Consider the following 134974-nt stretch of genomic DNA (forward strand, 5'->3'; position numbering starts at 1 on the left):
GGTGTTTTCCCCATGCTCCCCATCCCCGTCTCCCCACTGAGCGCGGGAGGCCGCACTCCCCGCTCCATCCCCACCCAGGGGAGACACCCACAGGGGCCAGGGAACCCATCCCCGTCCCCCATGGGGATGGCGTTGAACAGGAGCAAACTGAAGTCCGGATCCCCTCCCTGAGCGCTCAGCCTGGGAACGAGGGCTGGGCTTTGCCTTGGTGAGTTTTTGAAGACCACCCGTACTCCTCCTCGCCGTAGATCCCATGCAGCCCCAAGCAGGGGTGTGAGTTAATGCCAGAATATTTGGGGCCTTCCTGCCCGGGTGGGCATCGTGGCTATGAGCACCAGTGCACGTCGCCTCTCTGGGTGAGCTTTGTGCTGGGACCCAGCCCTGTGGCGCTGGAATCGAGCAGCAGCGGCTGGGATGGTGCCGCGTGGGGGGAGCGGCTGCCCACCTCCACCCCCGCTGCGGTCACAGGGTTTGAAGGCTCTGGACAGCCCCGGGAAGCTGTTACCGTACATGAAATGATTTTCTTGCTGGTCGTTTCCTCTTCTTTCAGGGTCGGGTTAAGGACCCGTGGAAGGACGATGCAGTTGCGGTACGAACTCTAAATCGATGCTCTGCTTCCTTCTGCAGCTCTCTTGGGCTGCCTCTGGTGAAGCATTCAGCGGCAGGACTTAGTGCTTTGAATACTTTCCACTCAGTGAACAAAAAAAAGACAAGTTATTCAGCCAAAAACAGGAAACACATGGCCCAGGGCAGCGTCTCTGATTTGAGTACACCTGCTCTTATAATGAGCCCGGCAGCAGATATCAACTCCACTGCAGCAGAAGCTCCATGAACCGAGGCATGGGCTGCAGCGTCTGTCTCTGGCTGCTGATCTCTCTTGGCCGTGTTTGGGGTACGTACGTTTTCCTCTCCCTGAAATACTCAGTTTGGATTGTTTGGGGATCTTTGTCAGATATTAAGACCTTTAGAAATTGCGAGCTGTGTGCCGGGCGGTGGGGCGGATTGAGTATAAATATTCATATGAAAAATAAATGGCTCGCGACTCCAAGCTGGATGTGTGGTGCATCCCAAATATGCTCCTACTAGTCAGGCTGAGGGAGGAGAGAATGAAAGATGATGAATGAACAAAGACGGCGACGGACAATATGTAGCTGCAACAGTGAAGCGCTCTGCCGTGTGTTTTGGTGGGGTGTTAATAGCACTGAGCAAGTAATTTAGTACCAGATGTGAACTGGGGTACTTGAGAGGAAAGTCCTTGGCGGATTGTCTCACTCTCTGCGATACCAAGCGTCTTGGATCAAGAGGCGCCAGCGGGCTGGGAGATGGTAGCCAAGCAGTAAGATGTGTACAAGGCGAGTGGAAAGGGACTGGCAGTGGGGCCACGCTTGTTTTCCGGGTGCCCGGAGAGCCCTGGCCAGCCGCAGGCGGTGTCCTGGGGACGATGGTGTCCTGGGAGACTCACGGTGCTCCCGAGATGCTCCCAGTCAGGGAGCAAGGACCACTGGGACCTCCCAGGTCTCTCGGGTCCTCTCCTCCCGGCCCGTCAGCAGTTACTGGAGGATGTGGCAAAATTTGGTGGCAGTGAGGCTGTGCAACAGCGCTCGGGTGAGACGGGGCCCCCGAGCAGGCCGACGGGAGCTGTGACTAATCCCGACCCTCTTGGTGCCAGCCTGATGTCCGCTCGCCTTCCCTGGGGACCTGTGTGTCCCCGCGGCCCCGTGAGCCCTCTGCCACTGCGTCTGTGTAACTACCGGGTGCGAAAAGAAGGGCTCAGCCAGGAAACCGAGACCTTGGCAGAGCTGGGGCTTCTCCTCGGCTCTTCTGGCTCACTGTTGCTACAATACCTGCCTTTAAAATCTCCCTGGGGTTTTCAGCCTAGCCAGCACCCTGAAAGTCCCATGAGCCCAATACCTGACGCAAGGGCTGCTCCAGACCCCGCGCTGTGCCAGTGCCGATCGCTCGCCTCTCTCCAGCCCCTCTGCCTGGCCTTCGGCACGGATGGTTTCAGACCTCTTTGCATCTTCCTCCTGCAGCCTTGCTCCAGCCGAGTCGTCTTTCCCCCAGAGGAGATTCTCCACACCGGGGTAGAGGGTTTTTCTAACGTGATGTAAAAAGGGATTTTCCATTTGGTAATTAACAAGGAGCCTTAACTGCTGCATGTCAAAAATACGTGTTGCTGAGAAAATACGGCGTCCGTCTGCGTGCCGGGCTTTACAGTAAACGTATCAGCAAAAAATGTGTGAGGCACTGGGTTGGCTGGACCACGGGGTTTCTGCAGGATGATGGCTGTGTCCGCATGGCTGCTTCGATGCTGGGGAGATGTGGCCCACAGGGACAGCTCAGAAACTGCTGTGTTTCACGCCACGGAGGCGGAAAAAGTAAGCGGAGGCACTCACTTGGGATGGCAGCGGGGAGAGCGTTTGCTCTGTGGTTTTTACTGGAACGATAAGTGCTGCAGGAGAGGCAGATGTGGGGCTTTTCTCACCTGTTCTTCTGGGGCAGCTCCTCCTCTTTTTCTTTTTTTCTCTTTTTCTCTCTTTTTCTCTCTTTTTCTCTCTTTTTCTCTCTTTTTCTCTCTTTTTCTCTCTTTTTCTCTCTTTTTCTCTCTTTTTCTCTCTTTTTTATCTTTTTCTCTATTTCTCGTTTTTTCCCCTTTTCTCGTTTTTTACCCTTTCAGGGCAAATCCTCACCTCGATGGAAAGAAGTTGGTAGGAAATCTGGGGATGACATGGTAGGGTCCCTTCCAACCTCCCACAGCTGGCAGCAAGGGTGAGCTGGCACCTCTCCCCACGCTGTTTCCTACAAAAACAACTTGTTTGCCCAGGAGTGAGGGTAAATATGAATCACTGCCTGGCAGCAGAGGACAGGAAAGGGTTTGGGGGAGAAGATCCTCCCCTGTGGTCTCCAGGAAATCCGGAGGGTTGAGGAGTTTTGGGACACTTGAGAGATGCTTGCGCCCCTCTTCTTAAGAGCACTTTTCCATGACCACCAAGAAACACACCCAGGACCACCTCAACCAGGAGAAGGACGACCTGGGATTTACACCTGAGCCCACCTCCAGGAGGCTGCACTTCTAGTGATTTCTGTAAGAAACGTGCCACCAAAGTTTTCTGGAGCTGTGGCGCTCAAGGGAGGCAGGTGCCATGACACACACTCAGATGCAGGCTTTGGCCAAGAGCCACCAGCATCGCTTCCCTCTGGACTGCCCTGGTGTCACAGGGACTTCTCCTGACTGGTCTCACCACTGCCAGCACCCTTCTGCTGGTCCCAGCATCCCCACTGGACTGGGACCAGAAGTGTCTTCCCCTGCTTGAGGGAGCCCTGCTCCACGGGGTGACGTTTCACTGCGTTGGCTGTCATTGTGTCAGCAGAAAGCTCCAAGCCTCTGCTTTGAGAAAGCTCCAGTCCTGATTGAAATCCTTCAGTCAGGATTTGGCCCTTGCGCACAGCGGTGCCTGACGCAGGAGGACGCGGAGGCTGATGCAAAAGAAGCCTGGGAGGAAGAGCAGAGGAAGGCAACTCTTCCCCTCCGCCTCCTGAGCCAAGCCCTCGACTTGCATCTTTTGGTGTCGAGGATGTGGGGCTGAGAGCTGGAGGTCGCTCCTTTGGTTCTGGGGGATGGTCCTGTGGGGTGGGCACAGGGCAGAGCTCACACTGCGCCCTGATGTGCAGCGTGACTCGTGTTCCCACCAGCCGGCGACGGGTGGTGCATCCAGCGCTTGAAAACGCAGTTAGATAATTTGTTCAATTTTTGACCCATTTATCTCACACAACACAAACTGTCCCCGCTCTGCGGATTACCAGGGTGGGTCCAACGCCATCGCTGGCTACCGCAGCTCTGCGGGCATCCGCCCTCTTCTGACAGAGCCGGGATGGGGGGGGACACACGGTTGCTCCAAGTCCTCTGTGCCTCCCTGGCTGCCTCAGTCCTTCTCTCTGCTCTTCTCGCAGGCACGAGCCGTGGGGTGAGGGAGACGGTGCTGGGCACCCTGGGGAAAGCGACGATATTGCAGATCCCCCCTGAGCTCCGGGACCTCACCCTGCACTTTGGGGAAGCTGTTTGGAAGCGGGACACGGAGGACCCGCAGAGGAAGCTCGTCCTGCTCAAGTACTCAGACGGCAACTACACCAACTACATGCAGGGACGAGCTCACTTCCACAAGCTGGACTTCTCCCTGGAGATCTTGAACACCAGCCGGCAGGACCGGCAGCTCTACGAGTACATAGTCAGCAAGGGGCCGGAGGAGAAAGTCTGGCAGATCCAGCTGGAGGTGTACGGTGAGACACGGCGCTTCGGGAGAACTGTGCTGGATGCTCCCAGCCTCTTGCGGTGCTGGGAGCAGGTCTGGGAGGTGGGTGGTGGTCAAGGGGTGGGTGGGACATGCCCACCCTGATGTGCAGAACCCTCTTGCAGCCCTATCTGGGTACACCCAAGGAGCCTTTGGGTGTGTGCAGACCACGTCCCTCTCTAAGCGCTGTTGGCAGCGGGTCTGGGGCCAAATCGGTTTTTCTCCTGGGGGTTTAGGTGAGGACCAACAGGATTTCCCAGGCAGGGGCCAAGGCAATGTTTGCATCCTTCCCCAGACACAAACCTTTGCTCCCTCCTTCCCTCTCTCCAGAGCCGGTGTCCGATCCCAGCATCCAGATCCTCAGCTGGGCGCTGGCCAACGGCAGCTGCACCGTCACCCTCAACTGCACGGCGGAGCGAGGGGACAGCATCTCCTACAGCTGGGGCAGCCAGGACAACAGCACCTCAGGGCTCTGCCTCCACAACGGCAGCCTCCTGCACACCTCCTACCCCCTGCAGAACTCAAGCATCGCCTGCGCCTGCACGGCCAGCAACCCCATCAGCAGCCGGGTCGTCAACTTCAACTCCTCTGAGTGCAGCTACAAGCAAGCGGGTAAGTCCCCAGGCAAGCGCCCAGCCTCCTGGCCCTGCTTTTGCTTTGCAGGGGACGTTTTCACGCTGCTTTAGGCAGTGTCAAAGGGGTCTTTTGCAAGAAACGCGGCCGCTGCATCATCACCTGCTCAGGGTAGCCCAGCTCTTCCCGTAAAAGCTGTCTGCAGAGCTGTGGCTCCCACCTTCCTCCATGGCCAGCCCAGTCACCGCACTCGCTGCGCCCCAGTGCTCGAGGTTCATTTCAACTGCTGGGTGGCTTGGGAGGGGATAAAAAACCTCGCTAACAACTTCCCCTTCAGAGGCTCTCGGGGTAAAAGTCATGCTCTCTCTCACAGGGAATTTTTAGTGCTGCCTTGTGACGTGGGGGACTTTCACTGGGGCCAGGCAACGCAGTGGCCGCCCCTTTCCCCAGGGACCCGGAGGCAAAGTCACACCTCTGCTGGGGCTCTCGCAGTGACCTGTCCTGAGAAAACATCCCCGTGGGAAAAAAACAGTTGGGACTCTTGCTTAGGAAAGGGAGATGCTGAAATGAGATGCTCCAGGGGAATTTCAGGCTTGTTTCTCAGCCCTTCGCCCCAAAACCCCCTTGCACCATGGGACACCCCTGCATGGTGTCCCTGTTAGTGGTCCAGGAGCAGGGCCACCCCGTGTGCCTCCCCGCGGTGGGAGCCTGGCTGGTGGCTGGAGAGGCAGAGCTGTGTCCCAGAGCCCTCTTCCCACGCCCCTGCGACGCAAGGGCGTTGTCCAAAGGGGCTGCCTCCCCGCAGGCCTCTGTAAAGCCACGGAGATGTTTTTAGGGCTTTATCTGGCCCCGATCTGGCCCGCAGTTGTTTTTTTTTTATCGCTGACTGTTGCAGTCTGGAGGCGATTACAGAGAGCTCTGCTCAAGAGAAGCGTTTCCTGCCTCTTGCTTCCTGTTCTACCGAAATCATCAGACCAAAATTAGGTGAAGAGATGAAGGAAGAGTTTACCAGCCCACTGCTCAGCTCTGGGTGGCCCTGGGTCCCAGGGTTGGAAGCTGACCCCCTACCCTCTCTGCCTCCCATCCCAGGCGGCACTGGACTGAGGACGGAGCATCTCGTGTGGATAGTGGTGGTGCCCATCATCGTAGCGATGGTATTTATTGGGGTCTTCATGGCCATCCGTGTGGCCATGCCTACCGGTGAGTGCCGTGAGGGAGGGGTGCTGGGGTGGTTGGTGGTCTGCAGGTGGGGTGAGCCTTGCAGGGGGATAGAAGCTGCCCCCAGGCAGCCCTGGAGAATGGACCAAGGGGCTGATTCCTGCAGGCATCTTGTCTACAGAGCACCCTTGGGATGGAGTGAAACTTGTTTCTCTTGAAGCAGAGCAAAAGGCAGGAAGGAAACTAGCTTAAAAAAGAAAAAAAAAAAAAAAAGGAAAAAAAAAAAGAAAGAGAAATGTACCTGCAAATGATCTCCAATGCTTTACCCGGATGATGAGCTTCTGAGATCGTATTGCATGGTCCAAAGGGGAATTGGATGATCTCAGCTGAAATCAGAGGGAGCATCATCTCTCTGAGCTGTGCCCCCACCTTCCCATTCCCTGTGTAGTGACAGACTTGCAAAGCTGCCCTGTGGTGGCCCGAAATCCTTTGACCACAGCCGGGCAGCTGCAGCGACAGGGATGCTGTGCTGTGGACGGATCCAGCACGGGCTCACCCTGGCCCTGCCTTGGGGCACAGAGAGCAGGACGTGCCAGTGGGTCCCCCCCAGTCCCTGCTCCCCTGGCAGCTCTCAGTGACTCGTCTATCCCCCCTGCAGCTGGCCAGGAGCAGGAGCACACGCTGATTGCCGAGGACAGCGCGGTGCACACCATCTACTCCCAAGTGCAACGGGTGGAGGTGAGCCACGACCAGCACGACCCCAGCCGGCCTCAGTGCACGGGGGGAAAATTGCTCATCTAGTGTTGGAGCATCCTTTAAAGACAGGACCCCGAGCACTGCGGCTGGTGGGGAGCACCCGCACGATGCTGACGGGGTTTCTTGGGTGGGGGGCCTCTGGCTTTGGGCAGGAGCACCCAAAGGTGTGGGTCATTGCCTCCTGGCTGGTCCGCTGCACCCACTGTGAAGGGCTTTGGCCACTGGGTGTCAACAGAGCCCCATGACGGGCAAGGGAGAGGGTGAAATGGTGGCCGTGGTCTCCCTGGGGTCACCTATCCCTGCCGTTCCAGGAGTCAGCCTGGCTGCCGTTAATTTGGGAAGCGCTAGGAATAAGTTTGGGTGCTGCAGCTTCCCCAGCATCCCAGGGTGGCTTTAGGGACAGACTGTGTGGTTGGTTTTCCCCCTCGACCCCTCCCTGAGTCCTGCTCCATGCAAATGGGGAGGAAACGGTGGGTCCACGTAGGGTGGAGGGAGGGAAGGGCCCCGAGTTGCCGCTGCTCATCCTTTGCACCCCACGCAGAAGCAGAAAGGGGTCCCTGCCGCCGAGCGACCTTCCTGCACCACCATCTACGCTGCGGCCACCGGCCTGCCCCCGGACACGGCCCCAGCCCCCAGCAGAGCCCCCCGGCCCCCACACAGCCACCTGGCAGAGCCACCCACCCCACAGGGCCACCCAGCCATCTCGCAGGTAAGGGTGGCTGCTCCCCCTGGTCCTTGCCCCGTGCTGGGCATCAGCACGGGGCATCTCATGACATCCCCCCCCGGCTCAGCCCCCTCTCCGACACCTTGGCTTCCCTGCTCTTTGCTGCAGAGCCCCGACAAGGAGCCCACCACAGTTTACGCCAGCGTGATGATGCCCATGGCCTGAGCCTCTCCAGGCGGTGGGCAACAGCCCAGCCTGGCCTCTGCTCTCCAGGCACCAAACGTCCGCATTCCCAGCTAGAGGAAACCCCGTTCGTCCTTGGGGAACTGGGGCAAAACCCTCTGGCACGTGCCGACCACCGCTGAAGCCAAGCTGGGCCTGCGACGACGGCCGTGGAGGTGAGGGACAGCGAAACAAAGAGCAGGGCTGAAGCAAGGCAAGGAACCTCCCTGGGCTGTGGCTAAGGGTGGTCGGCAAGATTCTGAGCACTGGGAGAGGGGCTCTGCACGACCCCGCAGCTGGGGCATGAGCGAGAGGGAGAGAACTGTGGCCTCGAAGGGGAAGGGTCAGCCTGTCAGCCCCGCCATGCAGCACTGGAAAGCGTGGCTGGAGCAGGTTTGCACCCCTGACCTGCGGGTTTTCATCCCATGGCCCTATCCCGTGGCCTCGGCTTTGCCAGCAGGAGCCTCCAGACATCGACGCCAGTGACGTGTAGGGACGTGGGTTTGGCAGCAGTGGGGAAAATCAGTGGTTTTTTTTTTTTTTTCAACCTCTGGTCTGCAACCCGTTTCGAAACGCCTGGGCTTTGGCCCAAGCCATGAAGAAATTTTTGCAATCCCCTTGGGGCTGGGCCCAGCCCCAGCCCGACCCCCTGCACCGGGGCCACCGGCAGCCCGTGCTCGTGCCTGGGGAAGCAGCCGCGTCCCACTGCACTTTTCCATCCCCATCCTTTTCCACTGATGGCTCCGGGAACAGACAAGAACCTTCCAGGTGGATTATTTAAAGCTGAATTTCTGGCTGAGAGGGGGAGGCAGCCCCTGCCCGTGGCTTGGCCACCGTCTGCTCACAGTAACTCCTGGAGAATTACCCAGTATGGGGATGCTGGGGGTAGACTGGATGAGGGACCAGGGCTGTAAAATCTTTCCAACCCCCCAAGTTCGAGCTATTTTATAAACCCGACATAACTCAGCTCGTACAGCCGGGCTGATCTTGTGTGCTGCTCCTAAGCGAAAGGAAAATAAATTTACAGTAAAGCCTTTCGGAAAAATCTGCTGGAGGAGTGTGTCAGGGGTTGGATCAGGCTTTGGTGGGGAAGAGAAATCAGTGTTTTTACATCACCCTAACTTCCTCCTTTCGTTACGACAAAAAATCAGCTGAGCTGCTTCCTTGGAAAAGTCTGCCCACAAAGCAACCGCTTCCCCCAGGAAAGTTCAGGGAAGGGCAAGGTCATGTTTATCCTTGTGCCTCTAAAATGGTGTAAAAGCCCCAAATTCTCTGCTGGGCACTTGATGCAAGATGGAGCCCAGTGCTACCCGTGTTGGTCCCTGGCCACCTCAGTGTGCATCCAAACATCGCAGCCTGCGAGGGGACATCAGCTGCTCAACATCATGGAATGGTATGGGCTGAAACAGACCTTAAAGATCACCTAGTTCCAACCTTCGAGATTATCTAGTTCCAATATGGGGGAAAAAATCAAGTAAAAATGCTAAAATTTGCTGAGGAGCATTGAGCCACGGTGCTGCAGGCCCCCCGCCTGGTTCCCAAGTGATGGTTGGGGGAGGCAAAGGGGGGTCACAGGGTGGCTCATCCCCCAGGGTGTCTCTCTGCGCCTCTCATCTTACCGCCGTGCCAGGGTGTTGCAAAAGAGGAGCTGGTTTTAGGCGTTCAGCCGCGGTAGTGATTTGGTGTTGAGCCCCGATGCCAGTCCCTGTGCTAACGTATCCCAGCACCCAGCCTCTGGCACCCACGGAGGGGCGGCCGCAGCCCCCGCTCACTCGCTGGGGCAGAGGAACCAAGGCTATTTTAAAGCCCGACATCCCCAGCTTGTTCAGCACGCCTCCACCACCTGAATTTCAGTATGACGCCGGCATCATGCTACTTCCCAGAATAAACTCAATTAGGGAAGCGGCTGCTTTCCCTGTGGTTGTTGTTCAGCTGTCCCGTCTAGGGGAGATGGAGTTTTGGGGGGGATGGAGAGTTTGGATCTCAGCATCCCTTATGAAGGGTGTTCTGGTGATGTTGGTCCACGGTCACCAGCGTGCTCCTGGGTGCTGACCCGCAAAGGTCTCCACGATACCCTTCTCTTAGGGCTGGTTCCTGTAGGGGAGCTGGGACACTTGTCACACACAGCCGCGTTTGATGGTCTTTGTCCCAGCTGCCACACTCATCTTTGCTTGGAAGTGGAGTTTTTTCAGTTCAAGTGTTCATTAGACGTGTGGGATTTTGCTCCTGGTCCCAGCCACTTGATGTCACTGTGATGGTAATGCCATGGATGAAGCACAGTTCTCTCCACCCATCTAACCACGAGAAGTAAAGCTGCATGGGTATAGGTTGTTTCGATTTCCTTTTGCCACCACGATATGCAGTACGTGCTGGGTGCGGAGAGCCCCTCTCCGTGCGCCACGGGTCAATGGACAAGCTTTGGTGCCTGCTGCTTGCCCTCCTCCTCCTCCACCAAGCAAGTAAGTACAAGGTGCTCATTTTCCCTCGGTGGTGGAAGGGAAGGAGCCCATGGCGGGCTCGGGGTGGTTTTAGGGACTCCTGGGAGAGCAGGGACAGGGCTGGCATGTGTGGGACGAGCGGTGCCAGATGCAGCTCTGTGGGGATGAATTTTCTCCCAAGGATGTTGGGAAAAGCAGGGTGAGAGAGGCTCAGCATGACCTGGTGCTGGCCTCTCGCTCTCCTGTGGTCCCCCTTTGCTAACGACTGAGAGCACCAGATCTCAGCTCCGGCCCGGTATCTGCTGACATATGTGCACGGGCCGTTGAGTTTGCTGTTCTGCGTTCAGGGTCTGTGCCTCAGTGTGTTGTCTCCAAGTTTTCCATGCTCCTGCAGTTTTGTCGTGGGGTCTTTAGGGCTGTTTGGAACAGGAGACACTTTCTACCTCTTTTCAGGCAAGGGGAAATGGGCAGAGATGCTTGGTCTGCTCTTGGCCCTTCCCCGCAGGCTCGAGGAGGGTTTTGCTGCTGCATGAGCCCCCCATATCTGTTGTTTTAGCAGAATTCCCTTCTATCTCCCAGAGCCAGCTTTCCTTCTCTGTGGCTGCAGATGCCTGTTCTCAATGTCCTGGAGGTGTCCCTGTGGGGTCAGGCATGGGGGACCAGAAATGCAGAACCTCGGGGAGAGGTGGCAGCCTCGGGGGTCTGGCTGCCCAGCTGAGCCAGGATCAGTTCCCTTTCCAGGAATGGGGGAGGAAACCTCCGTCCCCAGCCCAGACAAGGCAGCACTGGTTTTAAAAATGGAAAGCAGACAAAATAAGAGGGAAATATCTTCTTCCTCCTCAGAAGAAGGGAGAAGCAGCTGCACATTTGGGGCAGAGGCAACCTGTTTTCCTGCCTGCTTGTGTAGATGAGCTTGTCCTTTCGGTCTGGTGATGAAAGGGAACCTGCCTGACCTTTCTGAGCCGTTGCAAACTCGTCCTTGCTCTTTCATTTTGCACCTCAAGGCTCTGTCCCTTGCACCCCCTTCACACGTAGGAAGCAGCGTAGGTGTCCTGTCGCTGTGGGGGAACCTGGTGCTGCTCGCTTCACGAGCCCTTGCGGGGTGTGAAAGCACGTGGCCTCCTGAGGGACCTCAGCCCAGAGCTTCAGAGGCAATTAGTTTATTTCAAATAAAAAGGAATCCCCTAAGTCCTGCAATCACCCCGTGATGGAGCGGTTCCTCGGTGCTCTCCGCCTCCAGCGTCGGTGATCCGGTGTGCACCCCCATCCCCAGGGATGCCCCAGAGGTTTTGGGGGAGGCGGCAATGTGCGCTCACAGCCCAGAAAACCTGCGAGCTCCTGGGCTGCATCAAGAGAAGTGTGGGCTGCGGGTCGAGGGAGGGGATTCTACCCCTCTGGTGAGACCCCCCTGGAGCACCGCGTGCAGCTCTGGGGTCCTCGGGGCAAGACAGAAGTGGACCTGCTGCAGTGGGTCCAGAGGAGGCCACGGAGATGATCGGAGGGGTGGAACAGCTCTGCTGTGAGGAGGAGCTGAGAGATGGGTTGTCGGGAGAGGAGAAGTCTCCGGGGAGACCTTACTGTGGCCTCCCAGTGCTTAAAGGGGGTACAGGCAAGGTGGGGGCAATCTTTTTAGCAGGGCCTGTTGCGATAGGACAAGGAGTGATGGTTTTAAACTAAAAGAGCTTAGATTTGAATTGGATATAAGGAAGAAATTATTTAGGCTGAGGTTGGCAAGACCCTGGCCCTCCCCAGAGAGGTGGGAGATCCCCCATCCCTGGGGACATTCGAGGTTGGGTTGGATGGGGCTGTGAGCCACCTGGTCTAGTGGAAGGTGTCCCTGCCCACGGCAGGGCGGTTGGACTGGATGGCCTTCAAGGTCCCTTCCCACCCAAACCATTCCGTGATTCTATGCCTTCACCTGCAGCTGAAGAGTGTGCCATAGCACAGGGGGCTCTGGCCCCTGTAGATCAGCCTGTCTGCGGCATCACGCTGTGACTGCAGCGGGTTGAGGCTCTTCTCTTTGGCCAAGGCTCTTCTTTTCAGCCAAAGGCCTTCCCCGAGCCCTCCGGCCTCCTCTGCCAGCCAGCCCCCAAGCTCACTGTGCATCCTCTCCTGAGCACGTTGCCTTCAGCCCGGCTCCTCTCCCCCAGTGTGCGCCGACAACGGGACAGAGGTGAGCGGGGCCGTGGGCAGGTCCGTCACCTTCCACCTCCAGAGCCCGGATGGAGAAGCTGCAGCCTGGAGCTTTCGCAACGACGTCATAGCGACGGTGAAATTCGGCAATCCTCCTGAAGTCACATTTTTTGACAACAACTACAAGTCGCGCTTGGCCTTCCCTGAGGATGGCGGCGCGCTCACCATCTCCCAGCTGAGGATGGACGATGCCGGTACCTACACCGCGAGGACCTCAGGGGGAAAAACAAAAACCGCCTTCACCCTACACGTGTACAGTAAGTGCCGTTTAGCGTCGGTGGGATTTTGTTGTGCTTTGTGCTAAATGGGGGGCGATTTCCTGACAGCCCCCCACTTCCCCCAGGGGAGCTGGCGGTGCCGACGGTGACCTGTGTGGCACAGAACTGCTCGGTTGGCGACTGCCGCTACACCCTGCACTGCGCTGCATTGGGCTCCGGCTACGGCACCGTCTTCTACAGCTGGAGTGTGGGGGGCTTGCCGAGGAGTGAGGGGCCCACGCTGCTGGCGGAGGAGTTGCCCACGGACGAGCTGCCGCTCACGTGCACAGCACAAAACCCCGTCAGCAGCCGCAACGCCACCGTCGTCTCGCCCGCTGCCCTCTGCGCAGGTAACAGCCGTGGAAAGATGCACGGGTGGGTGGCGGGGACGGGCCGTATCCTGCACCCCGTGGCGCCAGCTTTCCCCCGAGCTCTGCCTTGGCGTGCAAAGAGAAACGCAGAGCCCCGACACCAGCATCGACCCTCTCTCCCTATTCTCTCCCCTCACTCCCCTACCCCAAAAGCCACCCGTGAGGTCCCCGGAGGGCAAAGGGATGTCGGCGGGGGCAGCCAGGGCCGTGGAGGGGCTGGGGGGGAGTCTCCCAGCCGCTGCTCTGTCTGCCAAGCCACTCGTCCTCGTGCAGCGTGTCGCCTCTTTCCCATGTTGGACTGTGTTATCCTGAAATGAAGGCCCCTGTGAAGCAGGGAGGGGCTCAGTGGGGTGTTGGAGCAGACATGTGCCCATTTCCCACTGCCTCTGATGCTGGGAAGGGGCAGATATGTTTTGGGATGTTGTTGCCAGACCTTCTTCTCTTTCAAGGCTCCTACTTCAGCAGACAGGCTGGAATCGTGGCTGCATCGGTGACCGTAGCCATAGTGCTTTTAGCAGCGGTTATCTTCGTGATCTACTGCAAATCCAAAGGTGAGCTGCTTCCCCGGCGGGCGACCGTCCCGTCCCTGCAGACCTGACAAGCAGGAGATGGGACCGGAGAGGGGAGGACCAGCCAGCCCCGGTGCCCCGGGGGCTGCGGCAAGGTTTGGTTTTGCTGCCGCTGCTGACGGGAGCCCCGTGTCGCTTCTCCCCCAGGCTGGACAATCTTCCACCTGCCTGCAGCCGAGGTTGTGGACACAGGTAGGACTTTGGGGCCCCCCCAGGCGCTTTCCTCCCTCCCCCTTTTTCCTGGTGGAAACAGCCTGGTCGCTTTAAAGATCAGGAGGGAAATTATCCCCTGCAGTGGCTTGGTACGAGCGTACCCCGGCTCGCGGGACCCCAATACCTCCCTGCGCCCCCACCCTGTGCACATGGAGGCGAGTGGAAGGGGGTGATCCCAGGCCATGCCGCGGTGGCTGAAGCTGTGCTTTCCCCCAGTCTCTTGCTGGAAAACCTCGTGCCAGCCCACCAAGAAGGAGCCGGTAGCGCAGCCGTGAGATCACCAAAGCAAGAGGGATTTTGGGGAAATGATAAGAACTGGCAAGAGACAACTGGGGAGGGGGTGTGGGGGGGATGGGCAGAGACAAGCAACGAAGGATCGTGTGCCCCGTGGCCAGAAACAACCCGCCTGCAGCACTGCTGCCTGCGATCGCTGCCTGAAACAGCTGCTGCCGCTTTCCTCGGCGCTCAGGGCAGAAACCAGAGGCTCCTGCAGAGGTGGAGCAGCGCGACAGCAGCCGCAGGGACGGAAGCTTGCCCTTGGGATCGCTCCGGGATCAGCTCCGCTAGACTCGGGAGTTCAGGCTGCGCGTTCAGCTGAGAAACCCAGTGGAAGAAGAGAGCGCTGGGCCCGTTCCCGTCTCCTCTCCCTGACATTCAGGGCTGTTTTGTGATGGGACACGCCGTGCCCGTCGCTGCTGCAACTGAGCCAAGGCCCAGCAGAGGTTTCGCTGGCTTTTTTATGTGCATCTTTCCTTGTTTTCATCAACTGAAATAAAGCTGACACGAACGCTGCCTTGTGTTTTGCATTCGCGTGTGCCCGCGCGGGCTATCGGGGTGCACCCAGCACCACGGGCTCCTCCCAGTCGATAATTCGGATCCAGCTCTTCCATCGGGAACCGTGGGCAAAACCTCTCCCTGAAGCGCTTCTCTCAGCAGAGGCTGAAGGCTGCATGGCTGTTCCTCTGTGGGGCTGGCAGCAGCACTTCAAATGAGAGGCACTGACATTTTGACCCAAAAATGAAGGATTTGAATCCTCTCCCCCCTCCTCTCTCGATGAGCCAAAGAACGAGCTGATGCCAACACTTTCCTGCAACGGTGTCTACGTATGAAGGAAGACAAATGCGCACCACCCTGCAAAAGCAGCCGGGGATCTTATATTTAAATTAAAAAAAAGCTGATTTTCACTAGCAAGTCCCTTCGACCTGGAAGCAAGCGCCCTGCTCCCGCAGCGGCCGGGGCAGGAGGGACGGTGGGATGAGAAGCGATGCTCCCCTCGGCCCAGACTCACAGAAAATGCCTCCAGCAGCTCCGAGGGGCTGCCGGGTGCTGCAGCTGCTGCACAGCCAGGCTTTCACCCGAGCCTGGCCCTCTGAGCCGGGATTCCCTCCAGCCCTCAGCCAGGAGCATCCCGGCAGCACTGCGGGTCACGCAGGGGACGCACCGCAGCCCCTTCCCGGCCGCGGCAGCCTGCTCCCTCGCTGACCTTCCACTTTTTTCTCCTTGCAGAGGCCGGAGCAGAATACATGACGGTGTACGCCCAAGTCGGCCCTTCCCAGCAGGTGAGTCCGTGCAGGCTCATCCCTGTCCGCCAGGCGCGTGGCTGGACCGGGCTGCGCAGCCGGAGGGTCCCCGCGCGGGACGGGGATGGCCTGGGGGCCACGTGGCGGGGATGGGGAGGAAGGACGGCAGCTGGACAGCCCCTGGGTTTGTCTGCTCGTTCCTCCTGGGAACTTGGGCTGGCCCAAGAGCAGCTGGCCCGGCCACAGCCACCTGCCTGCACATCCCGGTGCATCACCAGGGTCTCTGTCCTCAGCCTCACCAAACTTGGCTTCTTTGGCTCCCCCAGCCAGCCCTGAGCCATGGAAACACCTTTTAAAACCTTCTCCACAGATGCACATGGAGAGTATCCCTAATGCTCGACATGGTGACCCTAAGAAGACACCAACCCCCGATGCGGAGACCTCCAAAACCATCTATTTCAGCGTCCAGGCTGTGGCCCAGGTGAGTTGGCGCTCACGGCCATCTGCCCCGGAGGGGCTCCAGCACTGAGAAAGGAGATGGGCAAGACCTCAGGGTGAGATGTAACCCCTAGAGCGAGGGGCACGGACAGATGGGTCCTCACTGGGCTTTCTAGGGGTTCAGATCTTCAAGCCCAGCCCGTGGGTCCCCTCTCTTTCGCCAAGGGAGGGATCGGCTCCCGCAAGCCCAAGCCAAGTTTTGTCCCTTTGCAATTGCAGACGGATGATGAGAAGATGAGCAACAGCCGGGAGTAGGATGAGAAGAGCGTCTACTCATCGGTCAGCCACCCAGACCCCGCGGCGCAGCCCCAGCACGGCTCCAGTGCATCCATGAACCTCCTCTGAGCACGGCGCTCCTCTGTGCCCGGCCTCTGCCCGTGGGGTTCCAGCATCCCCCCCTTCCCTCCCCGCCGCTCCTGCCTCCGATTCACCCCTCGGCAGTGGTCCCCGGCCAGCGATGTGAGGATGTAGGTGCCCTGTAAGCGCAGACTCGTCTGGCGCAGGAGCTCTGCCCCTGTTTTGGCATCCACGCGGCATTTGGGCTCCTTTTTCGGCCCTCTCTGACCAGACCAAGCAACATGGACCAAAACTGTGGCTGCAAGTCCAGCCCTCCCAGTGCAAGGACACGAAGTGACGGGATCTGCCCTGCAGCACCTCGGGGTGTGGAGCCTCAGGAGGACTTGAGGAGCCTCTTAAAGCCCTTTTTAACTGTTTTCTTCTTGCTCTACTTTTAAACTTGGCAAGTACTCTGGCTGCTTCCTTCGGTTGCTAAACCAAGAGAGAGCAAAAATAACATTTGGTGGTAGGAAGCCGAACACAGCAACACACGCGCCTTGGCCCGGGCGCATACGCCCAGGCTGCTGCGGTTTCGGTGCCAGCTGCTTCCTCGGTACTCGCTGCTCCTGGGCCTGCCGGGGACCTTCCAAACCTTGCAGGGTGCCAGCAGCACGCTCAGCACCGCTTTGTGCCCTGAACGAGCAGCTCGCCCTCCTCTGAGATGCTGCAGGGTCGTGCCCAGGGTCCAGGGGCAGGAGGTGGCCCAGGCTTGGGGGCAAACAGGACAAGGAACTTGGCTGGTGCTGTGCTGCTCCGCTCCCGCGGCGGGTTTGTGCAGGCGGTTTTATTCTGCGATGAAACGTTTGCATGATGTGAAGTGCTGTGTCTGCGGAGTGAGGTGGCTTCCCGGCAGAGCTGTAGGGAGGAGAGCAGCTCTCCGAGCCCCGAGCGATGCGCGGATGCTGCGCGGCTGCATCCCACCGGGATGCGTCTCCTGCAGCAGGGTCTGCGGGGGTTCACCCCGAGCTGGGACTTACGAGGACGTGGATGCCCAGCGAGCAGGACACGGGGCACGTCCCCACCCTCCCTGCTCCCCAAACCTGCCCACAGCCAGAAACTGGGTGAAACACACACATTGACATCAATTTTCCGGTGCCGCCGGACAGACAGACGCCGCCTGCGCTGGGAAGCCTTGCTGCTTCCCCCTGCTCTTTGTCTTGTCTGTGCAGATAGTAAATTATTCAGGGATGAAACCGGAGATTTCTTTGAAGTGCCTGGCACAGGAGAGCCCTCTAGGAGCTACTGGAATAAAAATGCAAGACACATCTGAGCTCAATTTCTGTCTGCATATTATTTTGGGTGAAAACAGTCCATTAGTGACGAGCCCGTGGAGTAATTTGTTTATTCTCTGCATTTTCACAGTATGTGACAGGCTTGTTTTTGAGTTCCTCAAATTCACGCTGATCAATTAGAAATACATACCTCAGTGGGTCATGCATTTTACAGAAAGATTTGCCTGTGTGACACCAAATCCGTCCTTGCAACTCCAATCCCCAGCCTGGACAGGGCTTAAAACAGGGGTGATGGCAGCAGGGCCTGGCCCGACAGGAGCTGGGGCAGTGCTGGAGCGTCGCCTCCTCCTTGGCCCACGCTGATGGCTGGCGGGGCTCCATCCCTTGCCCCCACCACAGCCCCAGAAATGACCCGCTGGGATGTTTTCTGGCCATTAATCACCCTATTTCAGTGGCGACACCTTCGAGCTCACAGGAAGGCGTTGGTGGGGCAGAAAGGGGAAGGAAGCCATTGCAAGAGGGGGAGCGGCCGTGGAAGGCTCGGTGGAGCAGAGGAGGATGGAAGCAAGAGGTGTCGGGATGCGGTGGCTCTGCATGGCAGTGCTCTGCTCTGGAGCTGGTGAGTGGGGCTGGGGGGGTGGAGCGTAGGGGCTGGGGTCTCCCCCAGTCCCTGAGGCTGGAGGGAGGAGGAGGAGGAGGAAGAAAGGATGGTGTAAAGGCAGCAGGTGTAATGCCACAACGTCTTTCCAGGGGACCTTTTGCAGCGGGGCGGGATGCTCGCCCGGCTGTTTCACGGGAGGTGAGGCTCAGGCCGCCTGCTCTACCGCTTGGCTTGGGTCTGGCTCGAGTGCAGGGGCAGGACTGGGGGTTCCCGGGGTCTCCCAGCGCCTGGCTGTGCCACCAACCCACGCCCTGGGCTCCCCTGCTCCTGCCCAGCCCTTTGCTGGCCAAGCGGCAGGGATGCTCGCTGACCACCCGGCCCCTTCCATGGCCCGGCTATGGGCTGGTTCCCTTGGGGACCCCCTTTCGCCACCCGCCCGTGCTGACACCGCTGCCAGTTGCCCAACCCCCGGGGGGGGTTGAGGTCAGCGTGACGCCACCCAGCAGCGCGTGGCCGCGCATGACTTCCAACAAGCCCTTGGACTCGGTCTCCCTGGCATCCACCGCGCCGCTGCCACCGGTAGCACCTTCTTCGTTGGCGAGGATTGGTCGCGGTGGAGCCGTGCAGGAGAGTGGTGGGAACCCAGCCGCTCGCCACCCTGGCAAGATGTGGGGCAGCAACGTCCCCCCAGCCCCACATCTCCGTCTCAAGCCACCTGAGGCCGGCGGGACGTGGATTAGCCGTTTCTTGCTCCTACCTGGCCTTTCCCTGAGGCTGAGCTCCTGCTGCAGGACCACGGTGGGGCTGGGGCAGCTCCCAGCTCTGAAGCTCCGTTCCTGATCCTTCTGGTTGGGGGAGGCATTGACAGGCATTAACGACCCTTGTTGCCAGCTCTTGTCCTCCAAAAAGAGGAGCCAGGAGACCAGAGCACCACGCAGTGTGACAACACCTCAGGGCCCACGGGAGACCCCACCACAACCACCGGGGATGTGGACAAGCTGACGACATGGCCAATGGTCACCTCTACTGCTTCTTGGACCGTGGACCCCATCACCACCCCCGTGCTGACACGAGCAGGCCCCACAGAGAACAAAACCCGTGAGTCCCACGGAGAGAGGAACAGATGCAGCTGGGGGCTGCGCCACCATCCCAGAGGGTCTTGCATCCCCCTCAGAGCCCCCTCCTGGTGCCTGCCATCCCCCCCCCCCAGCCACCTTTGCGGGCAGCATGCCCACATCTCCTGTCTTTTCCCCTAGAAAACGCATCGGCTGTTCCCATCAGGTACTGGTCCCCTGCCATTTTTGTGGTGGTTGCTCTGCTCGTGCTCTTCTTGACCTACCGGAGGACCAAGGGGGAAGGTGAGGTACCCCACTGGGCCACCAGCATCTCCCCCCTTCCTGGGTTAGCAGGAAAAAGTGACAGCCATCTCGCAGCCCACATCCTCAAAGCAGCAAGAAGTGCTGCAAGACGTCAGTTATTCTGGTGCGGCTCGATAAGGGGGGGGGGGCGGATTCATGCTGGAGTGGCGGGGGGGAGGCAGGATCAGGCCCTTGCACCAGCCAGAAACCGCTTTGGCCACGGCTTAGCCTCATGGTGAGGCTTCTCCCCTTGCTCAGATCTGCCTTTAAAAGCCCAGAAGTTTAACGCATAACTCCCTTTTCCGCTCAGTTTTGCATCTCCCGGGGCCAGCTCTGCCCTTTTCTCCCCCCCTGGGGTTTTAAAACAAACCTCAAGCTCGAGGGTTTTTGTGTTTTTTTTTTTTTTTCCCCCTCCTGCTAAGCAAACCCAAAAGCTCGCCAGCTCATCCCCCTCTTCCCAGGAGGGTCTTGTTGGGCTTTTTTCGACCCCGCTGTTGTAACGCCTGTGTCTGCCCTGGCCCGCAGGGACCCAGGACCAAGCCACCTCTGCCAGCGACTCGTCAGGTGAGACACGGTCAACCCAAGCCCCGTGAGGCCGGGAAATCACACCCCGCCATCGCTGACCTGGGCTCAGGGCCGTGACTCACATCCCAGCTCCTTGCGTTGCAGATTTGGGAGGCCTGGACGACATCGCTATCCGTGACACCACCCCGATAAACCCCACTCCCCAGGTAAGCCCGGCTGACGAGGATCCTCTCATCAGCAACGTGTGAGCTGGGAGGGCTGAGAGCTGCTTTCCTGCCCCTGTGTGGCTTTGGGCAAGACCCAGCCTTGTACCTCAGTTTCCCCGTCCACCGCAGCCGAGTGGCGCAGGGGAGGTGAGGGATGAGGATGCTCAGTGCAGCTCCTCAAGCAGCCGCCACCTCTCCTGCAGGGGGAGAAGAAGGGGCTGGAGGAACCCTCTCCACGGCACGCTGAAACCACCTTCTGTGAGCTGGGCTCCCCCCTGCCCCAGGTATTTCACACCAACGGGGGGGCTGCCAGCTGAGCCCCTGGGGAGGGTTCGTAGCCCCCCCCAGCACCTGATTTTTCTTCTCCCCAGCCTGATATCCCCACAGCCACCAGCGGTCCCCATTGCTCTGGGGAGCCTGGTGCCGACTGAGGGCTCCTGGGGGAGCCCAGTGGCTTCCAGACACCCCCAGAGAGCACAAGGCCACCCTCGAGGGGCAGCGTGGGGACTGAGCCGGGATGATGCTCCCAGCCGGGGGCCACGCGGCAGCTGGGGACCACGAGCATCGCGTACCCCCATGGCCCTTCCTATGGATGCTCGAGTGCATGCCCAGATCCCGGTGGGAAGAGGGACCTGTGTGGGACAGGGACCTGCGTGGGCCGTTACTGCCGTGCCCCGTGCGCAGGAACAGGGGCTCGGGGTGCCTGCGCTGGGCCCAGCTGAGCCAATAAAGCAGGATTTTACCCCAGAACCCCTGGACTTTCTCTGCCGGGACAGGCGGCCCTCCCTGCCCAGCCCAGCCATCACTTTTTCCTCGTGTCGTGGAATGGAGCAGAGGTGTCTTGTGGCCAGCCCAGGCCGAGGCGGCTGGGGTGATGAGTTTCGTGTGCTGCTTGGTTACTCATGGAGGAGAAAAAAAATAAACCACACAGGCCTGAAATAGCCCCCCACCCCCCCACAGGGGCCAGCAGCTCATCAGCTGACTGTTGAACTCATCGCAGGGCAAAGACGGGGAGAGGGTTGGAAACAAACACCCCAGCGAGCCCCAAGGTCCCTGTGGGTGATGCCCTGGGAGAAGCAAGAATGTCCCCAGGGCAATCAGGAGCTTGGGGAGGGGGGGGGGCCCTGAGCCCCAGCACCCCCCCGCCCCCTGACTCCCTTCGTGCACGCACTGCAGGTGGGTGGCTCCTGTCCCCGCTGCTGCAGTGGCTTTGACCTGCCTCGGTTTCCCCTCGCTCTGCTCCCCCCACCCACGGCCAACACCCTCCTCAGAGGCGTATGGTGATGGGGGGGGGGGGGGGCAGGGAGGGGGACAGGGCTGAGTGGGGGGAGCAAAGGTGCAAAAGCCAAAGGAAACGCCGACGCTGGGTCCCAGTGAATCAGCGCTGCCGTTGCTGCGCCCCCCCCCCCCCCCCCAACACCTGGGGTGCGGGGCCCCTGGGCTGGCTGAGGGGTGCACGTGGGTGCTGGGGGGGTGGGGGGAGTGGTGTGTGTGTCACAAGGTGCCAGCACATCCGCTGCCACAGCGAGGCGACCGCAGCAGCAGGCGGGGGGCAGGTGGGGGGTCTGCGCTGGGAGTAGCTCTGCAGCCCCCCTGGGAGCTGGGCATGGGGGGGGTCATGCTCCTCCCAGCAAAGGGGTTGGGACTTGCCCCCCCTGGCAGGATTTGGGCTGTCCTCTGCTCAGCCCAAGCCCGGGGCCCCATAAACCCCCAAGCCCTTCACCCCCACAAACCCCAAATCCCTTGGTCCTCCAAACCCTCGACCCCTATAAATGCCAAATCCTTGTCCCCACGAACCCCAAACCCTTTGTCCCATAGACCCCAAATCCTTGGCCCCCACAAACTCCAAGCCCTTGGCCCCACAAATCACAAACCCCTGGCCCTGTTAGACTTCAAGCCGTTTGTCCCATAAATCCCAAATCCTCGGCGCCCACAAGACCCAAACCCTTGGCCCCTCAAACCCCAAATCCTTGGTCCCTCAAACCCCAAGCCTTTGGCCTCCATAAACTCCAAACCTTTGGACCTCCTAAACCCCAAATCCTTGTCCCCTGTAAATTCCAAACCCTTGGACCCTCAACCTCCAAACCCTTGGTCTCCATAAACTCCAAACCCTTGGTTCCTCAAACCCCAAACCCTTGACCCCCATCAGCCCCAAGCCTTTGACCCCTCAAACCCCAAACCCTTGGCCCCCAAGACCCTAAATCCACAGCCCCCAAGGTCAGGATGGGTTTCTCTCCGAGTGCTCTCTTGAGGCCGCATCCTGCCACTGCAGCACCTCCTCCCACACCGGGCAGGTACAGGCAGGAGCAGAACTAGGACCTAAACCTGCTGCCTCACCCCAAAGCACTGGGTGCGGGAAGACAAAGGGAAAAAAAAAAACATCAAAATGGGTTTATTTTATAAAAAAAAAAAAAAAAAAAATTTGTACAATTTTAGTTCCTCTATGAAAAAACCAAACCAAAAACCAACCAACAAAACTTCCTACCACTGCCGTAATGCTTCGATCCACTGCAAACTGTAAAAACAAGCTTTTTATATATTAAAAAACAATTTTACATTTTACAATTTTCTACACGCATGCACAAGGTCTCGGCTCTGCAGAAAAAAAAAACAACAAAAACAAAACCAAAAACAAACGAAAAAGGGTTTATTCTTCTTAAATTCCAAGTGGAAAACTTCCCCTCCCCGGCTGACCCATCTGCTCACACTCATTGAAGTCTTTTTTGCAGTAAAACACCCCAAAATGGGCTCCCAGCAGCAGCAGCACTGGGGGGACCTGGGGGTGACACCCGGTTCCTTCGGCCTCGAGAGGCTGGAAGACGAGGGGAGCAGCAAGGAGGGGTTAGAAACTCCCGAAAAACGGGGATTTCCTGGAAAACGGGAAAGCCAACCCCGAGCAGCATGGTGCCCAGATGGGGATGGACCCCCAGGACCCCTCCAGCATCTTAATGTTGCTACTGGTACCTACTGGGGAAGCCTGCAGCCCCTCTGGGCTGGCACACGTGGGCACGCTGCCACGGCCCACGCGGCACCTTTGCCCCCCGCCCCCGAACTCACCCCCCTTTAGTGCTTAGGACAAAAGAAACCAAAATCAAATCCACCCGCACGCCTCCCCGGGATGAAATCTGGCAGCTCCCACGACCAACCCAACCCCACCCTGCCCAGCCACAACTGCCCCCGGCACCCCACGAGACCCTCCCGACCCGGCACGGCGCGGCCAGACGATGGGATTCAGAGGGAAAAATGAAAAAAAAAAAAAAAGAAAAAATTGAAATAAATCCGTGAGGTATTTGCGACCGTAACAAAACCAAGGGAAGGAAAAAGCTGCTGCGTCCCCGATGGCGAGGCAGCCTCTGCTCGTGGGACCACCACGGGCCACCTGCCACCGCGGATGTTCATTAAGGACCTCGTGGAGCCGCGAGCCCTCGTCACCCTCGCCAGGAATCCCTCGTTTCATTCACCTCGCTGGCTCCGGATCCAGGATTGGACCCCGAGAGGCATTTTAAGCTGCTCTGCCTTCAGCCCACGGCCACGGCTCCAACTGGTGCGGGGAAGCCCCGTGGAGACCCTGCTGGGACCAGGGACATGGGTCACTTTGGGAGCAGGGAAGCCACTTTAAAAAAAAACCCTTCTGCTTCTCTTAAAAACCAGATTTTCACTTGCTTATGTGAAGAGCTGAGCACAGAGACGGGCAGAGAGGCGAGGAGGACGTTCCTACAGCCGGGAGCAACGCCGCTCCCGTGTCTTGGATGCCGGGGCAGGTTTTCATAGCAGCCACGGATCGCGGAGGTGTTTGCAAAATACTCCTCCCTCCAAAAAATCTCTAGGATTAAAAACCAGCCCCAGACGCTGGGCAGTGGTTTAAGGCCAGAGCCAGGACAGTTGCCAGGTAGAAAACGGGCGAGCACAGAAGGTCCTTGGGACCCGGTGGTGCTTGAAGACGCTGGTGAAGAACAGGTAGAGTTAGCCCTTGAGTTATGGCACCGAAACGCCGTCTCCTTCCTGGCCGTGCCGCTGTCCTCCGCCGGCTGCGCCTTCTGGGTGGATGCTACAAGGACCTGGGTTTGAGGAAGGAGGAGGAGGAGGAGGAGGAGAAGGAGGAGGAGGAGGAGGAGGAGGAGGAGGAGGAGGAGGAAGGGGCTCAGCCCACCCCAACAGGGGCCAAGCCGAGGCGGCGGGTGAATGGTCACTGGTAGGTGATGGAGCTGGGCGCTACTTCCCGGCGCCTGCCGCAGTTCTGCCCTCGAGCCGTGGCCTCCCTGAGCCCCCGGCCGAGACGGGGAGGACGAGACGGAGGGGTGCGGAGAGGGTCTCCCCCGCCGACCCCTCTCCACCCTCTTCAGCTCACACGGAGGTCTCTGACTGCAGCCTCATGACGAACTTGTGCGACTTGGGGTCCACGAACTCCTCCGAGAGCTTGAAGAAAGGGATCTTCTTGGTGCTCACCACGAGGCTGAAGTCCTGGCGCTTCAGCACAAAGACCACCCCATCTTTCAGGCCGTTCGTCACCGGCTCCTCGCTGACCAGCGTCCACTGCTTGGCCAGCCAGCGGTCCTTGTGGTACTGAATGGTGGGCCCGGCCGTCAGGTACCGCTCAAGGAACGCCTTGGAGGAGGGAAAGGACACGTGAACGTCACCTTCCTACGGCTCAGCCCATTTATTATTTTTTTTTGCAGCCCCAAGCTGCTCGGCAGGTCCTGCAGGAAAAACATCCCCGCGCGGCTCGTTCCCATCGCGTTGCTCCCTTGGGGTTACACCCGCTTTCCTGGCTGTATCCCCCAACCCCTTGTCCTCCTCTCACACGGTGGAGGGGAAAAGAAACCCCACTCAAGTCCTCCTGCTCTGAACCAAGCCCTCGGGCAAACCTGCGGACCCGTCCCTCCTCGCCGTGCCCCCCCGCCACGCACCTTGGGCGTCATGTCGTGGGTGATGCAGAACTCGAGGTGCTGCAGGATGCTCTCCATGGTGTGGTAGGGCTGCTGCTTGGTGGTGCGCAGGTACTTCTGCATGGCCCGGGCCATGGAGGCGAAGATGGCCTGAGCCGCCTCCCGCGGGTCCATGATCTCCCGCGGGTTCTTCTGGTCGTCCTCCTGCAGCCGCTTGATGTGGGTGAAGGCTTCTTCCACCGCCACCACCAGCCTGAGGGGGGGAAAGCCATGGATGGGGCTGCAGCGGGGCAGAGTGCGGCCACCAGAGATCCCCTGGGCTTGCGAGGGGAGCCGCTCACCACCTGCCTACCTATGGACGGACCCAGCTTCCACCCCAAAACAGCTCTGGGGGAGATCTGGCTGTGCCACGCAACAGCCGGGCTTGGGATGTGCTGCCCCAAGAGCGGAGACACCTCGTCTTGGCGGGCTGGAGGTGACCCCAGAGGAGCGTCCCCTCCCTCCTGCCAGCACAGCCCAGGTCCTCACGGGGGTGTCCCAGCACGGCCACACTGCAACGGGGCACCCGGTGTGGCACGGAGCCCGGTCCCCGCCGCCGGCCCCGTACCTGGCGCGGCGTTTCCGCACCCTGCGCTCGTGCTCTGCCTCCTCGTAGTAGTACTCGTTGTGGCTGTTGTCGCGCCGCCGGGCAGCCGCCGCGATGACGGCCCGGGACTGGCCCGTGGAGTTGTTCGTGGTGTTTTCTGCAGGGCGAAAGGTGAGGTCAGAGAGGGGCTGGGGGGCTGTGGGGTGCCCGATGCTCCCCCTGCCCAGCGGCCAGGCTGTCGTGATCCCGCTCCGGGCTCTCCGGAGCCAAGAGGAGCCTCCAGAGGGGAAAACATAAGGATGGGGAAGGGAAGGAGGAGAGAGAACGAGAGGAAAAGCCAAGGGAAGGGGAGCTCACCCTCGCCGAGGGAATAGACTTTAAACCCGGACATTTTCTTGGACAGGACGGATTTTGGCAGGTTGAGGAGGGCAGGGTTGTAGACCGGGAAATCGTGGTAATAGTTCTCCAGGATCCACACGGCCGCTCGCTGGATGCTGCAGGGAGACACAGCCGGGCACGGGGGGCACAGAGAGGCGGTTAGCGCGGTGCCGAGGGCGGGGGCACACACGGAGCCGGGGCAGGAGGAGGAGGGAGGGAGGGAGGGCGAGCGCGGGGCACCGCGGGGACATCTCATCCCGCGGAGGGAGCGGGGCCGGACCCGCTGCGGGGCACACTCGCAGCTCCGCCGGCCGGCCGACGGCGGGGGGCTGCGGCGTGGGCACCCCCGCTCGTGAACAGAGGTGTGCACGTGGACAGGCACCCCCGCACACGCACCAATGCATGCGGACACGTGTGCGTGCACACACACACGTGCACATACACACGTGCGCACGCACCAATGCACACACACAAATGCACATGTACCTACGCATGTGCATATGCACCAGTGCACAGGCACACACACATGTGCACATACACACATGCACACACAATCCACACACATGAATGCACGTGCACACATGTACGTGCACAGCACACACATCAATGCATGTGCACACCCCCCAATCCACACACCTGCATGTGCGTGCAAGTACATGCTTGCACATCAATGCACGTGCACACATACACATGCGCACGCACCGATGCACACACATGAACACATGTGCGTGTATGTATGTGCACATGCACCCATGAACACACGTGCATGTATGTCCATGCACACGCACCCATGAACGTGTGCATATACGTCCGTGCACACGCACCCATGAACATGTGCATATACATCCGTGCACACGCACCAACACACGTGCACAGACGTACGTGCACATGCACCAATGCACACCCATGAACACGTGCACGTATGCCCGTGCACACGAACCCATGCACACCCATGAACACGTCTGTGCACACGCACTCATGAACACACGTGCACGTACGCCCGTGCACACGAACCCATGCACACCCATGAACACGTCTGTGCACACGCACTCATGAACACACGTGCATGTACATCGGTGCACAGGCACCAATGCACACCCATGAACACACATGCACGTACGTCCGTGCACACGCACCAACACACATGCATGTACGCCCATGCACACGCACCCATGCACACCCATGAACACACATGCATGTATGTCTGTGCACATGCACCCATGAACACACGTGCACATACGTCCACGCACATGCACCAACACACCTGCACGGACGTCCGTGCACACGCACCCATGAACACACGTGCACGCACGTCCGTGCACAGGCACCGACGCACACGCACACCCGGGCTTGCACAAACACCCCGGCGCCCCCAGCGGTCCCGCACGCCTCACTCACGCCCCCCGAGCCGGGAACCCCCCCGGCAGCACCCCCGCACCTGAGGTGGCCGACGTTGTAGAAGCGGCTGGCGCCGTCGGCCGAGCGGACGGCCTTGAGGGTGAACTGGGGCTGGAGCTGGCGCAGCTCCAGCAGCACCACGGCCAGGTAGTGCACGAAGAGCAGCGCGTCCACCAGCGAGACGGCGTACTGCACCACCCCCTGGTAGTTGCGGTCCCGCGAGTCCAGGATCCGCACGCCGTAGAAAAGCCAGTAGGAGACGACGAGGAGGAAGACGAGCACCATGAGCAAGGCTCGGAAGACGAAGACGCGAGGGAAGAAGGCTTTGGGGCGACGGAAGAAGAGAGCCCAGCTGCCCAGCAGGAGGATGAGGAGTTTGAAGGCCACGGAGATGAAGAGCCCCTCGCAGGGTGTCCCGCAGGGCTCCAGCTCCTCCCGCCACAGCAGCTGGGGCAGGAGCATGAAGGCGAGGGGGGTGAGGAAGGCAAGCAGCGCCAGCGCCCCGGCCAGCGAGACGCCCAGGTGCCGGGAGCAGTCCAGGTGGGCGCTGTCCTCCATGTCCTTGGTGATGCGGGTGATGTCATCGTGCGAGATGCTGTGCTCCGACGTCCCCGTCACCACCGTCGTGGTCTCGCCCCAGTTGTCATCCTGGGGGAGGGCGGACGGGAAGGTTACGAGGTGGAGGGCTCCGTGGCACACCCCCCCCCCCCCCCCAGCCTCAGCGGGCTGCCAGCCACACCAGACCCCCGCCCCAACCCAACCCCAGCATCTCCCGTCCCCCAAACCTCAAAGCCCGGCGCGCTGCCCAGGGCCATCACCCCCATTTAGACAGCGGGAACCTCAGCCGGGGGTGGGGGGGACGCAGCGATTTGGCAGGGACCCTCTAGGAAAACCCTGTCGGCAGCTCAGCGCCGGGCTCCACCTCTCCGGCACCGGCGAGAGCAGCTTTGGAAGTGGGAAGCTTCCAGGCAAACCCCCTCATTAGCGGGGCCAGAAGGAACATGCCCGGCCGCCGTCCCAACACACCCTCGCCGTGCGGGCGGGCGCTGCCTCCTCCGGCACCGCGCCGGGCAGGACAAAGTCGCTGGGGATCCGGCAGCTCCGAGCGCTGGACAGGTCTCCCATGGCCTCCAAAAACCCCCTCCACCAGCCTGAGGGGTGTGGGAACGACCCGTCCCCATTGGATTCCTTCCCAGCTAAAACGTGGGGTTTGAGTGGAGGGAGAGGACGTTGCACCCCAGGCGCTGGAAACACCGCCCCGGCGCAGCCACGGGTCCGTCTGTCTGTCCGTCCTCTCACTCTGACTTCCACATTTGTTTTCCAGCACTTCACCGTCCCTGAAATTTTGGGGTTTATCATATCATGGGTTTTTTTTTCCCCCCTCCGAATTTCTGCAGGAAAGCCAGCGATTTCATTCCAAACAGCAAACTAAAGTCACAGCCTGGGGCTTTCCGGAGGGACGGGAGGCGGTGGAGGGACCAGTCCATATCCCAGCCCATCCCCAGGTGAGCCCACGCTGCCGTGGGCTCGCTCTGGCCACGGCTGGACCGGGCAGGCTCTGCCGCCGGCATCCCGGCCACCGCAAACCCCAGCCTTTGCCGGCGCTGACTTCTCGGTGGGGGAAGATGAAAAGAGCCGGAGCCGCCTGCGTAGGTGGCTGGGAGATGATTAAAGCCGGGGATCGGGCTCCACGGCGGCTGGAGGAGTGCCGGCACCCAGCGCGGGGGGCACGGCAGCGCCGCCCCCGCTGCCGCTCGTGCCGAGGGACCCCGGGGGGACCGCGGGGCTGGGGTGGCCGACGGAGGGATGCAGCACAGCAGCCTCCTCCGCACCAACCCACTCGCCGGTGCGATCCTGCCGGGAGCCGGGTTGTTACACCTTGGCATCACGGCCGAGCCGGCATCGCCTGCAGGCGTCGAGCGAGGAGCTGGAGCTGATCCCCAGGGAGCGGATCCCCAGGGAGTGGATCCCCAGGGAGTTTTCCACCCTGGGCAGCCCATGCCCACCCCAGCTGGTTCCCCGGGGCGCCGCAGCAGCCGGTCCCCTTTCATTTGCACCCGCGCCGCCCGCCCGCCCTCCCCGCTGGCGCTGCCGCAGCGCTCGCAGGAGCCCGGCCGCCAGCCAAGGGCCAGCCCAACCGGCTCGACCGCTCCGCCGGCGAGCACCAGGCATGCCGGGAGCCCCCGCGCCCCGCCGGCGGCTCCCACCCTCGGCAGCATCCCCGTGGCGGGGCAGAGATGCCAACCCTGTTCCCCCCCCCCGCTGCCCAACTCACCCTCTCATCCCCCCGCGTCGACTCGTTGTCCAACAAGGGCTCGCCCGGCGCTTGGATGGTCACCGACTTGTCCCCGCGGCTCCCGTCGCGGCTTTTCGAGCGATGCCGGTCCCGCCGGTCCCTGGAAGGCAAGAGAGGGGAGCGGGGTGGGTGCACCGGGGTGGCAGCACCCACTGGGGCCAGGGGACACCCCTGCGCACGTATCGACCCCTCACCTGTGCTTGCGGGAGCTGCGGGAATGCCCGGACTTGTAGGAATACCCCGAGTACTGCGACTCATTGTCCATGGTGTCGGAGCGCCGGGGCTTGTGCCGCTCCACGCCGAAGGGTTTGGGTCTCCCCGGCCCCGGGACAGCGGCCAGGGCCTCCTTCAGAGGGGGCTTCTTCAGGCCCAGGGGCACCTTCAAGAAGTCGACCGTCACCTTGAGGGACTCTATTTTGATCACCTGGTTGGGCTCGTCTCAGGAGAAAACGGCTCGCCCGCCTGCGGAGGCGAAGGGGAAGGGTCAGCGGCAGCACGGCAGCACCCCGGGGATCCCAGCTGCCGGTGAGCAGCCCCTCGCCCACCACCCACCCCACCCCTGCACCACCATGGCTCCAGTCTCCGTGGCAAATGGGGACAGGGCTTCAGCAGAGACAGGGCATTTGGGTCACTTTGGGGCATTTTCTGTGTCATCCCACGCCCAAGCTGGGTCCGGGATGGCCACCTCCCCCTTTATTAACAATACTGCACGATTAGCTTCTGTTTTGGGTGATTTACACTTTAATTAATATCACGATCGTTATTTTAACTGCCAAGAGAGTGCCTAGGGTGGGGGCCGAAAAAACAAGAAAGGAATAATTGGGCGCAGGCAACGTTTCAGGCCCATCTCGCAGCGCGGGGCTCTGCCCGGGCACGTTCCCCAGCGCGGAGCCGGGATCTCACACCCAGGAGATCGGCGCGGGAGCCCCGGTTCCTCGAGGAGCATCGCTTCGCACCGGCTCCAGCTCCCCTCGCAGCGGCAGCCCGAGCTGGGGAGAGCTCAGAGCTGCCGGGGCCAGGGGAATTGGGGAGCTCCTGGGGTGTCGGGAACCCCCGCGGCGGCTCCGAGGATGGGACCGCTGGCCTGGGCCACGCCGGCAGCATCTGGGATGGGTCCACCACGGCAAGGCTGGCTCGGAGCAGACAGCGTCACCCTGCGCGCCCTGACTCAGGGCGGCCGCGTCGTTGTTAGCCAACCCCAGAGCCCCATCACGGCCCTTTGCAGGTGCACACGTACATAAACACACACACACGACGCCCACCTACGCCTACTGATGGGGCTGGATCGCTGCTGGGTTGGGAAAGCACCGCCGTGCCCAGAGCCGAGGCACTGGGACCTCGGGGAAAGGCTTGGGGGATGTGGGCAGGAAGCCGGGGTCCACGTCGGTGCTGTGCTGGGGTCCCAGCCTGGGTCACCCCGCTGGTTTTGGGGACTCCCAAGCCGCTTATAGCCCCGACGCGGGTTCGGTGCTGCTTTGCCTGGGTCTGTGAGCCCACCAGGGAGGGGACTCGGACAGGGACGGGAGCCACCGGGGACATGGCGCTGCCTGACCCACGCTGGGGGGTGCTGGACCTCGTCAGAGAGGTCCTGCCAAATCCTCCTGCCCTCACCCTAAGGGTGCTGGGGGGGCTGCGGGCATTAGGCATTCCCCAAAGCTCCAAACCCCCCTTCCCAGCCAGCGCCGTGTGCTGGGGGCGGCCGCTCCGGCTGTGTTTGGGGGTGGGTTACCACGGAAATGCCATTTCAACCAAATAAAACCCAAATGTCTTTTGGCCTCTTTTCCAAAGCCTCAAGGAGGGGGAGACGGGGTCGAGGAGGCAAAAAGGGGGACGGTGGGAGGGGGGGGGGGATATATCCTTTTGTCCCAGATGCTGGATGCTCCCACATTTATCACTATGGAAACAAAAGCCCCCCCCCACGCCGGTTGTCTAGGAGATGGCAACAGGGCCCAGAGCTCGTCCCAGCATCCCCAGCGAGCGATGGGGGAAGGGGCCGGGAAAGAAAGGACCCCCCTGTGCCCCCCTCCCAACCTCCTGCCAGCCCCCCTCTTCTGGGCTTTGTTTGCAGGCAGGGATCGGGTTTCTGCCGGGAACAATGCCGGCCGAGCTGCCTCCACCGGCACAGGAGGCCGAGGACTGGTTTGTCCCCAGTCTGGACCATTAATGCCATTAAGGAGGTTGATACTGGGCCAAGGGATGGACCCAGCGGACTCACCGGTGGGGCGGTGTGGGAGGCCGGGGCGATGCGGCTGCAGGCGGGTGCTGTCCCCCGTCCCGGCGGTCACCGAGGCACTTGGGGCATCCTGAGCCTCCGGCGGGGACGGCATCCAGCTGGCGGGTGCCGGGGGGCGGCTGCGCATGGGGGGCGGCTCACGGGCTGCGCGGCCGGGCCGGGGGTCCGCGGTCGAGCTGGGGGAAAGGAAAGAGAAGGAAATGAGGAGCCAGGCGTCCCCGCCGTGCACGGATGCTTCGTGGCATCCCCTCCCCGGGGAACCGGGACCACGCGTGTGCCGCGGCGGCCACGTGCTTGGGGGAGAGCCGCAGCGCGTCACACCGGGCGCCGCCAGCCAGCGTCACCGCAGGTCCCCTCTGGGGGTGTCCACCCTGTGAGAGCTCCTCGCTTGGCCTTGACCCCCGGCGAGCAGCCGAGAAGAGTGATGGGCAGAGGAGGGAAACGAGAGTGGGCTGGACACCCCCCCCGAACACCGCTACAGCCCCAAACCTGCCCTGGCATCACCTCCACGCCGCAGCGGCGCCCTGCCCCGTACCCCGGCACCGCCTGCCGCTGGACACGACCCTCCCCGAGGTGTCGGGAGTCAGGCTGAGCGCCCTCCCGCGCCTCCCCGCTCCCACCGGAGCCCGGCACTCCTGGAGAGGCGAAGCCGATTTGTCGACCACAATCAAGACGGGGTTTTCCAACACATCTCAGCGACTCAAGGCACCAGCCCGTGGATTTAAGGCTCCTTGGCCACCACCATCCTGTGGCCAGCAGCCACGCTTCAAGTCCGTCCCAGCGGCTGCACTGGTGGTGTGGGGACCCCGGGGCCGTCCAGTTCCCCAAGGCAAAGCCAGAGGTGGGAGAGGAAGGTCGATCCGTTCAGAGGGAGAACGAGGCACGTGTTTCCAAGGGGAGCGAGCAACGAGCCACGGGCGAGCCCGGCCCTGCAGTCACAAGCCGGCGACAGGGCAGAGGTTACGGGCAGAAGCTTTGGGCCCCTCTCCCAGGGCAGAGCAGCGGCGCGGGACGGTTCGCTCCGGTGTCATCCGCAGACGAACCACGAGCGATCTCCGCATCTGGACCAGGGCTTGGCTCCGGCCGACGAGGACCCTCCGTCTTGCCAGTATCAAAACGGCCAAACTTTCACCCCAGCCAAGGCTGGTGCGGGGAACAACCCCCAACCCAGCGGTTTCACAAGGTTGATTTGTAAATCAAGCTGCCATCCCGCAGGTCGCTGGAGCCGGGAGCTCCTCGTCCTCCTGTCCCACAGCTGCTCCGGTGCCAGTGGAGCAACTTGGCTGCTCCAGTGAGGAAGAAAGGGATTTTTTTGTTGGTTTTTTGATGGTTTGCCCAGCAGAGTGGGGAAAGCCGGTTCGGCAGCACAAGGTGCTCAGGTGGAGAGGCTGGAAATGGACGCCTCGTCTCCAGGAGAAAAGGCTTCACCTTACCGAGCCCATGGAGACGCCGAGCAACCGCCAAGGGCTGGGTGCGAGAGCCAGACGCATGCAAACGAGGAGGAAAACTCACATTTTTAATAGCGAGGTGATTAACCATCAGAACAAACTCCCCAGGGGAGGAGAGGATTTGCCATCTCTTGACATCTTCAAGTCCAGACTGGATGGCTTCTCGAGATGATGCTGGAGCACTTCACAGGGTTCAAAGCAGAGAGAGCTCAGCTGGGGCTTCGGGGCGGTCAGAAAAGCCGCTGCCGCCGTCTCTCCTGCCTTTGAGTCCATGAACCTCAAACACGAACCATCTTTTGCATTCAAATGCTCAAAAAAAAGTAGATCCAAGCGTTCCTAGATGAGAAAGCTTTCTTATTTCAACCAGCTCCAGGGCAAATCCCGAGAGGGAAATCCTCTCCTCCCATCCCCAGCGAGGCAGCGTGCCCCTCGGGTCGGGCACAAACCCACGCCGCGCGGCTCCCTCGCTGCTTTATCCAGCACCAAGACCTTGCGAGAGCTGGGCACGACGTTTGCTGGAGAAAAACCCGCTCTGAGCAAAGGGCAGAGGGAGAAACCGGCGGCCAAAAAACTTCTGTCCCGGCCAAGAGGGTTGGGAGCGAACCGGCCGCCTTCGCGCTGGAGCGGATCGGCGAGCGCCCGCCCGCTCCCGCGCCAGAGCTCAGCGATTGGCACCACCCGGGCTCTTTTGCCAGCATCTGCAAATCCAGATCAATTAAATCAAGCCCAGCGTGAAGGCAGGAGGCTCTAATGTGGTTAGGAGAGGGGTGTGAACGCAGCCCTTCGCTCACCGGCGAGAGATGGCTTCCCACCGCCGGGGCCGAGCAGGAGGAAACATCAGCGGGGGCACATCTGGGCAGGTGTTTTCCTGCTGGACCCAACAAGCATCACGACAACTGGGAAACTGAGTCACGGAGTGCGATAGGAGGACCCCGGGGTCCGCCTGGATTCCCGGCACATGACTCCCCCGCTGTTTATCCACCCAATAAGCCTGGGAGGGCTGGAAGCACGGCTCTGCCCGTGACAGAGATGGGGAAACCGAGGCACGCCGCAAAGCCAGAGTCCATGGCTACTTGTGGCCAGGCAGAAACCCTAACGCGAGCCTCAGCCCTGCCTCACACCGTAATCTTTGGGCTGTCCTCCCTCACCACACCAACACCGGGGAGGCTGGCCCAGGAACCCCCGAGCAGCGATGCCCACGGTGGGGATGCCGCCGGCACACCTCCGAAACCGGCCTGGGAACGGGAGGCACCTCCTGGCTCCGGCACACGGGTCTGCCGAGCCGAGCGCCCGGCACATTTGCTTGCTTGGCTACACAAACACGCCTTGCTGCCTCCACACAATAGGCGCCTTCCCCGGCCGGCCACCACCGCGCTCCCCCACCAGCCACCGGCCCCCCGAGCCCCGTGCTGCCGAGGAAGCGGGAGGTGGCAGCGGGGGGACGAAGCGGTCACCGTGTTTCACGGACGCACCAAATCCTGGGGAGGCCGCCGGCACCGGGAGCTGGGTGCCGCGAAGAGCAGAAGGTGGGTGCGTGGCTACGAAACCCCCCACGGGTGCTCCTGCTTGGATGGCAGGGGTGGGGAGCCGGGCTCCCCAGGCAGGCGCTGGGGGGGTCAAAGCAGATCTGTTCAAGCCCGAAGCACCGGCTGTGCACCATCTACCGAGGAGAGGCCACCACGGCAACCTGCTGCCCTCGCCCTGTTTGCACATCCCCCTCCAGAACCGCCAACACCCACCATTTTCCTTCCCTTCTCCCCGGGCCGCATCCAGCCCCGCACCTCCTCTCTCCGCCGGCGGAGCTGAGGCTTCGCAGCGAGCTCACGGCGCCTCCCTCAACCCAGGGGCTGCTCCGCTCCCTTCCACGGCCGAGATCCCCCTGTGTCGGGCTGGAAAAGCGGCTCCCTGGCCACCGCTCCGGCCCCGAGAGATGCCACCGCTGGGAGGAATCCGCAAACTTCCAGCTCTTTGGTCCGTTGGCACGACCGGGCGCTTCAGAGGGACGCGGGAAAGGCCCATGGGAAGCTTAATCCAACTCCCCCATGGGGTCTCATTCTGCTCTCAAATTGCTCAGCGTCAGCTTGGATGCAGGAGGTTTAATATCCCTTCCAAACTGCCAGCTTTAATTACGATCACTCGGGATTGTTACAATATCCACAGGAACGTCCAGTCCCTCGAGCGCTCGGTCCCCACCAAGTTTCCTCCGGCGGGGAAGTCCCACTGCGCGACTAGGGGACAAAGCCCAGCCTTTCACCCGGCATCTCAATCCCGTGGCGTGTCCGGGAGCGATGGAGGTCGCAGCCGCGTCGGGGGATGCACTAACTGCTCAGGTAAAAATGACTGCACCGAGATCTAGAATCAGAGGGAGAAAACAAAAATAAAAAATGTACAAACCCCAGGGATTTGCATGAGAACGGGGCTCGATGCAAAGAGAAAAAGGTATTTGCATTGCAAAACGTGTCGGCACCGAGGGATCCTAACCGCAGCCCTACAGCCAGCCCCGCTCCCAGACGCCCACCGGCCGCTCTCCTGCTCCATCTCTCCCTTCCCGGGGCTCGGCGCCCAGCGGAGGGGCTCAGCCCGCACCCTGCACCCTCGCAGACCCGTCCCCCTCAGCCTGAGCTCGTGGGGAGCGCTCGGGGCTCCCCGGGAAAACGAGCGGCAGCTTCGCCCTCCTGGTTTCTGGTGCCAAGTCCAGGCGGAGGTGGGATGGCACCGTGATGCCCAGGACACCGCCAGCCCCACGGCGAGGTGCTGCAGCTGCCGGACCTCCCTCCTGCTGCCCAAATCATGTCTCCCCGTCCCCTCCGGCTCCCACCGCCCCTTCAGCCACACCGGTGGCACCCCTGGGTGGGACGGCGGCACAAAGTGACAAACCTACAGTCACCCTGGAGCACGGGAGGGGGCAAATGCAGTCCCAGGCCGCTGCTCCGGTGGTCACGAGCATCCGAGCGGCGCTGCACAGGGAGAGCCGAGGAGGCGCAGGGGTCTGCGCTCACGGTTCGGGCCGTTAACTTTCATTTTGGCGTGTTCTCCAAAAGCATCATCGGAAGCTCTGTGCCCAAGGCGCTGCAGCGACACCCCGAAAGGCCAGTTCTTACCCCGAAGGGACACCCACAGCATAAATGACTGCGCTTTTAGATCGATTCTAGCTCTGCTCCACCAGCTCCGGGTGCCTAATACCTAACCCTACTAAATCCTGCCAGGCTGCAGCGGGCAGAGAGCATTATCCACGTCTCAGAGCCTGGAAAAGCAGAGCCGGGATCCGTCTGGGTGCAGGCAAGGAGCAAGGCGACCGCATTCCCCCACCGACCGTGGTGCTTGAGGAGGGGCCGTGCTCAGCAAACGCCTTTGGAGGGCACAAGGGAAAAAACCCCCTCGTGTAGGGTCCGGTTTTGGCAGCGGGTCCCGTGCCACGATGCCCACGGGTCTGAGCCCTCGCTGCTTCATCGCCGGCCCTCGCGCGGGGGCAGCCAGGGAAGCTCAGCGAAGGCCCGTGGTTTTCTCCGAGGCCCCCTCCCAAGCATCCCGGCCGGACAATAAAGCCATAAAGCATCTACCAGCCGCGCCGTTCCTCGGAAAACAGAACTCAAATCTCAAATTAAGTCAGACCAAAGACCTGGGGCTGATTTGGCCCTGCCCGACGCCGGGGTGATGGGCTCCCTGCCTTCCCCCCAGCCCCTCCGGCCCCATTGTCTGCGAGCTGGTGAAAACAAGAAACCACATTTGACCATCCAAACGGCTGAAGGGAGCCCAGAAGCAGCACAGGGGTGGGCAGCCGGTGCCCCCAGCCCCGTACCCACCCTCGGGGCCATGCCTCTGGCATGGGGGCTGCCCACGGGACCCAGCGACCCTAACACAAACCACCCCACGGTCCAACAGCCAGGCGAGGAGCCATCACTGGCTCCAGTGTAGTCGTCTGTTAATTAAATCAGCCGGTCTTATCCTGAGCTCTCCCCCCCCCAGCACAAAGACAGCGTAAATACACAGGAGAAGCCCGGCTGCGCACGGATCACCTCTGAGTCAGGCTGCCTCGGAGCCCAGCTCGGTCCCAGCACAATCCCGAATTGCTGTGATTAAGCAACAGCCGTCCCCAGAGGCTCCGTGAAGATAATATTTAATTCTTCTTCTTCTTTTTTTTTTTTTTTTAACCTCCGCCTCGGTTATTATACCAAGGCCTTGGGGGGTAAAACAGACTCTACGCCCTCTCCCAAGGAAATGAAGCTTCTCACCCCAGACGGAGCAGCAGGGCCGATGTCTGAGCTCGCGCCCGGTGCAGAGCGGAGGGAACTCCCTGTCGGCTCAGGGCGCTGCGCCAGGACGGGACCAAGATAAACCGGATCAGAATCCGGCCGGGTCTCTCCCAAAAGCAGGTGAGCGTGCTGGCAGGGCCGGGCGCAGCGGGCAGACCCTGCCTCACGGGTCCCGCAGATCTGGCAAGAAGCATCGCCCGTCCTCGGAGCAGCCACCCAGCCCTGGCACGGGGCAGGTAGCGGGGTGGATGCCCCATGGGTGCCCACCCTCGTCCCTCGGCCGCTGCTGCGGTCGCTCTGTCGCTCGCAGGGGTTGCAGGCAGGGAGCAAGCCCTTGTGCTTGCACCCACGCTGGGCACAAAGGGCTCGCAGGGCAAGGAGTGGTTGACCGCAGCAGGGCAGCCTGGCCAGTCAACTCCAGTATAACCATGCCCGTTACGGAGTGGGAAAGCCACAGGCACCGGTGCCAGGCTGCGTGCAACTGGGACACACACACACCCCACACGACCCGTCCCCTCTGCATCGCCCACCGGAGAGGCTCCCCAGGGCCAGCAGAGCCCAGCCAGCACCCTGCGAGCGGGGCCCATCCCTGGGTGCATCCTCAGCACAACACCCCCCCCCCCCCCCCCCCCCGACCCCTGCTTCAGGGCTGGGGCGGGGGGGGGAGCGGCAAACGGACCCAAACCTCTGCCAGCCCCGCATCTCCCCCCTGCCACGCAGCGGGGCACCCCCGGGAGCGGGGCTCGCCGAGCAGCCGCTCCCCGCCTGGCCGCCGGCCCAGGAAAGTCCCCGGCTTCCCAGGCCCGTCCTGCGGGGACGCGCCGAGCCCGGCCCCGGCCCCCCGCGCTGCAGCGGGGGTCGCTCCACACCCCGGTCCCGTGTGTATCCTCCCCCCCCTCCGGTCCCCCCTCCCCTTGCACTCACCATCGCCGCCGCACCTTTGTGCGCGTCCCCCCCCCCGCACCAAAATCCCGGGGCTGCTGCTGCTGCGGCGGCGGCGGCGGCGGAGGAGGAGGAGGAAGAGGAGGAGGAGGCGGAGGAAACCCCGAATCCCAGCGGAGCGGCTTCCCCCCCACCCCCTTCTCCGACCCCGGCCCCGCCGCTCCGCTCCGCCGTGCGCCCGGCCCCGGCCCCGCCGCGCCCCGGCCCCGCAGCCCCCGCCCGCCCCGCCGCTCCCCCCCCGCGCCCGCCCATTGTCTCCGCTCCGCGCTCCCGGCGCCCCTCCGGGGCCATTGTCTGGCTGGGGGGGGCGGGGGGGGGCGGCTTCCTCCCCCGGTACCTGCAGGTGGGGAGTTGGGGGGTCCCACCCGCTCCCCGACCTGCTTTTGGGATAGGGATGGCGGGGAGGCTGGGGGGGGAGGATGCCCCAGGGGGTGTCCCCCCGGCTTCGGCAGTCGGTGGGGTGGAGCAGAGCCCACGAGGTCCCTGTGTGCGGGGGGTGGGGGGGTCACCGTGCCCCCAAGTGTCCCCCTGCAGCCGGGCATAAGCGTGGCCAGGGCGGGGTGGGGGGAGGACGAGCCTCCCCCCCGGGCAGAGGGTGCCCCCGGAGGGGTCACAGCCCGTCGGGGTCCTTGTCCCACCTGCACGCCGGGCCGGGCCGTTTTGGGGTGGGGGGTAAGGACGTGCCTATGAACAAGAGGCTCCCCCTGGCCCTTGGGTGCCCCCACCCATGAAAGCTGGGTCCGTCACCCCGGTGGGCGAGAGGCTGGGACCCCCCACCCCACCCCAGTCCGGCTCCCCGGGGACAAGGGACGCAAGGGGTGGGGGGGTGGGGGGGGGCAGGAGCTCAGCACACACCTGCGGACCACCCGTTTGCAGAAATGGAGCCGGGGGGGCTGGAAAGGAGGGAGCCGTGCCCTGTGCGAGCCCCCACACCAGTGTGGGGGTTCCTCCAGGAGTGGGGTGGGGGCTCGGTGCTTTGGAGCAGCACCTTCCCCTCTCCCGTGGGAAAAGACCTGTGCTGTCCCCCGCCGTTCGCCCCCCCGGCAGCCCCCCACTACTCACGGGGGGGAGGGGGCAGCACCCCCACCTGCTCCAGAGGGAGGGACCCCAAATCAGCTCCCCCTCCACCCCCAAGGACCCCCACGCAAAGCGTCCTGCAAAGCCAGTCCCTCCATTGCGGGGGGGGGGGGGGGGCAGGAGGCGTGGGACCCCCCAACACACGCACGGTGGACCCCGCGGCGGGGGCGCGACACCTGCCCGGAACAGCCAGGCCGGGCCGGGGGCGCTTTATATCAATGAGCGAGTCTGGGAACGGGCCGGGCCCGCCCCCACCCCGCCCTCCCGCCGCGCTGGCCAATGGTGTGAGGCGTTCTCCTCCCGGCGCACGCCATTGGCTGGATTTAAATGGCTTGTTTTCTCTGAATGGGGAGGAGGGTTTGGGGTGGCAGGGGCAGGGGCATCCCATCCCATCCCATCCCATCCCATCCCATCCCATCCCATCCCATCCCATCCCATCCCATCCCATCCCATCCCATCCCATCCCATCCCTGACTAGGCCAGGCCGGAGGGGTCCTGCCCTGTCTGAGCCCCGGTACAGCTCAGCCCATGCATTTTGGGTCCCTCTGGGTCACCCTCCCACCGGCGTGTACCCCATAAGCAGAGGCAGTAGGAGGAGGGTGACCGGTGACATCTCTGAGCATCCGGGCTGAGCTCGGGGAGAGGAGCTGCTGGGTCAGAGAGAAGGAAGGGAAAGGGCAGCCAGAGCTGTAAGCTGGAGGACAGAGCTTGGGGCACCTTGGGAGGCGCCCCCCGAGCCTGGCCAGCTTCTCCCTCATTTTTTTTAATCGAGGGTCTTGGCTCTCGTGGAGGAGCCCGCCTAGGAGGCATTGCTGTGGCTCCCACCCCGGGGTGCCCCGCACAGCCCAGCCAGTGACATTTATCCCGCTGCGGGTTCTCCCACCTCTCAGCTGGCTCCACGCCGCCGTTGTCACGGGGAAGCCCAGCCCCAGCCTGTTCCCTGGGCTGCTCCAGGTCCCTCTCTGTCTCCACCCACAAACCAACAAGGAGACACGATGCTGCGTTCCACACTGGCGGTGAGGTGTTGAGGGAGGTGGATCCCAGCCTGTGCTGGTCTCCTGGCACAGAGCTGGGGGGTCAGTGCCCCCCTCCCCTTTTCACGTGGCTATGTGAGTCCCTGGAGCAGCGCTGAGGTGTAACCTTGGGGGTGCAGGAGCTGTGGCCAAGTTTGAGTCCTTGTGACCCAGCGGGGCTTGGGGATCGCTGCCGGGGGTGGGCCCCCTCTGCTCTCCCTTCCCCCTGCAGCCAGCTGCCCCGGGCTGTCCTTTCGCTCCCACTCTGGCTCCAGGAGTGATTAATGGGCCCTCGGAGCTCATTCCTGGCCAGCTGGGATTGCTGGAGCCTCCCTGCCATCTGGGAAGGACCGCATTGTTCCACCTTGTGATTTACAGGGACCGTCCCCTCCCTCCACACCCTGCTCTCGGGACGGAAGAGCCTGCCCGGCTCTGCAAGGTGCCCAGCCCTGTCCCATGCGGAGCACCCGGGATCAGCAGTGTGCAGGGCGCTGGGCGCTTCCCATCCATCTCCTGGGCATGAAGGAGTCCTCAGAACCACCTCTGTCTTGCCTTGTTCGGAAGTGACCTTCTGCAGAGCAGGGAAGACCCAGGGCCCTAGCAAAGTCCCCATCCACCTCCCTGAGCAGAGCAGGGGGGGCAGTTATGTCCCTTCACACCCGCCAGACCCCTCTCCTTGCCCAGAGCTGCCCCACCACCCTGCACACTAACAACCGGACCCCAAACAGGTCCAATGCCTGTCGGTCCCAAGGAGTCACGACCAGGCTTCCCACTCCATAGGGAGAGGGGCAGAGGCTCTGGGCAGACCACCCCAGAGATTAGGAGTCCTAGAAAGCAGGGTGCAGGGTGGCTAGCCTCTCCCTGCCCGGGGCAGGATCAGCAGCATCTAACCCATCCCCACAGATGTTTGCCTGACCTGTCTGCAAGACCTGGCGATGCTCAGGCTGCCTTCATTGGGCCAGACCCTCCTCAGCCTGCTGGCCCTCCTCTCCCCGCGCCACGTGCTGCAGACCCTGCCCTGGGAGACACAGACACGGGTGCCAAACTGCCCCCCCTGCACAGCCTCACGCCTGGCTTTTGCCGCGCTGCTGCCTCTGGTGTCTTTAGTTCTGCCACGCCATCGCCGGCACGAGGCACCCGATGGCTCGTCAGCTCCTGCCCCGTGTCTCGAAGGACGGGATGGGATCCCCCCATTATCCAGGGGCACCGTCGGCCCTTTGGGGCCAGGGCTTGTCTCTCCCAGCTTCCCATCTCTGATCGGCACCGCGGCCTCGGGGGATGCTTTTGCTCTAAACCAAGGACGAAACGAGCGTTTCAAATGATGGGTCACGGCGGATGCTTTTGGGAAGGTCCCACGTGCGCACAGGGGCACCCTTTGCCTTTGTCCCTTGCACCAGTCCCAGCCCTGCCAGGGGTTTGCGGTGGGTCCCTTCACAGGGGATGGGGATGCTCCAGGGACCAGCTGGCAGGGATGGGGGTCCCCAGGCTGGGGGGGGGACAGGGGTCTGGCGGGAGCGTGTAAGGACCCCGTCCTGGGGACCCAGCAGATGGCACTGCCGCCTCGCGCAGTCGAGCTGGGGACACAGCTGCTGCCCACGGTGACATCCCCCGGGGGACCAGGGCACACGCAGGCAGCCTGGCCCTGGGGCAGCGGGCTGAAACAAGGGGTGTCCTTCCCCCTTCCCAAACTGGGGCGTTGCGTCCTGCTCTGGCTACTCCTTTTTGGGGGAGGAAGGGACGTGAAATGGGGCCAGCAGCCACCCCCAACCTCATCGTCCCCGGGGCAGGGGCACAGAAATGCTGCCGGGCAGAAGCAGCGGAGCAGTCTCATGCCTGTCTGTGTATCTGCACCTTCGGGACTGTTTTCCGTGGGTATTTTTCAAGCGAAAAACCACTGTGAAACATTCCCCATGCGCACACCTACCTGCGCCCCTGGACCAGCATCCTCGAGAGGCCAGGGGAGGGATGGAGAGCTGGAGATGTGAGTGGGGAAGGAGAGAGAGAGGAAAACAGCTGTGGGAATAGGGAAGGAGTTGGGAAGTGTCTAGGAACACGCTCAGGGAGGTAGAGGAGAAGCCGAGCTGCCTGTTACCCTGCCTGCCCGCAAGCACAAAGCGCAGGCAAGGGACCCAAGCTGTCGGAGATGACAGCAAGGCCAGAACCAGCGTCTAAATTAGCATGAAGTGTTTCCATTGTGCGAGGCACAATGAGGACCATATGTCAGGGCCGGGGCTGGCAGCCGGGAACACAACGGGCCCCGCAGAGGTTTGGGAGCCGCCGGCGCGGAGCTGGCGCTGCCCTAACCCGATTATCACCTCCCGGGGAGCTTGCGGCCGGCGGTGGGATGGAGACGGCTGCCCCGCACGAACCTCTGCGCTTGGAGGCTGGTGCTGGAGGGGTTGGGAGAAGAGCTGAGGCTGGACGCAAGGCGGTGGGGACACGGCGCGTCCCAAGGGGCGAACATTGGGGAGAAATCCCTGAGCTGGGACAAACCAGGGAGCGCCGTGGTCCCCCGAGGTGCTCCATCAGCCGGATGCAAAGTCTCCCCGCTGCCCTCCCCTGCTCCCTCCCCCATGTTTATTATTTCCCCTTTGACGCATCTCTGCCGAGCCGAGCTGCAGCCGAGGCCAATTGATTATATGAAGAAATTTGGAGCAAGTCAGCGAACAGCTGCAACCTGCCCCCGGGGACGCGCGGGAGCGGCGCAGACAAAGGAGACGAGCAGCAAACTTGCTTCCCTGCGGAGCTTGGGGTGGGCTGAGGAAATGGGGAGAGGGCTGGGGGTTCAGGGGAGAGGGCTGGGGGACGGGGAGAAGGGGACCGCGGGGGCTCGGTGGTGCACGGTCGAGCGATGGGTGACTTTGGAGCCGGGGATGCCCTGATTTCCCAGGGGTACACCGGAGAGAGAAGGTGGTTTATTGGGTGTGTTTGGAGATGCTGATGTCTGCACCACATGTCCTCATCCCTCTGCTGTCACTAGAGGGACTGGGCCGTTCGGGGGCTGCTTGTCCCAGCAAACCTGGGCTCAAAGGGTGGCTGCAGAGCCGGGGAAAGCCAAACCGACGGCGAGCCCAAGCCCGAGCCCGGCCGGTGCTGGTAGGACTCTTCAAGGTCCAAGAGGACACGTCCCAGTCCCTTGGCCAGAGCGGTGGGTGATGGCCTCCCTCCCACCACCTCATTTCACGGGCATGGCCGCAGCCATCAGCTCCTGCCCGGGGAATCCGCCACCCCCCACCGAGCAGCGCAAGGAAGAGATGGTTGAAAACAGGATTAAAAAAAAAAAATAAAAGGAAAGAAAAGGGAAAGGGAAGCCGGGCACTCCAAGTTCAAGATCTCTCTTTTGCTGGCAGTTTAATTCATTTCCCCCTCCCCGACTTCCTCGTGAACTCATAAATAATAAATCCTTGCACAGTCTGAACAGCCAAGACAAACACACGCTGGGGCACACCGCGTATGAGGGTGGGTTGGTTGGTTTTCCACCGTAGTCGTTATTTTTTTTGTTTTGTTTGTTTCCTAGTTTTCCTCTCCCAAAAGTGCACAACACAGCAAATAAATAATAACATTTATATCAATAAATTAATTCAATAAATATCCTCGTGGCACAGAGACGTGGCTGGCGAGTGGAGGGGAAGGGTGGGCTGCCCTGCTCTGGTTTGCTCTGCCGCTGCCCCGCTGAGCGGTGTGGTGACGGGGGAGCCGGCGGCGGGGTCCGCTGCTCCGGTCCTCGGGGATCCCACATCCACTGGCGAGTCCTTGCGAGACAGAGGTAGCGATCGTTCTCCCCGCTTTTACGGGGAGGGGGGAAAATGAGGTACGGAGGTGAGGCACCGCTGGGAGCTGGCGGGCAGAGACAGGGGTGGGATGGAGCCAGGAGGTCTGCGAGGTCCCGGCAAGCCCGGCTGGGGCTCACAGGGCTCGGCCACCCAGCACGGGCAGCGGCCAACACCTCGGGAGGGCAAAAAGTGGAGGGTGGGATGCTGGAGGGCAGGTGGGCCGGGACCTCCTGCTCCAGCTCGGGGGGTTTGCTGGTGTTCGCAGGACGGGGCACGGACCCTCTCGCCACGACGGTTTCAGCTCTGGCACAGCAACGTCCGTCTCGCCCAGGACGCACCCGGCGGGCCGGAGCGCTGCCTCTCCCGTGGCCGGGCTCAACCAGGAGGAGCCCCGACCCGTTCCCCGCGGGCCAGGCTGCGGCTCCGCTCCCGGCCCGGAGCGTCGGCTCTAAGCACAGCCCGCGGTTTCGGCGTGGGCCTGGTCCCCCGCCCGGGCTCTGCTTGTGCTCTTGCCACGGCCAGTGCAAAATTAACTCTCCAACCAAACACACACCCATAAAACAAGGCAAAACATTCACTCTCGCAATGAGCTTTCCTCAGCCTCAGCACGTCCTCGCTGGAGAACAGGCTGCTCAGCTCTGCTTTCCCTTCCCGCTCCCAAAGTGCTGATCTGTGTTAGGGGGGATCAGGGAGAGCCCCGGCTGCTGGAAGCGGGGCAAAGGGGCCGTACCTGCTTCCTCCCCTCTCTGACCCCGCTGCCCCGCAGGTAAAGTGCAGGTTACCCCAGCAGAGCGCATGCTGTGAAAGCTCACGCTGCACCAGTACTGTACTGGTGTAAATGGGGGGGAGGACACGACCCGCAGCACCCTGGGGCGAAGCCTCTTTGCACATGAGCCCCGGCAGCACCAGCTGCGCTGCGGAGGAGGGACGCGGCACTGGGGCAGCAGGGCGCTGGTGTCCCCCCGTCCCCCCGTGCTGGGGGACGTGTCGCGCTTGTGACAGGCCTTTTTCACCAGGAGCGTGGAAGGGGAGACAGAGGAAGAGTGGGGAGGGATGAAGGGCTCTGTGGGGAGGTCTGGGGGCCTCGGGGTGGTCGCATCTGTCAGTGCAACGGGCCAGGCCAGGGGGCCTTCACCCTTGTTGTGCACTAGTGCGAAGGAGGGTCGGGCAGCAAAGCCTGGGGTGCGGGGGTTTGGGGAGACCAGAGGTGCAACAGAGGGGCTCGGAGGGACCCCGGGTGCTGCTCCGGCTCTGCTGCGTCTCGAGGGGAACCTGCCGCTGCCGTCCGTGGAAAGCGTGGCCAGGTCCTGCCAGGTCCTGCCAGGTCCTGCCAGGTCCGCATCGCACTTTGTGCTTCCTCTTGGGGTGTGAAAAGCCAGGGCAAACAGAGAGGAGCTGCTCCGTGCCCAAGGATGCTCCTGGGCTGTGCTCCCCCTGCGGAGAGGACGGTCCTGACGTGCCCGGCAGGATGCCGGGGGCAGAACAGCAGCAAACAGACAAAAAGCCCAGACTGGCCCTGCTGGTGGGGCGGCCGGCGGCAGAAGGCGCAGACAGACGGACGGACAAGACCCCGGGGCTGCTTGGTGCTGCAGCGTTTCACAGGTCCTTTTTTTTGTGGCTTGTATGAAAGAGGTGACACACAGACAGACTTGGGCTCAGTGGCTCCTGGTGTGGGTCAGGGAGTGGCCGTGGCGGACAGACCGACGGACGTGGGCTCAGGATCCCGTAGGCAGCATGAGCGGGACGCGCAGCAGAAGGACGGACAGAAGTTGGGAGCACACACGGCCAGCACAGGCTTCGGGCAGCAGATCCAGCAGGACAGACAGATGGCTGACGGACCAAACACCCAGCCTGACTCGGGCAGGGTGGAAAGACAGACGGACACGGGCTTGGCGGTGGGGAAACGGAGCACATAGTTCAGGCAGGGGGTAGAGCAGACAGCTGGGGACTCGGTCCCTTTGAACAGACGGATGAACACAGGCACAGCATTTCGGATGCCCAACATGTGGTTCGGGTCGTAGATGGACAGACGGACTTGAGCTCTTGGCTCAGGTGCCCAGCACACGTTCAGGTAGGAGATGCGTCAGACAGACAGACGGACGCAGGCTGGGCGGCTCAGACGTCCAGCACGTGGTTCAGGTAGGAGATGTAGCAGATAGCCAGGCGGAGGATCTCAATCTTGGAGAGCTTCTTGTCCGGCGGCAGGGTGGGCAGCAGCTTGCGCAGCTCGGCGAAGGCCATGTTGAAGGCTTCGACGCGGATGCGCTCCCGCGTGGCGTGGGCTGTCCGGTATTTGGCCGTGGCACGCCGCCGCCGCCGGCGCTCCTCCCGACTCAGGTGCTGCAGGTCTTTCTTCACGGCCTCGCCCGGCTCCGCTACCCGGGACTGGGAGCACAAGCCAACGCTGCTGCCGTCCTCCGCGCTGCCCGCACGGCCGCAGTCGCTGAAGACGGACTCGGACTCGGAGTGTGTCGGGGGCAGGTCGATCTCCGTCTGGTCCGAATTGAGCATCATCTTCGCCGGAGAGGGGCGGACAGGGAGGTGGATGCGTCAGAGATACGGTACGTCGGGAGGGCAGACCGACCCAGGCACGACGTCGAAGCAAAACCGCTCTACTTTAAAGAGAAGGTCTCTGGCTCACAGCAAGCCTTTGGTTATTCTCCTCCTCTTCCTCCTCATCACACACGGTCGCCACAAGGGAATTTTGAAATTTTTCCCTTTTCCCCAGAGGACTCGTTGGGTGGGTGACAACTTTCTCAATAAATAACGTAAGGAAGATGGAAGGACACATATAAATAAAACCAATAAATAAATAAATATCCTCTGCACACGCGTGTGCACAGAGGCCGGGGCTCTTCCGTGCCGCCGTGGCAGGACCCAGTTTCGGAGCTGTCAGGTGTCAGAGCCGAACTCCTCCCGCATGCTCTAGAAAACAGAAGCACAGGGGCTCTCAGTACCGCCCGGCTCCCGGCGGACACCAGAGACGCAGCCAGAGAGCGCGGCTGTTTGCTCCAGCTGCCCCGCGGCGTTGGCCCCAGCCGGAGCAGGGCACAGCCCGGCCCCGCCAGGCTGGGACGGGGCTCTGGGTCCCCGGTCCCGGGCGGCGGAGGGGGAGCCGGTGGGGTGGCTGCGGGAGAAGGTGGAAGCCATTTCTCCTGCCTCTCCGGAGAGATGACAGGTGGTGGATGAGCAAAGGGGAAAAACAGACTGCAGGGGCGAGAGGAAGGGGGGCTTATTGTATACTAAATGAGCCCGTATGTCATGGATCCTGGCACCCCTGACATATGGAACCCAACACAGCTGCTTTGCTTGATGTGTCCAAATAGACGCTGGCTCCCCGCTCCCTCCGGGACGCTGCGCTGCCGGCCGGGAAAGCTGCCTCTCCTCTCCCTCCTCCTCCCCCCTGCCGCCTTCCCCGCGTGGCTCCGGCTTGGGGGGCCCCAGGCCCGCAGAGATGCCTCTGGCACCCCGGGAGCAGGTCTGGGGAAGGCAGGTCTTGCCCCAGGCGCATCTTTCCCGCAGGCAGGGGCGGAGCAGGGGAAGGGGAACAAACTTCAGATGGGGAAAGGCGGCTGCTGGAAGAGACGGCAGCCTGGCTGGGAAGCCAGCCAGGCAGAGATGTACAACATATTACCTCTCTCAGGCCTGACAAGCTTGTAATGAGCCATACGACTGAGAAATGGAAACTAAACGAATATGGACAGGCGATGACTGGGAAGCAATAGCTCACATCCCGTTTTAAATACTGGCGGGGGGCAGAGCCCTCGACGGGTGTTTGCAGAAGCGCTGCCCAAGAAACACAAGGAACCTCGTAAGTGTGCACAGAAATGCCTGCACAGCCCCTCTGAGCCCCCCCCCAGACGTATCTGGCTGTTTCTTTGCATGCTTACACACACATGTGCACACACACGTACACACACACACACACACACACGTGCACATATACACACAGGCATGTTTCCCAGCATGTGTGTGCAAATGGTCCCAGTCAAAAACTCCTCTGCGAGACTCCCACATCCACTTGTGCACAATAATTTACACCCACGCTCATAAATCCGCCCCAGCTCAGGGATCTCCATGCGCACACACACGCACGCTCACCCTTGCACTGTGATATTCAGATTTCACTAAAAAATTTAACCCGGACTTTTTTTCCTGTGACACAAAACCTCTCAGCTGTGCGTGAGAGTACAAGGAAACCATCCCAATCCCCCCAAAAAAGTTACTCTTGTGAAACCCTTTGCCCAGCGATGATGGAAACGTGGCTTTCGGGACCCACGGAGACGCTCTGTCAAGGCTTTGAGCCTGCAATAAACTGCACTGACCTTAGAGCGCAGCTGAGTTTGGGTTTGTGTTTGACTTCTCTCCCTGCGATCAGCTTCAGAGACGAACCAGCCAGGGACCAATGCGAGAGCGTGAGTCTCAAGTTCCTGAACGAGCCACATCTGCTGGAGCCACCCACCACAGCCGTGACTCCTGCACCTCGTTTAACCTTCTCCATTCCCCTCCCGCTTTAATTTCTTTTCTCTTTCCACTCTTGTCCCCTACTTGCAGCCCCAGGACCTTTCTGGTGCTCGGCGGTGGAGGGAGCGGCGTGCCCGTGGGTGAGCACCACCCAAAACAAGCCCGTGCCTGGCCGGTGAGCGGGGCAGCCCTTCACGGCCAGCTTGAGGTTTGTCGCCACGGCCGCGTTTCCCTGCTGGCGGTGCCGCCCCGCTCCCGCTCCCGCTCCCGTTCCCAACAGCTGGCCCTGGAGCATCGCTCCCGGCCGTGGGGCAGGACCGCTGCTCCAGCCGCGAGCGCAAGCTGGGGAGGGGCTGCAGCCGGGTCGGGAGGAAGAGGGAAGGTCGGCTCCAGGGTCGGACACGTGCCGCGGCAGCTCTGCACTTCCAGCTCCAGGGCCGCGGCGAGGCGTCGGTGCGGGGACGTCCAGGATCGCGCTCGCGCGTGCGGCTCCACGCCTGTGTGCGCAGCTTCTCTTTAGACACTCTCCCCGCTGCTCTCGGGGACGCGGAGCTGCGTTTGACCTCTTGCACTGGCTTCACCTCCCTCTTCATCTGGTGCTGCTGCTGCTCTGGAAACAACAGGCCTGTTCCCCTCTTGCTCGGCAAACTCAGGTGCTGCCTCATCCGCCCGCGCTGGAGGTGCCGTCCACGTGCGGGTGAGCCACCCTGGCACAAGAAACTGCGGAGTGGCTCCACTGCCTCCTGGCCCCATCGCTTCAGCCCAGGGCAGGGAAGGAGACAACCCCCTCCTGTCCCCTCCGAGGACACCAGCACTGAGGCACGAGCGTGTCGCTTCGAGCTGGGGTCGGGGAGGCTGCAAAACCTCCTTCTCCTCGGGCGGACAGGGATGGTGACCTGGCCCAGGAACAGCCTGGGAACCGCTCACCAGCCCGCTGCGGTCCGCAGAGGGCACAGGCTGTGGGACACGCTGCCGCCACTGTCTCAGCATCCTTGCGGGTGACTTTAAGGTGCATCAAGCACGGGAGGCAGGAGTCCTGCACGGGGGTCTCAGTCGCAGAAGGATGTTGGCAGGAGACGCAGGACCATTTGCATGAAGACAAGTTTCAGCACTGGACCCAAAGAAACGCCTTATCCCACTCCTTCCCTGGGTTAGTCCAGTCCTCAAAAAGCTTTTCCTTCGCGTGGGTGACTTGTGCTCCAAGCGGCTCTTTTTCACTCTTTTCCTCCAGGTGAACCGTAAACTGCCACCTTCCTAAATTCATCTGTTGCCAGAACCTCGTTTAAACCTACACTTGCTCCAGTCCTGCCTCCAGCAAACCCCCAGTAACGCTTCCACCCCTGCTGGGAAGCAACGCTTCCCACCTCCTCGCTTGCCCTTTTCCTTGCGCTCCAGACCAGCGGCATAATAATTTTGGAAGACTCCCTGGCCACGCTAAGTGTGCCTGGGACCCATTTTTGGGCCATCTGAATGGAGATTCCTCTTCTTTCTCCTGATCAGACGCCCCTCGTGCCACCACCGAGCCCGAAGCGCAGGAGCCGTGCCTTGGGTTTGTGCCTTAAACCCCGCAGCGAGGTCAAGCCCCTTCCCCGAGAGACCCAGTGGTGGGGGCTGCCTTCCCGCCCAGACCACGCTGCTTGTCTCGCTGTCCCTCTCCCCACCTGCCACCCTTCCCTGCCAGCAGCACCAAACCTCACGGCAACGCCCGGGAACGCTGCTCGCCCATCCCCGGGACAGCCACCTTACCCCCAGGCTGATGACCATTCCTGGGCTCCAGCTTTTCTCTTCCAGAAGCTCAAAGTAATCCAGGGAGGGAGGAACCGCTTGGTTCATCCATCCGTTGAGGAGGCAGAAAGTTTCCCTGCGTGTGCACGGTGTCGAGCTCCGTGGGGTGGACTTGGGGGGGTCAGGGAGAACCCCGGCAGCCTCGGGGCCCAGGCATGCTCCTCCTCGGGCAGGAGTGCGAGCGGGCCACCGCGCGTTGAGATGGACACCCCAAGGAGGCATGTGCCCCACACGCTATATATACACCCCAGCCTCGCACACCGGCTCCGACCCCGGCCGCCTCATTGGCCGCTCCGCTGCTCCCCCCCTCATAAATATTAAAGTCAAGAGAGGGGATGCCATTGGCTGTGCGGGGAGGTTGGAGCCCCCGGGAGAGGAGGGAGGTGGAGGTTGGATGTGGTCCTGGAGGGTGGATGGAGGTGGTGGGCTGGGAGGGAGGGAGGGAGGAGGGTGGGGGTGCTCCGGGAGAAGGCGACATCTGTTCTCCATGCATATTTCATAAAGGAGAAATAGAGAGATGGGAGCGAACGTGGAACGGGGAGCAGGAGAGGCAGGCAGGCAGGCAAGGCTCTGCGTCGGGGTGGGCTGAGGAGCAGCGTCTGCAGAAGAAGCCGGACTGACGGCACAGCCCTCCCGGTGGCTCCCACTGGTGTGCAGACCCCAGAGCCGCAGCCGTGGGGGCGCGTGTGCGAGCTGGGGTGCGTGTCTGCGCTGTGCCGGCATGCGCGTGTGTCCGCGACGTGCCGGTCTGCGGGGGCGCGTGCGGGGCAGGCGAGCGCTGGTGGGTGCCTGGACCACCGACAGCCTCTCCCACCAACAGCTATCCCACAGGTCCTGCCTGCGAGCCGCTGTAAAACTCACCTGTAGTGAAGTTTGGTGAGGAAAGAGAAAGAAAGTGAAAGAAAGAGGTACGCAGAATACACAGGTATTGCTTTGAAACGCTGATCCTCTCTTCAACCGTGAAACCATGATCTCCTTTGTGGGTTAGACTCTGCCTCTCACCCTTCTCCGATTTCGAATTATCCTGTTAAGCTCAGCCTCGAGAAAATCTGCTCTAGTTTGTCCTCGTTATCAGTAAACTCCCTGCTCTGAAATCCCTGCGGCCCCCACCCCACGCACACCTATCTGCGTGTGTCCTCCCCGACCTCCCCGCAGTTTGCTCGCTGGAGTCTCCCACCTTCGTCTTCTCCTTCCATCAAGTGCTGGAGGCTACGGCCCCCCCTCGCCTCCCTCCCAGGCCCTGGGGGCCGGTTCCCCCTCCCCTGCGCGGCAGGCGAAGCCCAGGTGATGGGCACTCGCACCTGGGCGGGCTCCAGCCCGTGGCACGGATCAGCAGATGGTCTCAGAGTTTGCAGGGCGAGCGGCAGCCCAGGCAGAGGGATCAGGTGGCAGCGAGGAGCCTGCCTCGCCATTGCTATGGCACCGATTATAAAACAATATTCGCCTAATGAGCTCGTGGCAATAGCCACCTCCGCCCCGGGAGTAACGCGCCCGCGCTGCACCGCACGCCTGGATAACGCACTGGCTGTAACGCACGTCACGCACCGACCACGCGCGTGCCCCGCGCGCGCTTCTCACGCGCACGAATCGCTCCCCTCTCACGTGCGGGCACACGAGCAGCACATCCGTGGCCGCAGGGGCGTGCACACCCTTCACCAAGCCCTTCCAGCCCCCTTGCACACCCCATATCCCCCCGCCCGTGCGCACACATCCCCCTCCTCCTGTGCTGCAGGGCTTCGCCTGGGCCCCCATCTCCCCCGAGAGCCCGCTGGGCCGCTCGTATTTATGTCTCGCTCTGTGCTCCGTGTCCCTCCTCTGTTCCCGTCTTGCCCAGCCACCCCCAGGGCCAGCTCCTCTCTCCCTGCCAGGACGCCAGCAGGGCCCCACCTCTCTCCGCAGCTGATGCTGGGCTGCTCCGGGCATCCTGCCGGGCTGAGCTCGGCGAGGAGGGGAGGGAAGGAGCGGCGCTGGCTGCCCGAGCCGCCCCTCGGGGGACGCCAGGCCCGATCTGTGCCGGCCTCGCGGCCATCGCAGTGTGCAGCATCCAGGCCAGCGGGCAGGTTTTGGCTCCCTCCAGCCAGCTCCCGCTCAAGTCTCTTCTCCCCAGTCAAGGCAGTGGTAGGTCCATCCTCCCACCCTGGATCCTTGCAGCTCTCCTGGGGAGCAACACGCAGCGCTCCGCGGGGACGCGGACTGCCCGGCTCACCCCCGAGGCAGGGGACGCTAACGGGGGGACAGCCCTCTCTGCTCAGCTCAAGCACAGCGCCTGCTCCCAGCGGCCGAGGCCCCCTTCCCATAGCGCAGTCACCTTAACTCTGCCCTGGGATGACGCAGACTCTCAGCCTTCCTCCTCCCCACAGGTAAGAGCTGAGATTGCAAAGGCCCCTTCGTCTGTCAGCATCCAAATTTGGCACCGCCAGGAGGGAGGATTCCAGCTGGGGAAGGCCCTCGGCTTGGAGAGCGCTCGCTCTTTGTACCTGGGAAGTGCCAACGGGCCGGACGCAGCCGCGACGCCGAGCGCTGCCCCGTGCGCACGCAGCCCGCAAAGCCCCGTGGAGACAAACACCAGCGGGGCTGTGCCAGGGAGAGGGGGAAGATGAAGCCACAGCCACAGGTCTCATGGGAGGGTGACGGCAGAGCGAGAAACTCAAGACCTTTCTCCTGCAATCCAAGCCAATATTCCCCCCGCCCCGGTCTGCAATCCTCCCTGGTCCTCGCTCAGAGCCTGCAGAAGCTGCCGTGGTCCCTGGGATTTTGGCCACTGCCTCATTCTCTGCCTCCTCAGCAAGAACTTCTGAGCCTCAAACACCCTAAGGCTGGCAAAAAAAGGGATGAGATTTGGGGGAGGGAGAACATGAGACCCTCTGGCTTTGTTCTCCACTTCTGAGTCTCCCGACTTCCTGGCTGGCAGAAACTGGTAATCCTTGTCAAAACCAACCAGGTTTCTCAATCGCAGGAGCCCACAAGCTGGAGCCTGCAGAAAACCCTCGTTTCTTCTGAATTCCTGGGCCTCCCTTTCAACACAGCGTTCAAGATGAAAGAGGCCAGTGAACACCGGTGGGAGCACAGCCGACTTCTTACACTCTCTCGATACCTTCAGCTTGACCCGTGAGGTTGACGGGCCCGGGTGGGTCCATCGTGGCATTTCCATCCAAAGGGATGAAGCTCTCCACGACTTGCCCACCTTGACCCACGAGGTTCAGGGATCAGCTGGAGCGCGCGGAGCTGTGGCACGGGGCTGGGGGGACCCGCTCCAGGCCTCCTGCGTGCGCGCAGGGAGGGCACGGCGAGGTATGAAAAGAGACTAGAAGAGGCAGCATTTGGCAGGAGATGAGGCGACATATTGTACAAAGCCACTGGGGACCGTACTGGCCTGGGCTTGTCAGGGAAAACAGGCAGCTTTAACCCTTGTGCTGCTGGAGCAGCCCCAGCTGGAGTTTTGTAACTTTTACACAGCGAGGGGCTGCATCTCCGAACAACGGGTGGGAGACCTGGAAGGAGACCCCTGCCACAACCCACAGATGCTGGAAAGACGGAGTCCCTGGAGGGGGCACCGCTACTCCTGCCCATCAGCCTGCGGCCCATGCAGCAAGGACCCTCTGCAGGACACAAGGTGCTGGGCTCCACCGTGTTCCTGTGACCGCCCATGGCAAAGCCTTCTCTGGCAGACCTGCCTTTTCGGACTGCTCCCCTGCAGCCCCGCCATCGGAGATCCCGCAGCGACACGTTTGGTGCCATTACGCTTTGTCCGGACATGCCCAAGGGCAGTTTGGGGAGGGGGCAGCTGCCGGCCCCACCGCGGCCGGGCTGCAGCACGCTCTCGCCACGGGAGCTGGCCGCGAAGGCTCAGACACCGTGCACAGACGGTGCGAGGCCTCGCCGACCGCGCGGCGCGGCGCCGCCGGGGGATGCTCCAGCTACCAGGCGCTTCGCAGGCAGCGAGCGGGAAGCAGAGCTGCTCGGATCGGCGCTGGAGAAGCGCCCGGGCCGCCCGGTCACCTTCACTCCGGGCCATGCTGCCCTGTGAAGCCACCGCCCGAGGCCTTTTTGGGCCAGTATGTTAGAGCCCGCAATGTGCCTGTGCAAGCCGGGCGTGCACGAGTGCGCGTGCACGCGCAAACTTGGGCTGCAGAGCACACGCGGGCGCGGGTAGGTGGCTGAGCGAGGTCCAGCACCCCTCAGCACGGGCGTATGGGCGCGCCCCCACGCTTACGTGTGCGTGTGCCTGGCTGATGACAGGAGGCCCCCGGCCCGCGCCGCTCTCCCCACGCCCCGGGCACGCTCGCCTGGGCAGTGACAGAAGCTCTCGGCTCCGATAGCCCCTCTCCTCTCCTCTCCTCTCCTCGCCTTTGTCTCCCTGGCTTTTATTGAGTGCAGGTTTTGTGAGCGGTCGGTGACAGACGGCCCCGGTGCTCGATAACTAGACAATCTGTCACCACCACCACTGACAGCTTTCACAAGGAGCCCCTTTCCTTTTATCCTTCCCGGTTCCCTTCGCTTCTGCTTGTCCCCCTTCCACACGTGCTCTCTGGCTTTGTTCCCCCCTAAAAGCCAAATAGCGACAGAAGCTCCTGATCATAATATTGCTCTAATCGAGTCTGTCATAATCGGATCCAATCTAATTATGTCCAGATCCCTCTCTTCTCCTGACTCTCTCTATTGCCTGTCCATCTGTCCCTCTCTTCCCTTCCAGTCTTTGTGTCCATCCATCTGTTATCTGCAGGCCTTTCTCCCTTCCCATCATCTCCCTGGGCCCCTGCCCCATTCACAGCGTGGCCGCCCCGGCCCTTTCCTCCAGCGGCTCCCTCTCCAATCCATCTCTCTTAAAGGCCTCTCCATCAATCCATTTAGCAGCAGCTCCCTGCCTCCTCTAGCCCATCTGCTTCTCCCTTTCTGCTGGCTGCGAGATGCAGAGATGCTGTTTTGTTTGTACGTCGATCTTGATTAGCCCCAGAAACCTCACCATTAAAGCTGCGCTGGCACCGGGGGAAGATCACCTGGGTAGCAGAGAGCTGTAGGTCCTAAGCAGCATCCTCCATCCCTGCCTCACGCTCTACCTCCGCCGAGCAATTGCACCACACACAAGCACTCAGGCTGGAGATGCAGGTGAAGGAGACTGGAGGCAAAAGGACGGGGCCCCAGGAGCACAGAGCTGCACGGGGCAGGCTGGGGAAGAGCAAGCTTGAGTCAGTTATCTCCCCAAACCACCTTCCTTCTTCTCTAGCCCTGGTATTTTTCCTCAGGAACTCGTGCAACTGGCCGGACGATGGACAGACGTGCAAGCGTGGTGGTGGCGAGATCTGACTGGATGTTCTCGCTGCACCCAGAGAGAGGACGAGGTCAAGCAGAGCCGGGGCAGATGGCTGGGATGGTACCCAGTGTGGGAAGTAGGGGCTGAGGTATCAGCGTGCCGTGGATTTGGGACACTGGGTCGCTCCAGGGTCTTCTGTGCCTTTCCCAGCAGCAGCGGGTGCCGGTCCCTGTCGGAGACAAGAGCGGCAGCAGAGACGGACCCTGGGTGGGACCCAGCCTGGCAGCTCCTACGCTCCTGTTTGTAGCAGTCAGGCCCCGATTTTAAACACGATGGACTCGGATGCCTGCTGGGCACTGGCCAACGGCCCTTGCTTGCCTTGAGAGTTATCCTCAGCTAAGCTGCCCTCGCTCCTTCAGGTGGACCTTGGTGCTGCCCACGGGTAGGACACGAAGCAGCTGTCAACGATCATGGCAGCAGGGCTACGGGAGAGTGACCACAGCTCCCGGACAGAGCACCAGCCTGGGACACAGGACCCGGTGCATCCTTTAGGCAGCAGCATCACACAAAGGCTCCACCACGTCTGTACCCACCGGGTCCAAAGACCTGCCAGTCTACGTAGGCAAAGGATGAGCTCAGGCCCACTTCACAGAGACCCAAGGCCCAGGGTACACGGAGCTCAGAAGCCTTCAAAGTGTTCAGCACAGACAGATCTAGGGCAGTTCCAAAGGCATGCAGAGCAGTAGCTCTTGTGGCAGGCAGCAGGTTTTCTCCACATATTTATTTGGGAGCCAGAGCTAAACACTGTGCCTCGAATAACCCATGCCTAAGCAACTGTCACTGGTGGAAACAGGGTCTGGAGGTCTGTACGTGCCTCACAGCGGTACACAGAGCAACACCTCAAGTCTCTAAATCCTGAGCTACGTATCAGGAAGGCAACAGCTCAACTAGGAGCTGAACCCAGCCACACTGCAAGACTGGCCGTCAGGGAGAAGCGAAGCGGGGGAACGACAGTCCTAGCAAGGCCATCTGTGGGACAGCTCGACTCCAGCCAGCTGCGGCCACTGCTGCCCAACGCGCGGCTGCTGGGAACGGGAGAGGCAGCAGAAGCTGGGCAGGCTGGAGAGGAAGGATGCTACGTGGGCAGCAGAAGTATCACCTGAAGTAAGAGAAAGAGAGGCTTCTTTAAGAAGGGACAGAGAGCAAGGTACTATGAATACCGCTCTGCGACGCCCCAAGCTCAGCCCCCAGCTTGAATAAGGCCCCCGTAGCTCACCCAACAAACCCTCCTGCCCTTTGTCAGAAAGACTCTTTCTTCGGTCTCCAAAAGTCCATCCCTTCACCCCTGCAGTGGGCTCCATCTCTATTTTAGCTGCTGCTAAAACAGAGAAAACAAATTATTTAAGAAGACACCAATTTTTTCTTCCTGTCTCCACCGCTTCCTTCTCCCAGAAGCCAAACAGCCCTGGCTTTGTTCTGGGTATTAATTAACTTTCCTGCCTCTTAATATTCCAGAGCCATAAAGTTCCCAGGAGCTGGGAGGCCGGGCGCTAAGAAAACACACATTTCCTCTCCTTTCTCCGTGTCTCATTGACTGTCACCCCCATATGTCTCCCCCCTCAGGGCACAAGGGCAGCTGCAAACCCTCCTCTCTGGGCTCAGCCCCAGCCCTCTGCCTCCTGGGAGGCAGCTGAGTTCAGAGGTCAAGAGAGTCGGTGGCATCTTCTTTTTGTGCAGAAATCCCTGGTAGAGTTGCGTGGGGAGACGGGAGAGGAAATTGATGCTTGCAAATTATGTGTGTGCACGAAGGGGGGAGTGTGTGTCTCAGCAAGATGCCTGGGGGCTCTGCGGTGGAGACAGCATGTGCCAGCTGCCCTCCTCAGCAAGAGGAGTCAGGGGCTGCCCAAAAAACTAGCCTGGGCTTTGATGTAGCTGGAGGCACTTTGGGGTAAGCAAAGCACCGCCTCAGGACCAGAGAGGCCTGGGTGGGAGGTCCACGGAGAGGCTGTGGAGCTCACAGCTCCACGCAAGGCAAGGTACAGGGATGGGGACAGTCACGAGAAAAGCGAGGCAGAGAGATCTCTGGGTTTCTACTCCTGGCTTGGCACCTTGCAGCCAAAAGAGGTAGTAATTCACAGCAGGTAGTGGATTACTTCTCTCCAAGCACAGCAGGAAAGATGCTTCCAGCGGCCGGTCAATCTTCTCCAAGGCTGTCCTGCCACCCCCAGACCCGCTGGAGCTGCGTGCAGGGAGGGGACGGGAACAGGCGCAGAGCTGCAGCCTTTACCTTCGAGAGCAAAACACGGCGCAAGGTGCAGAGAGGCAACTGCCCCTGGGAGCAGCTGCCCCAGCCCTCGCTGGCGCCAACGGCCTGTTTATTTTGAGGAGCAGTTCAGCAAGACTTGCTAGAAGTTGCATCACTTCTTTTTCCCCTGGCAGAGAGCCGCAGAACTTGCTTCTTCCAACTCCATCTCTCGAGGGTGAATTTGCCCTTGGCTGCTGAGCCACTTTCTCCTTTCTTCCCTGTTTCTTTGGTCAAGCATTGAGCAGGGGAGAGACCTGCAAGACCCCCCATCCCACTAAACCAGCAGAATAACCAACCTGCTGAACGCAGTGCCTCAAAGATGCCAAGTGCTTGGACAGAACTCAAAGCTGTCCAGCATCTGTAAGCGTCAGGAAGAACTGGTTAGACCAGGAATGATGTAAAACAACCTCAAAATGCAGTAGTTCTGGAAGAAATTCAAGTATTCATGCTTTTGAGCAACAAGCTAAGGTCTTAAGAGTCAGAAGAAAGCGTTTTCCCAGTACCTGAACTTGATTGAGATGCTGAACTGAACTGGAGTGAGCTTTTGTCTGCTCTGCTGACTGTGCTGGAGAGATGGTAACCTTTGTCAGCTGGGAGGGTACCTTAAATCACCGCAGCGAGGTTTGCCAGGAGAAATCTGTCGAAGCCAGAAAACAGCCAGGTATCTCTGGAGCATTTCTGTGACTTGTTTCCCAGCTGGACTATGTCCTCCTGGACCAGCAATGACAGACGCAAGCGGGGCTTGCCGCCTCCCTTCCCTCGACCGAGAGGCAGCCAGGGGTACTCTGCCGTGAGCCGCTGCTTCAAAGGCAACCAGACACGGAGAGGGAAGCGGTTTGCTTTCCATATGTTTTGCATAATTCCCCATGCAAACTTTTCTACTTATCCAAGCAAATGGGCTTCGAACGGGGGAATGATCTCGCTCACGTCAGCCCACCTCAAAGGCGGCCACACCACCGGCTTGACGCTGTCACCCAGCGCAGCTTCGGCTCTCCCTCACTCAGCCAGCACACACCAAAACACACACAGTGGCTCCTCAGAACTCCGCGATTTTGTTTCTATCACAAAGACGAAAATACATCTACACGCACGCCAATACTCAAACTACTTTCCACATTAATCTACTGAGAAGTCACTTATTCCCCGTTGCTTATTAGCATTAGGGATGCTCTAATTAATGCACATCATCTCAGGAGTGACGGAGAAAAGCCTACCAGGGGAGTTATCAACTTTAAGGTTTGCGCAGCTGAGGACAGCTGCTGTTCGACTGGGACGGGCAGGAGGAACCGGAGACACGAGTCAGCCCCGACCCAGAGGCAGCCACCGTCCGTTACAAAGGGACACGCGAGGGGTCAAGCCCGTTCGTTTTTGAACGGGGGACAGGTATGTACTGCAGATAACTGCATTCAGACTGGAGGCATGGCAAGGATGGCTTCAGAGCGAGCCTTTCCAGGGCTAAGACACTGACTCCGGCTTAAGGCAGCCGACAGCAGCTCCCCAAGGGGCAGCGATGCAGCAGTCGCACACAAAAGCAGCAAAGGCTTTCCCGGTCCCAGCGGAGGGGGATGAGCACTCCCAAATCCACTGTCAGCTCTTTGTTCGAAGATCAGGCGTGAGACTAAGCGACTGAATAGGTCACAGAGACCCCGATTCCTCCCAACCTGCCCCCGTTTATGATGTGGAGAGGGATGCAGGTGAACACAAGACCTTTTCGCCTGGTCTTGCTTCCGTATAAAAGGGGATTTCGTTCTCCACGACACAAAAAAGCAGCTCCTTTCACCAACATTAGCTTTATTTTAACAAAGCACCTTTGTATTTCAAGTACCGTTCACCTCAAGGTCTCAAGAACACCCCCCCACCCCTGGGAAACAGGGCAGCAGCAGGGTCTGTCACCGGCGAGAGCAGGGCCCTGCCAGGGGAAGGGCAGCGCCCACGGCCAGTCTGGGGAAGGCCAGGGAAGAGAAACCTGGGGACCAGGACTCACTCTCGTAGCTCATTTACTTCCCAGACGAACCCCACGATCCCGACTATTTCTTCCGTGCCCCCTTTCCTCCACCGCTTGGGCCCAATTCCCCAGAGGGGGCAAAGGCTCCGACCTGCACGGCGCAAGCCTCCTCCTGCAACGCCAGCTGCGCCCAACGAATTCACTGACCAGGGCAAAACCCGACGAGGAGGGCTGGGAACACCGACAGCTCCCGCCTTTCCTTTTACCCTTCCGTGCAGCCACGCTGCTGGCACCCAGAGAGTTGGAGGGACACACAAGCCCCCAGCTTCGGGTAAATTTTGGGCTGACAGTCAAGCGAAGACTCGTGGTGTTCTCCAGCGCTGGCAGCAGGAGGGAAAATGTGTCTCTGCGGCAGCGCCTGCCAGCCCAGCCCCCGTGCCTCTCCCCTCGTCAGCCACCGATAGGAGGCTGCTCATCGCCCCGTCCACAGGGGAGACCTGTTGGCCGTCCGAGGAGCGGCGCAGGCACAGGCAACGGCGGCAGCTGTTTGTTCGCCTCGCCAGAGAGCGGCTCGGAACAAAAAGCTGGGAGTGGAAAATGGGGCTGGGAGTGGTCAAAGGGTTTATTTCTGCTTCTAGGGGGAAAACAAGGAGGGAAAAAAAAATTCCAACCAGAAGCCTTCAGGGAGGAAAGAAAAAAGCCCAAGCCCAGAATCCAGATTTGAGCAGTGCGGGAAGGATGCGTTTCTAATTTGAAAATTCTCAAGAACCCTGTGTATATTGACCCAATTTGCTGATTAGCCACCACCGATCCCAACATCTCTCCACACAGCACTGCTCCACCATGAATTAAGCATTTGCATTTCGATATGTAAAAACAACAACAAAAAACCCCCAAACTTACCTTAGGGAAGGAAAAACACATTCTACAAAATTCTCTGCCAGACCACACGCTGTCTTGAGGTCCGCCGTCTCACCCAAAATACTTTCATGCACAGAAATAAGTCTACCTGGATAATTTTGGGGAATTGATTTTGTTCTGACAAAGTTGGAATGAGTCCAAAGATTAGGAGTTAGAGGCTACGAAAACCCTTATTGTAAAGACAAGATATTGCCACGTAAATTGAGAGACGAGTTTCTTCAGCATTGCTAGGAGAAATGAGAAGAAATCAGGCACAGAAACATTCCACCAAGGATCAGGAGCAGTTTCCTGACAGCAGGATGCATTAGCAAGTGGAAAAAGTCTCCCTCAGGGCAGCACTGAAAGTACAAGGTCTGAATTACTTTAAAACTCCAGAGTGTAGGCCTAGCTGAGAAGAGACTTAAACACAATAAGCCCTCACTGTCCTCTAGGGAAGGGAGAGCGATGGCTGCTCCAGCCCTAGTCAGCTCTGATTTCTGGAATTAATCCTCTCCGCTTGTTCTTGAGCTCCTCGCTTTGGACAACAGCATCTTTAAATTGCTGAAGAACAAGTGAGTTTTCGCACAAGAGAGACAACCAGGAACATCCAAGTGCCTGGTCAGTCACAACCGCTAGCCCCGGGAGCCCCGTCTCGCTGGGCACCAAGCAATAGCATTGAAGGAAACAAAGCGTGTGAGCGAGCTCTCGGAAAAACACAGTTATTATACCAGCACCAAGGGATCGACTGAGACCCAGGTACGGTCCGGAGCGAGCAGCCACCCCTGTGTCGGGGAGCTTACGGCCTGACCAACAGCCAGGTAACACCCTGTCCCGTCCGAGGGCACCGGGGTTTCCTTTTGTCCGGCTGCAGGAAGAATTAAAAGTTTCAACACGAGTCAAAAAACCAAATCAGACAAAGTCTTGTTTCTCCTGAGACCAAAACATATTGCAACACCCAGTGGTTTTGGTCCTTTTGGCAGCAACTAAGACAAAACAGGCAGGAGGTTAGTTTGTAAGCGGAGATTTTTTTTTTTTAATTAAACGGAACTATTTATATATGTACAAAACCCAGAAAATATTGCACCATTAAAAAAAAAAAAACCAAAAAAAGGACATTTTACATCTAATCATGTGTTCAACACAGCCTGCCCTCCTTGCATCGCAGCGCACGCAGACTCACAGCCACTGCCGGACACTAACCTGTGCTGTCAGGCACCACGGAAATCTGCCGGTCCACGCACGGCCCAGAGAAAACACCTCTACCCCTTCCACCCCGGCCTTCCTTCAGGGAACACATCCATCACATCGCTGTCTCAGTGGCATTCAGGACCCAGCTGCTCAGGAGGAAGGACAAACGAAACACAAAGGCTTTGGGAACTTCTCAGTCACGGTCTCTTTAGGGCTCGGTCGGCACGGTTTTCTGGGAAAGTCTCTCAAGGTTTTAGGGCTCCGTCCCCAGCACATGAGCACGGAAGCTCTGGAGAGAACCATCTGCATCCCTATCCAGCGAGGGGGGCGTTCCAGTGTAGTTTTATCTTTGACAACGGTAATCCAAGGGCCAAGACTTTCTCAAGCCCCGAGAGCATCTTCAGTAAGCCACAGCCCCAGCGTCCCGTGGGATGCTGAACAGCACGTCCGCTTTGGCGTTGATAAAGTACGTGGCGAGGAGAGAGAAGATCAGAATGGCAATGCCCACGACCAAAGTGATTATCTAGGAAGGGACGAGAAACACCCAGCGTTGCGGTTACCAGCCCAGACCCGCAGCCCCTCCCCGAATTCGCACCGAACGGGGGTCTGGGTCAGCAAGCTCCAGCGCCCAGCGCGCTGCTGCGGCGCTGCCGCAATGAAAGGAGACTCTGAGGCCCTACGGCCTCGGGCAAAGCGACTGCCACAGGGGCACCTCAGCTGCCTCTGCAGCCCCCGCCAGCGCCCACACGGTGGTTAAGAGAAGAGGCGAGGACGCTGCGCCATGGGCAAAGACCAGACTGCGTGCCAGGGGTCGGCGCAGTTCGCAAAGGTTTTCAGCGGGCGTTTCACGAGAGGCTTTGGCCGCTCCTGCCCGAACTGCCATCCCCTCCCGCAAGGAGCCGCCAACGCCCCCAGCAAGCACAGTCGCTGGCAGAACCAACATCTGCCAAAAGCCTTGGCAGGGGATTGCCTCCTGCTCAGCACCTTTCCTGCAGCCGAAGTGCCAGACCAGCCCACGGCCTCACCAGATTCCTCCCCGTCAGCCCTCCTCCCCGCGTGGCCGTGCCCCGTCTCCCCTGGCCACCTCGGAACAGTCCCCAAACAGCAGCCAGGCACTCACGCGCCGCTGCGACTCCCTCAGTGCCTTTTCTATGGGGTCAACACTTCAGGGATGGCTGGGCTCAAAGTGTGCATCTCCAGGGCACCAGTATGTACTGGGCTGGAACAGGCTGCGAGACACGGGCAAGGCATCGCGCTCGCCTGATGGCGTTAAGGGGGCTCGGTGCCGCGCAAACAGATCGCTCAGATTTCAAATATCCACCCGAGAGATGCAACAACTGCCTGGGCTCGCATGGCCCTTGGGTGGCTACCGCTAGCACACGGTGACGCCAGCGCCGTGCCCTCCCGAGCCTGTCCTGACAGCGTATGACATCACTAACAGCCAACCAGAGGGCATCGAGGCAGGCACAGAGTCCCAGAGCGACTGTGCGCTTAACCCTTATCCTGCTGGCGCTTCGGCCACATCGTGAGGGCTGCTCAGAACCGGAGACACCGAACCAGGAGCAGCTCCCGCTTGCGAAGGTTTGCGGGGAAGTTCTTTCGGTGCCGTCAAGAGGGATTTGAACCGCGGGAAGGAAGAGCCGGGTCGCACATCAGGCGAAACACCTGACCAGCCAGATTCCCTGGCTGGGCTCCCGGTGCTCGGGGAAGGGGTTAAGACTCCTGCCACGTCTATCTTTTATTCAGAGAGCTCAGCCTTCACGAGGGACTCTCGAGGGACTCTCGCTGTACTGCCTCAGCCCCAGCGACTACCTGATTAACCTGGAAACGGCTGGAGGCGGCAGGGTTATCCCCAGCGGTGCATTCCCGGCTACCTCCCTTCCAAGGATCAAAGCCCGGCTGATCTTAACTGGGGAGCTCGCAGAGGACGATGGCACAACATCTTGTACCAAACCCCGAACTGTTTCTCCAGCTGCCGGGAGATGATGTTCAAAGCTAGTCACGTCTTTTTCTCTACTCTCTTCCTCAGACCTGTACGAACTCACCTCTAGCTCCTTGCTGGCTACCAGAAATATGCGGGCACGGATCTCTTTCCACCGACTCTCTGTCCACGTGGAGTACTCTGTAGATCCCCACTGCCTCAGCTCAAAGGCAGGAGAGAGCGCTTTGCTGAGGTGAACAGTCGAGCGAACACAGTAGGGCACTCGCGACGTTGAGTTGGGGTCCACGGAACCCTGCACCCAGGCGTATTCATACATCTGCAGAGAAAAGGGGAGAGTAAGAGACAGCAAGCAGCCACTGGCCAATACCCAGACTATCCCCTCCTTGAGCATTACCCCTGTCTCTGGGGAGAGTGAGCGGGGCTTTCCTGGCCGTTCTCCCTGCAAGGGGATCCTTTCGCCCGCTCCTCCCCTGTCCTTGGGCATGGTTTGGGTAGGCCCCTTCCAACCCAAACCATTCTGAGTCCATGATGCTATTCAGATGCCTCCTTGTTGGAGGAGTTTCCCAGCCCTCCCATGTGTTATTTCGAGCAATAGAAAGCATTCCTAACCCGCTTTCCTCAAATGGGGAAACGAGCAGATCTGTCCTTACCCGTCATCCCATGGATACTCACTTCTTTCTCACTGCTGGGTGTTTTTTCAGGGTTCAGGCACTCTTCCTTGGTGAGGTTAACAACAGTGCCCGTGAGGTTGGCCAGGACATACTGCACCAGGTAGGTGGTGTTCACAGGGCTGGAAACAGCGACGTAGTGTTGGGGAACGTCACCTGGAACGGTCAGAGAAAGGGGATGGGTGGGGAGACGGCCAGAAGCGGACAACGATGGTATGGCGCTCGAGAAAGCCGCCAGGTGACATACGGGGTCACACCCATCCCCTTGTTCTTCTTCTCTACATTTCTCTTACCAAGAATTCCTTTTATGTCTGGTTTAATGATGGACTGAAACCAGGAATTGTTCATTTTAATCAGAAACCCGTACAGCATTCGAGAGACCTGGAAAGAGACGGAAATCCCTTTACACAAAGAGGAAGGAAAACGGCATCTTAACAGTGACACCGCTCAAGATTATTTGGCTGACCGATGTTTCCCACTCCAGGGGCCACGAGCACAGCAAAGGAGGGGCTGCACATCACAACTGTACGTAACTCGGGGCCGAGCTGTGAAAATTGGGTTTGATTTCAGCTCCACTGACTCCTCAGCCGATCCCTGCACCACACGTTGCCGTTCCACCTCAGCTTCCTCTTCCGCTTTGTGGGGCGAGGATGGAGGAGCTCTGTTTTGCAGGGGGCTTGTGAAGCTTAATGCCTGCCCTGAGGTCACGAGGCAAGGAACTACACAAGGGTGAAAGGTTTCTCATTCAGCTTGGTGGGGAAAAAAGAGAAGGGGAGGAGGCAAAGCCCTCACAGAGACAGACAGGACAGCATGCTGTGTAAACACACATAAACAGAGACAGAAGGGAAGTACGTGAGGGCTCATCAGAGATGCCAGGGACTCAATTCCATCTGCTCGTACCGTTTTTGGATCTGCCTGAATAGCAGAGGTGTTGTTGGCTCCCCCCGCAAGCTGGTAGAGAGCACGGGCGACCACTGTGGCGACTTCTGCCAGGGACTGCAAAGGAAGAGCGCTCCGTGTTAATCAAGACAGGCAGATCCAGCAAAACAAGCAAGGAGAGCAAGCCAGAAGGCACCCATCCACCCAACCGCTCACACCGCGCTGGCGCTTGAGCACCTACCGCCTCTGTCACTGCACAAAGCACTCCCCGCCTTCCTTCCGCCCTTTTTGGAAACAGCTTTTGCCCCCTCTCCCCATGTACCCGAAGCCCCATCCACCCCAGATACAGCAGCTAAAGCAAAGGCAAAGTAGGAACCTTGGCCGTGTCTGTGACATACTCCAAGGTCTCCTCAGGGCTAAGCCCCTCGGGGTATTGCATCCGGATGTTCTCTGGAGTGTCGTACATGCTCTGGTAGTATCTGAAAAGAAGGTGGCAAACAGAGGTTGGGGAGGGGCAGAAAGAAACCACAGGGCATGGAATTCAATTCAGAGTGTGCCTAAAGCAAACAGTGGGAGCAGTCTCCGGGGAGCAGAGCTCCAGCCCTGCCAAAGCACTGCCCTGCCACACGCTCCTTAAACCATTTAATGAGGCTTTATAATTAACTTGGCCCTTCCACAGCTTCTCCCATCTGAGGATCTCCAAGCAATTTACAAGCTGTGATTAGCTTTCAGGTGGGCGACAGCCCAATCTATTAACTGGGGAGAGAAACTGAGGCAAGGACAACCCACCCAGAAGGTCTCCTGGGAAGGGGGCTTGTGCTGCAAGTCGTGCCAGTGGATTTCATCAACGCCTTCTCTTGAAGGCGGTGAGGAATTCCAAGCGAACTCCAGGAGAGATTTACACCACGGCATCTGCGGCGCACACGGCTGAACCGGGAACTGGGCTGGCAGCCCACGGCACGGTCCCTGCGTCTCCCATCCCCAGCCAACCTGGGACTGAGCCCCCCCGTCGAAAGGCGGGTCACAGCAGCGAGTTGTGCCCCCCCTTCACCCCAGCTCACCCCTTTAGGGCAGCGCAGCTTTAGAGGTGAAAGGGAAGCTCCTTCCCCTCGATTGCTACAGAGATTCTCAGAAACAGCAGAGAAGGGCAGAAGATGAAGGGAAAGAGACAATTTGAAGAGTTTAGGAAAAAGGGGAGAGGCGTATGTCTGTCCCCTACCCCACATTTCCACTTCCAAAGTTGAAGAGGAACAGGGGATCCCCAAGGAACACGCTGTAGTAGGGTCATGTGGGGTGAATGAAAGTGCCCTTTCCAATGCCTGGGGCTTTCTGCCATCACAAACAGAAAGCTATATTAAAAAAAAAAAAAAAAAAAAGCAGCTCGCTTCTGGAAGAACAGATGAGGCTTAGGCACGCTCAGTTGCCATTTGCTCACCTCTGGCTTCCAGCCAGCTGTGGGGAACATTTTCTGTACAAAACTGGATTTCTTTCGGTTGTCAGAATAATTATGTTGCGCTTGTTCAATTACATGGCACATGTTTGCTCCTCCGCTCCCCCCGGACGGCCGCTCTGCATGTATGTTGGGCCGCACACCCCTGGCAGAGGCGCTGCAGGAGCTCAGGTGCCCTCTGCCGGCTCTGCTGCCTTCGGCCGTGGGCCAGCCCGCGCCCCTCGACCCCGGAGAAGGAAGTACCTGTTCTGGAAGGCAGTCCTGTGGTCAGCCAGGACCACTCCGGGGATGTGCCGGGCCCGAAGGAAGCGCTGGAAGGAAGATGGGGGAAGGGGCTGCGAATATCCAGCTTCCTGCAAAGTCACGTTTGCTCCCACGCTGCTGTTACTCAGAATATCCAGCAAGTTCCTAACCTGAAAGAAGAGAAAACACTGTGCTGCTGCTCTCCTGGATGTGTCATTTCTCCGGAAAGGTTAACATCCCGACGAGCTGCAGTGTGCTAAAGATCCCAGAGCCTTTTGGTCAGATGAACGACTGCACATTGCTTTCTGTTACCTGCACTTCAACAGATTCGTTCATCCGAGAGACGGGGTCTGTATGCATCCACAGCATCGAGTCATTCCTCAGAGCCACCTTCAGGAAACAACAAAGCCCCCCGTCAGTGCGCGGTCAGACATCACCGAGTCTTGCAGAGCGGGGAAGCCCAGTCCAGGGAAAAATGAAAACCAGTGAAAGGCTGGCTGGGAGAACCACAGCTAAATTATCACAGAGGAACAGGGAGTAAAAGGGTCCCCTAACTTATCCCACACCTGATTCAACTCCACAAACGAATGAATGTTGTCCAAGCGGAGAGGAAACTTGTCTTTCTCCATATCGTACACCATCCGTGAGCTGCCAATGTAATCAAAGGTCTCCTGCAACAGAAGGGAAAAACGCCCAATCACACACGAATCGCACAGGGATGGCTGCCTGGCGCAATTCAGGGCAAAGTCTGAGAGGCTGAAGGGGACCAAACGCAGGAGTTGGAGGGCCAACTACTGCACCAAGTGCTCCGGAAGGTTCGCAGAGCCTGGCACACACGTTGTGCCTGGCTCCACAGACCAAGGTGCTGGAGGAAGGGGTGGAGCAAAGGACAAAAAGGCAGGGAAAGAGCAAAACACCAGGGGACAGCGATGGGATGGCACAAGGGAAAGGCACAGGGGCAAAGTCAGACTTCAGTGAGCACCGGCATCTAGCGAGGTGCTGTGAGGGACAGCCGAGAGGCATCACCACAGCCTTTCTCTGGCAGAAGTCACCCTCTTCGCTGCCTGGTAAGGAGGACAGCAAGTCAGGGAAAAGGGCAATTCTCCAGTCCAGGAATTGAACACACGAAGCTTTCCTGGAGGGAGGAGTGTCTGTTCCCCTGGAAAAAGGGCAGGGAAGGCTGGATGGCAGAAAGGAATTTGTCAAGGGAGGTGCAAGAAGCTGAGCATCGCCTGGGTTGGAATAGGCGCCCCTAAAGAGCGAATCCCCACGAGAAAGAAGGGCAGCCAGCCACCAGACTTCCCCCTCCACTAATTTTCAGCCAAGCCTCCTCATTCCCTGCACGCCGGCCTCCCCCAGGGCACCCCTGCCGGGGGAGGTATGTGCTGAGGAGGGCGAATGAAGGGAATCACATGGCCCCAGCACGGGGCTGCGGGAGCCAGTTCCACAAAGCCGCACAAAAGCAGCCATCGATGGAGATGCCTTGAGGGGAACATCAGCTGTTGGCCATCAGGCCCTCCTCCACACGCTTGTTCTGCTGTTCCACAGCTGCCAACTCCAGTGCTGGGCTCTCAGAAACGAGCTACATTTTCCTGCTGTCAACACATATATTTTTAATCTAGCCTTTTCTGGGCTTCATTTCAGAATTTAAAGCTTGGCCATTGCAGTTCCTCCTGAACAGGGGTGAGGCGGGGAACAGATACGGCCAGGCACACCGGGGGAACACCAGAGGGAAAGCAAAGTTTGAGTCATTCATCCCGAATGAACTGTGGGGCAGAACACGGGTTGCCCCAGTGGAAGCTCCATCTGCTGTCGTTATCCCAGTGCAATTAAGATCCTGCTCTCACCGGGGGAGTGGAGAGAACCACGGTGTGGGGATGCAGACAAATGACTCCACACAAAGAGGAGGGAAAAAGTTCATTTGCAGGGAGCCAGGGGCTGATTTGCTGTCTTAGAACGAGCCAAATGGTGGAGCGATGCCGCTGCTCTTACCCCTTGGAAGAAGGTGAACATTATATTCCTTTGCAGTAAATGAACATCTGCGACTTTGTGAAGGGCTTCAGCAGCAGCCAAGTGGGTCACAAAAGAGGAGACGGCACTCTCTGCCCCCGGTGCAATGTTCCAGAAGAAGGAATGGCTGTCGATCTGTGAGCAGGAGCAGGAGGGGTAAGAAATGTGCACACGGACAGAGGAACATTGTACAGACAGACAGACTGCTCGACGGGGAGGTGAACTTCTGTCTCAGCTCTGACACTGACTCACTGCTTGACACACACCAAAAATCTCCACGTGATTCAGCCTCTCCCCCAGGCCCCCAAAATACAGACGAGCCGCCCGTGCTGTCCTCCTCTCTGCAAAGCTTTTTAAGGACGTGAAATAGCTTAAGGAAAGCCCAACAGACACACTAGCTATTTCTCCTTGTCTGGTTCCATCAGGGAAAAAAAGGCTGAAGAAAGTCTCCCATAACAAGAGATAAAGAAGCAAAACGCAGGTGTCCTTATACTGAAGCAATGGGTAAACCCACCAACTAAAAGGCTCGTGCTTGCACAAACACAGTAGTCAGTCACATCTACAAGGTTTGGAACATGGGAAGAAATCAAAATACATGAGAAGATTACTCCCATGAGACTCCAAGCCCACACCTTCCCAGAATCCTTCCAGCCCATGCTCTAGAAAGCAAGGTTAAAAGGTACCTACTCGTGTCGCGACAATAATAACTTCCTTCTCAGGATCGACTTTTCCAGAGGAATTGATGGGTTGCAAGGTGCTCCACACGTTGTAGTCAAGAAGAGGATCACATACAATCTCTAGGACGCAGAAACAACATTGCTTGAGTTGAGACTACAGCAGGGCCAAGGGAGAAATGAGCTTTAGGGTCTGCTGTAGCTCATCAGTTGTTCTGATCAGAGGAACAAACTTCTGCTCAGCACGGCGGAAGTCCTGGCCCCGGGGAAGTCACCGGCAAAACACTCACCAGGACCAGGATTTCAACCGAGGTACACGCAGCCCAGCGGAGCAGCAATCTCAGAGCCATTCTGGACGCTCTATGTGGCAGGTACTAGCTGCCCTTCTCAGCCAGCATCTCTTCCTACATACTATTTTCTAAACTGACGACAAGCAGCCCAAAATTCCTCACCACTTGACCTCTGAAAAGGCTCCGGGGGCAAGCAAGCCTTTAGGGCAACCAGAATTTCCCCTTTTTTTCGCACAACCGTCTCTCACTGGGATTTTTACCACCAGCCTTATCCCACATCGGGACAAAGGAAGAGAAACCTGCTCACCTGGATTAATGCTGAAGGTGCTCTGGAGGGAGCTGCGCCTCATGCAGGTAACCGTGCTGGTGACAGCGTGCATGTGGGAAAAAAGCTGCATGGCACAGAGAGGGTACTGGGGGCCAGACCCATCACGAGGGACATTATGGTCTTGATAACACTGGATGGAAACAAAAACCATTCCAAAACTTAGCCCTTCTGCAGCAGCAGCGTGTCCTGCCTGTAAAACGGGGCTTCTTTTACTGTAGATTTCAAGACCTAAACGCAGCGAACCCGAAACTTCCGCCCCCTTCCCTGAGCCGCGCAGCAGTCGCCCTCTCCTGCTCCTCGAGGAAGCGCAGTACCTGCTTAATGACTTGTGTCTCGTTGGCATCTTCAAGGAGGAAAATAGGGAAGTCAAAATCCTCGTAGGAAAGCCCACTCCCCACGGGATTCCACACGGTCTTATTGCAGTGTGCGAACTGAGGGCCGTAGTCTTTGGAATAGACACCTGGGAACAGAAAGAAACGGGCAAATCTGAGCTCGCAGGAGCGAACCAGACCGCAGGACACGCAGGGCCTGCGGGGAAAACAGCAGCGAGTACAGAAGGAGCAGCATTCCGGGCCGAGCAGGCAGCGGCCAAAGGCTTGGAGAGCCGGGGGTGGTCGCTGCGTGGCGGAGCCGGGGCGCTGGGCCCCGCGGGGGGCAGGAGGACACGCAGGCTCAAAGCCCCCGCGCGCCGGGGGCTGGCAGGGGCGCTCGGCCACGCTTCTCACACACTGGGAGCGCGGAGCAGGCGCAGAGACACGTCACGCTTCGGAAGGAAGAACACCCAGGGCCGCGTTGCCTGAGCCCCGCACGCGCTGGCAGAAGCCCCAGGGCCTCGGCAGGTGCCCGTCACCCTCACCCCCCGGCACGGCGGCAGAGGGGCGACACGCGCCAAGCCCGGCTCGGGAGCTTTGTGCCAACTCCCCCGGGGGTGGCAATTCCTCCCCTCAAAGTGCCACAGGGCAAATGGGCCGCGTGAACAACGGGTGACATGAAACACGAACTGAAACCCCAGGGGGGAATCCAGGGAGGCCGAACGTTTCGGAAAGTAACAGCGGGGTGAACACCCCCCCCCTCGATCTACGCGGACACAAGGCGCTTTAAGGATCACGTGTGGACAAAGCACGAGCTTCCCATGTGAAAGAAAAAGACGGGACAAGCACCCTTGGGCGGGTTTAACGCTTTAGTGGCACAATGCTCTTTCAGCCAGCTTGTCTACCCGCCTTCCCTGCAACACCTCTCCCAGCCCCTGCTGGGAAACGACGAGAGCCCAGCGCAGAGCAGCTACTTCGAAAGCACCCCCTGAGCCCCTCCCCTGAAACACCCCCCGACGCCAGAGCGCAGCCGCGGCTCCAGCTGCCCTCGGCGCGTCCTTCTTCCGCCCACACAAGGGAAAGGCACCGCTCCCCTTCCTCCCCTCGAGGATGAAGACGTAACGTTTCCTTACCAAACCCGTCGTTGGGGCACTTCAGGCCAGGAGAGAACCCCTGGGGAGGGCTAGGCTTGGCGACGGCCACAGCAAGGCCTGACACGCGCGAGGTTCCCTTCAGCTGCAGCATCACCCTCCTGGAAGAGGGAAAACACGGCTGAAACAACGAAGGAAGGAAGGAAGTCCCGACCCCAGACGCGCCACGGCTGACGGATTGCAGCTGAGCACGTGACGACGCTTGGGATCAGAACAACCAACGTGTCCCTTTTTCCTTGTCCCCTCAGAACTGTGTGACATTGTGCACAACACAGCAACCGGCAGAAAACTTCAGCTGCTCCTCTCCTGCTCTGCCCCAGGGGAGACGTGACCAATCTCCCTCGTGGTCCTTAATGAACTTGGGTAACTGCTACGGTGACCAACGTGGCACGAGGATTTACACAGAGCAGAGCTCTTCTAACACAAAGCAGTCCCTTTCAGAGGAAATAAATTCAGGCACTAAAACACAGTAAAACCGCAAATGTTTCAACCTCACCACCTTTCAGTGCAGTCAGGGCTGGTTCTGCCACCCATCACTTGAAAAATGACATTTTCAGCACCAGTTTAGGGACCCATCCTGGTCTTCCAGGCTCCAGTCACCCTGGGAAGGCCAAACCTGATGATGACTGACCTGCTGAAGAGGCTCCCATCCAGCAGGATCATGTAGGGCGGGTGTGGGCCATCAGCAAGCACCCATTTCAGGTCCTCCTCCTTCTCAACCACATGGATCACCCCCGTGTCTCCGCTGATGGAGGCTGCGGGAAGAGAGCGTGTTCTTCCCGTCTCACAGCGATCGACTCCCTTCACACCCCCCATCCCCCCCGAGAAGAGCAGGGCAGGGCGTCACTGAGGGCTTTAGGGGAGGGCAGCTCGGGGGGTCAGAAGCTGGAGGAAGCAGCTTGGTGAAGAGACACCATTGAGCTCGAAGGCAGAGAACGAAACAGTGGCTTTTAGCAGGGGGGGGGGAAACCCAAACAGCGTCGATGAGGACGTTAGCCCTCCTGCTGTGACAGCATCGCTGGTTCAAGCACACCAAAGCGCTCAAGGACCTGCAGCTCACTGAGCTCGGCGAGGCTCCCGTGCCCGAGGAGGAGGAAGGACAGCAGGAAACAGGCCCCGAGACAGAGAGGCACCCGGAGGAGACAGGACCTGCCTCCAGGACCGCAGCCACCGGGGCCGTTCAGCGCTGCCCTCAGCAAAGAGCAAGGACCGCAAAGGTAGAAAGGGAGCTCCAAGGCAGCTCAGCCCGAGGCCCGGGGGAGCAAAGGGGACAGCAAGGGGGGGACTAGCCACAAAGTGGGGCCACCCCTGGTCGTTTTGCCCCTTCCCAAAGGGAACAAGACGCTGGACAAAGCACTTTCAGAAGAAGCTGGTGATAAAAACAAGCACTTTATCAGCACACACTCCCCCCAGTTAGTAACTGGTGCCGTTGGCAGAAACCGCCGGTGACCAGGAAGGCTGGCCTGGGTACGGCTGCCTGCCTGCACACGAGGCTCACACAGAGGGTGGAAGAGGAGGCAGAGAACCTTGTACCCTGGTTATCTGCGAGAGCAAGCGCGGCTGGGCTGCCCTGCAGCGGCGGCTGACACCCCCCCCTGCAGGGAGTGGCTCCCTGTGGAAGCAAAACAGAGCTGGCAACGAGCAGAACACTGACTCACGCTCACTGCCACCAGGAACAGGGCTGGAACGGGGGGTCCCCTCTTTTAACGCCCGTGCCGTGCTGCCTTCCCCATTTCAATACGGCAAACCCCACCCTTACAACGCTGACAAGCGCTGCACCAGCAGCTCGGCCGGCCCCTCCGCTCCCTTCAGACTCCCCCTTCGCCCCCCGCTCCCTTTCTCTCGGACCCTGCTAACCCCCCACGCAGCCTGCAGCGCTCGCAGCTTTGCCTTGCGCCCCCCCCCAGAAGCCGTGGCTTTGTTTCGTCCCGCGTGTGCACAGACCGCACGAGCTCAAAATGCCGCGCTCTGCCTTGGCAGGGATTTTCGAGCTCTGTAGGAACAGCGTCTCTAAGGTCCCCACCCCTCAATTTAACAGAAACAAGCCAGCAAATCCAGCGTCGCTAGAGCGGGATCGGAAGAGGGCAAACAGCGCTGAGAGCAGGGGCAGCACTGCTCCAGGGATGTCCAACAGGGGAGCTGCGTCACGCCCCGCCACCCACGGCACGACCACCCCACGGGGCAGCTCTGGGGCCCCGCGGCCCTACTCACACTGGCAGCCGATCTGGTGGGTGGCATTCAGGAGGCGAACGCACGGCGCCGTTTTGTTCAGCGGGATGTAGATCTTCCTCTCAACGGAGTTCCCCTGGCAGGCGCCTGGGGAGGAGACACAGCGCCACCTCAGAGGGGGACACACCGGGCGCTCCCCCGCATCTCAAAACGCTCTCCCCAACCCGGGGGAGGGGGGAAAGACGAACTCCCCTCCCCAACTCAGAGGCGGACAGGCGAGGGCTCCCGGTACCGCCATCTCAAAGGGGGCCAGGCAAGGCTCTCCCTGCCCCCGCCTCAGTCGCGGAGCGGCCCCAAACCGGAGGGGGGGGCCAGGCCTGCCCTGTCCCGCCCCCCGCCCCTCTCCCCGCCAGCCTCACCCGCTGCCAGCGCGGCGAGAAGCAGCCCCCGGAGCAGCCCCCACCAGGCCAGGAGCGGGGTCGGGCAGCTCGCCACACCGGCCTCCATCCCCCGGCGGCCCCCGGCTCTCCCCGCCGCCGCCGCCATCTTCCCAGCCCTTCCGCTTCCTCCGCCGCGGCCACGCACCGGCGCCACCGGAAGCCGCTCTGCGCTAGCGGGAGGACGGACACTCTATGGTCGTGGAGGTGGCGGAAGCGGAAGTCAGCGCTGGGGCACTTCCGGGCCGCCGACGTGGAGGGCCGAGGCCGGGGCCGGGGCGGTGGCCAGGGCCGGGGCGGAGGACGATGCTGACCAAGTTCGAGACTAAGTCGGCCCGAGTGAAAGGTAACGGCGGGCCCGGGCTCGGGTCGTGCCGGGAGTCCCTGGGGGCTCGGGGAGGCCGTGCTGGGAGCGCCCCCCCCGGGGGTCCCTGAGCGGGGGGAGGGGGCGGCCGGGCGGCTCCCCCAGGGCTCCTCCGGGCCCCCAGCGGCGCGGAGGCCTCGCTGTCACGTCTCTCCGTCCCTCGGCAGGGCTCAGCTTTCACCCCAAGCGGCCGTGGATCCTCACCAGCCTCCACAATGGCGTCATCCAGCTGTGGGATTATCGGATGTGCACCCTTATCGACAAATTCGATGAGCACGACGGTCGGTGGGGCGGGGGGAGGTGTTGGGACCTGCTTGTGGGGGAAGGCTGGGCTGCGGGAGGGGCAAGGCAGGCTTTGCTGAAGCGTTGCTGAGGCCTCTGCTCGCTTGGCTTCAGTGCTGCTCGGTTTTAGCCCGTGTGCCCTTGTGGCCAGTTTGCTGGCTCTGAGCGTTGCTGGTGAAGCGGGGCAGTAGTTTTGTTTGGGGGCTGGAAATGAAGCTGTCAATGCAGATCTGAAGGGCCTGGAGGTTTTGCTGCAGGCACCTGGGTGGAAAAGAACGGGTTTGGGAATGGGATCTTGGACTGTTACATGGCTTTTTATTGTTGCTTTGAAGCTCTTAATTTGCTGATAGCAACAGGAGCGAGAAGGAATGTGAATTGTAGCCTTTAAGTGGTCCAAGGGACTGCTCCGGCCATCTCGCTGTGTCCAACCCGCTCTTCTTATTTGTAGGACCCGTTCGAGGGATTGATTTCCACAAGCAGCAGCCTCTGTTTGTTTCTGGAGGTGATGATTACAAAATAAAGGTAAAACTTTCCCCCTTTAGCTCTTGTTCTCTAAAGGGCATCATCCGGGGAAGGGAACGTGCAAAGAAACTGGTTAAAAGATGGGGAGGAGTGTGCGTGGGAGGGAAGTGGTGCTTGGGAGTTGGGATCCCCCTGTTTCAGGGACGTTGGAGTTACCTGCAGCGGGGTGAAGTCTCGTTGTAGCTTGGGTTAGAAACACGTTTGAGAACAGAGGAGGGAGGCCTGCAGGTGGACTGAGGTGCCAGAACGCACCCCAAAACCGCGGGTGGGCGGCGGCTCGTGCCGTCATGGTTCTGCTTCCGTGCTCTGCAGGTCTGGAACTACAAGTTGCGCCGTTGTCTCTTCACCCTGCTCGGGCACCTGGATTACATTCGCACGACCTTCTTCCACCACGTAAGTTCCGCTCGGACTTACCCCGGTGCCGGCTCCCGTTGGGTGGGAAAGGGAATTTCTCCTTCCCTGCGTGGGAGTCTTTGCCAAAGAAATTGTGCTGGGCTTGCTGGTGTGAGGGGGCTGCAGATACGGTGGCCTTCTGTAGAGGGGCGAGAGGTGTAAATTCTGCCTCCGAGACCTTAAATAAGGTTTTAAAAGGGTCGTTCCTGGGGATAGTTGGAAAATGCCGCGTGGAGAGGGAACGTCTGGGGTGTGCATCGCTTCGTATACAGCGTGCTGTGTCTTTTTAGGAATATCCCTGGATCTTGAGTGCTTCTGATGACCAGACCATCCGGGTTTGGAACTGGCAGTCCAGAACTTGTGTTTGGTAAAACCAATGGTTGCTTTAAAAAATAACTGCGGGGTTTGGGGGCGAGCTGCTGTTTTCAGGTGGAAGCTGTGCGTAGTTGAAGGAATAGAACTGACAAAGAGAACTGACCAGGGGCGAATGTTTCCCTCGGTCTTTGGCTCGTTTATTCTGATGCCACTGGGCTGGTATTTGTAAATTCCGGTGTTGTTTGACTGAAGCTTTGTTGAGGTTGAAATAACCCGTGTGGGTGCCGAAGGCTGTGGAGTTGTTGATGGCAGAAAGCCGGCCCCGGAGTGCTCTCTGGGAAAGAGACGGGCTCGGTGTGCAGCCGCGCCGAGCCTCGAGGCGCCGCGTGTGGCCATCCCGCGTGCCTCAGCGCCCTTCCCGAGGGCGGGCTGCTTGCTGGTGCTGCAGATCGGAGCCTGCTTTAACGTCCCGGACGCTTAAACGGTGTTTTCTGTCCTTGTCGTTGTAGCGTGCTGACGGGGCACAACCACTACGTGATGTGTGCCCAGTTCCACCCCTCTGAGGACCTGGTGGTGTCCGCCAGCCTGGATCAGACCGTGCGCGTTTGGGATATTTCTGGTGAGCTGCCCAGGCCCGGGGGTGCCCCTTGGCGAAGCCCCTGTCAGAGCTGCAGTGGCCGGAGGCCCCGTGGGGCAGGGAGGGTGGGGTGGGTCTGGGAGCGGGAAGAGCCACCCGTGGGCTGCAGGGCCCTCCGGCAGAAAGTGGAAAAATTCCCTGTTGACGGGGAGCTGTTCCCCTCTGTTTCCGTGAAGGCGTAGGGTGTTCTCTGGAAGGGGCTCCTGGGTCTCATCCAGCCCAGCCTTGGGCTTGAAGCAAGTCTTTTGCGACAGGAGATGGGGTGAACTTGCAGCCAAAAAATCCTCTACAGGTGGAGGCTCTGCCGCCTCATCTCCCGCTGGTTTCATCCCCGGCGTAGGCAGTGAGCGGGGCTGTCGGAAGGGGCGTAGTGCTGTCAGCTGATCGGCTGATGTGCCAGGCTTGTGGGAGGGTTTTAGAAACTTCTGGATGACCTTTATGCCCTTGAAAAACTCCTAGAGGCAGCAGGAAGTCATTCCTTCTGAGAGACAGTGAAGAAGCGAAGAAGCTCAATTGCAAAAGAAGGACGGGGTTTGGGGTTTGGTTTTTTGGTCGTGGGTGGTGACAGGAAGATTAATAATATTGGGGATTCCTTCAGCTTTTTCAGTCTGCTCGTCCCTTTCGTAAAACGAAGCGCGGCCCACGAGCCCGAGCTGGAAGTCAAAACTCCAAAGTACTTTGCTGATACCTTCGCTATTTCTTAGTTATACCTGGGTCAGGAGGTGCCTTAGTGGAATGAAATGTCCCCAAACGAGAAGCTAGAGATGAAGAAGATATCGGATGGAGATCGGGGATGGGGGGAGGCAGGCGGGGGCGGTGCTGGTGGCGTTACAGCAGGAACTGCTCCAGAGGCAGGCCGGGTCTGCCCTGCCGCTCCCGCCATGGCAGTTCTGCTCGGGCATGGCCAGCTGTGTCAACAGCAGGGGCTGGGGACAGGGTGTCGTGGTGATTTAAAACCTGTCCCCCTCTCTCTGCTGCCAGCACGGGGAGGTTAACAGCTCTTCTGCCAGGAAGCTTTGCTGCTGCATTCTCCCACAAACACTCTCTCGCAGCAGAGCTCCAGCTGCCAAATGGGTTTGGAGATGGTACAGACCGTTTTTTCCTTCGGCTGATATGTGATGAGGGGTTTTAGAGACGCGCTGAATTATTGACTCAGCTGTCGCTCCAGTCGGACACGACGCTGCGAAAACACTGCTGGGTGGAAAAACCTACAGAGAGATGAGAAATGGAGTCAAAATGCAATTCCCCTCCCCAGTTTTTCCCCAAAATGACTCCTGTCCTTAGTGTGATTCCATTCTGGCTCTGGGAAGTCTCCCGGGAAGGGCCAGTTCCCCGTTTTGTCTGATGTCTGTTGCGCGCGTCATCCCAGTCCCAGGGGGCAGCGCTTGGTGTCGAGCCTGAGCGTTTCGCAGTGCTGCTGGTAACTGGCAGCTGCTGCTGAGGGTGGCGGGCATGTTTTTCAGCAGGTTTGGGGATTCTGAGCACTGGGTCAGCCTCAGTTAAGTGAGTTCAAAGGTCGCATTCCAAAATCCTCCTCCCCAAACCGCTCGGCCTCAGCAGGGAGCGTGAGGGATGAGGAGTGCGGCCTGGACCGGGCACCAGAATGCGCCCGCGGCCCTGTTGGTGAGCTCCTGTACGGACAGTGCTACAGGTTGGTTTGAAACCTGCTGATGGTGGATCTTCAGTGCACAGCAGGAATGCTCAGAGGGTCTGTGTCCTGCTCATCTCCTGAGGGGGGCTGTGCTCAGGCAGTCGGGACAAGCTTGTTTGCGTCTGTTGAAACGCACGAGCGTTGGCGTTGGTTGTTCGCCGGTGCCGCGGGGTGAGGTCCTTGCTGTGACACTGACACTAACCTGCAGAAACTACACGACAATCTTCTCTTTGTCTCTTTGTAAGTATTAACCCCTGAGGAGGGTGTTCGTGGTCTTCCTCTGGTCAGAGTGCTTTCGTGCGCGCTCTAACGCCCCGCACCAGCTCCTGTTGAACCTCGCTCGTGTTGGCAAATGTCGGTGTCTTGGCAGGAAACTTTGCTATTCTGCCGGGGCTCTGGGTGGCGGAGCTGGACGACCAGCTTAAGGGTTTGGGCTGGCAATGGGAAGCCTTGGGCCTGGGAGGACGTGACCCAGAGTCCCCAGGTAGCCTCTGGAGACCCAGCCCGCCTCTCCCTGAGCACCCTCCTTGGACACTGATGGGGGATGGATTCCAGGGACAGGAAGGAACCTGAGCCCGGCAGCGAACCCAAGAGCCTCTTCCATTTCCCTTGAGGAAGAGAATAGAGCAAAAGAATTTGCCAAGGGCCGTCTGTCATCTTCCCTCTCTCCTAACTCGCAGCGTGGCAGTCCTGGTTCGCATGTTGCCCCTTTACTCTGGTTGTTTTAACCCCCGTCCCCTGAGTGCTGGTGTGCATGGGCTGAGTCTCCTTTTCAGGTTGTTTTTTTTTTAACAGCTCTCCTCAGAATGCCTAATGTCTGCCACGCTGCTACGAGTCCCTTTTCTGTCCCTGCTCCCTCCCCAGAGCAGCACGGGAGGCTGGTGTGTCCTGTGAGTGTCCTGCCTTTCCTCTCGATTTGTGCAGTGATGCCAGAAACTTTCCCTTTGTGTCCCAGTCCTGTTCCACTGGTTTGTCAAAGGTTCAAGTATTTTCTTTTCCTGAAGTCTCGTGTTTCTTCACTCATCTTTTGTGGATTATGTATGTTTGTTCCTCCTTGCTGGGGTACTTTGTGTCGGCTTTGGGGAAGTGCCTGCTCAGCCGTTCAAGCCCCTCACCGTCACCTCGACCATGTGGATGTCACTCCGTGCACGGAGCTTTTGTGCTTTGCTGCGAGACGCTGCCTGATGTGTTGGTTTCATGAGACTGACTTTGCCAGGGGGGTTGCTGAGCTGTGAATCCACCAGCAGTTTGGCAATCAGAATTGCAACAAGAAAACAATAATTTTTGTCCGAAGTTTTGTTTGTTTTCTCCTTGCACTTCCCTCTCTGTCGGCATCTGTACCAGCAGTGCTGCTTTTCTCCTAGACATCCTTGATAGATTTCCTGGTGGCATCCTTGGCCCAAGTGCTTTTAAATGGAAAAGCGTATTTTCTACGTTTTGCTTTGGTGTTGCACGTACAGGCTGTTCCCTGTGCGCTGCTGCAGGAGAAGCGTTCTTTGATTCTCCGTTTCCCTACTGCATTCCCTTGGGTTTTAGTGAGGGATAACAGAGAGAGTTCTAACTGGGATGATTTTGTTTTCTTCAGAATCAGGAACAGGCTTTATTTTGCATAGTTTTAGCTCCTGAAAGTATTTTGTGTCCAGGCAAATTGTCCAAATCCGTACCCGAGAGGTCATCGAAGCGGCGTGGGTGAAAGTGCCCTGAGGGGCGCAAGCTCAGATGAGCAAAGGAGCGAAAGGGGGAGAAACCGGCCCTTTGCTGAGGTGCCGCTCTGCGTCCCGGGGAGCTGAGGTGAACCTCTACGGTTTGCTGCATTGCAGACTTGGCTTTCGGCGTGTCTCATCCGAGCTAGGGCTCTTGGGGGAAGTGGAAGGGGGTCGTGGACGTTTCTCACCCTCTTTCAAGTTCCCAGTTTCCACCTGAAGGTGTTTGTGAACAGCACAGGGGAGCGCTCAGCTTGTTGTTAAATTAGAAGTGTTGTCTTGCTGATGTAATTTTTGCTTCCTCCACCCTGTCCTCTCTGTTCCCCAAGGCCTAAGGAAGAAGAACCTGTCCCCTGGAGCTGTGGAGTCGGATGTCAGGGGAATAACGGGGGTGGATTTGTTTGGGACCACAGATGCGGTTGTGAAGCACGTTCTTGAGGTACGGTGTCAGCGCGTGTGTGCAGTACAGCCTCCTCAGATTTATTTAGTGAATTCTCTCTGACACAAATGATCCTCTAAAAGCTCAGAAAAATAGCAGAGGAAAAAAGAGTTGGAACGTCTGACTCAGCTCTGTGGAGTTATGTGCTTTTGTAGATTATGGCATTACTTTTCCCGAGTTTAGAATCTGAAATCTGGAGATGTTTGCACTGTAACGGAGCAGCCACAGCTTGCTCTGTACAGCCAAAAGCTCAGTTAAATAGCAGATGTTATTACCTTGTGTTACTGGAAGCCGCAGAGGAGATTATGGTAGAGACAGCCTTCTGTGAGGGCTTGTTGAAGCTGGGAAGCGGTGCTGCTCTGCTGCCGAGCTGCAGCTTCGCTCTGCTGGTGAAGAACGGTATCTGCAAAGCTGGTTATTGCGGGCGTCTGTAATCGTACTCGCTGCGAGCAGCATGGTGTGTGGAAACTGGGGAAGCTGTGTCTTGGCAGCCCTGTCTGGGCTCTCTGGCCTTGTCCTTCCTTCGCTCCTTCCGTTCAGCCGCCGGATCGCTTCAGGCGACTGTTTGCTTTGTAGGGCCACGACCGCGGGGTGAACTGGGCTGCCTTCCACCCCACGATGCCGCTGATCGTGTCGGGAGCCGATGACCGGCAAGTGAAGATCTGGCGGATGAATGGTAAGAGGATTCTCCAGGGGGCGCCCAGAGGGAGAAGGGGGTTATGAATTGAACTTGCTGCAGGCTGAACCTGGAGGCAATTTCCACTTTGCCAACACGCCTGTGGGACAGAGTGGTAAAGAATCCCGAGCAGCATTGGCTTTTGCAGTTTGAGGAGAGCTCGGTTCTCTAGCAAGCGCTTCTGGCTTCGTTTGGTTTGCGCACAATGCTGAGCAGAAGCTTGTAGGAGTAGAAGAACTTGACTCTCTTTGCATATGCACCGCTGGAATAAGAAAGGGAGGCGATTCGGGAGCCAGAAGCCCTGAATCAGGAGTGGCTGCGCTTTTGCCCACTCGGTCCAGCGAAGCTGCGTGCGGTTCTTGGTGCCTCTCTAGCAGTCTGGTTGTCTGCTCCGCCTGGGTGGGCTGTGACCGTGGTCGTGCATGTAAGTGGCGGCGGACGGAGCAGTAGCTGGTGGCCAAGGCAGTTTGCTTGGTAATAAAGTGCTCGCTGTGCTTCTGCCGTGGCGGAGCTTAACCTGTTCAAGCGTTGTTTCCCTCGTTCTTCTCCACTGCTGGTTAGAGTCCAAGGCCTGGGAGGTTGACACTTGCCGGGGGCATTACAACAACGTCTCGTGCGCTGTCTTCCACCCGCGGCAGGAGCTGATCCTCAGCAATTCGGAAGACAAGAGCATCCGTGTCTGGGATATGTCTAAACGGTTAGTGCTTGTGAAGCACCTGACTCCATCTTGCTGTGAAAACTTTTACACACATGAAGGACCTACAGTTGTTCTTAGAGAACCTGAACACTAGCAGTTCTTAAACCGTCGTTGCTGGAGTTTGGTGATTCGTGAGCGAGGAGTCATGGTTTTTGTGTTTTCTGTGTCTTTGAGACGTGTGTTAAGAGCAAGGCTTGTAATTGTCTGAAAGCAGGTGGACGAGGGCTGACTTGTCTAGGGATGCTGCTGAAAATACGTTAAATGGGGATGTATTACTTGACAGAAGGCTTTGACTGCGGTGTTCTGATCTCTCGGTGGATCCCTTGTTGTGAATGCTAGAGCTGCTCTGTATGGCAAAGCTTAGGATCTTCATGTTGGGAACTGATGTTTACACCAAGGTTTCCATTTTGTTTCTATTCCTTATTCCTTCTGTGGCACGTTTAGCACGGGAGTCCAGACCTTCCGGCGCGATCACGATCGCTTTTGGGTACTGGCTGCTCATCCCAACCTCAACCTCTTCGCTGCAGGTAAGAAAAGCTCCTGCTCGTGTCTGTCAGGTTGCTGTGAAGGGAAAATGCGTTCCAGGGAGGACACCCATGTTTGTTTAGCACGCCTGGCAGAGCACACTGACTGGCAGATGCTTTTATTAAAGGTATCGGAGGGAAAAGGTCCTTATTTAGTGGAACACAACCTCGTTGTATTGTCTGTAGTTCAAAGCTGGGACAAGACGGCCTCTGCGTTAACTGGCTGAACGCTCTAAGGCTAAGGAGGGGTGGGACAGACCCTAGGGGAACCCACGCTGGGCTATTAACGCTCAAAGAAATGCGTGACAGTGAGGTTAAGTGTTTCTTGAAGAGTGTCAGACCTTAGATTTATTAGGGAACCTGGAGGGGGATGGGCCCTTAGGAGAGCAGGGGAATCCCTTAGTGGCAGACGTGGCTGGCAGTCCTGGTTTCGGTTGGCCCTTCCTTGGTTTGAAGGCCTTGGTAGCGTCATCCTCATAAAGAGAAAACCCCCGGGGTTTCCTTCCCGCCTTTGCCTTCCCACGTGCCTTCTCTCAGGCCATGACGGAGGCATGATCGTGTTCAAACTGGAGCGGGAGCGGCCTGCCTATGCCGTGCATGGGAACATGCTGTACTACGTGAAGGACCGGTTCCTCCGCCAGCTGGACTTCAACAGCTCCAAAGACGTTGCTGTCATGCAGCTGCGAAGGTGGGAGATGGGCGCTCCTGGGCTGGCGAGAGGGGTAATCCCTTGTATCCCGAATCCCCGGTTACTTTCTGGCTCACAGACGGGTCCTGTTGTTGTGTTCGCACGCCTCAGGTTCCGCTGACTCTTCTGTCAGATGGCCTTGCAAAGCCCACAAGAAGTTTTAGGTCCGTTTTTATCTGTGCGTAGATAAAAGTTGTTGGTTTTATTTTGTAACCGGCTTTACATTTCAAACTGAAACGTCAGCTCTTTCGTTTATGAAACGCTGAGGTTCTCACAGTGTTTCCAAGTGGTTTTGATTCAGGAAACTCATCAAAACGGAGTTTTTCTGGTACTCGGTGTGTTTCCCATAAGGAAGAGCATTTATCAGAAGGTGACTTTGGTAGGAATCATCTTGGTCCGCTCTAACTTTCTGTTTTCTTCGTGACTCTTCCTCAGTGGTTCCAAGTTCCCCGTGTTCAACATGTCGTACAACCCCGCCGAGAACGCCGTCCTCCTCTGCACAGTAAGTCAGTTTTGCTGCCTGAGGTGCTAAAGAACTTTCCGGGAGGCTGTTAGTGTTGGTTTGGTGAAATCCTGTCTCAAAATGGGTTTCCCCCCCTCTCTGCAGAGAGCCAGCAACTTAGAGAACAGTACTTATGACCTGTACACCATTCCCAAGGATGCAGACTCCCAGAATCCGGACGGTAGGCATTGCTTATCTCGCATTAATCCTTGTGAGTGTTCATTCCTGAGTAGCTGTCCCCTCCTCCCCTCTCCCAACTGCGGCTGTGTGAGATACAAAAAAGCTTCATTTCTCTAAGCCTCTCTCGTTGGACTCTCTCTCCGTGTTTCCCAGTGCCCCTGCAGCACACACCATTTGGCAGGCTTCCTGCTCACTATATCACGCTACACTGACTTGAAAAATTCATGTTCATCCCAAACTTTTACTGCCACAAATATATATTTTATAATTTTGTTATTAGGAACTTTCTGTTTTCCCTTTCGACGCAGCAGGCAGCCTTCCTGGCTTGTCAGCAGAGATGGATTTTAACCAGATATGTTTTGTTCTAAGAGGTTTTATACCCTGAAAAGTGGCTGTAAAAGTGACAGTGCCAGGGTGCCAGCAGTCATTCTTCCTCTCGGCAAATTCCAGATCAGTTTTGTGCAATTTACAAGTCAAAACATGATTTAGGGGAAAAAAAAAGTCATTCTTTCTCCTAACTATGAATTCCATTTGGGGTCTGAAACTCCAGCTGGTTCCTCCTGCCTCTGTCGTCACAGCAGTAAAGATTTTGAAATGAGTGGGAGTGATGAATGGGTGAGACTGGAATCCAGCCCCCGTGTTCACAGATTTATTGATTTCTGCGGGTCTGGTGAAGGGAAGATTTCTTTGCTGAGCACAGTCAGCGGGTGTATTTGCAGAGAGAAAGGGAGCTTTTTAGTGGCTTTATAGAGATTAAATGTTACTGAATATATTTCAAGTGTTTAGTTTGATTGAGACCTCCAAAGCTGACTTGTCTGGGGACGCCCAGCTTGTGATCCTTTAAATGAGGAAAGGGCTTGTTCTTCTTCCAGAGGAAGAAGTGCCTCGGCCCCATGAAAACCGTGCATTTTTAGTGCGTTTTCAAAAATAGCGTAAAATGCTGCTGGTCGAGAAGTGTCTTCTCCAGCAAGCTGCTACAGCTATGCAAGCTGTAGTCCCAGGGCTATAACGTAGGTATTTAACATGTGCCTTGGAGTTGTCATCCTCGTGTCCCTCGGCTTATTCACCTGGCCTACCAGGGAAGCGGAGCGTTCTTACCGCTCCTTAACAGTCTTCTGGGGAATAGATGTCAATCATTTTCTGCCTGATCTGCAGTGTTAAGCCAGTAAACACGCTGAGTTGTGGAGATTCAGAAAAACGGGTGAAGTTGCCATCAGAAAACCCCAAGCAGAGCTGGGAGTTGAAGTCAGAGGAGTCTTTCTTGTGTTGGGTAGTACGTGAGGGCTTGAGGGGCGCGGCAGTCGGGTTTGAGCCGTCGTTTGTTAGGATGGAGAACTGCCACAAATGCCGCTGCGCCTGGTGAGGTGGCACTTGGTCTGGCGCGGGAGTGTCCGAACCCACTCGTGTTGAGCGGTGGGACTGGAGAGAAAAGGGGCTGAGCGCTGCTGACGATGTAGCGTTACCAAAACAGCGGCTCCGCTGCGCAGAAAGCCTTCCCCGCACCCGCCGCGCGTCCCGCCGTCCCGGGTCGGTGTTCGCCTTTGAGAACCGGGGGAGCAGCTGCTGCCTGCTGGGGAGAGCGCAGCCTGGCTGCAGCTCCTGATGCCGGGGGAGGAGGGGGGGGGGGGCTTACGCTGAAGCCGGGACCCTCGCTGCTGGGCTCGCTTGGCCGGCGAGGCTCCGCTCGTTAGCGTGACAGACGGCGCTGTCACCCGGCCCGGCGCAGCCAGCCCCGCGTCCTGTGCCTTGGCTGGAGGGAAGGGCTGGCGCTGGCCGTGCCGGGATCCGACAGGACATCGGGGGAGGAAATGAGTCCCATGAATAGCCTCGGGTTAAACACGAGTTAGTGGGAAGCGGCTGCAGCAGCCAAGATGGGATCGAACGGGACTGACTAATGTGGTGCTGGCAGAGCCTGCCAGAGGTTCATTCACTGCCTGCGTTTTGCTCTCCCCAGCCCCCGAAGGGAAACGTTCCTCCGGGCTAACAGCCGTGTGGGTGGCTCGGAACCGCTTCGCGGTGCTGGATCGCATGCACTCGGTAAGGGGACGAGCTTCGTCGGGTCGTCTGCTCCGCGGGGCGCGCTCTCCGCTGGAGGCGTGCAGATGGAAAGCGGGGAGGTTGGGTTAGCGGGGTTCTTGGAGGTCCGAGGAGACCAGCAAAGCGTTGTCAGTGGAGAGCGGGCTGCAGACATACACGGGGAAACAGAATGCAGCGACAGTGGAGGGAGTTGAAATATTATTTAACTGTTTTGAGCTAAACCTTAGCTCGGTTGCTGGAAGGCTGCTACATACAGCAGGTGCATTCAGGAATGAAAGCTGACCAGAACACGACTGTGAAGGCCCCTCGGTCGCTTTCAATGCTTGAAGGTAATGGGGAAGTGGTGAAAATAACAGGTTAGATTTTTTTGATGAAGCTCTTTGTCCTCACTAGTGGAGCGCAATAGGAGAAAGAAGGGGGAGAGACAGTCATGGAAATTTTTCCCTGCTTGAATGTACTTGGTGTGAAGAGGCAGAGGAGTCTTGCTCTTTGCCCCATGCAGGATATTGTATTTTTCTTTTTAATTCAGGGTGGTTTTTGGCTTAGTAAATTCAGGTTTATTTCATGCCTGTTCTGTTACTCCTCCCTGCCTTCCCCTTCTCCACTTGCCGTTCTCCCCTCTCCACTTCCTCATTTCCTTTTTTCGATCTGGACTGTTCTCTCACTTTCCCCTAACGTTTACTTTGCTCCTATACTCGTCGTAGAGAGGGCTTGCAAACGGTATCGGCTGGCTAGCAGTGACAGCCGCGGGGCTGAAAAGAGAACACACGCTGCGTCTGCACCCGGGCAAGCTTGTGGCTGGGTGCTGTAGCGGGATAAAGCCTGATCCTGCTTCGAGAGAGGCCACAGCCCTTGTTTTGCCCTCTTGTCGCCGAGGTTCGGCTATACGAAAATTCCGGGTTAAAATGAGCTGAAATTTCTTTGTGGAATCTCCCCGACGGTCGTGTGCTGTCACGTTTCCTCTCGTCAAACGGCAGATCCTGATCAAAAACCTGAAGAACGAGATCACGAAGAAGGTGCAGGTGCCGAACTGCGATGAGATTTTCTACGCCGGCACAGGGAACCTGTTACTGAGGGACGCGGACTCCATCACCCTCTTTGACGTGCAGCAGAAGCGGTAGGATCCGGTCTGCGGGGGAAGGTTTAATACCGCAGTCCTGCTGGCGTGTGCCCTCTGGGGACGAGCGGTGGCTCTTAATGCGCTCCAGAACTCGGCATCAGCTGCAGGCTGCGTCGGGCCGATCCAAACCGCGGCTCGCAACTGCCGCGGAGAGCAGAGTGCAAACACAGCCAAGGTGCAATTTACGCTGCAGGCACCGCGCCATCCATCACAGGGAGATGTGTGCCATCCCCTTGTAAACCCTGTGACTGCAGGACCGGGTGCTGTAAAAGCGGAGAGAAATCAAAAAACCCGGACTCAATCAAGCTGAGCTCGCCTGATGTCCTGCCCCTTGGGTTTCATATCTGCTCCGAACGCTCTTTTGGCAGCAGGCTGGTGCTGGTGTACGGGCTGCTCGCCACAGGGGGACAGGCAAGGAGTTGGTGCTTTTGGCCATCTCTGTAGGCTTAAGAAGGTTCTGGGTTTTCTGCAGATAGATGGGGTTTATGTTGTTGCTTGTGTCCCAGAACTCGCCTCATTTCCTTATTTGTCTGCCTTTGTCTTTGTAGTATTGTTGGGAAAATGACGAGGCAATTAAGCCATGCCAATGCTGCTTGGAAGTACCTTGGTTCCCTTGTTCTGTTCAATCTGGCCTTAAAACCCCCTCAGAAACGTAGGTTTTGAAGGCAGTGGTCACTTGGATGTCTTTGTTATTGCACAGGTAGGGAGGGAGGTTTGTTTTGCCGCACTGGACTGCGGAGATGCTCAGTTCTGCCTCGTGATTTTATGGCGAAAAGGGGCTTCCGAGCACCTGCAGATGGGTTCAGGCTGTTGGGTGCTGGTGGTTGTCACGCAGAGCTTGACCACCGAGCTTGCTGGGGGGGGTATTGTTCAACTCTCTGATGTCAGCGCCGCTCTTTCCCAGAACTCTGGCCTCCGTGAAGATCTCCAAGGTGAAGTACGTCATCTGGTCGGCTGACATGTCCCATGTGGCTCTGCTGGCCAAGCACGGTAAGCAGCAGGGGGGGCGCAGTGTTCCGCCTGGATGCTAGTGCGTGCCAGCTCCTTCCTTGGTGGGGAGCAGAGTCCCTGCTAGCGTGGTGGCCTTCCAGAGGAACCACTCGGTGCCATGGCTAGCAGTGAAGGTGCAGCTGAAGACATTCAGCGTGGGCCGCTGTGTCTCTTCAGCAAAACCTTTCTGTAAGCTTCTTGTAGAGCAGAAGGGCTTCTCTCCTCAAAATGATCCAGCTAATCCCTTTCATAAAACAAAGGCAGATGGTGACAATTTAGTCGTGGTTGCCATCATCTCCTTAGTGTCTGACACTGAATATCACAGTCCCATTGCTGGGGCTCTGAACGAGAGAAGCTTAATTCAGGGGCAGATGTTTAACAGTAGAGGGTTCCCTGGCCTTACTTCTTTTGGCTTTCCTCTCCAGCCATCATGATCTGCAACAGAAAGCTGGAGTCGCTGTGTAACATCCATGAAAACATCCGTGTCAAGAGCGGTGCCTGGGATGAGAGTGGTGTCTTCATCTACACCACCAGCAACCACATCAAATACGCCGTCACCACAGGGTGAGGCTGGGAGACGCGCACTGAGTCCTCGAACTGGCAGCCCTTGTGCAGACCACTGTGGGTTGGGTGTTTTTTTTTGGCAGACACCAGAGCTGGTGCTTGGGAAACGACACTTTTATGGCAGCGTGGAGCTAAATCCGCGTGGCTGGTCCCTCGCCCCGTGCGCTGGTGTCTGATCGCTGGGCTGGGCGGCCGCCCTGTTCGTCTGACTGGGGCGTGCTTTTCCAGTGCGGCTGAAACAACGGAGTGTTGAGCCTCCTGGGAGGGAGCGTAGCGCTCGTAGCTGCGTTGTCACGCGTGTCACACGTGTGCTGTGTGTTGGCACAGGGATCACGGGATTATCCGCACCCTGGACCTGCCTATCTACGTTACGCGCGTGAAGGGGAACAACGTGTACTGCCTGGACAGGGAGTGCCGCCCCAGGGTCCTCACCATTGACCCCACCGAGTTCAAATTCAAGCTGGCGTTGATCAACAGGAAGTACGATGAGGTGAGGAGACCCCAGGAACCGGGAACCCTGCGCTCTCCCCTCACCGGCGCCTGAGGGAGCTCCCTCGCGAGAGGTGTTGGCAGCTTCAGCGCCCGGAGCTTTCCTCCGCAGGTGCTGCACATGGTGAGGAACGCCAAGCTCGTGGGCCAGTCCATCATTGCCTACCTGCAGAAAAAGGGCTACCCAGAGGTGGCCCTGCACTTTGTCAAGGATGAGAAGACCCGTTTCAGCCTGGCCCTGGAGTGCGGCAACATCGAGGTGAGGTGGCCGGCGGTGCTGTGGGAAAGGCGTGGGGGCGTCACTGGCAAACCTTGCTTTTTTGCTGCGAGGAGGAGGAGGAGTCTGGGGAAGAAGAAGTGTCAGTTGAGAGGGAGAGAGGTGAGGATGGCAGCAGCCCTCCTAGGGCGCAGGCCTTCAGCTGGGGGAATGATTTAGTGCAGCGATCCTTGTAATCCCATGCTTTCCATCGCAGACGTGATGAAGAGAAGCCTGCAGAGAAAACGGCTTGTCTGCAAAGCCTTTGTAACCGTGTCATTCTCTTGTTAGATTGCTCTGGAAGCAGCCAAAGCTCTGGATGACAAGAACTGCTGGGAGAAACTGGGAGAAGTGGCGTTGCTGCAGGGAAATCACCAGATTGTGGAGATGTGCTACCAGCGCACCAAGAACTTCGATAGGCTCTCCTTCCTCTATCTCATCACTGGCAATCTGGAGAAGCTTCGGAAGATGATGAAGATAGGTGAGTGCCAGGGTGGTGGCCGAGAAGAATGGGATAAGAGGATCTGAGTTTCGTTCCCAGGGAGAATGAGCGCATCGCAGTGGAGGCCAAGAGCAGCAAAGCTATTGTGACTTGTTTTTTTTTTTTCTTTTGGTTTAGCTGAGATCCGTAAAGACATGAGTGGGCACTACCAGAACGCCTTGTATCTAGGAGATGTGGCAGAGAGAGTGAGGATCCTGAAGAACTGTGGGCAAAGTGAGTACTACCAGACTAACTAGGTGTCCCTGTGGGCTGGGGGGAAGCTGGGGAGGTCGTTGGGCTGAACAGTAATGTCTGGAGGCAGACCAGCATGTAATCCCTTGCCTGAGAGACTGAATCAGATGAGCAGAAAGTAAGCCAGGAGCTGGAATGCCATCCAGGAGCCCTGAATCCGCTGTGAAGCGTATTCAAATGAGCAGTCCTTGCCTGCCCATTCTAGTCCTGAATCCAGCGCCACCCCTGAAGGTGTGGTCCTGCACCTCGGCCCGCTGCTGGCCTTTCCTTTGTGACAGGGTGGCCGCGTGTGCGGGGACGAGAAGTTTTCTTTCTCTGGGCAGTGAGGAACGCGTGCTGAGGTTAGTTCCCTCTCGTTTCAGAGTCCCTGGCCTATCTCACGGCTGCAACTCATGGTCTGGATGAGGAAGCCGAGAGCCTGAAGGAAACATTTGATCCTGAAAAGGAAACGGTTAGCAAGCTGACTGATGCTTCCTGCTTCATTGCAAGAGCTCTAGAGCTTGGGAAGAAGATGACGGTGGGATCTGGTGCTAGCGGGACTGGCTGGGCAGCTCCTTTCTGGGAGGGAGGAACCATCTCCGTCCCGGTCACCGCAGGCTTGAGACCGTCTGCGCCGCTTGGGGGCGGGTAGGCCCGAGAATGGGATTTTCCTAATGCGGCCTTGAACTGTTTTCTGCTCTTTTCTGCTCAGATTCCAGACATTGATCACAATGCAAAGCTGCTGCAGCCCCCGGCTCCTGTCATGCCTCTGGATACCAACTGGCCGTTGCTGACTGTCTCCAAGGGGTTCTTTGAAGGAACAATTGCTAGCAAAGGTATCGCTTTGTTCTGGGGAAGCTGCGTCAAGCTGGGGTGAGCAGAATGGAGGGCCTTGTCCCTGGGGCTCCTGGACTGTGGCTGTTAACCTCAGCCGAGTTGAGTGTTAGTAGCAGAGGTTGGGATCCAACTTGGCGTTTATGCCATTACACCATCTTCGGCAAATCTCTCAAACCTTTGGCGTTTTAGCACAGGGTGGGCCTTGACAACTGGGGGGGCGGGTGCTGGCCTAGTGTAATTCTTTGCTTGACACCCGACGCACTCAGAGACGACTGAGTGAGGGATCCTGCCCCTTTTTGTAGGCAAAGGGGGTGCCTTGGCTGCTGATATTGATATCGACACGGTTGGCACCGAGGGCTGGGGCGAAGATGCGGAGTTGCAGCTGGATGAAGGTGGGTGAATCCAAGAGTTTCTCTTGCAGCAGCGTGAGTGTGTGCCTGGGTAAGAGCTCTGACCGTTTCCCCTCTGCCCCCTCCACGCAGATGGCTTTGTGGATGCTGGAGAGGGCTTTGGAGAGGAAGGTGTAGGTAAAGGACAGGAAGAAGGAGGTGGATGGGAAGTCGAAGAAGATTTGGATCTTCCCCCTGAACTGGTAGGAGGCTTCTTGTGTAGCCCAGCTGTCGTTACCTGGGAAGGCAGTGACGGCTTGGGGTGGGGGGGAAGCGCGTTCTGGGCTTCTTCAGAGATGTGGTCACCACGGCTGTGGCCTGCTCTGACTTCATCTGGGTGCTGGAAGCTTCCATGCTAATCCCTTCTCTCTGTGCTCCCCCAGGATGTTCCTGCTGGTCCAGCGGGAGCAGCGGAGGATGGATTCTTTGTGCCACCCACCAAGGGCACCAGCCCAGCTCAGGTAGTGGCACGAGTCTTCGTCTTTCTCAGAAACTTCCTACTTTTTCGGGTTCGGTCCTTCTTGGTGATAGCACTCACCTGTGAGCGCAGCGCGGGAGCTTCGTCAGGGGGAGCGAGGGCTGGTGAGGGTGGGCAAGACAAACGTGTGCGTGGGCGCGGTTCCTCTTCAGTGTTTCCCTTCCGTTCTTGCAGGTGTGGTGTAACAACTCCCAGCTTCCTGTTGACCACGTTCTGGCAGGCTCCTTTGAGACAGCGATGCGAGTAAGCTTCCCCTGGAGTTCCGAGGGAGCAGGTCGTGCCCTTGGCCCCTCGTGTTTTTGTCTCTGGTCCGGTCTGAAGCTTCGTTCCGTGTCCTTTTGTGAATCATTTTGTGCGTTGTTTTCTCTGGTTATAAAATCAGAGGTGCCGGGAGCCTGAGTGGTGTCTGCGGGGCCTTTGTACAGCCCTGGACAACTTTTACTCAGCAGATCAATGTGTCTCTTCCAGCTCCTCCATGACCAGGTAGGAGTAACAAACTTCGGACCCTACAAGCAGCTGTTCCTGCAGACCTACGCCCGCGGCCGTACGACCTACCAAGCCCTGCCCTGTCTCCCGGCCATGTATGGGTACCCACATCGCAACTGGTAAGCGGCGGGGTTGGCTCCTTCCCTCTGCTCTGTTCCTGGTGCTTCCCAGACTCCTTGGCAGTTACAGCCAGAGATGTCTCCTCCCTCTGTTGCCAGGATGCCGCTCGTTCTCTCTGGGAATGACACTCAGATCCTCTTATCTCATTCTCCTCAGCCACCACCCTGTTGGCTGGGTACGAGTAGGGAGCATTCCTCTGCAGGGGGTTGCTCTGCTGCCTGCTGTTCGGTGTAAAGGTGTTGGAGCTGCTTTCGTTGGTCTTTTAGAGACTAGAACCAGGGCGAGGCAGTTGGGGGGTGTTTTCTAGCACTAACGCTCTGCCTCTGACAAAGCTGGTCCGAGGCGTCTGGAGAGCCACGGGTGTGTGTTTGCAGCGGTGCCTGGAAGCCACTGTAGGGAAACGAGGCGGCGGCAGACTTGCCAGCCCGCCCTAGTGCGGAGGGAGCTGGGCGTTGTGGGTGGCAGTTAGGGAGGCGCAGATGTCTTTGGTGCTGAGCTAACGGGAAGGAGCCCGCGTGGCCCTCGGTCAGAGCGTTTCTGACCAGCGGCCGTCGAGCTGACGGTGCGTGTGTTCTCGCTGGCCTCCGCGGTGGCATCGTTTGAACCCCCCACCCCCTCTCTGCCCCCCCCAGGAAAGACGCTGGCTTGAAGAACGCCCTCCCTGCCGTGGGGCTGAAACTCAACGACCTGATCCAGCGCCTGCAGCTGTGCTACCAGCTCACCACGGCTGGCAAGTTTGAGGAGGCCGTGGAGAAGTTCCGCTCCATCTTGCTCAGCGTGCCCTTGCTGGTGGTGGACAACAAGCAGGAGATTGCCGAGGTGAGGGACAGACCCTGCTGTCCGCGTGCCTGGGGGGGCAGGAGGCCGAATCCCTGACTCCGTCTCCCTCTCTGAAAGGCCCAGCAGCTGATAGCCATTTGCCGGGAGTATATCGTGGGGCTCTCGATGGAGATTGAGCGGAAGAAGCTGCCCAAAGAGACCCTGGAGCAGCAGAAGCGGATCTGTGAGGTACAGAAACGCTGTGGGTTTCTTCACTGTGGTGGAGATGGGGGGGAAGTAGCCTTTGGGTTTAAAAACGCACTGAGGATCCTGAATTGGGCCGTTTCCGCCTTCAAAGCAGATGTGGCAGCGATTACCTGGGAGGGGTTTCTTGCAGCATGTTGGGGGCATCCAGCTATTCGCGGGGATGGTAGTGACGGTATCCCTGCTTTCCCCCCTCCTCCCTACTGCAGATGGCTGCCTATTTCACCCACTCCAACCTGCAGCCCGTCCACATGATCCTGGTGCTGCGGACGGCTCTCAACCTCTTTTTCAAACTGAAAAACTTCAAGACAGCGGCTACTTTTGCCCGTCGGCTGCTGGAGCTGGGTCCAAAGCCTGAGGTGGCCCAGCAGGTACGTCTGTGAGGTGCATGGCCAGAAACATCTGCTGGGCAGGCCCTGCTTGGGCTCCTTCCTAGCTGCCCCTCCGGCCAACGTGGTTGCTTTTTGCAGACTCGCAAGATCTTGTCAGCGTGCGAGAAGAATCCCACTGACACCTACCAGCTCAACTATGACATGCACAACCCCTTTGACATCTGCGCCGCCTCTTACCGGCCCATCTACCGGGGCAAACCCGTGGAGAAGTGTCCTCTCAGCGGAGCCTGCTACTGCCCCGAGTTCCACGGGCAGATCTGCCGCGTCACCACAGTAAGGGGGTCTCGGTGTCTGCTACCACCCGCTCCTACCCCGTGAGGTTTCCCTTGAGAATCCCCTCCAGCAGCTTCCCCCGGGGTTGCCCCTAGTTTGGTGTGGGTTTTGGGTCAAGTTGAATGTCAGAGGACTTGGCCCGGGCGGTGGAACGGTTTGGGAGTTGTGAAATACTGTGTAGCTCAAACGCTGCAGCCAGGGTTACTCCTGAGCTGCTTTTGGGCGTTAATCATCTCCCTTTTGTTCCTCAGGTGACGGAGATCGGCAAAGATGTCATCGGGCTGCGGATCAGCCCGCTCCAGTTCCGCTAGGGCATGCCTGTCCTGGGGAGGGGCGAGATCCATCCGAGGGAAATGCTCTCGTTTCACAGCGCAGTGTGGAAACGTTCACCTCCCACCAGTCCAGCTTTTAGTCTAGTCTCTTCACCGTAGCCGTGCCTGTGCCGTCTTCCCTGCTCTTCCCCGCCCAGCCACGCTGTAGTGACTCGTAGCTGCTTCCACGTAGTCGCAACTTGCGCTTGTTTCCGGATCCAGCCGATGGGAAGTGTCTCTGTGCCGTGGTCTCCAGGCAAATCTTTTCCAGAGGGTAAAGGGTGGCTCTTGCTGACCCTGGTTGCTCTGTAGAAACGGCTCCAGAGGCAGCAACTGCCTCTTCCATCCTGTAGTGTTGGGCTCCTGAAAGAAGAGCCCAAAGCCGCTGCCTGGACAGCAGGAAGAGCCGAGCCGGGCTCTCAGAGGGCTGCGGCACTGCCTGTCCCTGATCGGGGCAGCTCTGCTCCCCGTGGAAGTGGCAAGAGAACAGCTCAGCGTTCGAGTGCTCGTCTTGGCTTTTTTGCGTGTTTTGTTGTCTTGGCAGCGTTTCTCAGAATAATCAACTTCTCTGATGAATAAAGTAAATGGACCCTCTTGATCTTCCTGTTTTGTAGCTCGCTCTTGCTGAGATAGAAGAGGGATTAGGCTTAATTTCCTCTTTGCACCTTCCCCCCTCTCCCTCCTTTGCGCTTTTAAGCTGACAGACTTGGGTAGGTTTTGAAGTTTTCCAGAAAATGGAGGCTGTAGTCCTGAAATAATTTATCATGCCAGCAGGGGCTGCTTCTGCTAATTATTAATGTGTAATTGGTGCTGCCGGTGCTCAAGTTACCCGTATTGGTAATGCTCCTCTCTCTGCATTTACCTTGCGTGGTTGTACCTGTGAGTCTGACTGTACCTTTCCCTGTGGCACTTAACAGGCTGGAGGAGCTCCAGAGCCGGGCAGAGTGGTGTCGCTGGCAGTGACCAGGATGGGAACACGCATGTTCTCGCGTCAGTGGAGAAGCAGAGAGCGGGATGTAGAGATCCTGCTCCCTCTGTGGCTGGGCTCCTTTCCTAGTCCTTTCTCCTCGTGCTACTGAGATGAAAGCCATGCCTTAGACTAGGATTTGAAACTTTTTATTTTATACATAAAAACGAGGAAGGGGGATGGCCCCATGTTAAGGGCACTGCTTCCAGCTCTGCATCAGGCTTGTTCGAGGAATGTTCACGGGGGGGAGGGAGACGCAGCGACCAGGGTTAGGGGGAAGGGGTGTTAACCACCAGGGAATTGTGGCAGGCCACCGCAATGCCCCCGATGAGGTTCAGGAACTCCTGGAAGTCCAGCTGCCCGTCACTGTTCAAATCGAGTTTCTTCATCATCCTGTCCACGACACCCGGGTCCTTCTGATTCTGCAAAAGACCAAAGCGGTGGGAATCGAGGCAAAGGTGACCCCCAGCCCCCTGCCCCAGGTACGGAGCTGCAGCTGCCCGGCTCCTCCCCAGGGGAGAGGCGGAATTCAGTCAGGCCCCGCTCCTGCTTCTGGTGGGAGCGAGCTCTTCCCCTTGCCCACCCCCCGCTGCCGATGGGGGCAGGGGCTTTAATTGCTGTCCGGGGGGGATTAAGTGCACACCACGGAGGCTCTTTTTGGCCTGGATTTTGCTCACCTTCGTGAAGGCAGCCAGCTCGGTGTTCATGAAGGCCAGGAACTCCTTCTTGGAGAGCGTGCAGCTGTCCCCTTCGCGCCCCGCGTAGCGCTGGAAGACGGCGAGCAGGGACTCGATGCAGCGTTCGGTCTCCGTGGGCTGCAAGAGCGAGTTCGGGTGAGCGCTGCAGGGAGCTCTGGCCTTGCAGAAGAGCAACCTGACTCTTTCTGGAGCAAGGCCGGGCTGAGGGGGGCCTCCTGCATGCCCTTTCTTCGAGGACTCTCCTATGCCCAACCTGTCCAGCTACATTTTTCTTTGGTATTAATTTCTTTGATGCCTTGGCACAGCTCGGTGGCGCAGGAAGGACCCAGGTCGGGGAGTGGCTCATGGAAAATGCCCTGGGGAGATGTCAGCTGGACTGGGAAGAGCTTGCGCTGCACCCACAGCTACGTGCAGGAAAGATAAGCCTGCCTCCCCCTTTCCCTCCCCTGCCCGGTCTGGACAGAGGAGAAACTCTGAGTCATGAGAGAACAACGCAGGCAGGGTTGGCTCCCAGAGCCGGGCTGGCCTGTGGGCTCCTCCAGTGGGGAGGGCCAGGGCAAGGCGAGGGGGAGCGGGGGCTCCTTCCCCTCCCCAGGGCTCCAGCCCTTGGGGAAGGGCAGCGCTGGGGGAGCTGGGAGGAGGCTGCCCTTCCCTGCCCTACCCTCAGCATCCTGGGGCCGCCCGGCCCCATCCTGAGGCTCAGTTCAGCCTTTTTTGGTTAATGTGAGAGGAGCCGAGTTGCTTCCTCCTTCAGCTGCGGTTCCTCGGGCTCTTGGCTCCCCTGCACCCCCCTGCCCGGCTGCTGGGGGGGCGACGGGACGGCGGGGGCAGAGCTGCAGCCCCAAGTCTGGAGATGGACGTCGGAAACATCAGTGGGGAAAAAGAGGGGAGGGGGTGACAGGGGACAACACAAATGCCACCCCCTGGTCCCCCACATCTGCAGGGACCCTCTGCCCTCCCTTTCTAGCTCTGCACCCTCTTCCTGCGCTCAGGCCCCCTCCCCAGCAGAGGTTTAGCTCAGCCCTTGGCACCGTCTCCGCTTTCCCGTGCCAAAGCGCGTCTCGCCTTCAGCTCTGGGGCCGCTTGCGGGGAAAAGCTCCTCGGCCGTCGCCTTCCTGCCCTCACGGAACCGCCTCTCCCTCCCCGTCCTGGGGTCCCTGCTCACTCACCATGGCTGGGGTGCGAGGAGGGGGCTTGGTCCTCAAGCACGGCCGCCGTGCGATGTGGCAGAGCAGGAGCCGGGGCGGTTATGAGCCTCAACCCGCAGCCACCGCCCTTCCCAGCGCAGCCAGCGCCCAGCCCTGACTCAGCCCCCCTGGGCTGCGTTGGGCAATCTTCAGCTCTAACGGCAGATCCGGACATGCCTGCGGTCCCCAGCTCAGGCTCGGAGTGTGCCGAGCCCCTCCTCCAGCCTCTCCGTCCCTTTCCCTCCCGTGTTTTATTCCTTACAGTTATTTACCTGTTTGTTTTCTCCTTTTTTGTCTTTTCTCCCCTCGGTCCTTCACCACACGTCCCTTCGTTTCTTCCCCAGGGTCAGGGCTAACCCACCCCCAGCGCTGCCTCGCTGCTACCTGGAGCATCCTCAGCCTTTCCTCTGGCTACGGCAAGATTTGGGCTGCCCCAGCTTTTCGGGGCAGGCCAGCAAAGGCAGAGCAAGCAGCACTCCCCTGCCGACACAGCTGGGGCTGCCCACCCCTGGGGACCTCTGCTCCTTGTGCCCTTCCACCCTGACCCGTCCCACCCACCGAGCTTTGCTGGTGACACCGTGTGACCCTTCTCGTGTTGTCACAGCGGGGACCGCAGCCCCCGTGGGGTTGGGGTGCTGTGCTGAGAGCTGGCTGCAGCCAGGGTTTGTCCCCAGCGGTGCTGGTCTGAGCTCAGGGGCTCGATCCAGTCCAGGTCTGGCCACTCTCGTGCTGCTGCAGAGCGAGAGATGCTGGAGGGTTGAAAACAGGGGCAGGTGAAGGTGGAGCAGGGACAGGAGGCACCCGAAAGGCACCCAGAAAGGCAAGTGGTGTGCCCAAATAACTCGCACGAGGGAGGATGGAGGCTGTGGGGCTTGTGCCGCTCAGAAACCAGCACATGGAGCTGGTTCGGGAGCCAGGGAACCTGCTGGGACACGTGGTGTTTACCTGCCTTTGCCCAGCCGGCCCGTGGTTATGGCACCCGTCTCCACGCCTCTGCGGCCGGGGCTGACGCAGAATCGCCCGCCCAGGGCTGGGTTTCCCTGTGACTCCCAGCTCCGGGCGCTGCAGAGTTTCCCCAAAAGCTTCGGGGGGAGCCTGGAGAGGAGAGGTCGGGGTAACGCAGGCTGTGCCCACGGTGCGCGGGAGCCGGGGTGGGATCTGGGACAGCTTCCAGGGGCGAGGCTTTTTGGGAAATCCGCCTGGAGACTGTGACTCAGCATAGAGCAGGAGAAAGGGAAGCCGTAAATCAGGGGGACAACTGTCCCCCATATATTTTCCTTTTTTTGCCCCAATTTCCTGCCCCCAAACTCTCCTGTGTATTGGGGAAAAAGTACTTCCTTCCCCAACCAACCCCCCCCAAACATCAATCAAAAGGATTTTCCAAAGCCAGGAGCTGAGGGCAGTAAACCTGCTGCTCTTCTCCTTGGGTTTTGCACTTCCACCTGCACTTTGCAAACTCCTTTTTGTGCTCCCTTAACGGTACAACACGAGCTGGTCAGAGGGACGAGCGTTCTTTCCCCCGTTGCAAGAGCAAATCCCGGTGGGGGTCATGGCCCGGCCCCGTCCTGGCTGCAGTGGGGGATTTCTCGTTTCTTGCTGCTGCTGTGTGTGTGTTGGCAGTCGAGGCTTTGGCCCTGTTTGCAGACAGACCATCTGTGCTGCCATATGTTTGTCACCAAGACCTGCGACTGTCACACGTGCACGAAGGGGGCATCGCTGAGAGCATCACCCCGCGCGTCCACCTACCCCTGGCTGGGACAGACCCTTCCAGGTCCCTCTGGCACCAGGTTCGAAACATCGCAGGATGGTGGCTGTGGCTAAGTGAGCGAGAAGCCCTGGGTGCTGCCCTCTGAGGCTTCATCAGGCTCTGGTGGACCCGAGATGCCCTTGTTCCTCCTGGCCAGCCCTGTTACCAGCCAGCGGGCTCTGGTTGCATCTAAGAACAAGACGCAGATGGTGCTGGGGTTGTCCTCGCTTCGCTCTCTCTGGCTTCTTGCGGAATTGCAACCCCATCTGCTGCTGAGGGAACTCGTTCTCTCTTGCTCAAGGGAAAGAAAAGTGAATTAAACCTGGTTTTCTCCAGGGAGGGTCATGGATGTCTCCGTCTCCAGCCTTGTGCACATCGTGTGAGATCCGGCGCGTTTTCCGTGTTGAGTTGCTGCCTCTCTCCTGCCCAAGGAGTGGTCCCAGGTACAGGGCAGCCCAGGGGAAAAGGCAGACAGGTGCTGGGGGCCAGGAAAACGTGCATCTGGATGGCTTTGTTCTGCTGGCTCTCCCCACAGCGCACGTCTGCCATGAAAGCCGAAGGGCATGGGCACCTCTGCACGTCCCTGCGTGGGTCTCCGTCCACAGCGTGTGTAGGCTGTGGTGGGAGCCTCCCAAATCGTGCAGATGAGTAGCAAGGACCAGAGTTTTAGAGCTATGGGGTCTCCTAGACATGTGGTAGGGGGGATTCAGTGAGATTTTCAGCAGTCCCTGTCTGGATTAAGCACCTGAGATTAGGAGAAATGTGTGAGCTGAACTGGGACACCCTCCCACCAGGCTGAGGCCCTTGTAGAATTTAGATTCAAGGATGAAGGATGGCAGCAGTCAGTGCAGTCATCAGCTATTTATTCTGATTTTTCATGCAATACATCAGTGTGAAGAAGAAAAGAGACACACACACACCCACACACACACACACACACCCCCCCTCCCGTCACCATTACCCTGTAATAACCACAGCAAAACTCGGCTGCTTCAAAGCCTTTGGTGAGGCTGGAGCTGGGATTCTGCTCATCTGTTGGGGGAGCAGAAAGGTTTAACCAAAAGCACTGGGTCTATAAAAGTAGTGTTTTGGTTTTTTTTCCTAGCCTTGAGGATTTTCAGGCCCCAGAATGAGTAAGATTGAGCTACTGGGATTTTTAACTTGTTTTGCATTGCACAGCAGAAACTAACAGGACAGCCAGTCACGGGGCTGGGGAGACGTGAGTGCAGTGAGATGCTGAACAGTCATGCCACGGGGTAGGAGAGGTGACAGGGACATAAAGGACAGAGAGACCCAAGGAATCATATTAGATCAGAGAAGTGACTAAATACTGCGTTGAGGTGGATAGACGCAATGCGGGAAGGCAGAAGCTGCAGATCCTGGGGTAACACTCTGCCTGCCTAGCTGCTGAGGATTGTTACATGGAAAACCCCCAAACCCACTTGACACCCTCTCAGAGCACCCTGTGAACCCTTTTGTGTCAAACACTTCTGTGCCACCACACGGTGACATCCTCAGCTGAAAGCAGAAGCGATCCTCAAAGAGACTTGGAGAAGCCCCACCAGCTCCTGGGAGAGGACTTCCCCTTAAGATGCCTTGGCTTCATCCCTGGCAGGACATCTTGGTGCTTCCTGTGAGACCGCGGGGTCAGGGGAGCCCTGGCTCTGCTTGGTGCAAAGATGTGGCTCCTCCTCCCCTTGAGGCTGGGCATCGCTCACTTGCTGGCGGCTCCTCTTGGTGTTCTCCTCCTGCTGAGGCTGGTGGCTCTTCTCTGGTGGGGGAAGCTCAGCATCCTCACGGCAGCGGCTGGCTTCTTCTCTTGGGGGCAGCTGGGGACGGCTGTCCTGGGGGGCTCGCTGAGCAGGCTCGCAAGGTTCCTGTGGCTCTGGAGCCTGGGGCAGAGATGGGCAGCTCTTAGCCTCCTTTTCCTCATGCTTGCTCACCTGGCAGCTGGATTCGGGCTCCTGTGGGACCTGCTGCCTGGCAGATTTTGGTCCATCTCCCTGGGGTTGATGCTCCTTCTGTTCTGCATCGGGCATCTTGGGGCACTGGCTCTCCCTCCTGTCCTCTTCGGGCTTTGCCTTGCAAGTGTCACCCTTAACACCATCTGACTCAGGGAGAGAAGCCTGGTGAGCCCCTTCCTTCACCACAGTTTCAGACCTCTCCTGTGGCTCATCAAGATCCCCTGTGTTTTCCTGGGAGCTAGAGGGTGGTGTGCCCCCTTGCCTTGATGGTTCAGGCTCCCCTGTTTCTCGCTCGTCCCTTTGGGGCCGGGGCTCTGGATGGTTGCTCCTGTCACATGAGACTGCTGGTGGCTGGGGTGTCACGTAGCACTTCTTCACATAGATGGGCTGCCGCAGGTCGTGGGACTGGTGGCAGATGATCTCGTAGGTGGTAGCTTCAGGATCATTGACGTTCTGGATCACGTGGATCAAGTACGCAATTGTCTGAGGGTTGCAGGATTGAGGGAGGACCTGCACCTTTGGCTGTACATCAGGCTCAGCGGGCATGTAACAGACCCTCATGTCAGTGACAGACGCCTGCTCTCCTGGGGGGCAGAGGTCGCTGCTGTCCACCTCCACAGTTTGGTAGAGGCTCCTTTCCTGCCTTCGTCCTTCATTCTCTTGTGTCCGGAACCTGTTTGACTCAGATGCTTCTTCCTCAGGTAAAACGCGGTGGTTCCTCAATCCTTGGCCTCCTGAGGGATCGCAAGGTATGCTCTCACATGGATCACGCCGCAATTTATTGGCCTTATGGTGGTACAGAAAATCCCTATCCAGTTCATTGAATATCTGGAGGCTGCTACTATCTTGTGTCTCCCTCTGGTTGGTGGTGGCACCACGGTCGTCCCTGGTGTGCGTCTGGCGGCTGCGGCGTTCATAGACATCCAGGTCCAGGTCCTGCTGGCGCTCGATCCTCGTCTCTCTCATGGGGTCTTCCCCCTCTTGTTCCCTACAAATTCCCCTCTCATCCTCTGGTTCTTCACGCTTACGCGGACGATCTCTGCTTTCGATGTCTTCAAGTGGTTCCCGCTCCCGGGACACACGTTGGATCTCGACATCAGCTTCTGCTGCAGCCACCGCAATCTCTCGTGTCCTTTCGTACCCCACCAGGTCCCGTTGCCTACTTCCATCGTCTTCAGGCTTGCATGTTTGACGGTCGCATTTCTCGCGTGCGTCCCTCTGGTTGGTGGTGGCACCTCGGTCGTCCCTGATGCGCGTCTGGCAGCTGTGCTGCTCATAGACCTCCAAGTCCAGGTCCTGCTGGCGCTTGGTCCTCCTCTCCCTCACGGGGTCTGCCTGGTCTCCTTCCCTGCAAATCCTCCTTCCATCCTGTGGTTCTTCGCGCTCACGGGGACAATCCCTCCTTTTGACGTCTTCACGTGGTTCCCGCTCCCGGGACACACGTTGGATCTCGACATCGGCTTCTGCTGCAGCCACCGCAATCTCTCGTGTCCTTTCGTACCTCACCGAGTCCCGTTGCCTCCTTCCATCGTCTTCAGGCTCGCGTGTTTGACGGTCACGGCTCTCGCGTTCATCCCTCTGGTTGGTGGTGGCATCTCGGTCATCCCTGGTGCGTGTCTGGCGGCGCTCGTAGATCTCCAGGTCCAGGTCCCGCAGGCGCTCGATCCTCCTCTCCCTCACGGAGTCTTCCCCCTCTTTTTCCCTGCAAATCCTCCTCTCCTCCTCTGGTTCTTCGCGCTCACGGGGACGATCCCTCCTTTCGACATGGTCACGTGGTTCCCGCTCCCGGGACACACGTTGGATCTCGACATCGGCTTCTGCTGCAGCCACCGCAATCTCTCGTGTCCTTTCGTACCTCACCGAGTCCCGTTGCCTCCTTCCATCGTCTTCAGGCTCGCGTGTTTGACGGTCGCGTCTCTCACATGCATCCCTCTGGTTGGTGGTGGCACCTCGGTCATCCCTGGTGCGCGTCTGGCGGCTGCGCTGCTCGTAGACCTCCAGGTCTAGGTCCCGCTGGTGCTCAATCCTCCTGTCCCTCACGGGGTCTTCCTGGTCTTCTTCCCTGCAAATCCTCCTCTCCTCCTCTGGTTCTTCGCGCTCACGGGGACGATCCCTCCTTTCGACATGGTCACGTGGTTCCTGCTCCCGGGACACACGTTGGAGCTCGACATCGGCTTCTGCTGCAGCCACCGCAATCTCTCGTGTCCTTTCGTACCTCACCGAGTCCCGTTGCCTCCTTCCATCGTCTTCAGGCTCGCGTGTTTGACGGTCACGTCTCTCACATGCATCCCTCTGGTTGGTGGTGGCATCTCGGTCATCCCTGGTGCGCGTCTGGCGGCGCTCGTAGATCTCCAGGTCCAGGTCCCGCAGGCGCTCGATCCTCCTCTCCCTCACGGGGTCTTCCCCCTCTTGTTCCCTGCAAATCCTCCTCTCCTCCTCTGGTTCTTCGCGCTCACGGGGACGATCCCTCCTTTCGACATGGTCACGTGGTTCCCGCTCCCGGGACACACGTTGGATCTCGACATCGGCTTCTGCTGCAGCCACCGCAATCTCTCGTGTCCTTTCGTACCTCACCGAGTCCCGTTGCCTCCTTCCATCGTCTTCAGGCTCGCGTGTTTGACGGTCACGGCTCTCGCGTTCATCCCTCTGGTTGGTGGTGGCATCTCGGTCATCCCTGGTGCGTGTCTGGCGGCGCTCGTAGATCTCCAGGTCCAGGTCCCGCTGGTGCTCAATCCTCCTGTCCGTCACGGGGTCTTCCCGGTCTTCTTCCCTGCAAATCCTCCTCTCCTCCTCTGGTTCTTCGCGCTCACGGGGACGATCCCTCCTTTTGACGTCTTCACGTGGCTCCCGCTCTCGGGACACACGTTGGATCTCGACATCGGCTTCTGCTGCAGCCACCGCAATCTCTCGTGTCCTTTCGTACCTCACCGAGTCCGGTTGCCTCCTTCCATCGTCTTCAGGCTCGCGTGGTTGATGTTCGTGTCTCTCGCGTGCATCCCCCTGGTTTGTGGTGCCACCTCGGTCATCCCTGGTGCGTGTCTGGCGGCTGCGGCTCTCATAGACCTCCAAATCAAGATCCCGCAGGCGCTCGATCCTCCTCTCCCTCACGGAGTCTTCCCCCTCTTGTTCCCTGCAAATCCTCCTCTCCTCCTCTGGTTCTTCGCGCTCACGGGGACGATCCCTCCTTTCGACATGGTCACGTGGTTCCTGCTCCCGGGACACACGTTGGATCTCGACATCGGCTTCTGCTGCAGCCACCGCAATCTCTCGTGTCCTTTCGTACCTCACCGAGTCCCGTTGCCTCCTTCCATCGTCTTCAGGCTCGCGTGGTTGATGTTCGTGTCTCTCGCGTGCGTCCCCCTGGCTGGTGGTGGCAGCTCGGTCGTCCCTGGTGCGCGTCTGGCAGCTGCGCTGCTTATAGACCTCCAGGTCCCGCTGGCGCTCGATCCTCCTGTCCCTCACTGGGTCTGCCTGGTCTCCTTCCCTGCAAATCCTCCTCCCATCCTGTGGTTCTTCACGCTCACGGGGACGATCCCTCCTTTTGACGTCTTCACGTGGCTCCCGCTCCCGGGACACACGTTGGATCTTGACATCGGCTTCTGCTGCAGCCACCGCAATCTCTCGTGTCCTTTCGTACCCCACCGGGTCCCGTTCCCTCCTTCCATCGTCTTCAGGCTCGCGTGTTTGACGGTCGCGTCTCTCGCGTACGTCCCTCTGGTTGGTGGTGGCACCTCGGTCGTCCCTGATGCGCGTCTGGCAGCTGCGCTGCTCATAGACCTCCAAGTCCAGGTCCTGCTGGCGCTTGGTCCTCCTCTCCCTCATGGGGTCTGCCTGGTCTCCTTCCCTGCAAATCCTCCTTCCATCCTGTGGTTCTTCGCGCTCACGGGGACGATCCCTCCTTTTGATGTCTTCACGTGGTTCCCGCTCCCGGGACACACGTTGGATCTCGACATCGGCTTCTGCTGCAGCCACCACAATCTCTCGTGTCCTGTCGTACCCCACCGGGTCCCGTTGCCTCCTTCCATCGTCTTCAGGCTCGCGTGTTTGACGGTCGCGTCTCTCACATGCATCCCTCTGGTTGGTGGTGGCATCTCGGTCATCCCTGGTGCGCGTCTGGCGGCGCTCGTAGATCTCCAGGTCCAGGTCCCGCAGGCGCTCGATCCTCCTCTCCCTCACGGGGTCTTCCCCCTCTTGTTCCCTGCAAATCCTCCTCTCCTCCTCTGGTTCTTCGCGCTCACGGGGACGATCCCTCCTTTTGACATCTTCACGTGGTTCCCGCTCCCGGGACACACGTTGGATCTCGACATCGGCTTCTGCTGCAGCCACCGCAATCTCTCGTGTCCTTTCGTACCTCACCGAGTCCCGTTGCCTCCTTCCATCGTCTTCAGGCTCGCGTGTTTGACGGTCACGGCTCTCGCGTTCATCCCTCTGGTTGGTGGTGGCATCTCGGTCATCCCTGGTGCGTGTCTGGCGGCGCTCGTAGATCTCCAGGTCCAGGTCCCGCAGGCGCTCGATCCTCCTCTCCCTCACGGAGTCTTCCCCCTCTTTTTCCCTGCAAATCCTCCTCTCCTCCTCTGGTTCTTCGCTCTCACGGGGACGATCCCTCCTTTCGACATGGTCACGTGGCTCCCGCTCTCGGGACACACGTTGGATCTCGACATCGGCTTCTGCTGCAGCCACCGCAATCTCTCGTGTCCTTTCGTACCTCACCGAGTCCGGTTGCCTCCTTCCATCGTCTTCAGGCTCGCGTGGTTGATGTTCGTGTCTCTCGCGTGCATCCCCCTGGTTTGTGGTGCCACCTCGGTCATCCCTGGTGCGTGTCTGGCGGCTGCGGCTCTCATAGACCTCCAAATCAAGATCCCGCAGGCGCTCGATCCTCCTCTCCCTCACGGAGTCTTCCCCCTCTTGTTCCCTGCAAATCCTCCTCTCCTCCTCTGGTTCTTCACGCTCACGGGGACGATCCCTCCTTTCGACATGGTCACGTGGTTCCCGCTCCCGGGACACACGTTGGATCTCGACATCGGCTTCTGCTGCAGCCACCGCAATCTCTCGTGTCCTTTCGTACCTCACCGAGTCCCGTTGCCTCCTTCCATCGTCTTCAGGCTCGCGTGTTTGACGGTCACGGCTCTCGCGTGCGTCCCCCTGGTTGGTGGTGGCACCTCGGTCGTCCCTGGTGCGCGTCTGGCGGCTGCGCTGCTCGTAGACCTCCAGGTCCAGGTCCCGCTGGCGCTCGATCCTCCTGTCCCTCACGGGGTCTGCCTGGTCTCCTTCCCTGCAAATCCTCCTCCCATCCTGTGGTTCTTCACGCTCACGGGGACGATCCCTCCTTTTGACGTCTTCACGTGGCTCCCGCTCCCGGGACACACGTTGGATCTCGACATCGGCTTCTGCTGCAGCCACCGCAATCTCTCGTGTCCTTTCGTACCTCACCGAGTCCCGTTGCCTCCTTCCATCGTCTTCAGGCTCGCGTGTTTGACGGTCACGGCTCTCGCGTTCATCCCTCTGGTTGGTGGTGGCATCTCGGTCATCCCTGGTGCGTGTCTGGCGGCGCTCGTAGATCTCCAGGTCCAGGTCCCGCAGGCGCTCGATCCTCCTCTCCCTCACGGAGTCTTCCCCCTCTTTTTCCCTGCAAATCCTCCTCTCCTCCTCTGGTTCTTCGCGCTCACGGGGACGATCCCTCCTTTCGACATGGTCACGTGGCTCCCGGTCTCGGGACACACGTTGGATCTCGACATCGGCTTCTGCTGCAGCCACCGCAATCTCTCGTGTCCTTTCGTACCTCACCGAGTCCGGTTGCCTCCTTCCATCGTCTTCAGGCTCGCGTGGTTGATGTTCGTGTCTCTCGCGTGCATCCCCCTGGTTTGTGGTGCCACCTCGGTCATCCCTGGTGCGTGTCTGGCGGCTGCGGCTCTCATAGACCTCCAAATCAAGATCCCGCAGGCGCTCGATCCTCCTCTCCCTCACGGAGTCTTCCCCCTCTTGTTCCCTGCAAATCCTCCTCTCCTCCTCTGGTTCTTCACGCTCACGGGGACGATCCCTCCTTTCGACATGGTCACGTGGCTCCCGGTCTCGGGACACACGTTGGATCTCGACATCGGCTTCTGCTGCAGCCACCGCAATCTCTCGTGTCCTTTCGTACCTCACCGAGTCCCGTTGCCTCCTTCCATCGTCTTCAGGCTCGCGTGTTTGACGGTCACGGCTCTCGCGTGCGTCCCCCTGGTTGGTGGTGGCACCTCGGTCGTCCCTGGTGCGCGTCTGGCGGCTGCGCTGCTCGTAGACCTCCAGGTCCAGGTCCCGCTGGCGCTCGATCCTCCTGTCCCTCACGGGGTCTGCCTGGTCTCCTTCCCTGCAAATCCTCCTCCCATCCTGTGGTTCTTCACGCTCACGGGGACGATCCCTCCTTTTGACGTCTTCACGTGGCTCCCGCTCCCGGGACACACGTTGGATCTCGACATCGGCTTCTGCTGCAGCCACCGCAATCTCTCGTGTCCTTTCGTACCTCACCGAGTCCCGTTGCCTCCTTCCATCGTCTTCAGGCTTGCGTGTTTGACGGTCGCGTCTCTCACATGCATCCCTCTGGTTGGTGGTGGCATCTCGGTCATCCCTGGTGCACGTCTGGCGGCGCTCGTAGATCTCCAGGTCCAGGTCCTGCTGGCGCTCGATCCTCCTCTCCCTCACGGGGTCTTCCCCCTCTTGTTCCCTGCAAATCCTCCTCTCATCCTCTGGTTCTTCGTGCTTACAGGGACGCTCTCTCCTTTTGACGTCTTCACGTGGCTCCCGCTCCCGGGACACACGTTGGATCTCGACATCGGCTTCTGCTGCAGCCACCACAATCTCTCGTGTCCTTTCGTACCTCACCGAGTCCCGTTGCCTCCTTCCATCGTCTTCAGGCTCGCGTGTTTGACGGTCACGTCTCTCACATGCATCCCTCTGGTTGGTGGTGGCACCTCGGTCATCCCTGGTGCGCGTCTGGCGGCGCTCGTAGATCTCCAGGTCCAGGTCCTGCTGGCGATCGATCCTCCTCTTCCGCACAGGCTCTTCCCTCCTCCTATCATCTTGTTCCTCCCAGTTTTTATTTTGATGAATTTCTCTCTGTCTTTCTGGATATTTAAGCTCATGTTCCTCGTTCTTCCCTTGTTCATAGGAACCTCTGTCTTGCTCACATTTTTCATAGTACCTAAGGTCTAGTTCTAGCGGTTCCTTTATGTGTGACTGATGTGGGCGTCTCGAGTCCAGGCATTCAGGCTCACGTGTCTGGTGGTTTCTGTGTTGAAGTGCTTTTTGTTCCAGCTCACGTAGGTGGTAGCGGCTTCTCTCTTCTGTGAGTAATTCAGGTTTACGTGGCTGATTGTGACTTCCTCTATCTGCTTCTTGTGGCCGCTGGTTTTTTTGATCGTACGCTGGTAGTGCTGGCTCACGCGGCTGATGGCTACTCCACCGGTTTGACAGTGGTTGTGGTTCACGGGTCTGGCTGCGACTCCTCACGTCTGCCACTTGTTCTGGCTGAGGCCCCTCTCGATTTTGCCTCTGATCTGCCTGGAGTCCCGGCTCATGTGCTTGCAAGCTGTCGCGCTTGCTGAGTTGTCCATCTCCTCGTCTGTCTGGCTCCAGTGGCTGACGTCTTCTCTGGCTGTTCCGTTGGTCACGTGGCTCTTGGCTTCGTTCTTCATACACCTGGGAGATTGGATCCCCTGGCTCACTGCTTTCTTTTGCATCGTTTCTGCTCTGTGTGTTACGTTGCTGGTGATGACTCCTCGTTTCCTCTCGTGTTTCAAACTCCTTCACTCTGGTATCTTGCTGCAGCTCACGTTCACTGGGGGGACGGTGATTAGTCTCACAGGTTTGTTGTTCCTCCTCGTGGAGCTGCTGATGGCTCCCTCTGTTCTTAATTTCAGGCTCTTGGAGTGACTTGCTGCTGGTTGTCAGCTTTGTTCTTTGCAGAAGGCATGGTCCCTTCGGCAGGTACCAGTAGCAGGCCTTAGCCACTCTGAACACCAAAAGCAGGAACTCATTAAAATCTATCTCCCCATCACCATCCCATTCCAGAAATTGCAGAATCTTGTCAATTGTCTGAGGGTCATGCGGCTTCTGCAGGGAAAACACACACAGGGAAACAAAAAAGTGATTTTAGCCTTCCTGCTCCTTGACAGGGAAATGCAAAGACAGGGACAATTGCAATTTTTTCTCCTTCCACCTCTCACACCTTCACTTTTATTGCTCAGGAACAACTCCATGTCTTTTTTCCTCCATTTTCCTTGGTTGTCCTCTGACTGCAGCTAACCAACTCTCTTCTCTTTGGAATATGCTGGATGCATTTCCTTCCTGCCTTTGAAAGAAAACCATACCTCCCCGTGGTTTGTTCTCCAGCTTTTGACCATTTGCTCATGGCTCATGGAAGAGCTGTCGAAACAGTTAGTGCAAAGGAAAGCAAGTATTTCTCCCCTTTGGTGAAAGCCTCCCCGTCCCTCTGTCGTAAGAGTCATTCCCTCTCCAGAAGGAGATTTTGCAGTCCCTGCACTCCAGTCTTGGCCTCAGCCCCCTCCCCCCTTGTAGCAGCACTCACAGCTATGACATCTGCAAACTCCGTCTGGATGAACTCTTTCATCTTCCTTCGGCTGAGGTTGGGGCAGTCTCCATCCCCTTTTGCATATTGGTGAAAGATGCTGACGATGGTGGAAATGCTGTCTAAGAAGCGAGACATCTTCCTGCAGATTCAAGCAAGCCTGCAAGGAAAGGAGCAGACCTAAGGATGGGAGATTTGCTGGCATGAAAAGAGGAGGCGGAATTGCTGGGGTCAGGCTGCGTGCGTTAACAGGGCGCTGGGTGCTGTGTGCTGTGTCCCCCCCTCCTGTGCCACGGTGAGCTCTGTTTCATCAGAGCACTGGGAAAAAATTCAAATGCTTAAGGGTTTTAGTGGGATGGGGAGTGTCCTCCAACTTGTCTACTGACATATTTGAATGACGTTTGATAGGGGATGGCATTCACGGATCGCAGGGAGGGAACTGGGCACGGTGACTCAAGAGATGCCCCAAGAACCTGTCCCCATGGGACTATGCCACATACTGAGGTTTGCAGGACCCACCCTGCTATCTCTGCCTGGCGCTGAGATACCCCAGCTTCTGTGCAGCACGTTAGAGGATGTCCAACGCAGAACTCGCATGGCCTGAGACAAGATCTACCTGGGCCAGGGACAGGTAGAGTTCTTACAAGGAGTTAAAACAAACCTTGTGGCTCATGCTCCTGTGACCAGAAGTAATGCAAAACAATTGATAGAGTTTTCATTACAGCATCAGTTCATTGGAAAATAGATCTTGGCCAGAGGGGAGCTGTCAGATCACCTAGGTCAGAGCTGCTTATTTAGTTTTGCTGAGATCTGCTTGGCAGAAAGCAGTGCTCCCGTTGGAGATTTGTGTCTGGAAACCTCGAAATCTGCCTCCTTCCATCCTCCTCCCAGGATCCCCAAGCCTGTTATCAGGTGCATCAGTGCTGAGATCTCAGCTTGCAGCTGGGGAAGCTATGCCATGTCCACCTTGCCGCCTCTATAACGTGCACATACACATGGACATGTGTGCACACCTCTGCGTACCCGAGGTTTTGGTATTTCTGTAGAAAACAGACTATTGCTCTAATCTGTTCATTCTGGCTGGCAGCCGACTCCAGACCAAAGTGAGGCACAAACCCTGTCTCTCTCTTGTTTTCCCTTTGAGAAAAGCTGCCTCCACACACGGACATACAGCAGCATGCAGGTGTCCGAATAACACAAACCAACACTTCGCTGGATCTAAACGCAAAAGACGCTCAGAAAACACTGCGGCAGGAATGACGCTGCCACCCAACATGAATCCTATAGAAATAGCGTGTCCTTGACCAGCAAAGCGCACGTTTCAGAAGGAGTCACTTACCCAAATCACCAACGGGATCGAGTGGGATTCCTGCGAAGCCGTGCGGAGTGATCGGAGGACCCGAGTGCTTTTATAGGGTCCTTGACGGAGCTACGGAAAGGAGACACCCTTTGTGGACATTGTCCTGATTCATCTTTGGCCAAGCCCAGCTGCACCTTCATGTCCTCAAACGGGTTATTTAACTTATCATCCCCTTACCTATCATTTTAACCCAGAAATAGCAGTTACCATGTGGCAATTCAGGCACTGGCTGGTTCCAGCTAATCCAGACTGTAAAGTTATTTTACAGGCTGATTATATTTCAGATTTTAAAAAATCTAGGGTAGCTATAAAGTGTGCATATGTGTTAATGGGAGGGTGTATTTTTATGTAATTGTGCATTTGCATAGGTATGAATTTACGTATGTATAATACACACATGTAAAAATAGTACCAGAAAGACATTTTGAGGATGGGGACTGAAGTGCTGATGGTAGCAGAGCTCACGACAAGCAGATCAGGGACAGTCAAGATCTGTATGGCCCATGATCTTGGTACCGCAATACCAGAGGTTATTTTTGTTTGCTTTTTGTGCAGTTCCTTTGGCACCTTGGGCCTGAGGTCAATGCGGTTTGGGTCTGGCTTTCGCTCACAGAAGGACAGCAGAAGACCTAAGCACTATAAAAATGGGGAAACGCAGGTGCAGAGCAGTGAGATCCCAAGTCCTCCAGATCTTGGCTTGTGTGGCATAGAGTGTTTCATGTTTGGTAACTTCTTATTAAGGAGCCTTTTTGTTGTATTATCCATGTTTTTGTTGGGAAAAAAACAATCACAAACTGAACATTTTTAAATGGTGAAGTCTCCAAAATGAAATTTCATACACGAAAATGTGTGTTCAATAAGCAACGACTTTTCATTGAGAAAAATCTTGATAAAACATTTTTCATACTAACTGTCTTCCATGAATGACTTTCATTTCAACTTCGCTTGATCTTTAATTAAAAATAAAAGCAGAAACCTCTCTTCTGAGAGGTCGATTCATGTTAAATCTTCATCTGGTTGCCCTAGGCGGATTTTGCTGTAATTACCTCTACAATCTTCTTTTTAAAAATCTTTTAACAGTAAATTAGTTAGAGACCAACTGATTCCTTTATTCACCCCGAACTCCCCCAGTACACAGAGCAAGTAAGGAAGACACCGGCCATGCCACCTGGGCCCCTGCTTTTGGTTTTGGAGGTAGGATGCTGCCTTGACAAGCATGACGGAGGCATTGCAGTGAACCTTCAGAGCATGAACTCGTCACGCAGCCTTGGGTGAGTGGCTCATCTGGCCCATCTGTAAGGTAAGATCATACTGGGTGTAGGAGCCTAATTAATTAGTGCTGGTAACACCTTGGGGATACTCATACAAGTGCGTACGAAGGATCGTTACTAACCATACTTCATTTTTGAGCTTTTTTTCAAGATTAAATTATACTTGTGCAAATTATACCCCACCTGTGGGATAATAATACCCTTGGGAAACTGTAATTTTATGGTAGATTGGAGTTATTATTAAAATTAGAGTATTACAGTGCGGCTTGGTGTCCTGTAACAGTCTGTAATCCCCCCCGCAGGGGCTGGGGCAGTGCAGGACAGTCGGGTGCTGCATGAGCCACCAAACAGAGTTTGCGTATTGATGCGGGAAAAGGTACGTCACGTTTCGGCCTTGCGCACGCTGGCATGCTCGCTGGCTTTCCCGTGCTTTGCTGCCGTTCCCCGGACAAAGCAATGAGCTTCAAAGCACATTCTTGGCAGCGCTGAAATCCCCTTTTCTCCAAAGGCTTCGTTTTCCCCAGAGATGCTTTCATAAGACAGGACTTAGGTAGGTTTTTAAAAGCTGTTACCCAAAATGGAAAAACTGAATGGATGAGTGGATGAAAAACTGAACGTGAGCCAAGAGTGTGCGCTTGCAGCCCAGAAAGCCAGCCGCCTCCTGGGCTGCATCAAAAGAAGCGTGGCCAGCAGGTGGAGGGAGGTGATTCTGCCCCTCTACTACTCTCTTGTGAGACTCCGCTGGGGCAGCTCTGGGGCCCCCAGCATATAAAAGACATTGAACTGCTTGAGCAGGTCCAGAGGAGGCCACGAAGATGCTCAGGGGGCTGGAGCGTCTCTCCTACAAGGACAGGCTGAGAGAATTGGAATTGTTCAGTCTGGAGGAGAGGAGGAGACCTTCTAGTGGCCTTCCAGTACTTAAAAGGAGCCTACAGGAGAGGTGGGGAGGGACTCTTTATCAGGGAGTGTAGTGATAGGACAAGGGGTAACGGTTTCAAACTGAAAGAGGGGAGATTTAGATTAGATATTAGGAAGAAGTTTTTTACTGTGAGGGCGGTGAGGCCCTGGCCCAGGCTGCCCAGAGCAGCCGTGGCTGTCCCCTCCCTGGCAGGGCTCAAGGCCAGGCTGGATGGGGCTGGGAGTGACCTGCTCTGGTGGGAGGTGTCCCTGCCCAGGGCAGGGGGGTTGGAACTAGATGATCTTTAAGGTCCCTTCCAACCCAACCCATTCTGTGATTCTATGAGGAGGGTGGGCTCTGTTCTCCTGCTTCTTACCCAGTTCTGTGCCCATCCCTGTCGCTGTTTATACAGAGTGATGGAACTTCTGCCTGAGAGGAACCAGGCTCCTTGTGTAGTGTACAAAAGACCTTTTCTCTTCCAACACCTCCCAGGCTTGCAGGACTCTTAGATAGGTATTTGTGTCAGTGGGATAATTTTCATGTTCTCTTTAAAATGAACCAAAAACCCCCTCTTAACTTCAAATGCGACACTCCTGATGGCAAAAATAGTGCTATTCAGAATAAAGCATGTAATTAACACGTCCCTAACAGGGCTTGGTGCCTCTGCCTGAACTGGGAGGTCGTGTTTTTGTTGATGCTGCAAAAGGTGGCAGCTGATGAACAGACAGACTACAGGGGGATGGTGGGGTCTGGTGATTTTAGACCCTAAACCAGAGTGAATAAGAAGCAAGAGCTGTTGGACAAACCTCTAACTGAGACCTATTTTGCAAAAAAAATGGAGTTCTCTGGAAAATGAAATGTTTTGAGGAAATGTCTCAGATGGAATGGGGTTTTGACAGATAGGTGGTGAAATTTGATTCTTGGCTTTCCCATTTCATGTGCTCAGTTGTCATGAGGTCAGAGTTTCTTACTGCTAGTGTTTTATCAGTGGTAGAGCAGACTGGCATGCTTTGTGTCTAATACATTTAATTTTGGCATTAGCACCTTTAAACCAGATCATTTTTGTGATGTACATTCTGGGGATAGTTTTGAAACGCTGGTTTTTCTGATTCAGCGTGTAGCAAATTGTGAAATTCTGGGGTGTCCCAGAGGAATGACGTTTTATTTTCCAGTGAGGTCTCTGCATGCTGCTTGTCACCAGCCACAGAGCAGGAGGTGCGGGTGCATTTAGCGTGTGCTGATTTTGCTGATAGGTTGCAAGTGAAAGATAGCATGGTGAAAAACAGGCTAAGCATCACCCTCCCTGCGGGACGCCAGTCCTGGGCCTGCCTGGTGGTCCAGCACGTCTGAACCCCCTAATAAACCCCACTGACTTCACCAGACTGCTCATGCCCTCAGAGTTATCCACATTCCTATGTGCATGTCTGGACAAGTGCCCGAGGACTTGGTACCCCAAACTGCCTGAACTGAATCTGAGTTTGAGATTGGCTCCATCTGTGCACGGTTTGCATGTCAGCTTTTTATCTGTGGCCTCCTGGTTGTTGCTGGGACTGGATGCACCCGAATCATCATTTTTCCTGTGTCTAATATATCTCCACTCCTTCCTTTGGAGGCTTCCATAGCTAATAGGGATTTTTGATCCTCATAGCATGCTCCACGTTCCCCTTGCTTCTGAGATTATTAATAAGGGAGGTTAAACAGGACAAATCCCTCCCATTCAGTGTTAAGCAGATGTTTATTCTTTTCACAGCAGACATGAAAAACGCCCGGAGCAGATGGATGCTGTGAGGAATCTGTTCAGGTTGGCCGTGTTGTTGTGTTAACCCAGACTTCTACCCCCTCTGAAGACATCTCGGAGGGACGTCAGATCCCTGCCTGCCGGCAGCAATCGATTCACCTCGGCTAAATTGCGAAGGCGGCTGAGCAGCAGCTCCTTTAGGCTATCCACCCCTAAGACACACCTGCCTCTCTGCAGCCGTCCCTCCGTCTGCACCCTGGAGCGATCTGGCCTTATGTCATCCAAGGAACGGACACTCGCGTCCTCTGCGCCCCATCATGTCAACCGGGCTGTTTGCTCAGGGCCGGGCTGAGGGCACGCTTGCAGCAACACACCGGGACACTGTGCTGTTTTGCCTTCAGTTTTATTGCTTTGCTTACAGAGGCAGCGGCAGCCTAACACAGAGTAAGAGGGAAGGTCTCTAGTCATGCATAGCTCAGCACAAACCAGGAACACGAAGCCCAGGGTTGATAGGGCATTGGACAAGAAATGACAAAAAGAAACGCAAAAACCAGAGCGGGACTGGACGAAAGGTACCTGCTTGCAGGGGGCAACAGCCTCACTTAGACAGGGGCTCGTTCCAGCCTTTACTGCTGCGGTGGCCACTGATACAGGGCCTGCAGGCGCTGTTGCTCTATAGCGGGTTGTCTTCGGTGATGAGCATCTTGCGGCTGTTGTGCTGGACAAGACGGAGTCTCTGCCCCGCCGTGCTCCGGCTCCAGCACCTTGGGTTCAGGGAGCTGATGGCAAGCTGGGTCATGGCATGTTCCCTGGCGCTTGAGATCCCCACGAGGGCTTGCACCCTGCTGGGGGGGCAGCAGCTTCTGAGTCTTGCTGGGGTTGGGGTCCTGGTGACGGGCTTCACAGACCTGGGTCTTGTTGGTTGGGTCTCTTCCTGGTGTCTCAGAGGGGAAATTCAGGTCCTGCTCTGCTGACTCTGTCTCTGGGCTCTGATGGTGGTTTGAATCCTGTTGTGGTGCCTCAGTTCCTTGGGCCTGGTGGGTTTTTAGGTTCTGTTTTGGTGTCTCAGGCTCTTCAGCTTTGTGGGTATTTCTGTCCTGCTCTGGGGTTGCAGTGTCCAGGATCTCACCTCTTTCCTGATCCCCTTCTGGTGCTTCAGCCCCGTCGTCCTGACAGGTGTCCTGGTCCTCATCTACAGTCTCACTCTCCTGGGTTTGATGGTTGTCCTGGTCCTGCTCCTTTGTCTCACCCTCCTGGGTTTGATGGGCATCCTGGTCCTGCTCTGGTGTCTCACCCTCCTGGATTTGAGAGGTGTCCATGTCCTGCTCCTGTGTTTCACCCTCCCGGGTTTGATGGCCCTCTGGGTCCTGTGTCTCAGTGCCCTGGACCTGATTGTTCACACTCTGCTCGGGGACCTGCAGACTGCAGGAGACCCTCCCTGCTGTGTGTGGCCCCGGCAGCTGCTCCCCACCTGCCCTCTCTTGTGCTGTCAGCTCTTGACCATCTTCCAGCACCCGGTGCTGCTGGAGTGGCTGGTAACAAGCCTTGGCCACGCGGAAAACCAGGCTGAGCAACTCGCTGAAGTCAACCCTGCAGTTGCTGTCATCATCCAGGAAGCACAGCACCTTCTTGATGGTTTTGGGGTCCTGGGGGTTCTGTAAAGAGACAAACGGTGTTGGTAAAGCCCATGAGCCGTTTGTGCCATCTCTCTAGGAGCACTCGAGCAGTCTCAGGGCAGAAATCCAACCCCGAGCCCCCACCCTGCCATGGCTTGTGTTGCTCCCCACACCAAGCTCTACAAGCTGACAGCACTGGGAGAATGAACCGGCTCTCCTCTTCTCTGCAGACCCTGGGCTTTGAAGGCATCTGTGCCTCTCCCGGGGAGCCAGGTGTCCTGTGCACCCCCATGGAAGTGCTTGGCTTTAGCCACCCTGCTGTGCTCCCCGTGCCAGCCCTGCAGCGCGAAGGCACACCTGCTGCTCACCTCCATCGCATCCGCGAACTCCTGCTCAACGAGCTGCCTCAGCTCCTCCCTGCTCAGGGGGCTGCAGTTACCGTCGCTTCTGGCGCACGTGTAGAAAGCAGCAACGATGCCATTGATGTTTTCCTGGAGCTGGGCCATCTTTCTGCGAAATTGAGGCAGCCTGCGAGAAAAACACAGACAAGAAGGGGCTTTTTGTTTATTTGTTTGGTTTTCAGATGAGTTACTCTTAAATAACACAGCTGGACAGGCAGAGAGAGAGAAAGAGCCAGAGAGGGATACAGGTGAAACAAAAATCTATGAGGGAAGGGAAAGAGAGGGCAAGAGGGAATCTGAGAAACAAAACTCAGCTGCAGAGACAGCTGGGTGTGCAGACCAGCAGGTGATGGCTGGGGAGGTGGGGGACAGCAAGAGCTGAAAGGCTGGGGACACACAGTAAGAAAGGAGAGAAAAAAAATCCCATTTGGTTTTCTCTGGAGCAGAGCAGAGGCCATCGCTAACAAACCATGGAATAGTGTAATTCCAGGTCTCTCTCATTATTTTTATTTCCTTTCGGAACGCTCAGCAGTGGCAGCTCCAGGGAAATCCTCATGGCCAGAACCTCCTGCTTTCCTGCTGGTAGCAAAGTTGGACGGTGTGAAAAGTCTGTCCAGGCTTACCTGGGTGAGCAGCGGGAGCGCTGAGCTTCAGGAGCGCAGTCTGGAGCGGATCAGCTCGTGGCCATCTTATATACAGTTCACAGGATTACAGCCTGCATCTTCCAGAGGAGACACCCCTCCAGCAGGGTGACCTGAAACGTCTCTCACCCAATTACGTTGTCATACCCCTGTCTTCATTCGTCTCTTTCTCATTAACTTCTGCTCTGATGCTTTTCTCTGGAGTTAATGCACGATCCTTCCTAAGCTTGCCCCACCTGCAGACACATTTCGGAGGAATTTAACAGAAAAGGCTATTTTTACCACTGGAGGAGTTAGTTTAAGGTGATGCCCGAGCAACGCCCGAGACCCTTGGGTTTGGCAAACGTGTTTTGTGAGGAAGAGATCCTCAGTGACTGACACGCAGGGGAGGAAACCTCCTGAGAGTGCTTGCACGGTGAATAAAGAGAAAAGAAAACAAAGGAAGAAAAATGAAGATATTGTGATGAATGTGATTCCTTCCAGAAACTCCCTCCTCTGGATCCCGACGGGGAGGTAGGCATCGAGCAAAGAAATGTTTTCAAACAGTGCCACCAAGTGGCATTTGGAGTAGGGCACAGGGGTGACATGGTGTGTCCCAGAGCCAGTGAGCAGCTGGGGACTGTGGGCATGGGTGGGCTGCAACCGCCCGTTCACCAGAAGGGGAAACCGAGGCACATGGCAAGGAAGGGACTTAAACTCCGTGTGCTGTGTCCAGCACCAGTCCCTGCTGTAACCCTGTGTCCTGTGGGTGAGGCTGCTGTACTGGGGCCCAGTGGCTTAACTGGGAGTCCCGCAGACCTGAAAGCGGTTATTGCTGTTTGCTCGGACAGTAAATGTTATATCTCCCTATGCTGTCGTATCGCCCCCCCAGCTGCTCCAAATGCAGTGTGACGTGAAAGGTGTTTCATACGCACTTTGAGGAAGACTTTTAGGTGTCCCCACTTTAGCTGTTTATTTTTTAAAGTCCCTTTCTTGACCAATACATGGTTAATAAGAATTTTTAGAAAGAAATTATATCAGAAATCCATGTAGCTTTTAAAGTACAAGGTGTTTTGGGCACAGAAAATGAAATACATCCAGTTCTGCACTCAAAAAAGCACTTCCAGGACAACACCCTTGCTTGCTCCATGCCTGGCACGGGGAAGGTTAATGGGTCCCACTTCGTTTATGGGAAATCCTTGCAGGTGTGCACAGGAGGGCTGGGAGAGGATAACTCTGAGAGGCTGTGGGGTCAGGAAGGCTTTGCAGGCTCTCCTGCCCTTTGGTTGTGTGCTGAGTCCTCTTGAGCTCATGGCTTCTTTTTCTCCGGCTGGTTCTGTCTGAAACCATGCCCTTTCTTTAAGATGAGAGATTTCTGATAGATCATAGTTTTAATCCCAGGTGCCACCAAGCAGCTCTTCTGTCAGTCTGAGCGGGCAGTGCATGGAGAGGAGCCATGATCTCCTGGGCAGTGCCCTTTTATTTCTATCTATCAACCTGTCTATCATACCTGCACGGAAATGTACCACTTTCCTCTAACTTGTGGCGTATTTGCTGCTAACCTTCTCATTAAGCTGCAGTGAGGGCGGGGGACAATTACTGGGGCACCTTGGAGAGGCAGAAGTGGTTAGGGTGTTCTTGTTGAAGTTATTTCTAGTCAAACCACCCAGACCCCGAGCAGGGCGGCTTCTCCTCTTGTAGACAACTGTAGACAATAACAGGCTTATGTTGTACAGGATTTAACGCGTGCTTTGTGAAGCAGAAAAGGTTAGAGGGTCAAATGGTACGTGAAGAAGTTAAACATGCTGCAGAAGAGAAAAGAGGAAACCATCACTTTTAGCAGAGCTTGCAATAAACTGTGTGGAATCCAGGGAGCAGAGGGCAGGTGCTTCTGAGGCTTCTGCTAACGAAATCACATGGAACTTCAGTGGTGCTGCCTTGAGAGCTATGAAATAAGAGGGGAGGCTTTGCACAAGCTCACACCTGGCTTGAAATGATGCTGGGGGGGTTTGAACGTGGTTAGGATCGGGCTGGGAGGGGTTGCTCTGAAAAGTTCTGCAAAGAAGCTGATCTTCCTAGGAGCTCTTCTGCAACAGAAGAGCAGTATTTCTGTTGCTCTTTACCCCAAAAAAACACTCTTCCAGCAGAGCCAAATGGCTGAATGCAATTAGCTTGTGGTGCCTTTGGCTCAAATAAAGCTTCAGCTCCAATTTATCTGTTTTCACCCAATATCAAAAGGAACCAGCAGCCTGCGGTTAGAGATTCCTGGGCACCCCAAGGCCTTCAAGCCATGCTGGTGCTGGAAAGGCATCATTAGCACCACAACCTAAATTCTGGGGCAGGAGGGGTAGCGTCTCGCTTTAGCATGAAGGATAGCTCCTTCCCCTGGATGCTACCTGCACTTCAGAGAAGAATAAATACTTGGGGAGTTTGAGTTCGAAGCAGCCAAAATGCACGTTAATCGAGGCTGACTTTCCAGGGTGGATTTACCACGGAGGCATGGAGGTAAGGTGCACGGCGTGGCGGAGGAGGGAACAAGTCTGCAGTGCTTTGTTTACTTGGCAAACTCACTCTGCTAATATTCACAAATCTTTGAGGTGTATTTGCTGAAGGAGCTCTGTTTTCTGAGCTCGCTGGTAGAAAATACGTTGGGATACTGGGCAAACGAGCTTCTCTGGATAGGCTGAGTGTGTATTCAAGCTTAGGCTGCTGGTAATATTCTCTCTGGTTGCTTCCTTTAAGGAGTTTGATCAATTAATTTTATCTACATCTGTCCAGTTTACATTTCTTTCTGTTTCTTGTGCAAAAAGGTATTCTAAGTATGCTGGTCTGTGTGCTCACACGAGGGGCAGCTGTGGCTCGCCAGGCTGTGGGCTGCACAGCTGGCATGGGTCTGGAGGAGTGGTGTACTCCAGAACTGGGTGAGCTGGAGGTGACACCTGGCTCATGGCAGCACTGGGACTTTGGCATGGTCATTTGGAGCAAGATTCATGTCAGAATAGCAGAAAAAAAAGAAAGGTGTGGAAAATTTAACTGTGTAGAGCTTTAAATACACAAGAGCTTTAAAGTAATTTAGTAGCTATTATTACCATCATGGTGACTGCTGAAAATCTACAGCTTAGATTGTGCTTAAATTTCTCCTGCCATATTTTAACGTGTAAAACTTCAGGTAAACCAACCTCACCTAAATTATTTTCTTTGAAAATATAACTAGAAAACTAGTGCCTACTCAGACAGCCCAGGATTATTTTCCTCTCTTCTGCCTGTGGACCTTGTGGATCTGGGAGGTTGCTCAGCTCCTCAGTTAATGGGGAGGAAGGCAGAAGCAGATGAAGGAGGTGTTGGGAGGGAAGGGGGCACAGAAAAGCATTGCCAGCAGTTGGGTGTGTGTGATGAGCGTGTGTCAGGCAGTAATGGCAGGGCCTGGTGTTGAGCTGGTGTTGGGTGTCAAGACTTGGGTGTGTTTAAGGTCTAGGGCTCAAGGGGATGGGAGTTAGGTCAGAGCGGTCAGGTGTCTCAATAAAAAATAAAGCAGGAAATTACTGTTTATTCCTGCATGACTCTGATTGTTCCTGCTCAGCAGGGAAGAGCAGAAGTGTGGGTTAGTGCTGATGAAGGAGGGAAAGTGCTGCGCTGAAGGTTTGATGTGAGAAAGCATTTAAATAGAGGTTTTGGAGAGCTGGAAGTCTTCTGGGCTCGAATGGATGGGGCTTGCTTTGGGAGATTAGAAGAAAAAGCAATGCCTGGTTAGTGCCTGCGCTCTGTGCAGCCATGGGACCCAGAGGTTTTATCTGTGGTTATTCCCTTCCTAACATGCTTCTTTTGCCTTTTCTTCCTGTTGTTGCCTTCTTTCTTTTGCCTGTTGTGAGCAGTTTACACCAAGGTTCAGGCTTACCTCCCTTTTCTTGCCTCATTCCATACATGAAGTGTGATTCCTAAACTTTCCCAGGGCTGGAGCCCATTATACAAAGAGTTTTATCGCTATATCTATGTCATTATCAGGAATTAAGCTAATTGGAATAAAATGCTTTATTTTCCTATGCTGCCTAGGCATTTCAGCAAGTTATTTCTGTTGCAACCTTCTTTATTGCTAATTCATTGTGACATTAAGAAGTGTAATACATCAGCTTTTCTGTAATACATGTTTCCACTTTTTTACATGTTAATGAGCGTATTTAACATATTTCTTCAGAGATAATTGGATTCTAAGTCTCCCTGTGGTAATGCACTGAAAGCCAGCTAGCAATGCCTTTAATATCTAAAAGACTCTTACTGCATTTGAATAATCCCACAATTAAAATCAGGACTTAATCTCTTGGCTGAAACAAGGCTTTTGAGGATACTTTTCTTGTTTTGAGTCAGTTTTAATACATATGTTAACTATACTTATGGAGAAGTTAATTAAACCCTTCCTTTGCATTTTTACCCCAGAACTCACAAAGGGACACAGGTATCTCAGATTATCTTGTTCCTCTCACCCGTTGATCCTCCTTGTGGAGGCAGGATTTTTATATCCTTTATTTGCTCATAATTTATCCAGCCAGCTGTTTTAATTCAGAACATATGAGCTATCATTGAGTAAATTATTTTTTCTGAAGACTCAAAGGAGCTCACAAGTTTACTTAAACAGCTCTAGGTCTGGAAAAGGAAAGGAAACGATGATATGTAGCTAGCCATCGCATGGAGAGCGCGTATGAAATTCTGTATCTCGTTTTAAGAAAATCTTTAGCAATTAGAGACTAAGAATAAACCTAACATAGAAATAGGGCAGGGAGGAAGGTGAGGTGAGATTATCCCGTATTTACTGCTATGGAGAATTATTTCACCTCCCTCCGAAGGCACCTGCTTTTCACAGTCAGGGGGATGGCCCCTGCTGAGGCAGCACGCTGCATGGCAGCCCTTCAACACGGGTGTTTGGGAACGCTGTCGACTGACAAAACTAATCATGCGGCTGCTGCTCGTTACCTCCAGCTCAGAAGACTCCAAGCCCTGCTTTTTACCTGTCATTTAAAACGAGCCTGCGTGTTCCTTGCCTCTCAACTGCTGCAAGCTCCAGCAGGAATTGTCCTCCTGCCTTCCCATGCTGGACGCCACCAGAGGACGCTGTGTGTGTGCAAGCGTGGTCACACGGGTGTGCGCTTGCGGTGGGTGCCCAGGCCAGGGGGGTGCGTGCACAGACACGCCTGTGCGTGTTTGGTGTGGGCAGCTGGGACGCCATCCCTCCCGCCAGGTCTGCTGCCTGCACCCAGACCTTGCTCAGACGCACTCCCTGAGCCAGCCACGGGGTTTAGGTTTGGAAAATCGGCTTCTGGGCAGAGGTCTGACTGTGAACCAGCTTTTTGGGGTGGTGCTCAGAGGTGGGGCAGGTGTAGCAGCTCGGCTGCAAGCACTCCTCTTTGATTTTCTTCCTCCACTGTATCGTCCTGCGCTCGGAGCCATTGCTCCTGCCATGTCCCGGGACCCCGGCTGGGGATGAAGGCAGCGGCAGTTCACCTCTGGTGCCTGTGGAGCTCGCTGCCTTCTCCCGGGGCTGCCGGTGAAGGAGATGGGCTGGGACAGGACAGGGCAGTTGGCTCAGTTGTCGTCTCTGTTAACTTGCTCCACTGGAAAGCAGAGGGTTTGTTGGAGACCTGAGTCACCTCCTGTAGCCGTGGTGGAAGTGAGTCACAGGCTGCACTCGTTTTGGCTGCTCCCCTTGGTGGTGGGGACAATTTTGGTGCCTTTGCCCGTTAGCTTCCTCACTGCCCAGCACACCAGCAGGAGAATTTTTCTTCCTTTTGCTAGCTCATTTTTGGAGGAAGCTGTGAATCTGAGCAATGGCTTGAAGTCTCAGGTTTGATGTCTTCTCTGGTTGGGGTGGAAAGCTGCTTTCTGCTGTCCTGAAAAGCAGCTCTGCCGCCAAGGAGTGACTGTGGGAGCATTGAGGGCAGGTGGAGAGGAAGCAACTAAGAAGTGCTCAGGGGTGGCTGTGCTGCAACAGTGGGAGTGTTGTCTAGAGCAGAGGGTGGAAGAGGGCAGAGAGGACGAGTTGGGAAACACGACCTGATAGAAACCCCACCGAAGCCAGGCTGGCAGTGTGGTGGATCTGGCTGGGCAAGGTGCCGCTGGGGAGGAGCAAGGTGTTGTGCCGGGCTGGCAGCCGAGGGCTGGAGTGGGTGCTCTGGGGCAAGATGGAGCTTGCCTGGCAGGGGCGCGTATCTGGCAGGGGTATGGCAGTGCTCAACGAAGCGAACAGTGCAGGTCTGGAAGCTGCTTGCTCAAGGCTTGTGGGTGGCAGCAGGGAGGAAAGCCGGGTGGTAAGCAGGCTGATGCACCTTGTCCTCTACTGTGCTACCTGTGCTGCTTGCAGGAATGCAACTCCTGCCTGCCCTGTTCACTCCTCTCTCTCTTTTTTTTTTTTTTCCCCCAGAGAGTGGTACAGATAGGGAAATAACCTGCTTGCTTTTTTTGTAGAGGTTCATCCTCCTTTAGCCTGGCTTTCCCAAGAAATAAAGCTTCTACACTCCTGCTTTTGATAACCTGACCTATTATTTGCAAGCAAATTTGACACAGTGGCATGGTTCAAACAAATGTGAAATCTCTACTAGTTTCACGACAATGGGTAGAGACAAGTTTAATGCTGCTGTAGTAGAAAGGACTGATCAGTTCTGCCTTCATCGGGCTGTTGGACACGGGACAGACCGTGGAAACCAGGCTTTACCAGTTTTGCCTGTGGCCTGCCTTGTTTAAGAGCAACAATTCTGTTTGTTTACACTGGCAAGGCAAGCACAGAGGAAGGTGTGCTGGGCTTTGTCAGGCTCCCAGCCATTCTCAGATCCTTCTTGCCCGGGTGTACGTTTGTGCTAAAGTTTAGAGGTACACACTGCTCAAAATGGAGCCAGTTGCAGCCCATGGGTAAAAGTCACCTGGTCCTGAAACCAGCAAGATCCTGGACAGGAGCCTGAAAACCAGAGGGGGGAAAAAATGGGATGAAGAAATAGGGAATTCAGAGCTGATGTGGCAATGAGTGAACTTGTTATTTTTGTTAAATGTTTCACTCAGTGCAGCTTGTGTGTGTTTTGAGGAGTTACTTGGATGTGTGAAGGGGTGCTGACCTCTCTGCCTTTAGAAAAGTGTGGGAGATGCTTGTTTTAACTGGACTTCTCAGTCTCCTCCTTGTGTGTGGAAGACCCTCTGGAGTTGGTGACTGAGGCCAGGAGAATGTGGACTCCAAACTGGCATCGCTCACGAGTGCAGCAGTTGACCTGCTCTGAAGGATCGGCTTCCTAAAATGACTCACCCAGCTCCATGAAATAAGCAGTACCAGCCCTGGGGTACTGCTTACGGTGTTTCATCTCAGTACTAGCTGAGATGTTCCTACACAAGCTCTCAGCCTTGTCAGCCATGCTTCAGAAATGAGGTCCTTGACTTCTGTTTGCAAACGAACTTTGGCCAAACCCAGGTTGGATGGCATTTTGTCCTTTCTTTCCTCCCTGTAGGACAGGTGTAAATTACTAGCTGATATGTTAGGAATGCCACAATCACAACTGCTGCCTCTTTTACAGCTGTACCAATTACATTCCACCCTGATGATGATGAGGTGTCACAAGGCAGAAATAATGACAGATGAGTGAGGGGAGGAGATCATGGCGAGGGGAACGTGAGAACTGTCAAAGGAATGAAGGTCTGGGGGAAGGCAATGAACAGGCTGCTCGTGAGTTTTGAGATGCAAACACAGCACATCCCCAGATAACACGGACCAGTGAAAGGATCTGCCTGGATACGGTCCTCTTCCTCGTTTGCTGCTTTACCACCAGCACTGCAGGCCCAGGACTGAGATCAGGGCGCTGCAGCCCAACCACAAAGACCGTCTCAGCCCTGCATTGCTTGAATGAAGAACCACATGCTGAATTTAGTCAATGCACCCAATAAAAAGGACAAGTTTTTCTAGACTTAGTGTTCATCTAAAACACGACATACTTAGGGCCCTGCGTGGACTGTGGAGTCCTCTAAAGAGCTAAAGAAACCTTCGCCTTGGTCTTGTTGAACACCTCCAGCTAAATGATGCTTGAGGAAAGGAAACTCACTTCCTCACCTGCTGAGTGGCTGCTGTGCTGGAGGAAACGGCTCAGTCTCCAGGTTTTGTTTTATTGTTGTTGGTAAGCACTTGGAAGAACCAATCATGATGCCAACAAACTCTGAGCATCAGTAGGTGGGTGTTTGAACATCAAACGTGCTGGGAAGGAGCACACTGTTGGCATAACCATAAGTGCTGGGGTTGCGAGGGGAAGCACCAGCCGGGGCAATGCAAGAGTGTAATGAGAAGTTATTTTTGTAACTGAGACTATGCAGGAGAGCGCGACAATTTGTACAGGACAGCCCAGTCATACGGTGTCAAAAGAGCATCTTGTAAGAACGAGAGGCACTTATCTGCCTTTGCAAGGGCATATTTGGTACTACAGTGAGCAGTATTCCTCTGCTTATCGTCTTCGCTCGTTCATCTTTAGTTGTCATTTTTATGTTACTATGGGCTATTGTCACTAACGTTTGATTTATAGGTGTTTCCAAAATCTAATACTGCAGATCTAATCTAACTCACCAGAGAGTCTTATTACGACATAATGGGTGATATATGTAGTTTCAGGCACGGTAATCTGGCATAGTGTCTTCAGAATGATATCTGTTGATTTATTTACTGGGAAAAAAATGGAAACAGCTGCCAAAATTTTCAGATTCATCAAGATTTATTCCCTCAATCCAATAAATTGCGGTTATTGCTACACTCTAAGGACTTGTTTCATCTCCTTGCAAATACACAGAGAGTGCTAATACATAGAGATATTTTATTTGATGTGCGTATGGAGGCAGAAAAATCCTTTCTAACAGAGGATGTTAAAGACCCAGCAAACAATGTGCCATAATCCAATAAAAATGTGTTTCATTGAGCAGCTGTTTATGGATGCCTAGGCTGGTTCTCATCACTTTTCCAGGCTGCCCTGAGCTGGATTGGGCTTTTCTTGCAGTGGCAGCAAACTGCCGTATCAGCAAACAGCAGCTCGTCGCCAAATGCCTCAGGAGTACAGAGAGCCTTGGATGCTAGCAGGAGTCTGATACGGCTGCTGGGCAAGAAATGTCAGATAATATATGAATTCCACAGCAAGCAGCTGCAGGAATAATTGGCATATCCTTCTCCCCGTGGTCTTTCTATAACTTCTAAAAAGCTTTATCCATCTAGTGCATCAGGTTGCTGCTAATATTTACAGATACAACTCCTGTTCTGGGGAAAGCTGTTACATGATGAAAACTTTTAATTATACAGAGTTTTACCCATTCTTCAAAAGGACATTGTGCAACAAAACTCCAATTTCTCAGCATTACTCTTCTCCTGGTGTTTTCTGCAACTTCTTTCTATTCAGCGTTTGCTCTTTCTTCACCCTAAATGCCGTCTGCCATTTTACATCTCCTTAAAAGACCTTTCTCAAGCTATGTTAAAATGATGCCTTTGAGCTACTTCTCTCAATATTCTCCTAATAAATTAAATCTAAAAGACCATTAAAAAAGAGGATAGAAAATCCAAAGGCAAACTCATAACTGAATTTAAGACAGACTACGAAAGTAGTTATTTGTATGTGGGAAGTAAAAAGGTTGAAGATGATGAAACGGGTCTCTGAATGCAATTAATACTTGCATTGCACTTTTGCCATTATTATTGCAGTTAAGATTAGGCAATAAAAATAAGAGCCATAATTAACAGATGATTGAAAAGTATTTTTTATTTAACATGAAGAAATTTTCTCTCTTGTTACACATGAGAAACCAAGAGACTCACCAGAGGAGGTCTCATTTATGCAGGAAAACATCTTCTTTACTGTGTGCCACTGATGCCACTCTTACTTCTTGCCTCGCAGCCAGCTTTGACACCTGGAAAGGCACCGCTCCACGACGGTGGTGGTGCGGGTGTTCAGGCGGAAAGGTGCTTGTCGGGATGGGAGGGCGCCAGCACCCTTGCCCGTGCCCTTGGTATAGCCGGTGTCTGCGGGTCCCACGGCGCCTTGGGGTGTACATGTCCCCGTGTGTTCTGTGGCGCTCTGGAACACGCATGGCTCTGTACAAACCACACTTTGGGGTGTGCAGGGGTCCACGCCTGTAGCCGAGCACTGATCGGGGTGAAGATCACCAATGATCACACCCTGAGCGCAGCCGGGCTCCTCCGTGCAGGGCTCCACGGTTGAGATTGGGTACTGCACGGGGACGTTTTCTGTGCAGGTCGCAGCTGTCTCAGGGATGCAGGGCTCCACTGGCGAGACTGTGGGCTGGAGCAGGACGCTGGTCCCTCCCTTGCTTTGAGGGGGGTCACAGGGGATCGCTGCTGGGCACACGCAGTCACCCACACATGGAGGTGTGCAGGAGTCGCAGGCAGCTGCGGGCTCAGGGCAGCAGGCATCCCCGGGAATGGGGACAGCGGGAGGTGGGCAGGTGGACTCAGCCTGAGGGCAGGCATCCAGGCAGGTGGCTGCGCTCTGACATGGGCAGGGGTCCACCTGGCAAGTCTGCTCAGGACAGGGGTGCGTGTCCTGCACAGGGCAGCCATCCGGGTCCACCACGGCACAATGTGACGGGCAAGTGTCGGTGCACGCAGCCTCCCCCCCGCAGGCAGAAGGGGTCAGGCAGGGCAGCTTGCACTGGGAAGACATCCTTCTGCACTGCAGGCAAGCCTGAAAGAAAGAGCGGTTTGGTACCTACTAACCCAAAGCATCAGACATTTCATTTTCTTGACTGGTGAATCCTTCAGCAGGATGGTTGCTGTTTGTGCCGCAATTTGGTCATGAAATAAGGAATAGAGAGAAAATTTGCTGGATTGGGGTTTTTGTTTGGTTTTTTTTTTTTGTTTTCCCGAATTCTGCAGCCCCTCCTTATCAAAAGAAGTTTGGTCATTCTGTTTTTCCGTATAAACTTCCAAACTCAGCTTTTCTTATTAAAATCTGTGTTCAGCCAAACAACCTCACCCTAAAAACATTTTCTTGCACAGATAGCAGTGGATTTGATTAACTCTTTCAGCACGTTTATACACTTCAAGTTAGTCCCCTCTCTTTTCCAGGCATTTTCTCCTTGTCCCGAACCTCCTTTGCAGGAGAATACCCATCGTGCTGCAGCTGCAAGAGGTGCAGCTATCACTGTACTACTTTTACCGTGGCTAAAAGGAGCAACAGGCTAGACAGGTAAAAGAAAGGTGCAGTTCTTCAGGTTTACCGTGAGGCTAGGCAGTCTTACCTGGGACCTTGGCCGCTGCTGAACACAGTGCTACAGCCATTTCACCACTTAGACGATAACTACATGCACAGCAGTTTTGGCTCCCGCCTGCCGTGTAGGCACTCTGTGAGCAAGACGGTGGTTTTTTATCCCGCTAAATCCAGCGCTGAGACAACAAGAAGCATTTTGCAGAGCATCCATGGGAACGACAGCAAAAGAATGCGAAGGAAGAAGCTTATTACTCTTTCAAACCCTTATCACCAAGGAGGTGGGAGAGCCAATAAACAATTTCCCTTACGCAGCTGGCAGCAGCAATCTATTTCAGCACGTAGTAGAAAATTAACACCAGCGACAGGCTTAGATCTGTACAACCCCAAAGATACTTACCCAGCTCAGTATCAGCAAACAAAGACAGTGAGCAGGTACAGCAACTTCAACCTGGGATCTGCCTTGTGTCTTCAAGAGCCTGGCCTCTGGAGGTGAGGTGCCCCAGGCACACAGACAAGCTACCCTTCGCTAACCCGGACCTGCTCCGCCTCTGCCCTGTGATGGATTATTTGACTAATTATTTTTAATGGAAACTGGCTATTTCCGTGGCTGTAGCATAACCTCAAGTGAGCAAAGATGGCTCGCGAATTCACGTGTCCTTTCAGCGGGGCTGACGCTAGAGAAGAATTTGGGAAATGAATGGTCTCTCAACTTGCTCTTAAATAGTCGGCCTGTCATGGGTCAGTTTTTCTGTGACGGTAAAACATCCTCCAGCCCAACACATCATGAGGGCCATTAGGGACAGGATGGGATGTGGGATCTGGGTAATTCTTTTATTTTTAGCCACATCTGACCTCTTTATGTCACTGCCACTGTCCTGTTCAGATGTGGTGCTGCTGGCAGTGGTGTCCTGACGTGTTTCTGGAAACTCTTGTATCATCACTGGTCTCGTGATGTTTTGCATTTTCTCCTAAAGCACTGACTCAAATAACACAGCACTACTCCATCGCCATGATGTTGCCTTTATCCTCATGCAGGTACACCCCTGAAAAGCAGATGGGTGATAGAAGGAGTGACCACCACCCTTTTCCTTTCAGCCCACTGATTTACCGAAGTCAGCTGAATTATACTAAAGATTAATTCAAATCACTGTGATCAGCAGTGAACAGGCAACAGAAGTGATCACGCGTCCCAGATTTATTTATTTCAACTCACACAACCAGAAGCCACTACACTGGACACCACCGTGCTCAGCAGCATGGACATGCACGTTTAAAAGGAGAGCAGTGTGCAGAAACAAGAACACACCTTGTCTCCAGATTATATATGCCCTCGTCTCTGCCTGCAAGTAGTACTGGTTCGAAGTTTGTGTCACCTAGTGACTTAAGGCTAGTTTGGAGTGAGCAGGGAAGGAAATTTCAGTCTTTGATCTCTCGCAGACAATGCCTTTGTTGGCTCTCCCTTCTCTCTTAGAATGAGGCATTTTCAGACCAGAACATCAATTGTGGCAGGCAGAAAGAGTGACTCCGTGCTGCGGCAGTCATGGACAGTCTGCTATCTTTTGTGAACAGTGTGTGTCAGTCTCAATTTAGCCTGCTATACAATAGAGATGAGGACAGTAAAGCAAAAAGGGCCACTACCGTGGACACTGTGGTCGGAGCACCAAACACAGGTGGTTTATCACCATGGAGTGTCACTGCATAGAGATGGGCCACTGCAGGAGAAGTCCTGGAAGGAGCCTAAGTGATATTGAAGATCTTAACACAGTGTGAAGCCTTCTTCCTTGGCTAACGGCCAAAATCACAATGAATTTTGGTTATGCTGGCATACTGCGCTTCATTGAGGAGTAAAGATGTTATGAAGCTGCCCAGAAAACTTGGATGTTCCCATGCAGTGGGATGCAAACACCAGCAGTTACAGGGGGGTGAGTGCTCCCCTCCATCTGGCACATCTGGTTGTTGTGTCCAGTTTGGGGCCCACAGTGCAAGACAGTCTCCAACAAACTGGAGTGAGTCCAGTGGAGACCACCAAGATGGTCCAGGAAGCTTGAGGAGATGATGGATGGGGAGAGGCTGAAGGAAAGGAAAGGAAAAGACCTGGAAAGGAAAAGACTTAGAGGAGATCCTGGGGCCCCTTTCAGCTATCTAAAAGGTGTTAATGGAGAGGCATCCAGAGACAGGGTGAGAGTCAATGACCACAACAAGGGAAATTCTGACCAGATTATTATGAATAAAATTTTTAGTAGGAGGCATATTGTGCGCTAGTAAGAACAAACAAACTTACACAGTAGAGCAGAACAAAGCCTCTTACAGAGTCCTATCCCATCTGTAATCCTGGTCTTTATGGCTGTCTCAGGGGAAGGTCCGAGAAAATGTACCAATTGAACTTTTATCAAAACAAAGTTTAATCCTGAGGGGGATTGTTTCCAGGCTGCATCATCAATTCCTTATTCCTCATCCCCTATAGGAAATACGTGGATTAAGAATTCAAGCTTGCAGGCAGCAGTCATGGTGTTGCTTGTACCACCTCAGTGCATAGGTTTCATTAAAAATTATAATGTAAGCAAGTAATTGAAGGACTGGAGGTGGAGCGGGTCTGGATTATTAAAAATTTTATTTCCATACCCCTGAGGTGCCTCACTTCCGGAGACACGGACTCTGAAATCATATAAAAGGATGCATATTGTAGTGTTTCTCAAACCATTTTGGTTTCGTTTGCTAGTTGCTGGTGGTGAATTGGGTAAGTCTCTCTTGGCTTGCTGGGAAGTAATGTAGTGGCTGGGGTTATTTAATTTTTAAATATTATCTGCAGAAGCAAGTTAGAAGACTTATGAGTGCTTCTGCTTAGTGAGATTTGTGTATGGTACTTATCAAGCGGCTGAGCTAAGGGTAAATATTCATTCCATCTTCTACCAGTCTTTATTTGTTGTATGTTTTGCAATTGCTGTGCTTTCCCCATCAAGATGCATCTCAGGGCAGCTGAGAGTGGACCAACCTCTCTCTTTCCCCAATGACATTGCTACCCCGTTTTAACCAGGAAATTATTGGGTTTGGAAGAGATCAAAAGGCAAGTCTAGGACTTCAAAGGAAAAAAGTGGGAGGGAAGATAAGAAGTGGAGACTTGCAGGCTGCAAGGGTAAGCAATGCCTCGAAGGAAGTCTGGGTGAGAAGAGCTAGGAGGACTTCTGTGGGCGAGGTGGGAAAGCAGCTGCACTGTGAGCGTCAGATCTTTTCCATGTGGAAGTTTTCCAGCATGAAGCCTCCACTCCTCCTGTAGCTGAGGACCTGCATGTAGACAGGGCACTATCGGGAGTCTCCAGTAGTCTCCTTTTCAGGTGGAAATAGGGAAGAAATGTTAAAGAGTTAATCCCAAACCAAGGGGAGCTGTAGACAGGTGGGGGCTGGCATGAGTTCAGACCCTGCAATATGATCTAGCTGAGTCCAGATAACACACTTTTCTTTCCTGTTTTGAGAAGAAGTTGTTTGAAATGTACGTGCAGCCAGTAGTCACAAACTTGTCTAGAATGCTTCCATGTGGAGTTAGTGCCCTGCTATGGATTTCAGGCTGTTTTCCCAGTATATTGCTCAGTATTCCACTGGAAAATGTATAGTTTAACTCAGTGTATAAAATAGCCTTGTGAAAGCTGAATGTCTCTGTTTTCCACAAAGTATATTCCTTTCCTGCTTTCAGACATTACCCCTCCCTCAAAGATGCATTGCCAAAATGATTGCCAACTGAGACAGCTCCGCCTGCCACCTCCCACCATCTTGGTGAGGAGTTTTCCCGTGAAAAAATGTGTGGATCCCTGTGGCGCTATCTGTAACTTCCAGTGCTTGCCTCCATGCGTGAATCCCTGCTGCTATGCTACGATTCCTCAGGGCACCACCACTTACGTGAACCTGGCTAATCTTGGTGTGACACAGACTGCCAGGTGTGTGGATCCATGCTGCCTCGGCGCTGCCGTGTGTGTGCCTCCATGCCGTGAGGACGTGACCAAGTGCACCACCACGTGTGCAGACCCATGCTGCTGCAAAGTGACCGAGCGCACCACCACGTGCGTGGATCCCTGCTGCGAGGAAGTGACCAAGTGCACCACTAAGTGTGTGGATCCCTGCTGCGAGGAAGTGACCAAGTGCATCACCACGTGTGTGGATCCCTGCTGCGAGGAAGTGACCAAGTGCACCACCACGTGCGTGGATCCGTGCTGCAAGGAAGTGACCAAGTGCACCACCACCTGTGTGGATCCGTGCTGCGAGGAAGTGACCAAGTGCACCACCACGTGTGTAGATCCGTGCTGTGAGGAAGTGACCAAGTGCACCACCACGTGTGTGGATCCCTGCTGCAAGGAAGTGACCAAGTGCACCACCAGATGTGTAGATCCATGCTGTGGACTTGTCACCAGATGCACCACTAAGTGTGTGGATCCCTGCTGTGGCAGAGTGACCAAGTGTACCACCAGGTGTGTAGATCCGTGTTGTGAAGTGACCAAGTGCACCACAAGGTGTGTGGATCCATGCTGTAGAGAGGTGACCAGACGCACGTCTAAATGTGTGGATCCCTGCTGTGGCAGAGTGACCAAGTGCACCACCAGACGTGTAGATCCATGCTGTAGAGAGGTGACCAAATGCACCACCAGGTGTGTGGATCCCTGCTGTGCAACTGTGACCAGATGCACCTCCAAGTGTGTGGACCCCTGCTGTGGGGAAGTGACCAAGTGCACCACCAGGTGTGTGGATCCTTGCTGCAAGGAAGTGACCAAGTGCACCAGATGTGTAGATCCATGCTGTGAACGTGTCACCAGATGCACCACTAAGTGTGTGGATCCCTGCTGTGGCAGAGTGACCAAGTGCACCACCAGGTGTGTAGATCCATGCTGTGAAGTGACCAAACGCACCACCAGATGTGTAGATCCATGCTGTAGAGAGGTGAGCAAATGCGCTACCAGATGTGTAGATCCCTGCTGTAGAGATGTGACCAAGTGCACCACCAGATGTGTGGATCCCTGCTGTGGCAGAGTGACCAAGTGCACCACCAGATGTGTGGATCCCTGCTGTCAAGGAGTATCTGTGTGTGCTACCAGATGTGTGGATCCGTGCTGTGGATGTGTGACCAGATGCACTACTAAGTGTGTGGACCCCTGCTGTGCGCAAGTGACCAAGTGCACCACCAGATGCGTGGACCCCTGCTGTGGTGGACTGACCAAGTGCACCACCACGTGCGTGGATCCCTGCTGCGAGGAAGTGACCAAGTGCACCACCACGTGCGTGGATCCCTGCTGCGAGGAAGTGACCAAGTGCATCACCACGTGCGTGGATCCCTGCTGCGAGGAAGTGACAAAGTGTACCACCACGTGCGTGGATCCCTGCTGTCAGGAAGTGACCAAGTGCATCACCACGTGCGTGGATCCCTGCTGTCAGGAAGTGACCAAGTGCACCACCACGTGTGTGGATCCCTGCTGTGGAGGTGTGAGTGAATGCACCACCACGTGCGTGGATCCCTGCTGCGAGGAAGTGACCAAGTGCACCACCACGTGCGTGGATCCCTGCTGCGAGGAAGTGACCAAGTGCACCACCACGTGCGTGGATCCCTGCTGTGGGGGCGTCCAGGCTGTTACAAAGTGTGTGGATTCCTGTCCCACCGCCTGCGTTACACAAGCCACCCCGCCGTGCGTGGGTGTATGCGCCTCTGCCTGTGGCCAGCGCTACTCCATCTCATGTGCAGATGTCTGCTGTCGTAAATGCAAGGCTCCTTGAGGGGCTGCATGTGGGGGCTCCTGTGGTGGGAGCCACAAGGGGACCCCACTCTGCCGTGCCATTGCTTGTGGAGTCTCCAAAGGCTGAGGAATGAAAATGGTACTTGCCAACGTCTTCCTCATGTCTTTGCTTTCCTAGTGCCCTTCTTGTCCTAGGAAGAGTGAATCCTCAAATGGTTTTCCTTATGTTCTGCACCATTTCTGCTACATTTACCTCAAGAACGATGCCTTTCTTTGTAACATGTAACTAATTGATTTTGTGCCCCCAGGAAT

The 134974-nt window shown here is 57.2% G+C and overlaps 10 protein-coding genes across 12 annotated transcripts; 4 read left to right on the forward strand and 6 right to left on the reverse strand.

The window, feature by feature from the left end:
* Positions 1-828: 828 nt before the first annotated feature.
* Positions 829-7665, forward strand: LOC104343497 (signaling lymphocytic activation molecule). Its single transcript, XM_086478212.1, has 7 exons — positions 829-892; positions 3952-4278; positions 4620-4901; positions 5952-6062; positions 6679-6758; positions 7318-7485; positions 7621-7665. Exons 1-7 carry the CDS (start codon positions 829-831, stop codon positions 7663-7665), a joined length of 1077 nt encoding a protein of 358 aa, XP_086334338.1.
* Positions 7666-10099: 2434 nt separating this feature from the next.
* On the forward strand, positions 10100-15976 carry LOC104351667 (SLAM family member 5). Its single transcript, XM_086478213.1, has 8 exons — positions 10100-10121; positions 12251-12550; positions 12637-12900; positions 13371-13472; positions 13638-13682; positions 15210-15262; positions 15594-15704; positions 15887-15976. Coding segments are annotated over exons 1-8 (966 nt in total). The 5' UTR covers positions 10100-10120.
* Positions 15977-17827: 1851 nt separating this feature from the next.
* LOC147413530 (uncharacterized) lies at positions 17828-20377 on the forward strand. The gene is made up of 6 exons (XM_086478496.1): positions 17828-17908; positions 18782-18988; positions 19147-19248; positions 19774-19812; positions 19918-19979; positions 20183-20377. The coding sequence occupies exons 1-6, from the start codon at positions 17848-17850 to the stop codon at positions 20294-20296; spliced, it is 585 nt and encodes a 194-aa protein (XP_086334622.1). The 5' UTR covers positions 17828-17847; the 3' UTR covers positions 20297-20377.
* A 3946-nt stretch (positions 20378-24323) lies between these two features.
* On the reverse strand, positions 24324-29788 carry VANGL2 (VANGL planar cell polarity protein 2). Of its 2 annotated transcripts, none has more exons than XM_086478459.1 (7): positions 29718-29788; positions 29503-29623; positions 27268-27875; positions 25815-25945; positions 25473-25608; positions 24887-25118; positions 24324-24584 (listed from the first exon to the last, which is right to left on the reverse strand). In XM_086478459.1, exons 1-7 carry the CDS (start codon positions 29786-29788, stop codon positions 24324-24326), a joined length of 1560 nt encoding a protein of 519 aa, XP_086334585.1. The 2 variants fall into 2 exon arrangements, with proteins under 2 accessions (XP_086334585.1, XP_086334584.1); XM_086478458.1 differs by having other exon boundaries at positions 25809-25945.
* A 16589-nt stretch (positions 29789-46377) lies between these two features.
* On the reverse strand, positions 46378-46776 carry NHLH1 (nescient helix-loop-helix 1). The gene has a single exon (XM_009951701.1). The coding sequence runs from the start codon at positions 46774-46776 to the stop codon at positions 46378-46380; it is 399 nt and encodes a 132-aa protein (XP_009950003.1).
* Positions 46777-61917: 15141 nt separating this feature from the next.
* NCSTN (nicastrin) lies at positions 61918-74761 on the reverse strand. The gene is made up of 17 exons (XM_086478214.1): positions 74635-74761; positions 74258-74362; positions 72678-72801; positions 72029-72147; positions 70899-71044; positions 70564-70714; positions 69980-70089; positions 69275-69427; positions 67849-67953; positions 67595-67672; positions 67283-67452; positions 65966-66068; positions 65611-65706; positions 65004-65091; positions 64715-64866; positions 64146-64358; positions 61918-62623 (listed from the first exon to the last, which is right to left on the reverse strand). The coding sequence occupies exons 1-17, from the start codon at positions 74759-74761 to the stop codon at positions 62501-62503; spliced, it is 2163 nt and encodes a 720-aa protein (XP_086334340.1). The 3' UTR covers positions 61918-62500.
* Positions 74762-74949: 188 nt separating this feature from the next.
* COPA (coat protein complex I subunit alpha) lies at positions 74950-95300 on the forward strand. 2 transcript variants are annotated; one of them, XM_086478530.1, is made up of 33 exons: positions 74950-74998; positions 75184-75297; positions 75747-75820; positions 76133-76213; positions 76504-76580; positions 77038-77147; positions 80849-80958; positions 81535-81634; positions 82196-82331; positions 82776-82858; positions 83393-83543; positions 83979-84045; positions 84151-84226; positions 86180-86262; positions 87240-87379; positions 88287-88379; positions 88760-88936; positions 89264-89426; positions 89538-89684; positions 89973-90162; positions 90301-90396; positions 90777-90865; positions 91106-91229; positions 91533-91622; positions 91713-91822; positions 92003-92080; positions 92272-92340; positions 92566-92702; positions 93336-93522; positions 93601-93711; positions 93936-94097; positions 94197-94391; positions 94643-95300. In XM_086478530.1, exons 1-33 carry the CDS (start codon positions 74959-74961, stop codon positions 94700-94702), a joined length of 3720 nt encoding a protein of 1239 aa, XP_086334656.1. In that variant the 5' UTR covers positions 74950-74958; the 3' UTR covers positions 94703-95300. The 2 variants fall into 2 exon arrangements, with proteins under 2 accessions (XP_086334656.1, XP_086334657.1); XM_086478531.1 differs by having other exon boundaries at positions 88287-88372; positions 88798-88936.
* Positions 95301-95802: 502 nt separating this feature from the next.
* Positions 95803-97589, reverse strand: S100A11 (S100 calcium binding protein A11). Its single transcript, XM_086478493.1, has 3 exons — positions 97537-97589; positions 96347-96484; positions 95803-96091 (listed from the first exon to the last, which is right to left on the reverse strand). Exons 1-3 carry the CDS (start codon positions 97537-97539, stop codon positions 95939-95941), a joined length of 294 nt encoding a protein of 97 aa, XP_086334619.1. The 5' UTR covers positions 97540-97589; the 3' UTR covers positions 95803-95938.
* Positions 97590-100887: 3298 nt separating this feature from the next.
* On the reverse strand, positions 100888-109966 carry TCHH (trichohyalin). The gene is made up of 4 exons (XM_086478215.1): positions 109829-109966; positions 106111-109353; positions 104329-105741; positions 100888-103959 (listed from the first exon to the last, which is right to left on the reverse strand). The coding sequence occupies exons 1-4, from the start codon at positions 109964-109966 to the stop codon at positions 100888-100890; spliced, it is 7866 nt and encodes a 2621-aa protein (XP_086334341.1).
* A 5755-nt stretch (positions 109967-115721) lies between these two features.
* Positions 115722-117217, reverse strand: CRNN (cornulin). The gene is made up of 3 exons (XM_086478507.1): positions 117080-117217; positions 116058-116750; positions 115722-115892 (listed from the first exon to the last, which is right to left on the reverse strand). The coding sequence occupies exons 1-3, from the start codon at positions 117215-117217 to the stop codon at positions 115722-115724; spliced, it is 1002 nt and encodes a 333-aa protein (XP_086334633.1).
* Between the last annotated feature and the right edge of the window lie 17757 nt (positions 117218-134974).

The sequence above is a fragment of the Leptosomus discolor genome, chromosome 26 (assembly GCF_034619465.1).
Source record: "Leptosomus discolor isolate bLepDis1 chromosome 26, bLepDis1.hap2, whole genome shotgun sequence".
In the NCBI taxonomy this organism is placed as follows: domain Eukaryota; kingdom Metazoa; phylum Chordata; class Aves; order Leptosomiformes; family Leptosomidae; genus Leptosomus; species Leptosomus discolor.

Bases quoted from the DNA above. Each gene is read 5' to 3' on its own strand.
- LOC104343497 (XM_086478212.1), top strand. From the start codon at position 829: ATGAACCGAGGCATGGGCTGCAGCGTCTGTCTCTGGCTGCTGATCTCT. The intron at 4,902-5,951 runs GTAAGTCCCCAG...CTCCCATCCCAG, and splicing joins GTGCAGCTACAAGCAAGCGG to GCGGCACTGGACTGAGGACG. The intron at 6,063-6,678 runs GTGAGTGCCGTG...TCCCCCCTGCAG, and splicing joins CCGTGTGGCCATGCCTACCG to CTGGCCAGGAGCAGGAGCAC.
- LOC104351667 (XM_086478213.1), top strand. The intron at 12,551-12,636 runs GTAAGTGCCGTT...CACTTCCCCCAG, and splicing joins CTTCACCCTACACGTGTACA to GGGAGCTGGCGGTGCCGACG. The intron at 15,263-15,593 runs GTGAGTCCGTGC...CCTTCTCCACAG, and splicing joins AAGTCGGCCCTTCCCAGCAG to ATGCACATGGAGAGTATCCC.
- LOC147413530 (XM_086478496.1), top strand. From the start codon at position 17,848: ATGGAAGCAAGAGGTGTCGGGATGCGGTGGCTCTGCATGGCAGTGCTC. The intron at 19,813-19,917 runs GTGAGACACGGT...CTTGCGTTGCAG, and splicing joins CTCTGCCAGCGACTCGTCAG to ATTTGGGAGGCCTGGACGAC. The intron at 19,980-20,182 runs GTAAGCCCGGCT...CCTCTCCTGCAG, and splicing joins CGATAAACCCCACTCCCCAG to GGGGAGAAGAAGGGGCTGGA.
- VANGL2 (XM_086478458.1), bottom strand. From the start codon at position 29,788: ATGGACAATGAGTCGCAGTACTCGGGGTATTCCTACAAGTCCGGGCAT. The intron at 29,624-29,717 runs GTGAGGGGTCGA...CTTGCCTTCCAG, and splicing joins CGCAGCTCCCGCAAGCACAG to GGACCGGCGGGACCGGCATC. The intron at 25,946-27,267 runs GTGCGGGGGTGC...GTCTCCCTGCAG, and splicing joins TACAACGTCGGCCACCTCAG to CATCCAGCGAGCGGCCGTGT.
- NHLH1 (XM_009951701.1), bottom strand. From the start codon at position 46,776: ATGATGCTCAATTCGGACCAGACGGAGATCGACCTGCCCCCGACACAC.
- NCSTN (XM_086478214.1), bottom strand. From the start codon at position 74,761: ATGGCGGCGGCGGCGGGGAGAGCCGGGGGCCGCCGGGGGATGGAGGCC. The intron at 72,802-74,257 runs GTGAGTAGGGCC...CTCTTCCCGCAG, and splicing joins CCACCAGATCGGCTGCCAGT to CCTCCATCAGCGGAGACACG. The intron at 67,453-67,594 runs GTAACAGAAAGC...CTCTTCTTTCAG, and splicing joins ACGAATCTGTTGAAGTGCAG to GTTAGGAACTTGCTGGATAT.
- COPA (XM_086478530.1), top strand. From the start codon at position 74,959: ATGCTGACCAAGTTCGAGACTAAGTCGGCCCGAGTGAAAG. The intron at 83,544-83,978 runs GTGGGAGATGGG...ACTCTTCCTCAG, and splicing joins GCTGTCATGCAGCTGCGAAG to TGGTTCCAAGTTCCCCGTGT. The intron at 86,263-87,239 runs GTAAGGGGACGA...GTCAAACGGCAG, and splicing joins TGCTGGATCGCATGCACTCG to ATCCTGATCAAAAACCTGAA.
- S100A11 (XM_086478493.1), bottom strand. The intron at 96,092-96,346 runs GTGAGCAAAATC...GGTCTTTTGCAG, and splicing joins AGCTGGCTGCCTTCACGAAG to AATCAGAAGGACCCGGGTGT.
- TCHH (XM_086478215.1), bottom strand. From the start codon at position 109,966: ATGTCTCGCTTCTTAGACAGCATTTCCACCATCGTCAGCATCTTTCAC. The intron at 109,354-109,828 runs GTGAGTGCTGCT...TTTTCCCTGCAG, and splicing joins AGTTTGCAGATGTCATAGCT to AAGCCGCATGACCCTCAGAC. The intron at 103,960-104,328 runs GTCTATGAGAGC...GAGATCTACGAG, and splicing joins TGCGGGATCTTGATTTGGAG to CGCCGCCAGACACGCACCAG.
- CRNN (XM_086478507.1), bottom strand. From the start codon at position 117,217: ATGGCCCAGCTCCAGGAAAACATCAATGGCATCGTTGCTGCTTTCTAC. The intron at 116,751-117,079 runs GTGAGCAGCAGG...GTCTCTTTACAG, and splicing joins AGTTCGCGGATGCGATGGAG to AACCCCCAGGACCCCAAAAC. The intron at 115,893-116,057 runs GACCTGAATTTC...GGAACATGCCAT, and splicing joins AGACAGAGTCAGCAGAGCAG to GACCCAGCTTGCCATCAGCT.